General features: G+C 41.2%; 3 protein-coding genes and 1 long non-coding RNA gene across 4 annotated transcripts; all 4 read right to left on the bottom strand.

Moving 5' to 3' along the window:
* Positions 1–2272: 2272 nt before the first annotated feature.
* On the bottom strand, positions 2273–11670 carry LOC109201645 (ribonuclease inhibitor-like). The gene is made up of 4 exons (XM_025904964.1): positions 11653–11670; positions 6827–7000; positions 6417–6590; positions 2273–2369 (listed from the first exon to the last, which is right to left on the bottom strand). Exons 2-4 carry the CDS (start codon positions 6925–6927, stop codon positions 2285–2287), a joined length of 360 nt encoding a protein of 119 aa, XP_025760749.1. The 5' UTR covers positions 6928–7000; positions 11653–11670; the 3' UTR covers positions 2273–2284.
* A 60213-nt stretch (positions 11671–71883) lies between these two features.
* Positions 71884–88138, bottom strand: LOC106096838 (NLR family CARD domain-containing protein 3; the record flags this gene model as incomplete). Its single annotated transcript, XM_019352027.2, has 9 exons — positions 71884–72434; positions 72610–72656; positions 74772–74945; positions 80133–80306; positions 81625–83447; positions 83558–83809; positions 87283–87361; positions 87930–88031; positions 88116–88138. Coding segments are annotated over 9 exons (3225 nt in total), but the record flags the coding sequence as incomplete, so codon positions are not given.
* Positions 88139–88205: 67 nt separating this feature from the next.
* Positions 88206–94293, bottom strand: LOC112845551 (uncharacterized). The gene is made up of 3 exons (XR_003218395.1): positions 93916–94293; positions 91783–91900; positions 88206–88247 (listed from the first exon to the last, which is right to left on the bottom strand). It is a non-coding gene; the product is annotated as an uncharacterized LOC112845551 (long non-coding RNA).
* Positions 94294–108920: 14627 nt separating this feature from the next.
* Positions 108921–134411, bottom strand: LOC100692115 (protein NLRC3-like). Its single transcript, XM_019352026.2, has 10 exons — positions 134344–134411; positions 132820–132888; positions 132634–132735; positions 128768–128846; positions 128419–128641; positions 122487–124290; positions 121685–121858; positions 121111–121284; positions 109898–109944; positions 108921–109735 (listed from the first exon to the last, which is right to left on the bottom strand). Exons 1-10 carry the CDS (start codon positions 134409–134411, stop codon positions 109191–109193), a joined length of 3285 nt encoding a protein of 1094 aa, XP_019207571.1. The 3' UTR covers positions 108921–109190.
* Between the last annotated feature and the right edge of the window lie 9768 nt (positions 134412–144179).

The raw sequence follows: 144179 nt of genomic DNA, 5'->3' as shown, positions 1-144179 counted from the left end.
GTGGGAGGCCTGAAGAGCAGAGAGCACAAGGAAGACACGACACGGGAGTCTTGGGAAACACGGGGATTTACTGTTGTTTTGCACCATTCACTGTAAATAAACGCACTGTTCGCACACAGAGCACCGCGCCTGGGTCCTCCTTCCTCACTCCCCCACGGTCTGCCAGCCAGACCGTGACATATACAGTGTGGAGTGCATAATGTTGTTGAATGTGGGTGAGGTGTCTATGAAGTGTTCAGCAGTCTGATGGCCTGATGGAAAAAGCTGTCTCTCAGTCTGCTGGTACGGGACCGGATGCTGCAGAACCTCCTTCCTGATGGAAGTAGTCTGAACAGTTTATGGCTGGGGTGACTGGAGTCCTTGATGATCCTCCCCGCTTTCCTCAGGCACCGCTTCCTGTAGATGTCCTGGAGGGAGGGAAGCTCACCTCCAATTATTCTTTCAGCACACCGCACCACTCTCTGGAGAGCTTTGCAGTTGTAAGCGGTGCTGTTGCCGTACCAGGTGGTGATGCATCCAGTGAGGATGCTCTCAATGGCACAGCGATAGAAGGTCCTGAGGATGTGTCCTGACCACGTAAGATCCTCGGCCAGATGTACACCAAGGAAGCGGAAGCTGCTCACTCTCTCCACAGCAGCGCCGTTGATGGTGATGGGGGTGTGTACTTCTCTGCACCTCCGGAAGTCCACTATCAACTCCTTTGTCTTTGCGACGTTGAGGGTGAGATGGTTGTCTTGACACCAGTGGGTCAGGGCGCTGACCTCCTCCCTGTAGGCTGTCTCATCACCGTTGGTGATAAGACCCACCACTGTAGTGTCATCCGCAAACTTCACAATGATGTTGGAGTTTCTAGTGGCCGTTGTCAAACTGTTGTCAAACTGTTGCTCCACCCTGTCCCTGTACTCACGTTTGGCTGCTTTGATCGTCTTCCGGAGTTGGTAATGTGCATGTTTGTAGTCCGATGTGTTTGCGGAGGCAAAAGCGGTGCTCCGTGCCGCCAGCGCCGTGCGAACATCTCCGTTAATCCAGGGTTTTTGATTTGGGAAGGATTTAAGTGTTCTGGATGGGATGACATCTTCCACGCATTTCCTGATAAATCCGCAGACTGAGTCTGTGTACTCATCAATGTCATTAGCAGCCACGTGAAACATTTCCCAGTCCGCGTGATCAAAACAGTCCCGCAGCGTAGACTCCGATTGGTCCGACCACCGGTGCACCGCCCTCAGGGTTGGAGCTTCCTGTTTCAGCTTCTGCCTGTAGGCGGGCAGGAGCAGGATGGAGCGGTGATCTGATTGGCCGAATGGGGAGCGGAGGAGGGCTTTGTACGCATCCTGGAATGGGGTGTAGCAGTGGTCAAGTAGCCGGTCTCCACGAGTGTTGAAATGGATGTGTTGGTGGAGTTTTGGTGAAACTTTCTTCAGGTTTCCCTTATTAAAGTCTCCGGCTGTGATAAACGCCGCCTCTGGGTGTGCGGTTTCCTCACTGCTGATCGCGCTGTACAGTTCCCTGAGTGCTCGGTCAGTGTCGGCTTGTGGGGGAATGTAAACAGCCGTAATAATCACTGCTGTAAATTCCCTTGGTAGCCAGAATGGCCGGCACTTAACCATCAGGTACTCCAGGTCCGGTGAGCAGAAGGATTTGACCGGGTGCACGTTCGCATAATCACACCAGCTGTTGTTGATCATGAAACACACACCACCGCCTCTGCTTTTCCCAGTAAGATCCTGTGACCTGTCCGCGCGGTGCACAGAGAACCCCGGTAGTTGTATTGCGGAGTCCGGTACCTAGCCAGGTTTCTGTGAGGCAGGTCACGCAGCAGTCCCGCATCTCTCGCTGGAATGAGATCCGTGCCCGAAGCTCGCACAGCTTGTTCTCCAGAGACTGCACATTAGCCAGTAATAAACTGGGTAGCGGTGGTCTGTTAGTGCGCCGTCTCAGGCGAACCAGAATGCCAGATCTTCTCCCTCTGCGTCGGTGTTTGCGGCCTCCGCGGGCCCAGAACAAAGGCGTCTCAGGTGAGATGAATGGGGGGGTCTGCAAACGGAGGGTCTGTGTTGCAAAACTTGAACTCCGGAAAGTGATGAGAAAGTCCGTCTTTTATGTCCAGTAAAGTTTGTCAGTTGTACACAAGGAGACATGTGCTACTCGTGAAAAAACAAAGGATAAGTAAAATTAAACTTAAACACAAAAAACAGCTGTTGCTTGGGGGAGCTCGCGACGAGGCTGCCATACTCGGCGCCATCTTGATGGGATGATCATGTGAATGATCAGTTGATGATGATGATCATGTGAATGCCTGCGTGCTGTAGTTCCGCTTGCCACTCCTTCCCAGGATCCTTTGCGGATTTAATGGAATGACGTCACAATCTCTATTAAAAAAAAGCAGATTTAAAAACACTTCATGTCATTTGTGCTCTTCAAACTGACATCGTGCAGTTCATGTTATCACGAACAGAGGGACACAAATCACCATCAGTGAAGAGTTCATGGAGATGTTAGTGACATCAGAGCTGTACGTATTGATTTGATCAATATGGAAGTTTATGTGTCTTTGGATCTGTTTTTATAGGATGACAGAAACATGCTGAATGTCTTTAATATTTGATACACTGAGTACTGTTGAATGTCCACTTATTCAGTCATGATGGAAACATCCCATTTAGAAAGATTAATCAAACATATGGATTCATTTTAATGAGCTCAGACTTGTTGAAAATGCAGAGGAGCTGGTTGTGAACTGAGATTCAGAGAAACACAACATACTAATATTCACTGTGAAGCTTTGAGTGGAAAAAGACAGAAAAACAACAGGTGGATCCTGGAATAATGGGAGCTTCCATCTTTAAATTACTGAAGAGGAAGACGTTTACAAGGAATTATTTAGAACAGTATAAAACATCAAGTTTCTAAGTGAAAGAGACAGACTGAACTATCTGTCAGAGTGTTTCTCTAACAGGAGACACTCTTTACACTCAACTCAGCACAGGGACACTGACGAGCCAGGACAGACTCTAAATCCAGGATAAAGAGTTTCAGTGAATGTGGTGTTGAAGGTGTGGAGGTGGATCAGAGTGTCAGAGGAGACTCTGTAGAAGGACAGAGTGCCAGCAGGACAGTCCACATACACTGCTACTCTGTTAGAGACAGAGGAGGAGGAGGAGGAGATAGATTTTTTTATCTTTTTGTGCCAGACGGAATGAGGACCATTATCAGAGCAGTATAGACTCCAGGACTGATCATTCAGTCCAAACACACACTCAGTGCCGTTTCCTTTCCTTCTGATTCTTCTGTAACTCAATGATATCTCAATCTTTCCTCTCCACTCGACCTCACAGTAACAGCGACCAGTCAGACCATCTCTACACAGCAGTTGAGGACGAACATCAAATCTGTCTGGATGATCAGGATATGACTGAACCTCCTCCACATGTGTCACCTTCTTGTTGTTGTCAGACAGTTGGAGGTTTGTGTGTACTGTGTTTGTGTCAATTGTGAGTTGACCGGAATCTGATGGAAAGAACAAACACAATCAAGCTGCAGTTATTGATCCATCATCTGTTCATTGATTGACCCTTTGATGATGACTCCTGACATCATAGATGTGAATGAGCGATATGATAGTTTGACGATGGATGAATGTGTGCTGCTTTGTTTTTATGAATCACATTAAAACACACTTACACTTCCTCAGTCCTGGTCTTAACCATTGGACTCCAGAAGGCTCCAACCTGAAAGGAGTAGGGGGTCAGACCAGCACAATTTCTTTCAGCATGCACTTTATTATTTCATGTTCAAACTATTAAGGGACTAGTGTATTTCTTCAGCAAACACTCTGATCCTCATGTTAGTCCACTGAATGGTTCTGCTGTCAGCTGACATCACTGAGAGTCACCTGTCAGTCTCCGTCTGTCCTCTGAAAGTCGGAAATTTCATTTCTCATTAAGATTACTTCCAGTCTGAGTTATTGTCACATTACTGACAACTCAATGAGGACAAACTGGGAAGTAAAAGATCATTCATTTTACAATATTTATTCTATTTCATCAAAATAGAAAAAATAAATATTAAACCATGACTGCTTTTGGTTAGCATACAATGTTACACATAATTAAATGAACAACAGCAGCATCTCTGACTGTGATAATAAAATCTGAAAAATGTGAAGAACACAATTTTTTTTTAATATTCAATTGCTATATACAAAGATTCAACTACATACACTCCTCTGTGGTATAAACACTATTGTAGATCAATATATTTATTTACTAGTAATGGCCAAGAAACACATCTCTGTCTCCCTATGTTCACATATTCCAATCAGCACTTCAGGAACTATCTGACGTCTGCATGAACCATGTGATGATACCGCATTCTGAACCTCTCCATTCATTCACACACACAAACGTTATTTTGCTCCCCACAAACTAATTGTCAGCTTTTGCCATATTTATGATTGAAAATGTTCATCTTTGTTTAATGATTGTAACCGCGTGTCATTACTGCCGACGTGAATTATGATTTTACTGAATTTACGTTTATCCTTAGCCAGCAGTTTTAAATTTCCCTCAATGTCGCCTGCTCTGGCCCCTGGAAGACAATTGACAATTGGTTGCCGGTGTCTCTAGCTTCACATGTCTGAGAACAGAAGCACCAATTACCAGAGTTTGACCCCAGGCAGGTGTGTCGCCGAGTGGGGAAAAACGGTTAGACACATGAACAGGTTGGTGGTGTACCTGGGGCTTCTGTTTAAGACTATGCTTCCTCCTCACCATCACCCAGCCAACCTCATTCCCCATTTGCTGGGGTCTGCTGGGGAACAGCTAGCGGGGCCTGCGCTATCTTCGGCTGCACCAGCTACAGGGGCCTGGCTAGCTACGGGTGAATGAAGGGTGCGAAGCCGAGTCTCCAATTTAGTAATCTTGACCTCCAGAGCTTTAAATATGCTACATTTGTTACAAGTATCAATACTGCTAAAGGAGGCCGAGGAGTAACTAAACATCTGACACAATTGATTGGTGAAAGAAAGTTTTATTTTCTGATGAGAATTTTTTTTACCTTATACCTTAACAATAACCACAACCCTCTGTGAATCACTACCTTATCATGGTGGAGGGGTTTTTGTGTCCCAGAGATCCCAGGAGCTGTGTTCTCGGGGGGTTTTCCTGCTGGTAGGGTCTAACATGGCAAATTGGGCCTGGGTGAGGGACCAGAGAAAGAGTGAAGACCCCTTTGAGTAGAACATTGAGGAAACCTTCCCCTTGCCTTGGATAGGGTTACTGGGGCCCTGCCCAGGAGCCAGACCCAGGGAGAGTGCCCAAGGGTGAGTGTCAGTTGGGCACAGCCCAAAAAAGGAACATGGGCCCATGCTCCAGCAGTCCCATTACCTGCAGGAGGAACTGTAGGGGTCGGGTGCATTTTGTGTCAGGCGGCGGCCAGGAGTGGAGGCCCTGGCAAAATGATTCTTGCAGCAAATGAGACATGGAATGTCACCTCTTTGATATGGAAGGAGCCAGAGTAAGTGCATTAGGTTAAGAGTTACGGCTAGATATGATCTGGCACACCTCAACACATCACTTGGGCTCTGGAACCAGTCTCATGAAGAGTTGCTGGACTCTGTCTCGGTCTGGAGTTGCCCTTAGCAAAGGCAGCAAGCTGGGTTGGGTATCCTAGTATGCCCTTGGCTTGCTGATTGTATGTTGGGGTTTCTCCTAGTGCATGAGAGAGTTTGTTCCCCAAGCCTTTGGGTTGGGAAATAGGTTCTGACTGTTATCTGCGCTTATGTGCTGAATGACTGTTCAGAGTACCCAGTCTTCTTTGAGACTCTTTATGGTGCTCCACCTGGAAACTCTATTGACCTACTGGGAAACTTCAGCACTTATGTGGGCAACGACAGTGAGACCTGGAGGAGCATGATTAGGAGGAACTGCCTCCCGGATATGAAACCGAGCAGTGTTTTGTTTTTCGATCTCTGTGCAAACCCCAATTTGACCATAACAAACACCAAGTTTAAACATAAGAGTGTCCAAAGTGCAGGAGGCACCAGGACTCATTTTGGACCAGAACCAGGATTGATTTTGTAATCGTATCACCAGAATTGCGGCCATGATCTGGACTCTTGGGTAAACAGAGGGGCTGAACTGTCAACTGATCACCACCTGGTGGTGAGTTAGATAACGTGATGGGAAGGATGCTGGAGAGACCTGGTGCAACTAAACATATAGTGAGGGTACGCTGGGAATGCCTGGCAGATGCCCCACTCCACAAAATATTCAGCACACACCTCTGACAGAGTTTTAACAGCATTAACAGCATAGATTAACATTAGTATGAGTCAAAGATTTTATCCAGTTTATCCAGTGGCATAATTAATTTTTTATGTTTTAAATGGACATCTTTTGCAAAGATTGAATTCTGACCTTAGAATTCCCAATTTACAGTGTGGGCTTTCCACTCCAGCAGACAGAAGATTCACTCCTGATTCCTTGAGGCCATTATTATTCAGATCCAGCTCTCTCAGGTTTGAGGACGGAGAGCTGAGAATTGAGGACAGAGCTTCACAGCTTCTCTCTGACAGGTTACAGCCACAGAGTCTGAAAAAAATGAACACCCCCCCCCAAAAAAAAATAAAAAATAAAAAAATAATAATACTAGTGTCAAAGTGTATTCATAACAATAACATAACAATCTTGTTTCAGGACTGGCTGGTATTATTATTAATGTGACTTGTACTGAAATACTAAAAACACAAACACATATCGATAAAGTTAGCTTAAGTACCTATAAGTCTATAATTATTATTGGCTATTTTTCACTTGATCTGACTGACCTGAGAATTTCCAGTTTACAGTGTGGACTCTTCACTCCAGCACACAAAATATTCACTCCTGCATCCTGTAGATTGTTATTACTCAGGTCCAGCTCTTGCATACTGGAGGACTGAGAGCTGAGAACTGAGGACAGAGCTTCACAGCTTCTCTCTGAAAGGTTACAGCCACTCAGCCTGAAAAAAGGAAAGAAAATCATATTCATGGTGAAAATGGTGAATATTAAATTGAGCAATTTCTTATCTTTTTTCTTAACTAGCAAAAATAGAACAGCTTAAACTCCTGGATCAAACCATGAAATTATCACATAGTTTCCACAGTTGCTGCCAAAAAGCCACCAAAAGCAGATAGCAGTGTAAACTTTGTCTCAAGGTGGAAAACAGGAGTGATAAAACCCACTGTCAGGCCTGCAGGTATCAGATGTGATGCTCTCCTCTGTCTTATACTGGACAGAAAGTATTTTTTTGAAGTGGCACAAGTAATTTATGTAGCATCTTATTTGATGCAGAACACCTGGTTTTTCAGTAAATAGTTTTATATTGTTGTAAAAAAAACAAAAAGGAAAAAATACTTCTGCTACATTTTTTGCTAAATAGTTGCATATAACTTTGTTTTTTGCAAAATATATGTATAGGTTTTTGAAAATTAGCAACTTATTTTCAATTTAATTCAATTTAATTTATATAGTGCCAAATCACAACAACAGTCGCCTCAAGGCACTTTATATTGTACAGTAGATCCTACAATAATAGATACACAGAAAAACCCAACAATCATATGACCCCCGATGAACAAACTCTTTGGCGACAGTGGGAAGGAAAAACTCCCTTTTAACAGGAAGAAACCTCTGGCAGAACCAGGCTCAGGGAGGGGCGGCTATCTGCTGCGACCAGTTGGGGTAAGAGAAGGAAAAAGGATAAAGAGATGCTGTGGAAGACAGCCAGAGATTAAAAGCAGGTACGATTCAATGCAGAGAGGTCGACTAACATATAGTGAGTGAGAAAGGTGACTGGAAAGGAAAAGCTCAATGCATCATGAGGCTTCCCCAGCAGCCTACATCTATTGCAGCATAACTAAGGAGGGTCACCTAGTCCAGCCCTAACTATATGCCTTAGTGAAAAGGAAAGTTTTAAGCCTAATCTTAAAAGTAGAGATAGTGTCTGTCTCCCGAATCCAAACTGGAAGCTGGTTCCACAGAAGAACTAGTTTATCAGCGTCACTCTGAGACAGGATACTTCTAATTTTAGAGATGTTGCACAAATGGAAGAAAGCAGTCTTACATATTTGTTTAATATGTGCATTGAAGGACATGACTTCAAGGCTCCTCACAGCATTACTAGAGGCCAAGGTAATAGTGATGTGTCGGTCGCGAACGAAATGGCTCTTAGAGCCGGATCTTTGACGTGAACGACGCGAGCCGGCTCCTTATTGGGAGCCATGGGTTTTTTTTTTTCTTTCTCTCACCCTCTCTCTCGCACTTTTTTCCGCTTCACTCCACATGCGAGCCTTGTGCGTTGCGCTGGGAAGAGGGGGGGAGGGGCGGTAGTTACACTCGCAGTAGCACAGGAACAGAGCGGGAGGGAGAGAGACAGAAAGAGAGCCAGGGGCAACAACGTCACATTAGAAAGGTATAGTAATCATCCACAACTATTTTCAATTGCAGATGATAAAGGATTCAGAAAGTTTATTCATGCAGGCCCATATGACAGAGAATATGCATCTTCTTTTTGTTTTCATATTTTAATTTATATTTAATTGTGTTGTGGTTTTCAGTGTTTTGTGTTGTTTCACTTTACATTTGTTTAAAAGGAAAAAGCTGAAAATTTAAATAGTTAAAAGTTGAAATGTGAATAGTTGGTTTTGTATTATATGATTTATTTATTACATTTTATGTGGAGTGAACAAATAAAAGTATATTTACGGTGGGCCCTAGAGACAAAGCACGTACAAACTTCAAAATACGTATGAACTCCATAGCATGTACAAACTCCGAAGCACGTAAAAACCCCGAAGCACGTAAAAACTCCAAAACACAACAGAAGTGCTCCAGGATGCTAGGTGCAGTGTTGAGCTTTTGTTACCCATTGGCAAGTACCAATGTCCGGGTTTGGTGTGTGGTAGCAACAGGTAAATGAAAATTTTTTAAAAATTATTTGAATATATATGAGTGCTTGTGTATAAATACACAAACAATACACATATGCTGGAGTTTGTACCTGCTTTGTCTCAAGGGGCCAACGCATATATTTATATATAAACATATATAAATAAAACCACTTTTTTACATTAGTAATTCCTTTTGTGCATAATTTTATATTATTGTTAATAATAAATTAATTAAAGCAACAAAACAACCCGAAGAGCTGGTTCAGAGCCGAAAGAGCCGGCTCTTTTTAGTGAGCCGAGCCGAAAGAGCCGGTTCTCTAAAAAGAGCCGGAAATCCCATCACTACAAGGTAATGCCATCCAGAGTAAGAATCTGGTTAGATACCATATTTTTAAGATTTTGAGGGCCGATATAGATAGAGATAGATAGAGCTGCGTGTCATCTGCATAGCAGGGAAAATTTATACTACTTCTTCTGATGATACTGCCTAAGCGAAGCATTTATAACGTAAACAGAATTGGTCATAGCACTGAACCCTGTGGAACACCATAATTGACCTTAGTGTGTGAAGATGACTCTCCACTGACATGAAGAAATTGGAGCCAATTAGATAGATATGATATAAACCACTGCAGTGCAGTACCTGTAATACCTACAGCATGTTCTAATTGCTCTGATGAATATTAAGGTCGACAGTATCGAACACTGCACTGAGGTCTAGCAGGACAAGCACAGAGATGAGTCCACTGTCAGAGGCCATAAGAAGATCATTTGTAACCTTCACTAAAGCTGTTTCTGTGCTGTGATGAGCTCTGAAACCTGACTGAAACTCTTCAAATAAGCCATTCCTCTGCAGATGATCTGTTAGCTGTTTGACAACTACTCCTTCAAGGATTTTTTAAATGAAAGGAAGGTTGGAGATTGGCCTATAATTAGCTAAGACTGCTGGGTCTAAAGATGGCTTTTTAAGTAAAGGTTTAACTACAGCCAGCTTGAAGGCCTGTGGTACATAGCCGATTATTAGAGATAGGTTGGTCATATTTAAGATTGAAGCATTAATTAATGGCAGGACTTCATTGAACATTTTTGTAATTATTGAAGTTAACTCGGAAAGATCTATTGGAGAAAAAGAGTCTAAATGAATGATAACAATTTTATTTGTTTAGAAGTTCAAGAATTAACTACTAGTTAATGCTTAAGGAATGGTTGGCTCAACAGTTATCTGACTTTTTGTCAGCCTGGCTACAGTGCTGAAGAGAAACCTAGGGTTGTTCTTATTTTCTTCAACCAGTGATGAATAGTAAGATGTTCTGGCTTTGCAGAGGGCTTTCTTATAAAGCAACAAACTATTTCTCCAATCTAAATGGTGATCTTTCAATTTCATCTCCAGCTTATGAGTTATCTACTTTAGGCTACGCGTTTGAGAATTATACCACGGAGTCAGGTACTTCTAGTTTGAGGCCTTATCTTTTACAGCAGCTACAGTATCAAGAGTCATGCGTAATTAGGAGGTACAATTATTAACAAGATTATACACCTCTGTTGGAGTAGTGTTCAGGTAACTCTGCTCTGCTCTGTGTTGGTACAGGGCATTGAGGATGATAACAGAGTGTGGATTATATTTTCAAACATATTACACATAATACATTATATTCTTAGTTACACCGCTTTCAGAAAGACATCTACTGTGATAAAGTCTACTCTCCACTGCAGTGTAATCAATTACTGTAAATGTTACTAGGAAATGATCAGAATGATCAGGCAGGAGAGACCAAGTTTCCTCCAGAAGGTTTGCCAAATATCTATGAAGCCCACATTGTTTTTTGGATACCACTCAGACAGCCAGCAATTTAAGGAGAACATGTGGCTAAACATTTCGATCCTGGTCTGATTGGGGATGACCAGAAAAAACTACAGAGTCCAACATTGTTTTGGCAAAGTTACACACCAATTCAATATTGATTTTAGTGAGCTCTGATTGGCGTAGTCATAATACCAAAAAGTGGATTCTGTTCTTCTAGTTGCAGTGTTTTTCAATTCGAAAAATATCTTTTAAATCATCCAAGTGACTTTTTAAGTCTCAGCTGACTAAAGGGTTCCCCAACCTTATGAACAGTACATTTGGATTATGACTGAAACTAGCACCACTATGGATGAAACGGGGGAATTAATTGACTAATACAAATATGTATACATATAGAGCTTGGAATTAAGTGTTGGCATAATGTTTTATATCTTTTTTTTAGCTGATCAATCATTTTAAATGCACATTTATTAAATACCTAGATGAAGACAACATATCTCGGAATTTAATTTAGGTTTAATTATGTGTTCCATCTTTGTACATTTAACTTTGCAAGAAAAAAGTAGAAAGATTTTTGAACTTTGTACGTAGTGAACTTTGTAAGTTGTGAAATTATCACTGGCAAAAACTGGAGAAAGAGCTTTTGGAAGGATCGAAGAGAAATTATATGTGAGTTATTGCATAAACATGTGTTGATCACCCTAAATCTTAAAAGTTTCCATAAGAAGTTAATCCAAGTTTAATTATCTCAGGATTTAAAATGGATTTAAAACTGTGATGGCTGAAATAGATTAATAATTAATCAGTTAATATTGCCTGTTATTACTAGTACTACTGTTTATTATTATTATTATTATTATTATTATTATTATTATTATTATTATTTTAAAAGTAACGACACAAGTAAATATTACTTACAGAGCTTTGTTTGAGGCTTTGACCACTGGCAGCAGCCTCAGAAGAGCCTCCTCTGAAGCAGAGTATTTTTTCAGGTCAAACACATCCAGATCTTTTTCTGATGACAGTAAGATGAAGACCAGAGCTGACCACTGAGCAGGAGACAGTTTATCTGTGGAAAGACTTTCCAACCTCAGGGACTGTTGGATCTCCTCCACTAGAGAATGATCATTCAGTTCATTCAGACAGTGAAACAGATTGATGCTTTTCTCTGCAGACATATTCTCATTAAGCTTTGTCTTGAGGTACTGGACAGTTTCCTGATTGGTCTGCGAGTTACTTCCTGTCTGTGTTAGCAGGCCTTTTAAGAGTGTCTGATTGGTCTCCAGTGAAAGACCCAGGAGGAAGCGGAGGAACAAGTCCAGGTGTCCATTTGGACTCTGTAAGGCCTTGTTCACAGCACTTTGATGGAGAGACTCTAGGTTTGGTATACCAATTAATCTAAACCACCAGGAGGTTGTCTGTTGTTCTTCCAGCAGATTGAGTCCAGAGTTGATGAAGGTCAGATGGACATGAAGAGCAGCCAGAAACTCCTGAACACTCAGATGGATGAAGCAGAACACCTTGTCCTGGTACAGTCCTCTCTCCTCTTTAAAGATCTGTGTGAACACTCCTGAGTACACTGAGGCTGCTCTGATATCGATGCCACACTCTGTCAGGTCTGATTCATAGAAGATCAGGTTTCCTTTCTGCAGCTGATCAAAAGCCAGTTTTCCCAGAGACTCAATCATCTTCCTGCTCTCTGGACTCCAGTGTGGATCTGTCTCAGCTCCTCCATCATACTTGACCTTCTTCACTTTGGCCTGAACCACCAGGAAGTGGATGTACATCTCAGTCAGGGTCTTGGGCAGCTGTCCTCCCTCTCTGGTTTCCAGCACATCCTCCAGAACTGTAGCAGTGATCCAGCAGAAGACTGGGATGTGGCACATGATGTGGAGGCTTCGTGATGTCTTGATGTGGGAGATGATCCTGCTGGACTGCTCCTCATCTCTGAATCTCTTCTTCAAATACTCATCCTTCTGTGGGTCAGTGAACCCTCTGACCTCTGTCACCATGCCAACACAGTCAGCAGGGATCTGATTGGCTGCTGCAGGTCGTGTGGTTATCCAGACGCGAGCAGAGGGAAGCAGTTTCCCCCTGATGAGGTTTATCAGCAGCACATCCACTGAGGTGGACTTTCTAGGGTCAGTTAGGATTGTAGTTTTGTGGAAGTCCAGAGGAAGTCGACACTCATCCAGACCATCAAAGATGAACACAACCTGGAAGTCTTCAAAGCTGCAGATTCCTGCTTCTTTGGTTTCAGTAAAGAAGTGATGAACAAGTTCCACCAAGCTGAACTTTTCCTCTTTCAGCACATTCAGCTCTCTGAAAGTGAATGGAAATATGAACTGGATGTCCTGGTTGGCTTTGTCTTCAGCCCAGTCCAGGGTGTATTTCTGTGTTAAGACTGTTTTCCCAATGCCAGCCACTCCCTTTGTCAGCACTATTCTGATTGGTTTATCTCTTCCAGGCGAGGCTTTAAAGATGTCTTCTTGTCTGATGGTTGTTTCTGGTCTGTCTGGTTTCCTGGATGCTGTTTCAATCTGTCTGACCTCATGTTCATCATTGACCTCTGCAGTCCCTCCCTCTGTGATGTAGAGCTCTGTGTAGATCTGATTCAGAAGGGTTGGGTTTCCTGCTTTAGCGATGCCCTCAAACACACACTGGAACTTCTTCTTCAGTGCAGATTTAAGGTTACAATAACAAACTCCAGCAACGTGTTCTGAATGAAGAAAGATTATCAAAAAAAATGTTATAAAGTCAATATGAGAACATTTTTTAATATATGCTGGTCTGTTTTTTGAGGCATTTGTATAAATGTTTCATTCATCGAGCAGATTAAATTTTAACAGAAGTCCTCTTACTGCTCTGCAGATGGTCAGCCAGCTCCTCCTGCTTCATTCTCCTGAGGAAGTCCAGCATGATCTTCACAAATGCCTCTCTGCTGCTCTTCCTCTGCTCATCATCCTCCCTCTGACTCTCTAAGCAGTCTGGGTAATCTGGACTCAGAACCTTCTGGATCTTCTTCAGCTCATTCTTCACAAAAGTGATGATGTTGTCCTCCAGCAGCTGGAAGAGAATACTTTATGAATGAGCCAATCAGACTGAAATCATGGAGCCAAACATCAGATCCATGTTGGACACACTGACAATCCACTGGTCTAAAAAGAGCAGCATGGAGATAACTGTGACAGAATAGATGTAAAAGTAGGTGTTGTACATGTACAGACCATAAATATGGAGTCCAACTGTGTTTGATGCTGCTGGGCAGACTGACCACTGGGAACCTCTGAGCTCTGCTGGTCCACTCTGTGGAGGAATCATGAAGAATTAGATCAAGCACAGGATAAAGATCCAATAGTTTTTGTTCAAATAACTTTATCTGAATCAACTTTGTCAAGTTTTAAACTCTCAGATTGTGAAAATATCAGGCATTTTTATTCTGTTGTCCTTGAATGTTGTTTCCCTGGTGATGTAAGGGATGATGCTGGTCTTAGACTCAATTTATTTCAAAAATGTAAATGTATAAATAAGGGTAAAAGAAGTCCCATCAAAGAGATGTAATGTAACACAGGCTAAAACAGTTAAAAGAGTTCATGACTTTGTTCAACCGGATAACAATCCTTAATGTGACTACAACCTGTGTAAAATTCAATCTGTGATCTAGTTGTCGAGCCTGTATGGTGTTATTTTTGTGCCACTATTCTGAGCGCACGTAAAAAATAAACATTTGAGCGCAGGTTAAAAAAAAAAAAACAGTTTGCGGGTGCAAGTGTTAAATTTTGAGGAGAAATTTATTTTGAGCGAAGAAAAGCTAAATTTGAGTGACCAAAACTCATTCCTGCGTGCAAAAAAATGTATTTCAGTGTTTGCTATTATCCATACACACACACAATAGCAATACCTCTCGCTCAGTTTTTGCATTTGCGCTCGCTCGCAATGTGTTGCTTGCGCTCTCAACATTTCTGCCCATGCGCACTCAACTCTTTCTGGACACCGTTATATTTGTGCCGCAAAACCAACCAATCACAGACTTGGAAGCAAAAAAATCTGATTGGCTGTTTTCGTCTCCAATCAGCTCGAAATGACGAAATACAATATCCCAGAATCAATTTCGTCCAAAACTCAAACGAGGCAGTGGCGGAGGAACACAGAGTGGCGGCGTTTGAAATATTAGTCTTTCTGGGTCACAAAATAAACTTTTAAGATATTTTCATCCGAGAATGGTGTTGTGTAAACTTCAAATATCAGCCACACCATAATGAGCAACTTTACCATATAAGGAATGTTGGTATCGAAACTGTGTGACGTATGAGTATGGGGGTGCCTACTGGGGTCAGCGGGGGAGCTGGCCCAGGGAGGGTTACTTGCCCCTCCCTTCCTTCCCTCCCCATCTCCAGCTGCCTCCCTCTTCCCGCTCCATCACAATCACCCACACATGCAGGGCCTTGGGGTAGGGGTGTGTCACCAGGGTGCAGGGGAGGCATCCCCCCCCTCTGTCCCCTTCTGGCTGCCTCTGCCTCAATTTTATCCCACACCTTAGACATTCACATTACTCACACTCTCATTACACATACATATAGGATCTTGGGGGTGGGCACGCCACACAGAATCCAAATTACCATCAGGGTGTACACCTCACCCCTGGCGTCGTTGCCCACCTCTCAATTTTAAATACACGTAGACATTGAGGGCTAGCAGGAGGGGCTATGCGCTTACCTGCTGCTCTGGCAGGTAGCTCCATGCCCTCCTGGGTTTTAAATGCACCTTAGAAACACACATACATCAACACTACATATGAGCGGGTGGAGGGAGGTTTGGAGTCTTCACACACCCCCGTTCTCTGCGGCCTGCTGGAGCGGGGGGGCTGGGAGGAGGAGCTGGCCGTCCGACTGGGGTCTGGAATGTGGGGCCTCCCTGCTGCTACGGAGTCGGGGCGGTCTGCTTCTCCCCACCGCAGGGAAAAGGGTAACACCACCTGGGTCTGGGCGCAGTTTCCCCCTCCAGGGGCAAGGGTACCCAGACCCGGTTCTTAGAGTGCGCTTGGGGAGAGTGATTGTGTGTACAGCGTCTCTTTATGTCTGTCTCCACGTTGGTTGAGTGTGGAATAATTGCTTATGAGAGCATGAGGGTGGGAATGGATGTTTGTATCTGTGTGTGCCTGTATGTCTGTGTCTATATGTCAGGTTGGGTATCAGACGCCACCTCTCTGGGGACATCTCAGGCCCTCCAAGGTCTGGAGGCCTATCTCCCCCTACCACTTCCCCTGCCGGTGGCGGACGCCCTCAGACATCGGTGCGTTGGTGGTTCTGTGTGTCCGGGGGTGGGCGCCCAGGTACCCACCGGCTCACTCCTTGGCGGCTGCTTATCGGGGCCTGGAGCCTGGGGCTCGCTCGGGCCACTTCGGAGGCGGGGTGCCCTCGGCCTCTCGGCCCGGAGCTCGGTCACTCAGGCACAGCTGGCTGCCGGCGGAGCTCACGGGCACGTCACTGCAACCCCCCCTGGCTTCTGCTCCGCGGCTGCTGAGTGACCCCTCATCTGGGACTCTCCTCAGCTCTTTCTGGGATAGTGGCGCGGCTGCCCCTCTGTTGGTCTTCCTTGGTCTCTTGTGTTCTGGGGGCCTCTGGATGTCTAGAGTTTTGATCTCCTCCATACCTGCGTCATGTCCTGGAGGACGGGGCAGTGGCCCCCCACACCCTCTAGCAGATCATTACATGAAGGAACCTTTAAAAAAAAAAAACAAGCGCGTCCATGCTCACAGGTGTACACACAGGTGATCACACACACAAACTACACCCTTTTTGGCTCCTACCTCAAAGCACACTGTGCGCTGTCGATCTTACGTGCTGCACAATAATGTTTAATATTTAGTATTTACTGTCATATTCCCATAGATCATTGTGATGATGTTTATTACTCTCGTTTTCTTCTGCTTGCTTTCTTCTTTCTTTCTCAACAGGTGATCCAGGTGATCGATATATGTATTTTTTGTCTGCTTATTCTGTTGGTTTTTGGTTTTTTGCCCTTTTTCCCCGTCCCTCTTCCCCGCTGTTTTTCTTTCCCTCTTTCTTTCTCCCCTTTCCTTCCCCCAGTCAAGTCTGTCCCGTATTCAGCAAGTGAAAATAAAATAAACAATAAAAGGTGAATCAAATGGACCATTACGGCAAGGCTGGGATGGTCAATTTGGTAAAGTAAATCCGTTGGGCATCTTTCTTCACCTTTAGACAATAATTCTGATGGCAAAAGAACCAAACGGGACAGGTTAAAAAAAAAAAAAAGAAAAAAAGAAACTGTTTGACGTGTAAAGTACCAAAATAACACCTATATGAGACACAGTTTATTATTCTAATGTTAGAGATTCTGCAACTGGCGTTTGGGCTGTGCAGGGGTCTCTCTCTTCCGGAAGATGATTGAATAAAAAGAAATATAAATGTTTTAACACACTATGAGTCAGTTTTCTCTGTTCTATCATGAGGACAAAAGAATCTTAATACATGACAGGGATTGAACACTGAATTAAAGATTTTAAACTATGATTATGGCCATTAGGCTCAATTTCAGAAAAAAGCCGCTTTAGCCATTTTAGCAGCATTTTGAAACTTCAGGCGGCTGGTACATAAGATATCAAAGGATACCTAGAGCTTATCTTTTTTCCACCTCCTCTCAGCTCGCGACACACACGTGTGAAGTAATTTAACCAGATCTGGGAATGGGTTCTAGGACATTTCAATTTAATAGATGCTTCAACATCAAGGATAGACGAGCATGTGGATAGCAAAGTAAAGTAATCAACTGCATGACATATGGGAGAATCAATAATAGTGGGTTCAGAATTAAGGAAGGCCACAGAAAAATTAGCCACAATTTCAGAATTAATTATGCGCATAGGGCATCGGAGGCCCTCAGGGTGCAGGTCTGTATTACATAAATCAACATAAAAAATGACTAGTAAGTCGTTCTTAATACAAATGTCCAGGCCATATGAAAAAGGGTATGGCCTTTCAAGTGGGTTGGTTCATTTACCCACTGAACAAGGTTAAGAGAGTCAGTTGGAGCAAGAAAGTCTTTGGCTAGTGGATCATCCTCACAACGGATATGAATATTAAAATCACAGTCATATTTAAAAAGAACAGATCCTAATAGATCAGCAAAGTCATGAATAAAAGCCTTGTTCTATTTTGGCAGTCGGCAACTTCAATGCCAGGGTAGGTAGGGGAGGGGAGGTGTTTTATGTTTACTACCTCTGCCTTTAAGCCTACGTGAAGGCACAGTCTGGGGGGGAGAAGCTCCAAGAAGGAGAATGACACACCAGGGTGAATCCAAGTCTCTGTCAGGAACAAAACGTCCAGTGCCGAAACAAGGAAAAGTAATTTAAAACAAAAGTCTTATTCACCAGCGACCTTACATTTAGTAGAGCCATCCGTGTCATGGGCGCCATGTCTGTGCTCGTAGGTGTGCTGTGATGCACACCTCCTCTGGAAGACGTTATCCAGGTCTGAATAGGCAGGCATGCCACTGGGAGGACTGGGTAGAATTGCTGCCCGACGGAGCAGATCCACCGACGGCTGACAAGAAGGTCATCACAGGAGGAGGGGAGAGGATGTAGAATATCCATGTTAGCATGCGGATTAGCCATAGTCTGCATGATAAGGTGGGGCCAGGTTTCACAATGAGCTCACCCGAAACCCTGGCTGATGGGACCCACACCCATTTTCACACCTTGGCTCAGGCGATTAGAGGATCATCAGGGGGTCCTTTTGTCCCTCTTTGGGGGGATACTCCCACTAGGTTTAAATCTGGGACTCCCCACCATTTGACCTTAGAACTGAAGAAGCTTCTCGGAACTTTGGATGATATCGAGATGGTGGTGGATCTCCAAACCGGATTCAAGTTGCGAATGGCCGATGCTGCCTTTCCAAGCTTGTCCTAGCCACGGTCTGGTGTTATCACACTACCCAGATTGGTAAACTGATCGACTTCGTCAAGCGGGCGGTGGCCAACGAGTACCGGAGTATTCGCTCTGGTATAACCGATCAGCATGACTTTGCTTCTTGCAGCGCTGATCTGCAGTCCCATCTTTGACGCTTCATTATCCAGTATGGCGGTCAAATTGCAAATGGAGAGTTGAGTAGATCCGAGCAGCGCAATGTTGTCCATGAACACATCACATCACTATAAGACTGGACTCTCACACACATCACATTAACACACGCACCACCACACATTTCCTATAATTTATAATCTTTATAATCTCTTTCTGCTATTTGCACATTTTTTACTGTAAATTTCTAAGTTAATTTGTAAATTTTGTAGTAACCTGTAAATTGTAAATACTGTAAAACTTTTTTCTGTCATTTAATGGTCGGGCATTGTACAGCTACAAGCATTTCACCCCTATGTCATACTGTGTATGGTTGTGTGTGTGTGACAAATAAAATTTGAATTTGACTTTGAATTTGAAATTAAGATCTGCAATTCGTCGTCCGTCGTTTCCTTGGACTCTGTGCTCACCGTCCCGCATGGCACGCTGCATGATGAAAGAGGAATGCCGAAATAACGCAGCCTTGTCAGACTCCAGTCTTGATCTCGAATGAGCGTCATTGTGAAAATGCTGAAGAAGGGGGATCTAGCTGATTGTAACAACTGGCGTGGGATAACTCTCCTTTCCATTCGAGGAAAGGTCCTCTGCTCTGTGCTACTCTGACGTCTTCGCTCGACGGTCGATCAGCTGCTGCGGGAAGAACAAGCCGGGTACTGGAATGGACGGAACGTTATTAACGGTGTGGAAGGCATCTTTGGGTATCGTCAACATAGGCGCCGGTTGATTGGGTACATTTAAGTTTAATGATCCAAGTTTGTTTATTGATTTACAAGTTATTTTTCATTTAAACTTTAACATTTAATTTAATCTGTAACTTAAAGGAAAGGAGAGAAAACTGCCTTGAGGTATATTGTCCTAGAACTAACAGAGACTGTACATCATTGTTAAGATGTTTAATACTTTTCTGTGTATGTATGTTTATATTTCTGAATCATTCGCAATGAAGCTGCTGAAAGAGAAGCACCATGTCGGAGCGTCATCATTGACTTATCCCCTTTTCACAGTGTATCACGTACAGCAGAGGCAGAGCCAGACATCTTATACACCCAGGGCTTAGCCCTAAAAAATATGTATCACATGGATACATGTTCTAATGAGTTTTGGCAAACAACCATTTGACTCTCTGTTCCTCTCTCTCCCTCTTTGTGCTAACAATCAAACACCAACATAATCAAATATAGACTTGAAGCCAGATGTTTACATACTAATATACAAATAAAAACACAAACACATTTTTAATTGTAAAACATTAAATCAGAATAAATGTTTATTTTTTTTTAGCTTGATAGACATAACATATGTGTTAAATTTAAGAGTAAAGAGAGAAATTGTATGTATTTCTTAATTGCAAATGGAACCAAAATTATATTAAGAATTGAGCCACACTTATGGAGGTCCACAATTCTTTTTCTGGTGTCCATTCAGTCCATTCACCATACTTTCTGCAGAAGATCAATCTGTCCCTGATGTTTTATTTTGGAGAGAAGTGGCTTCTTTAGTGCCCTTCTTGACACCAGGCCATCTTCCAAAAGTCTTTGCCTTAGTGGGCGTGGAAATGCACTCACACCCTCCTGCTCCCATTCCTGAGCAAGCTCTGCACTGGCGGCACTACGATCCCGCAGCTGAATCCTCTTTAGGAGACGATCCTGGCGCTTGCTGGACTTTCTTGGATGCCCTGAAACCTTCCTAACAAGAATTGAACCTCTTTCCTTGAAGTTCTTGATGATCCTATAAATTGTTGATTTAGGTACAATATTAATAGCTACAATATCCTTGCCTGTGAAGCCATTTTTATGCAACGCAATGATTCCAAGCATCACCCTCGTTTTAACATGTCAAGTCTGCCATTCTAACCCAATCAGCCTGACATAATGATGTCCAGCTTTGTGCTCTTCAACATTCTCACCTGAGTTAACAAGACAATTACTGAAATGATCTCAGCAGATCTTTTAATGAGAGCAATGAAATGCAGTGGAAATGTTTTTTTGGGATTAAGTCAATTTTCATGGCAAAGAAGGACTATGCAATTCATCTTATTACTCTTCATAATATTCTGGAGTGTATGCAATTTGCTATTATAAAAACGTAAGCAGCAACTTTTTCATTTACCAATATTTATGTAATTCTCAAACCTTTTGGTCACGACTGTATGGAAATATCTGGTTTCAACTGTGAATATACTGCTGTGTATTGAAATTCCTCTTGTTTTGCATGGAAATACATTGAACCACATACAAAGCATAATATATAAAAAAACATTTACCTGAGTTTTTTCTTTGAAAGAAGCCCCTTATGCCCATTCTTGTGTACATCAGTACATAACTGAAACCGATTTAGAGTGCTTTATTTAGCCGTGGAGGGTAAAAACTGAAAATATGAAATAAACACACATGTAAGCAAAGACTTTCTTTAAAAAAACAGCATTGTTTTATTCGGCTTTTCATTTTACCATTTGTTCATTCACTCAAAGAGTAAGTAGCATAATATGGGTCAAGTGATCAGGTTGATATCAAATCTTTTGTGATACACCATCATATATACATTATTTGTACAGTACGAATGATTTGCCTTGGGTCCTAGTCAAACTGAAACTCTCGTCTGCCTGCCTGTCTGCACTTCTCCCCCTACCAGCAAATTCACAGGCAGCAGCTTCTCCCCCCTTACTCACATGCGTTACTGCTGTGCTCAGTCGGCTAGTGTCCGAGCTCGGATCATACCAATAATTAGGGGGAATTTATGACTGCGCGCTATGTGCTTCAAATATTGTCTGTAGTTTTTGTTTTATACAGTTTTCACTCAGGCATCTAACCATGAAACAAATTACACTCCAAAAGACCCTGGGCTTCTGAAACAACAACCCAGGCTTAAGCCGAGTAAGCCACCCCCTGGCTCCGCCGATGGGGTACAGTACATATCGGCATTTCAAGGAAAGAAATGCAGATGATCTCATGAGGCCCATGAACGAAACAGAGAGACATAACCGGTTCATATTCGTGGTACAAGTTTATTTCAGCAAGTGGGGGGAGGCTTATCCAGTCCCTGATGAACAACCACCCAAGGTGGCAGAATAGGTTGTTGCAAAGTGGGTGTGTAGGTATGGAACTCCACAGTCTCTGCATAGTGACCAGGGTACCAACTTTGAGTCAGCTGTGTTCCAGGGGATGTGTGAACTGTTGGGAATCGAAAAGACACACACCACACTGTTTTGTCCACTGTCCGATGGAAAGGTGGAATGTTTTAATGCTACCCTTCAGAACGCCCCACTGGGATTGGGATATAATGATCCCATATGCTGTCATGGCTTATCAGGCAACTAAACACAGCTCCACAGGACTGGCTCCAAACATGATGCTTCTGGGGCAAGAGATAACTGAGGCTATTGACTTGGTCTGCCAGCTGACAATACCCCCATCAGCAATGTAGCACAGTATGTGGTGCAACTCAGGGAAAGGCTGAAGCTTTCCCACCAACTGGCACTGGAGGCTCTTGGGAAATCTGTCAAGCATGCTAAGAGACAGTAGGATAAAAATTGCCAAGTCCAGTATCAAGTCGGTGCTGCAGTGTGGCATCTAATCAAAGGGACCAAGACAGTGCAGCACAAGGTTTGCAAGTTCTTACCTTCCTGGATAATTTGGTCTACTGCATTAAAAAGGGGTCCCAAACAAAGGCTAAAGTGGTTCATCACGACAGACCTCAAGGATACTGCTTGACAACAGCTGGGTCTTCCAAGACTTCGACCAGGCAGCACCTATCAAGGTACCTCCAGTGCTCGAAGAAAGGGATTCCAACATCGACTCTTGACCTGCGGGATGGCCCCTCCAGAGCAGATCACCCACCTGCTTTTGGAAATGGTGGTGGGTGGCCAGCCAGCCCTGTTCAGCCTTATGCGGACAAGGCTGAAGGACCAGGCCATCACCCTTCCCCAAGTTCGGGAGCTGGACAGGTTTGGTGACTGGGTCAGTCATTAGGGCTAATATGTCCAAACGGAAAATGGAATATAATTACTCCTACGGCAGCCCGAGATGTGTAGGCAATGCTCGCTGTGACTAAACTGTTACAGCCCACTGTGCACGATGTTTGCGCCTTGAAGAAAAATGAAGTTCCGGGGAAGAAGTTTCCACTGCCTCCTTCTGTCCCTTCACCCGCAAATTAATTAATTTTGTAAATTTATCACAATGGGCATTCACCAGAAATCTCCCCAGTGGACTTTATAATGTAGCTTAGTTTCCAAATCAGCACAATTCGGATAAATCAACAGGATGTGCCTACCTTTGTATTTCACGGGCCTGCTCAGTCCACTTGGTTGTCCATCAACTTCACCACCACTGGACTCTGGATTTCTCAGTCAAAACTGTCATGGTCTGGGTGAGCAGCTGGGATTTTCCATCAGTGCCAGAGCACCCTTGGCTCCGCCCGTGGGCAGGACTTCCTCAGCTTCACGCATCTGGAGCTAATTGGGGCAATCAGGCCAAAGAGGGATTTAAGCTCTGCGCTGTCATTTCCTCCCTGTCAGTTCGTCAGCTACCTGATGTAGGTAACCGGCTCTCACGTTCATGCTGCTAATCTCAAGTTGTTTGACTCACGCTGTTTCTTGTGCTTCTGGACCTATTCTCCAGTGTCGACTGCTGCTCACCACTTGGATCTCAGCTCCTTTCCACCTCACTGGGAAATATCTCCAAACCTCACCTGCCTGCCCTCCTGCTCACCTACCACTTTGGATCCACTGAACCCTAGGTCAGCCGTTTCACCTCCCCCTCGATACCACACCTCCACCTCCTGCAAGTAAGCTGAAAAGACTCTCATACTTACCCTCTTTGGTAATCCACTTCAACCCAGCTCTAACGCCGCTCTCCTCTCTCCCCAGTGTGACCAATACTTACCTGCCTAGATCCAGTTGTCCTCACGTTCATGCCACGCTAATAATTCCACAGCTACGTTTCCACACCGCAGTTTGCCACGTCCTTGTGTTTTCACCCATATTATATATTCACCAATAAATTGTGTTAAAAAGCCCTCTTACCTCCGCTCTGTGTGTCTGCGCTTGGGTTCTGTTCAAGTTGCTGGCCTCCGTCCAGCGTGACAAAAACACCCTCAAAGACACCACATCCGGAGTCACAGTACCAAAAACTGTCCCGATTCTTTAGTGTGGGGTTGAGAACAAATAGCCAATACTCCAGAGAAGGCCAGTCAAAACAATGATTTATTGAACACATGCGTAGGGAGATTTCATTTATTTATTTAATTTATTTATTTAGGACAGTGCATGTTAATGAACATAAATGTAAAAGAATTACATGAATGCAAACATACCAGATTATAGCCAAGGGCTAGTTTCCATCTGTTGTCCATAAACAATGTTTTTTAAATAGACATAATAATTCATAAGAAAATTCATAATTAATTCATAATAAAAACTCCATCACCAAACTCACACATACACACCATTCTGTTGCCAGATAAAACATTAAAACTAAACAACGTATACATGATCACACACTTGATTTGTCCATAACCAGTGTTTAACCTGTGCCTTAAACAAATTGAAAATAGAGCATTCTCTAATGGATTGAGGAAGACGGTTCCACAGATGGCCACCCTTGACAGAAAGGACGTTCTGCCCAAATGCTGTCCGTCTGTGGGGTATAAGCAAGTCTCCTCGGGTTGTAGCCCGAGTGGTCCTGTCTGAGCTTTCTTTATGCCTAATGAACTGCTTTAGTGGTGGTGGAGCAAGGGAGTGTAAGACTTTATATATTAAACACACTCTTTTAAGTTTCACTAAGTTATTTAAGTTTAGTAATTTATGTTTTTTTAACACATGACAGTGGTTGTGGGAAGTTGTTTTTTTGTCAAGTAGTTTTAAACTTCTTTTATAAATGTTTTTTCGATAGTTTTAAGTGTTGTTGGACAAGCAAGTGACCAGGATGTCAAAAAATAGTCCATATGAGAGATCATCATTGAGTAAAAATAAGTTTTTGCAACATTCATATTTAAATTATTATGTATATGATTAAAATTTCGATTATTAAATTTAAGTACCTGGGACACTTTATTTATGTGACTCTTGAAGGATAATGTTGGGTCTAGAATGACCCCAAGATATTTAAATTTTGGAGCCAATTCAAGCTCTACTCCATTCAGGAATATGTTTGACTGCTTCAAGTTTAAGGGACGTTTTGAAAAATACATGCAGACAGTTTTTGAGGTGTTCAACATTAGGCACGAGTCCTCCAGCCAGCTATGCATTAATGCTAAAGCAGCTGTAAGATCTTTTGCCACCTGCTGGACACTATTTGCTTGCGCATATGTAACTGCATCATCCGCATACATTTGAGCAAATATATTTGGACAGACTTCAGGTAAGTTATTGATAAAAAGAGAGAACAATAAGGGCCCAAGAACAGATCCTGTATCATAGTCTAAATATGGAGATTTAACCCCGTCCAACACCACACACTGTTTCCTGTGTGAGAGATATGAGGCAAACCACTGAAGAGCATGACTGGAGATATTAAACTGAGTCAATCTGGACAACAATATCTGATGGTTTACAGAGTTGAAAGCCGCCTTCAGATCTAAAAATACAGCTCCAACACAAGGACTCTTGTCAAGCAAGCTCTTCAAGTTCTCCACTAACATACATAGGACAGTATCTGTGGAGTGATGTGCCCAAAAGCCAAACTGCAATGGATGTAATGAGGGTTGGGTGTTTTCTAGGTGAGCAATGCGGAGTTTAACCACCCACTTCTCAGCTATTTTGGATACGACCGGGAGTATGCTTAAGGGGCGATAATTAGCCATGTCAGTCTTCACACCTGTTTTGAAAATTTGTGTAACTGCAGCAATTTTCCAATCTGTTAGAACAATGGAGTGTTTGAAAGACATATTTAAAACATGAGTTGTTGGACGTACAAGCAAATCCATATGTTCCTTTAGGAAATTTGTGTTAATACCATATACAATAAGTGCTTTTGATTGTTTTAAACCTGTAATTAGTTTAGCAACTTCAGTGTCTGAAATATGAGTGATGGTGAACAAATTTTGACCAACATCATTTACATTATCAGAGCATACGACTGAGTCAAAGCTCTGACTGATCTCCTTAACAGATGAAATAAAGAAAGTGTTTAAGACTTTAGTTTTAGAGTGTCTCGTAATTCTTGTGGGTTGTTCAATGTGTTGAGTAAATTGAGTAAATTTAAAATCCCCATTATGTCCTTGTGTCATGGTCCCTGTGCCTCCCCGGCCAGCCCCGTGTGGCCACAAGTGTTTTTTTTCTCTCTCTCTCGCTCTCACTCACTCACTCATCTGCCTGGGCGGAGCTCTGATTGGGCTCCCGCCCTTGGCCCACGCACCTGCAGCTGATCTCGAGTGAATTGCAGTTGATCTCTGGCTCTTCTTAAGGCTGGGGCTCTGAGCTACTTGTCGCTTGAATATAGAATAACCCTTGTTAGCATTGCCTGGCTTCATTGCGATTCTGTTGTTCCCGTGCTTGCCTTCGACTTACCCTCGTCTGTGTAAATAGGTTTCCCTGGATCAGCCCTTTTGTGAATCCTGGACCCCATGAGTGAGAGTGAGCTGCTTGTGTGGAGACTGTTTGGACAAGGAGCGGAGCGAGTGCGAAGAAGTGTGTTTCCCCAGCCTGTGATCCCCGGGACCCTAGTTTTTCCCGCCTTCACGTGTACATAGCGCACCAGTGTGATTAATAAAGAATTGTTGAACCGTGCTTCCTCAGTCTGCGCCTGAGTCCGTTCCACCGCTGTGACACCTTGAGTGTTTTTCTGTCCTTTTCACAGTCCCAGTTGACATTAAAATCTCCCATTACAATTATTTCATTAGACTTATTATTTATAGTATGATATTAAAATAAGATCTGTAGTTGTTCATGAACAACACTGTGATGACAGTGTCATCATCAGCATAGATTCTCTGCTAGAAAGCACACTTCAAATTGTTTTTGTATGTCAGGGATCAGCCTCTTCTTGCATCAGCATATAACATAATATCCATCAGTGACAGTTAGATATCCGTTATCAACAAACTTTTAGCCTACTTAAAGAGCTGTCTCAACTGCCTTACACTCCAGATGTTTCCTGTTGATCTGTTCTCTTCATACCCATTTCAGAAACATCCTGAGTAAGATAAGATAAGATAAGATAAGATAACCTTTATTAGTCCCACACGTGGGAAATTTGTTTTGTCACAGCAGGAAGTGGACAGCGCAAAAGTTATGAAGCAAAAATTAGAATACAATAAGAATAAATACAGTACACAACTGTACAGAATAGAATAAAATAAAATACTATATACAGTAGAATAAAATAGAATAAAACATACAATAAGATAAAAATAGAATACAAATGCTATATACAACTGAGTAAAAAATACAACGATGGCAGAAAAGATTATTGCACATTAGTGTTATTGCACATGTGTGGATGTGTGTGTTTGATCGGTTGAAGTCTTTGTTGTGGAGTCTGACAGCAGTGGGGAGGAAAGACCTGCGAAATCTCTCCGTCCCACACCGTGGGTGCCGCAGTCTCCCACTGAAGAAACTGCTCAGTGCTGTCAGAGTCTCCTGCATGGGGTGGGAGATGTTGTCCAACAGTGATGACAGCTTATCCGCCATTCTCCTGTCACTCACCACCTCCACTGGGTCCAGAGGGCATCCTAGAACAGAGCTGGCCCTTCGAATCAGCCTGTTCAGTCTCTTCCTGTCCCCAGCAGAGATGCTGCCGCCCCAGCAGACCACACCATAAAAGATAGCAGAGGCCACCACAGAGTCATAGAAGGTCTTCAGGAGTGGGCCCTCCACTCCAAACAACCTGAGTCTCCGCAGCAGGTACAGCCTGCTCTGCCCTTTCCTGTAGAGGGCGTCTGAGTTATGAGTCCAGTCCAGTTTGTTGTTCAGATGAACACCAAGGTACCTGTAGCTGTCCACAGCCTCAATGTCCATACCTTGGATGTTCAGTGGTTGCAGTGGAGAATGCTTGTGCCTGCAGAAGTCTACCACCAGCTCCTTGGTTTTACTGGCGTTGATCTGGAGGTAGTTCAGCTGGCACCAGTCCACAAAGTCCTGAGTCAGTCCTCTGTACTCCTTGTCGTCCCCATCAGTGATGAGGCCGACTATAGCAGAGTCATCAGAGAACTTTTGCAGGAAGCACTGGATGGAATTGTGGGAGAAGTCTGCAGTGTAGATGGTGAAGAGGAAAGGAGCCAGAACCGTTCCCTGTGGGGCCCCCGTACTGCAGGTGACCCTGTCCGACACACAGCCCTGAGTTCTCACATACTGTGGTCGGTCGGTGAGGTAGTCCAAAATCCAGGTAGTGAGGTGATGGTCCACTCCAGAGTTCTCCAGCTTGTCCTTCAGGACCGAGGGAAGAATGGTGTTGAAGGCACTGGAGAAATCAAAGAACATGATTCTCACAGTGCTCCCAGCGGTCTCCAGGTGAGCGAGGGAACGATGTAGGAGGTGAATGACGGCATCATCCGCTCCAATGCCAGGCTGGTAGGCAAACTGAAGTGGGTCCAGTGATGAGGTGAAGCTGAGGCAGGACCAACCGCTTCATAAGGTGGGATGTCAGAGCCACTGGCCTGTAGCTGTTGAGGTTCTTGGGGCGTGAAATCTTTGGCACTGGTACAACACAGGAGGTTTTCCAGAGCTGTGGGACTCTACCCAGCCTCAGGCTCAGGTTGAAGAGGTGCTCCATCACACCACACAGTTGGTCCACGCAGGACCTGACGACCTTCGAGCTGATGCCATCTGGGGCCGCTGCCTTCTTGCCATTAATCCTCCTCAGTTCCCTCCTAACCTGGGTGGTTGAGAGAGACAGGCTGGAGCCTTGTGTTGAGTGTGTATTGGATGCTGTTGTTGGGGGTGGGGAGGAGTGAGCAGGGTGAATAGAGGAGATGTGAAGTGTCTGAGGTGTCAGAGGTGGAACAGCAGCAGTGGGGGTGGGTGAGTCTGCAGCCGATGTTGGAGACTGCCTCATGGCTGAATCAAATCTGTTGAAGAAATGATTCAGTTCATTTGCCCACCTCACATCCCTCCCAGGCAGAGAGTTCTGATGTTTGTGGCCTGAGATGGTTCTGAGGCCTCTCCAGACTTCACCAACGTTGTTTTGCTGAAGCTGGTTCTCCATCTTCTGCCTGTAGCTGTCCTTTCCATTCCTTATCAGTCCCCTCAACTCTCTCTGCACCCTTTTCAACTCCTCCTTGTCTCTGGATTTGAAGATCCTCCTCTTCTGCTTGAGGACAGCTTTAATTATGGGGTAATCCAAGGTTTGTTGTTAGAGAAACACCGTACAATCCTGGTAGGTACGGTGTTATCCACACAGAAATTAATATAGTCAGTAATGCATGTTGTAAGGCTGTCGATGTCCTCTCCGTGGTCGTCACAGATCACCTCCCACACAGTCGACTCAAAACAATCCTTAAGAGCCTTCTCGCTCTCCTCCGACCATCTCTGTACTATGCGGGTGGCTGGTGGCTCCCTGCGCACTAAGGGCTCATACACAGGGACAAGGTGCACCAGGTTGTGGTCAGATCTGCCCAGGGGAGGGAGAGGTGATGCACTGTATGCCTCTTATGCATTGGCATACAGTAAGTCCAGTGTTTTATTGTCTCTGGTTGGGCAGGTCACATACTGGGTGAAGGTGGGCAGTGTGGAGTCCATTGAGGCATGATTGAAGTCCCCTGATATTATGAGAAGGGCTCTCGGAGATTGTGTTTGCAGTCTGCTGACCACTGAGTGGAGAGTGTCACAGGCTGCATCCGCGTTGGCCGAGGGGGGGGCATACGCTGTTATTACCATAACATGCGAGAATTCCCGGGGCAGGTAGTACGGACGCATGCTAACGGCTAACAGCTCAATGTCTCTGCTGCAGAGTTGTTCTTTCACAGTGATGTGCCCAGGGTTACACCATCTGTCGTTCACAAACACTGTCAGTCCCCCTCCATTCCTCTTACCGCTCTCTCTCGTCCTGTCCGCTCGCAGCATCTGAAATCCCGGTATTGTCACGCTCGTGTCCGGAGTTAGCGGTGTTAGCCACGACTCTGTTAGCATCATGATGCTACATTGCCGGTACACCCTGTTGCTGTGCAGGCACATATGCAGTTACAAGCAAAATGTCTCTGACCTAGAAATTAATCTAACTGATATCTGTGTCTGTAAGCATGTTTGCATTGCCCTTTCTGCACTCTAAGTCACTCCTTAATAGGGATGGGTATCGTTTAGGTTTTATCCGATACCAATACCAAACCGGTACTTTTAAAACGGTGTCGGTGTTTAAAAGGTGCTCGAACCGGCGCTTAAAGAATGGAGAACACACACTTGTCCAAAAACCTCTCATTTTTAGCTGTTTTTTTGTAAAAAGATAACAATGTTAGCCTTTTCTGCAGCTATAGGGCATATATGGTATCACTCTTGGCTGGAAGCAGTGCTTAATCAATGGAAAAAACACAAACTTTGTCCAAAAACCTCTTGTGTTTAACTGTTTTCCACTTTTTCTTTGGTTTTTTTAGCCTTTTTGGCCAGGGTGAAGGGAGTATCTGCCATCAAACAAGAAGACAGCCGCATGTAACTATGACGGTGTTTGCCAGTTCACCTTACATGCATTCATGTAATAACGTGGTTAGCATACTCAACATAAATTACACACGAACAACATGAAGCTACTCACGCAGAGGAGAACGGCTGCTGCTGCCATCATGATCCTCATCATTTCTGCTACACTGGCAGGGCTAGGGGCCAGGACTCTACTCTTCGGGTTTTTGGGGGATGTTGCTAACTCCGGGTCTGATAACAGGCACCACACCCGCAGTAGATGTGCACAGTGTGAGGTCTTGCAGCAAGCTATCAAATACGCCGCATTTCTTGGCTTTCAAAAAAAAAAAAAAAAAAAAAAAAAAAAAAAAAAAACCTTCAAAGTGTATGACATCTCAGGGACAGAAGCACCGAAATAAAGCACTGGAATGTGTGCTGCTTTTCGGCCTGGTTACTACCGTTTATGTCAGAACCGGTGCCATGATGGCATCAGATACCGGTACCCATCCCTACTCCTTACAATATATCAGTCTGGACAGTCACGCGAGACAATGCTTATGACCCTCAAAAGACTGAGTGCCAACTCTCATGAGCACATTTGTGTGTATGAAAATGATTATAACTACTTCTTTAAGTTTTCACAAAATGCCACTAATAAAAGCCATGTTAATAATAATAGCGCGCACAATAAGCTAGGAGCCAGTCACAGGATCTGAAATATTAGCCAGAGGTCTCCTTACTACGGTTCGGGGCCGCGGACCTAGCGAGGTAACAATAGAAACTGAACTGACTAGATGTGGGATATTGGGATTTATATTAAGTTTTTGTCCAAAAGTATTTTCGAATCTCTACAACTCATTAGAGTTTTTGATACAAGTAAGAAAGAATGTTATGTGTTGTGTTGTAAACAGAGACAGACAGTAATGCGTTTCTGTAATCTGATTACTTTTTTCAAGTAACGACTATTTTTGTTTTTTAAAAAAAGTACCTAGAATATCTATCAACTGATCAACTAAAAGTCCCATTACAAATCCTTGTAAAAATCTGAAGATTTTCAGCTCATATTTATCCAGGAAAACACAAACACGTAAAGGAGCTCATCACAGTTCTCTGACCTTGTTGGTCCAGATTCATTACTGAGGTATGGAGGGTCTGCTTTGGACCCATCACTCCTCACAGACGAACAGCTGGATCCTGCGGTCTCTGCTCTGTCCACCTCTTCCTCCATCATCATCTTCTTGTGGACTTCAGTCAGTCTTAGAGGTCAACCACAAACACTCAGTGAGTTCACATTAAGAGAAGTAACTGAGTTACAGTCGCTGACCTCTGACCTGTCATGTAACCTAGACACCATGTCAATATGTCTCTAGATTCTCAGTCATCCAGGTCATTCAATTAAATTTTATTTATATAGCGCCAAATCACAACAAAAGTCGCCTCAAGGCGCTTTATATTGTACAGTAGATAGCACAATATTAAATACAGAGAAAAACCCAACAACATATGACCCCCTATGAGCAAGCACTCTGGCGACAGTGGGAAGGAAAAACTCCCTTTTAACAGGAAGAAACCTCCGGCAGAACCAGGCTCAGGGAGGGGCGGGGCCATCTGCTGCGACCGGTTGGGGTGAAAGAAGGAAAACAGGATGAAAGACATGCTGTGGAAGAGAGACAGAGATTAATAACAGATATGATTCGATGCAGAGAGGTCTATTAACACATAGTGAGTGAGAAAGGTGACTGGAAAGGAAAAACTCAATGCATCATGGGAATCCCCGGCAGCCTACGTCTATTGCAGCATAACTAAGGGAGGATTCAGGGTCACCTGGTCCAGCCCTAACTATATGCTTTAGCAAAAAGGAAAGTTTTAAGCCTAATCTTGAAAATAGAGATAGTGTCTGTCTCCCGAATCCAAACTGGAAGCTGGTTCCACAGAAGAGGGGCCTGAAAACTGAAGGCTCTGCCTCCCATTCTACTTTTAAGTAAATAAAGATGGGGCCTGATTATTTAAGACCTTGTATGTGAGGAGCAGGATTTTGAATTCAATTCTGGATTTAACAGGAAGCCAATGAAGGGAAGCCAAAACAGGAGAAATGTGCTCTCTCTTTCTAGTCCCTGTCAGTACTCTTGCTGCAGCATTTTGGATTAGCTGAAGACTTTTCAGCGAGTTTTTAGGACATCCTGATAATAAAGAATTACAGTAGTCCAGCCTGGAAGTAATAAATGCATGAACTAGTTTTTCAGCATCACTCTGAGACAGGATATTTCTAACTGTAGAGATGTTGTTCAAATGGAAGAAAGCAGTCTTACATATTTGTTTAATATGTGCGTTGAAGGACATGTCCTGGTCAGAAATGACTCCAAGGTTCCTCACAGCATTACTGGAGGCCAAGGTAATGCCATCCAGAGTAAGAATCTGTTTAAATACCATATTTCTATGATTTTCAGGGCCAAGTACAATAACCTCAATTTTATCTGAATTAAGAAGCAGAAAGTTAGCGGCCATCCAGGTCTTTATGTCTTTAAGACATTTCTGCAGTTTAAGTAATTGGTGTGTGTTACCTGGCTTCATGGATAGATAGAGCTGCGTGTCATCTGCATAGCAGTGAAAATTTATACTATGTCTTCTAATGATGCTTCCCCTAGGCAGCGTGTATAGTGTAAATAGAATTGGTCCTAGCACTGAACCCTGTGGAACACCATAATTGACCTTAGTGTGTGAAGATGACTCTCCATTTACATGAAGAAATTGGAGTCTATAAGATAGATATGATACAAACCACTGCAGTACAGTACCTGTAATACCTACAGCATGTTCTAATCGCTCTAATAGGATATTATGATCAACAGTATCAAACACAGCACTAAGGTCTAGCAGGACATGCACAGAGATGAGTCCACTGTCAGAGGCCATAAGAAGATCATTTGTAACCTTCACTAAAGTGGTTTCTGTGCTGTGATGAGCTCTGAAACCTCACTGAAACTCTTTAAATAAGCCATTCCTCTGCAGATGATCTGTTAGCTGTTTGACAACTACTCTTTCAAGGATTTTTGATATGAAAGGAATGTTGGAGATTGGCCTATAATTAGCTAAGACAGCTGGGTCTAGAGATGGCTTTTTAACCCTTAAAGACCTACCATAGAACCAAGTCCGCCAGAGCTTATATTATATTTTTACATGCTGTAGTGCCATTTTTGGGAGCATTTCAAGTTGATATACATCAATACAACCATTATAGCCCGAATTTTAATAATATGTATGCATTAAGTGCATAGTAATTACATAAATTCCAATCCATTATTATTATTATTATAAATTGCAAAAAAGTGCAATAAACTACAAAAAAAATGAAAATCGTTTTTGTTTTTTAACATATATTTCTAGTTAGAGAAATTTAAGAGACTTATCCCTCAAAACTGTCAATACAAAAAAGTTGCACAAACTAGTTTCCCACCACAGGAAATTTATTTTAAGTGTCTTCATAGTTTTATTTTTGAAATACACCAATTTTTATATACTGCAGGAAAAACGAAAATAAATATTATAATGCAAATTTGCAAAAAAACCAGCATATACATCAAAATAAACTATTTCCAGCAGTGCAATATGAGTCCTAAGCATCCCAGAAACGACACAGAAAGTCATAAAATCAAACATAACTTTTAAAAACACAAGTATAGGCTCATACGGTCCCTGATGGTAAAAAACTACATTTCCGCAAAATGACGTCACTTCCGGTTTCGGGCAGGTCACGGTGGACATGCGATAATTCACGCTGATGGAAGTGTTACGAACAGCTGATTGGATTGACAAAGCGTGTTTCTGAAATATTATGTTTTTGTTGCTGCAAGTGCTTTTTATGCAGTTTTTGCAAAGTTATATGTGGAAGGAAACTGACCTAGGACAAGCTGATGGCATAAGATGTAAGCACAACTCCTCCGGTTTCATATGCAAAAAAAAATACTGCACTAGCTTACCTGGTTGCAGTGCTACCGGGATTTAAAAATAGTTACGCAAAACGGAGCGTGCCCGCTCCAACCGGCTTTAAAGGGTTAAGTAAAGGTTTAACTACAGCCAGCTTGAAGGCCTGTGGTACATAGCCGATTATTAGAGATAAGTTGATCATATTTAAGATTGAAGAATTAATTAATGGCAGGACTTCTTTGAGCAGTTTTGTAGGAATGGGGTCTAAAAGACATGTTGATGGTTTGGAGGAATTAATTATTGAAGTTAACTCAGAAAGATCAATTGGAGAAAAAGAGTCTAACTTAACATCAATGGTACTAAGAGTAGCTGTAGATAATATTACATCTGTAGGATGATTATTGGTAATTTTTTCGCTAATGATAAAAATGTTATTTGTGAAGAAGTTCATGAAGTCATTACTAGTTAACATTAAAGGGATTGTTGGCTCAGTAGAGCTCTGACTTTTTGTCAGCCTGGCTACAGTGCTGAAGAGAAACCTGGGGTTGTTCTTATTTTCTTCAATCAGTGACGAATAGTAAGATGTTCTGGCTTTGCGGAGGGCTTTCTTATAAAGCAGAAAACTATTTCTCCAGGCTAAATGATGATCCTCTAAATTTGTGACACACCATTTCCTCTCCAGCTTACGAGTTATCTGCTTTAGGCTACGTGTTTGAGAATTATACCACGGAGTCAGGTACTTCGGATTTGAGACCTTAGTTTTCACAGGAGCTACAGTATCCAGAATCGTATGTAGTGAGGAGGTAAAATTATTAACAAGATAATCGACCTCTGTTGGAGTAGCGTTCAGATAGCTGCTCTGCTCTATGTTGGTACAGGGCATTGAAGATGATAACAGTGGGTGGATTATATTCTTAAACTTAGTTACAGCACTTTCAGAAAGACATCTACTTTGATAAAGTCTCCTCTCCACTGCTGTGTAATCAATTATTGTAAATGTAAATGTTATCAGGAAATGATCAGACAGCAGAGGGTTTTCAGGAAACACTGTTAAATGTTCAGTTTCTATGCCATATGTTAAAACAAGATCTAGAGTGTGATTAAAGTGGTGGGTGGGTTCTTTTACATTTTGAGAGAAGCCAATTGAGTCTAATAACAGATTAAATGCAATGTTGAGGCTGTCATTTTTAGCATCTACATGGATGTTAAAATCACCCACAATAATTATTTTATCTGAGCTGAGCACTAAATCAGATAAAAAGTCTGAGAAATCAGAGAGAAACTCTGTGTAAGGCCCAGGTGGACGATAGATAATAACAAGTAAGACTGGTTTCTGAGTTTTACAGCTGGGTTGGACAAGGTTAAGCATCAGGCTTTCAAATGAATTAAAAGTCTGTCTTGGTCTTCTGTTAATTACCGTATTTTCTGGACCATAAGCCGCTACTTTTTTCCTAGGTTTTGAGCCATGAGGCTTATACAAAGGTGAGGCTATTCTGTGGATTTTTCTTCCACCACTAGGGGCACTCTAACCAGAATTAGAATAAAAAACAAGATAGATGAAAAATCAATGCAAAGAAGAATACGCTACTTTTTCTTTAGCAGATAGAACAAATTACCAACTGGTAATTATTTTCAAATCCTCGCCCCTTCATCACGGAAACCACACGAAGAAGTTCGTATGATGCAAGTTTTAAGTTGAAGGCCATCGATCTTGCTATCCAGGAGGGAAACCGCGCTGCTGCACGCAAGCTTAGCGTCAATGAGTCTATGGTGAGACGTTGGAGGCGGCAGCAGGAAGAGCTCATGCAATGCCAAAAGTCGAGAAAAGTTTTCAGAGGACATAAAAGCAGGTGGCCTGAACTTGAAAATGTCCTGGAGGAATGGGTGAACACACAGAGAGCAGGTGGCCGAGGTGTATCCACTGTACAGATCCGACTGAAAGCCAAAACAATCGCCCGCGAAATGAATATTGAAGATTTCAAAGGTGGGCCTTCATGGTGTTTCAGATTTATGAGACGTAAAAACCTGTCCATCAGGGCACGGACCACTCTCTGTCAGCAACTCCCCACTGACTATCAGGAAAAAGTTGAAAACTTCCACAAATTCGTTGAAAAAAAGATACAAGAAAACTCCATCGGACCAGACGACATAATCAATATGGATGAAGTACCTTTAACGTTTGATCTGCCTCTGACCAGGACCATTAACAAGACAGGTGCATCATCCGTGTTGTTGAAAACAACAGGCCATGAGAGGACGCACTTCACCTGCGTTCTGGCATGCACGGCATCCGGACAAAAACTTCCACCAATGGTGATTTTTAAGCGCATAACTATGCCGAAAGAACAACTCCCGAAAGGCATAGTGGTCAAAGTTAACACCAAAGGGTGGATGATAGAAGGCCTCATGAAGGAATGGTTAAGGGAGTGCTATGGGAAGCGCCCGGGAGGATTTTTTCACCGGAAAAAAGCACTGCTTGTTTTGGATAGCATGAGGGCCCACATCACAGATTCTGTGAAAGCAGCGATCAAGAAAACAAACTCCATTCCAGCTGTGATTCCTGGAGGTACAACAAAGTATTTGCAGCCACTTGACATCAGTGTAAATCGGGCATTTAAAGCTGCACTATGGGTTGAGTGGGAGACTTGGATGACAAGCGGTGAAAAGTCATTCACAAAAACTGGCCGCATGCGAAAAGCATCCTTTTCTGATGTCTGTCAGTGGATCCTAACAGCGTGGAGTGCTGTGAAAGAATCCACCATCACCAAGGGGTTCCGAAAGGCTGGACTGCTGCGTGAAGAGAGCGGCGCACCTTCAGAGCCAACTTCACCGGAGGATGACAGTGACACGGAGAGCGAGACTGATGGAGACAAATGTGATGAAGCGCTTCTGAGCCTGTTCAACTCCGACACTGAAGAAGACGACTTCATGGGTTTCAGCGAAGATGATTAAATTGACTTGTGGTTTGAAATACAGGAAAAATGAAGGTAAATAAATAATAATAATGCATTGGATTTATATAGCGCTTTTCAAGGCACCCAAAGCGCTTTACAATGACATTATTCATTCACACTCACACACTGGTGGAGGCAAGCTACAGCTGTAGCCACAGCTGCCCTGGGGCAGACTGACAGAAGCGAGGCTGCCATATCGCGCCATCGGCCCCTCTGGCCAACACCAGTAAGCGGTAGGGTAAAGTGTCTTGCCCAAGGACACAACGACCAGGACAGAGAGGCCGGGGATCGAACCGGCGACCTTCCGGTTACAGGTGCCCTTCCCAACCCCCTGAGCCAATAGTGGTTATTTTCTCTTGGTTCTGTTCCGTTTTAATCAGCAAAGTTGCTGCCGTGTTAAAAGGCATTGTTCGGAAAGAATCTGTTCAAGTACATACATGTACATTTACAGTACAAAATCGTTCTGTACATGCAGTAAATATCTAATTTTTCATCATAGATATCTGCGGCTTATAGCCGGGTGCGGCTTGTATATCTTTTTAAAAAAAAATTTTTAAAAATAGAGCGGATGCGGCTTATTTACAGGTGCGCTCTATTGTCCAGAAAGTACGGTAATAGGCTGGTGTGAAAAATTGCTGCCACACCGCTCCCTCGGCCTGTGCTTCGAGGTTTCTGGTAGTTAGAATGACTCGGGGGTGTTGATTCATTTAAACTAACATAATCATCCTGCTGCAACCAGGTTTCTGTAAGGCAGAGTAAATCGATTTGTTGATCAATTATTAAGTCATGTACTAACAGAGACTTGGAGGAGAGAGACCTAATATTTAATAATCCACATTTCACTGTTTTACTCTTTGGTTCAGATGTGGATACTGTATTGTTCTTTCTTTGTGATTGTTTATGTTTAAGTTGTTTATTGCTGGTTTTTGGTTTGTTTTTTGTCTTTTTGGGAGCTGACACAGTCTCAATGGAGATGGGTTTTTGGGGGGGTAGCAGGAGGAGAGAAGCTGCAGAGAGGCTTGTAAGACTGCAACTCTGCTTCCTGGTCCAACTCTGGATAGTCATATTTTTGGGGGTTTAATAAATTGGTCCATATTTCTAGAAATGAGAGCTGCTCCATCCAAAGTGGGATGGATGCCGTCTCTCCTAACAAGACCAGGTTTCCTCCAGAAGGTTTGCCAATTATCTATGAAGCCCACATCGTTTCTGGGACACCACTCAGACAGCCAGCAATTTAAGGAGAACATGCGGCTAAACATGTCACTCCTGGTCTGATTGGGGAGGGGACCAGAGAAAACTACAGAGTCCGACATTGTTTTGGCAAAGTTACACACTGATTCAATATTGATTTTAGTGACCTCCGATTGGCGTAACCGGGTGTCATTACAGCCGACGTGAATTATGATCTTACTGTATTTACGTTTACCCTTAGCCAGCAGTTTTAAATTTCCTTCAATGTCGCCTGCTCTGGCCCCTGGAAGACAATTGACTATGGTTGCCGGGGTCTCTAGTTTCACATGTCTGAGAACAGAATCACCAATTACCAGAGTTTGACCTCCGGCGGGTGTGTCGCCGAGATGGGGAAAAACGGTTAGACACATGAACAGGTTGGTGGTGTACCTGGGGCTTCTGTTTAAGACTATGCTTCCTCCTTACCGTCACCCAGCTGCCCTCTTTCCCCAGCTGCTTGGGGTCTGCCGAGAAACAGCTAGCGGGCCTACGCTATCTTCGGCTGCACCAGCTGCAGGGGCCTGGCTAGCTACGGGTGAATGAAGGGTGCGAAGCCGAGTCTCCAATTCAGTAATCCTGGCCGAGCTGCAAATATGCTACATTTGTTACAGGTATCATTACTGCTAAAGGAGGCCGAGGAGTAACTAAACATCTGACACAATGAGGAGGAAAGTGCAGGAGGGACAGGTGAAGTAGCCATGGTGCTAACGAGTCGGTTACGAGCTAAGCTAAGCTAGCGAAACAGTAAAGAGACAGTGAGTGAATACTTTGGCTATAAATTAGGTAGTGAATACACAGAAAGGGTGATTCAGATGAAGCACGTTAAGATTATACTATGAAAAAGGAATGTATCAAAAGATTTAAATTAAATTGCTAAGCAGAAAAGCTACTCAGAAACACCACTGTGTTTGAGCAGGAACAGGAAGTGATACTCTACCACAAAGCGAGCGAACACCAAGTGACAGCGCTACCAAGAGTGCACAGAGAGTAACGCTGACAATGCCTGTCTGAGAAATAATAATAACTGAGAGAACAGCTCTACTTATGCATGTAAAAAGTAATTTGTGATGTGGGACATTGTGACCCAAGGAGCTTGGAAAGAAAAGAGACTTCGTTAAGTTTCTTGAAAACGTTTCTTCCGAGAAGTTTCTTTAGTTCTAAAACCAAACGGTGGAGAGTCCCAGATATTTAAACCTGAGAGGGAAAGAAAGAGTGTCGCTGACCCACTATTGATCAGTTTTTCACTGCCTCCTTCTGTCTCTTCACCCACAAAATTGGCGCGCACAATAAGCTAGTTACTGGCTACAAGCCAGTCACAGGATCTGAAATATTAGCCAGAGGTCTCCTTACTACGGTTTGGGGCCGCGAACCTGGCGAAATAACAATAGAAACTGAACTGATTAAATGAGTGAGGGTTATATTAGGTTTGTGTCCCAAAAGTATTGTTAAATTTCTACAAATCATTAGAGCTATTAATATAAGAAAGTAAGACTGTTATATGTTGTGTTGTGATCAGAAATGGGCAGTAATGCATTACAAGTAATCAGTGTTGGGCAAGTTACTTTGAAAAAGTAATTCAATTATAGTTACTAGTTACTTCTTCAAAAAAGTAACTGAGTTAGTAACTGAGTTACAATATTCTAAAAGTAATTAATTATTTGGAAAAGTAACTATTGCGTTACTTTAAAAAAAAAAAAAAACGTTTAACCCTCTGGGGTCCAGGGTATAATTGGCCATTTTTTTACTACTCTTGATATTCCCTGCACATATTACCTTTAAAAACTATTTACTTTGCCTTGTTTGGTATCATTCTTTTTGTCACAACCTCACGTGCCTGAATTTACAGTTATGTTCTCATTTTGTCATACTGTATAACCAGAATTGATCTAAAATCAGACAAAAAACATAAAATCAGAGTAGAAAAAGTTGTTTTTACTGTAACAACCATAAACATGTTTAATGAATCATATTTCATAACTTCAAATGCAAATATTCATTGTCACTTTTAAAATCCTATGCACAAGTTTTGCAAACAACAAAGTTATTTGCATCCATTTACTTTTTACCCTTTTTTTAAATAACCATTTCAAACTATTTACAGAACAATCAGCTGTTCTTCAATAAGATGCCACACAAATTATTTGTGCCACTCCAAAAAAATATTTTCTGTCCACTACAAAGGAGAACATCACAGCCTGATACCTGGAGGTCTGACAGCAGCAGGTGTATCACTGCTGTTTCTACCTGGAGACAGCAGTCGCCTCATTGTTCTAACACACAACACTACACACTAACTACCAGAGGTGTGGACTCGAGTCACATGACTTGGACTCGAGTCAGACTCGAGTCATTAATTTTATGACTTTAGACTTGACTTGACAAAAGGTTGTAAGACTTGTGACTTGACTTGGACTTTTACACCAGTGACTTGGGACTTGAATTGGACTTGAACCTGTTTACTTGAAAAGACTTGATATTTTACCCAAATCTAAAATTTAACATACATATTATATAAAAAGTGCGGACCATTAATTCACTTTATTCATTCATTCATTCTTACCACACTCCGTATGTATGTGAGCGTGTGCTGTAGCACAGCCAATCAAATTAACCAGATTTGAAAAAAACAAGAACAAAAACGCTGGAGCCAAAAATGCTCCCAAGAGTAATTTCTTTCGGGTACATAAACTACGAAGTAGTCAACAAAAAACGAAATGCAATATGCAAAACATGCAAGAAGAGAATCACAGACGGAGATGGAACAACTTCCAACTTTGTCCGACATTTGAAATTGCTTTTTTTTTTTTTTTTTTTGCTACGATGAATTCATCTTATTAGCAAATGTTCTCCGGGCTACGTTGATGATACTGCTTGGCTTTAACAGGTATGATATGCTTGTCATGCTATTTTAAATCCGGTCCTGCAAGCGCATCCAAGAATAACATGCAACTTGTTAGCTCAGAATTGTCGGTGAATGGTGAGCAGGGTCCGTTTCAGAAAGTGGGTTCTGTAGCTGTACTCAGGGAAGAGAGTTTCTGTCCGTCTCCTCCCCATCATTAACCCCGTAGATTTAACCCAGTTTAGACTGACAAATATTTATTTTACCATCACATCACAATTCAAAATCACTGTGTTTAATTTGCAATTAGTGTATGGTCGTGTTTAACTTTTGCATGTCTGAGCCAGGGAAAATTTTTTTTTGGTTAGAAAATCTGGCCCACCTTAGTGTGTAATTGAGTAGTCCTGCTATACATGGCCTTTTTCTTCTGTCATTTATGTCAATACATCAAATAAAATACTTTGATCTTATGTTATTAGCTGTTGTTTATTTGCAAAGGTTATTCTCAACAGGGATGCTAGACAAAAACGGCGTTTTCTACAGACAGCCTAGCATACGCTCTCCACTTGCGAGTGAAAAAAGAAAAAGAAAAAACACCCCTTCCCTATTGGTGTTAGAGTTTACCATGTCAGCCAATCAAAAAAATGATAAGGCAACATGTGACATTTGGTTGTTTAGGGAGAAGGGGAAGTTTTTAGGAGTGACACCCGCGACGGAAAGCGGGCGAGCGAAAGAAAGAGAGAGAGAGAGTTTTCATATGTGAGACATTAGTGACGTTTAGCGTGTTGGGAGGCTGTAGTTAGTTTGTTGTGTAGTTACTGTTTTGTATTGTGTGTCAGTTAGATTGCTGAATTTCATATTTGATCTAAAAAAGCTGTCAAAGGCAGATTCCAGTGTAAACGCTGTCTCCACATAGAAAACTGGACTGATGCACCTCCAGTTGTCAGACCTGCAGGGTTTAGGCCTGTGGTGTTCTCCTCTGTCTTATACTGAACACAAACTACATTTTTTGGACTGGCACAAATAATTTGTGTGCCTTCTTATTTGATGCAGCACACCTGATTGTTCTGTAAATAGATTTAAATGGTTATATAAAAAACGCCTGAGGCCTTGGCTGCATTTTTAGGTAAATAGTACCATATAACTTTGTTGTTTGCAAAACTTGTTCATAATTTTTAGAAATGTACAATTTCTATTTGCATTTCAAGTTATGAAAATGATTCTTTAAACATGTAAACAAATATAACTTTTTTCTACTCGGATTCTGAATTTTTTGTCTGAATTTAGATCATCTGTGCTAATATAGTGTACCAAAATGAAAAAAATAACTCAAATTTCAGATATTTGAGGTTGTGCTGAAAATAATGATACCAAACAAGGCAAGAAAAACATATTTTAAAGGTGAAATATAGAGCTAAAATCAAAAGTAGTCAAGAACGGCCAATTATACCCGGGACCCCAGAGGGTTAAAAAAAAGACTTGAAAGGACTTGAAATTCAAAGTTTCGGACTTGGGACTTGACTTGAAGGTTGTCTGTCTTGACTTACGACTTGACTCTGACTTGCTTGACTTTACTTGAGACTTGACTTGTGACTTGAGGATAAAGACTTGAGACTTACTTGAGACTTGCAAAACAATGACTTGGTCCCACCTCTGCTAACTACACAAGACAACACAGTAACTACACACTTCAAACACGCTAAACGTCACAAATCTCACATCTCAAAACTCTCTCTCTTTTTCTGTTCTCTCTCTCTCTCGCCGTCACTCCTAAAACTTCCCCTGTTTTGTTTTGTTTTGTTTGCTCATAAGCAGAGTGTGCTTGCTAGTGCTAACGTGGCGAAACTACTGAGGAAAAAATGCTGCGTATATATAGTTTATCATGACTCTGGTTTTACGTGGCCTATCGACACAATTTAAAAACTGGTATATATCACCTTGTGGCTTTGTCCTTAAGTGGTCATGTGATTGGCTTACCACGACTACTATATTCCTCCTCAGTCAAACAGCAGCACTCATGCGATTGTTTTGCCCCGTTAGCTCCAGGTGTTGTGCTAGACAGTGACCATGATTGCTGTCCGCCGGAGCGCGCAGCTGCTTAAAGCTGTAGCGTCCAGATTACTTACAGCTACTTCCGTGCAGCTGATATAAGATGCGGTAAGCTGAACACAGCGTCAACCGTCTGTTTGTTGAAAAATAGTAACGGACCGCGTTTCCTTGTTAGTAACTGTAACGCCGTTGTAACGATAGGAATAGTAATTAGTTAGATTACTCGTTACTGGAAAAAGTAACGCCGTTAGTAACGCCGTTACTTGTAACGCCGTTATTCCCATCACTGCAAGTAATGCATTACAAGTGACGCATTACAAGTATCACATTGCAAGTAACGCATTACTGTAATCTGATTACTTTTTTCAAGTAACAACTTTTTTTTTTAATACCTAGACTATCCATCAACTGATCAACTTTGGGTCCCATTACAAATTCTTGTAAAAATCTGAAGATTTTCAGCTCATATTTATCCAGGAAAACAAAACACAAAAACGTAACGGAGCACATCACAGTTCTCTGACCTTGTTGGTCCAGATTCATTACTGAAGTATGGAGGGTCAGCTTTGGACCCATCACTCCTCACAGAGGGAGAGCTGGATCCTGTGGTCTCTGCTCTGTCCTCCTCTTCCTCCATCATCATCTTTTTGTGGACTTCAGTCAGTCTTAAAGGTAAACCACAAACATTCAGTGAGTTCACATTAACAGAAGTAATTGAGTTACAGTCGCTGACCTCTGACCTGTCATGTAACCTATATTTAAACCATCATTTGATCATGATTGAATAATCATTTTGGCATCTGATTCAATTCAATCTTTTGAATCTCAATTAAAAACTGATTTATTTAGTCTTGCTTTCCCCGCCTCCTAGAGCCCACATTTTTAAGTGTACTGTAACTTACCTTTCTTGCTTGACCAATTTTATAATGTTTTAACCTTCAGCCTGTTGGGTTGTGCCTACTATGCCTGGTGTATTATTGGTTAGTTATGTCTCCCACCTGTTAGTATATTTTATTTGCAATCATTTTATTTTATTTTTTATTTGTATTATTTTATCTATTTGTTTTTATTATTGTTCTTAATTTGTTCTGTGAAGCACTTTGGCATACCTGTGGTTTTTAAATGTGCTATATAAATAAAATTGTATTGTATTGTATGTGATCAGGCATATGATCAATAGTGGGTCAACAATATAACACCAACATAAACACTTATTTCAAGGAGGAAACTGAGTCTTTTCGCCAGAAGCCCAAATCAACAACACAATTTAAAAACTGGTATATACACCTTATTGCTTTGGAATCTTGAAGTGGTCATGTCATTGGCTTACCACGACTACTTTATTGTTCCTCAGTCAAACAGCAGCACTCATGCAATTGTTTTGCCCTCTTAGCTCCAGGTGTAGTGCCAAAAAGTGATCGTGATTACCGTCCGCCGGAACGCGCAGCTGCTTAAAGCTGTAGCGTCCAGATTACTTACAGCTACTTCCGTACAGCTGATATAAGATGCGGTAAGCTGAACACAGCGTCAACCGTCTGTTTGTTGAAAAATAGTAACGGACCGCATTTCCTTGTTAGTAACTGTAACGCCGTAAATATTCTCAACAAAAAGTAAGAAATCTTTGGGGGTTAATTGATAGTTGTTAGTTGATTCAACACAATTTATTCTGTCAGCTCTTTGTGTGCTGACAGGGAAACATTATGGAAATTTTATCCACAAACACTGAATTACCAACAGCATTTAGATGCACATTAGCTCTGCAGGAGAAAAGTGCCCTTTTTAAATGTAGTAAAGACTTTCATGATCCATTAGTCTACTAGTTATCTTCTAGACAGATTGCTTTTCCATTAAATATCAGTAAGATGTTTTAGCAGCTTACTGCAGTAATTTGAAAACATTCAATTCATTTTCTTGAACAGCAAATAAATCATTTAAATGCTCACAACAGATATTTGATTCAAAGCACAAATGATTTTACAAAAGATTATTAAAGGAGGAAACAAAGCAAACTTACTGTTTATTCAAACAAACACACCAACAAACAAACAGTAAAGTTCCTAAAGAGAAACTGTTAAAGGAGGAAACAAAGCAAACTTACCGTTTCTTATTACAGAGACACACAAACAACAAGCTCCACTCCACACCTAGACATTAAACACGGACACACAGGTGAGCTGCTTCCTGGAAGGAGGTGGGGCTCCACCTGAAGCAGGACAGGTGGGAGGGGCTCAGCAGGAGCAGCAGCCGAGTTCCTTGAATAACACCCTTCAAGTTCCTGACAAACAGACTCTGATGTGAGAAGTGAAGCTTCCTTCTGGTATTCTTCCCCTGTTTCTTCCCATTTCCTCTGAATTCCTTCCATGGGACACAGGATGATTTTTGTTTTTACTTTCTTGCTTTATTTCCTTTTAATTCTGCCATAAACTTTTAACAAACCAACATGTTTAGAAAACAGGAAACAGATACAGCTTCACTTCACAAAGCCTCCTCTGACCTCTCGTACAGACATGATCACATAAAGAAATCAAGTGATAGTTTTTTCTATCAGCCTGTTTATTTAGATAAATAGAAAGCACTTATTTGGGGTGAACACATTATTGTTGGCATCAGTGTGATTCACAGCAGTCAGAGAAAGCTCCACTCACACTGATCTTTGATTTCAGTGAATGTGGACATATTTAAACGTGATCAGGAGTACAAAGAAGAAGTATTTGTGGTTTAACTTCGTGTGGGGTTTTTTTCCATGTTTTTGAAACAAGGTTATGATTCATTGGGGGACAACACCATGGCAACCTATGTTGCACACTGTGAATAAGCTGGAGTCAAAGCATGAGACCGTCCTCCTCACTCTGATGTCCTTCAGCTGTGTAAACATAAACAAACTGAAGTGACTTGTCAGTTTGTTTCTGCTACAGCTCCGACATCTGACTGTAAACACTGAAACCTGAAGTTCCAGTGTGAGGGTCATTTTTTTTTCTACCAAATATGATCATCATTTTCTCCAACTAAAATAAGTCATTATGTTAAAAGACTTCTGTAAATTATAAAAACTGGACAAATAAAATCAGTCAGACTTTCTTTTTATTGGATCCTATCTGAACAGACTACTGACTGTGTAGAAACACAATTTAATGTTAGTCTGACTGCAGCTTTTGATCCTTCATCAGAGTAAAGTTCACCTGGTTAACATAAAACCTTATTGTATCTGCCAGAGTGAAAAGACATCTAATACATCTAACACAGCCACACCCTGACTGCTGACTTTGTTTGGAGCATAAATATTTATACTGCAAACATTCACAGTGAGTTTCTGTGTCCAGTCTATGGATCCAGTCACACTTTCTATGAAAGATAAAAAAGGATCTTATGGAGAACCTAATTCATTATTAATTTTTTTCTCGATAAGTAAGATGATCCATGACTAGCACGACCTGGATGACTGAGAAGCTCCAGTTTCAGTTTCTTTGTGAAGCCTCTGACGTCTAATCTCTGAAGCATTCATAACAGCTGCCATGCATCAAACAGCCCCTGAGACAGAAATAGAAACAAAGGTGAGTCCTTGTTTGAGAGTTCAGGTTGTGAACAAAATAAACACTGACTGTTTCTGCCTTTGGATTTTCTGTATTTCCATGTGTATTTGCACATTTCACTGACTCGCTGCATGCATTTCCCAGCAGAGTGGAAAGAAATGAGGGCTGGCTCCAGACTTTTGCACAGAACTTTAGGTTACCAACATTAACTCAGTCAGAGTGCACAGGAAAAGCTGCTAAGCACAATCTGACTCTTCAAACTCGTTCTAATGTAAGAATGTGATGAAAGGTCAGAGGTGTGTGCTGATTCAAAGCAATGTGCTGCTGCTGCATCTCCACTGAGTTCATCTGTGATCTGAGAAGCTGGGCTGCAGTTAGTGAGCTAGACTGATGGACAAACACAGATGATAATGATGGAATATCTTTGTGAGCCTGTTGAACTAATGTGATGAAATCATAACTATATCTTGATTAAAGTCTAATATAAGCACAGTGCTGATGTGCAGGGCTGTTATATGCTGCAGACATTATAAACTGTTATGTCTATATCAAGCTACATGCTTCCTAACCGTGGCATTTCATCTCGGCGAAAACTATCCCAGAGAAGTAAAGCAAGTGTGTAAGTTCATCCCTGAATGTTTGCATAGTATTTCCACGTTAAGCTTAGCAACTGATATACTGAGCCACAGCTGGACTGGCCATCGGAGTTCCATATTGAGGTGAAAAGGAAGCGATTTGTCCCATACTTCCGCTAGAATTAAAAAATAGACACAAAGCTAGAGTTATTCTGTCTTTGCTGCACAGTTGCGTCTACTTCTCTCATTCACTCCCCCTTCCTCTTCTGTATTACTTCAAACATGAAACTGATCAATGATCAGCTGATCGGCTTTTCTGCCACAAGTCCCGTCTTTCTTGTTTGTTTATCGCCCACTTTGCGCAAGAAAGAGGAGACCAGTGGATAAACAACAGCAGCACTTTTAAGTGTGATAAGCTGTTGTTAGAATGTATTTAATATTACTTTCTAGTATCAGCTGATGTTTGCTGGAGCCACAGCTGTAAAAGCTGATGGTCATGATGTTGGTTTGGATATGTGGTGAGAGGGAAACATGAAGATTAAACCAGGACAGACCCACACTGAATAATCAGAGCTGAACAAGTGATGGAGAAACAGGTTTACCTTTAAGGTGACATGAATGAGTTGAAGGGAAGTTATGAACTGTTTCTGAGAGACAAATAACACCAGGATCCTTTTCTATGTAGCTGACAGCTGGTAACTGTGCAGGGGCGGGTTTAGCAGAGTTTTGTCGGGGGCCAGGTAGGGCATTAACAGGGAAAGGGGGGCACAAAGAAATATTTTTCTTTGTAATGTCATTTAAAAACTTGGATTAAATAATTAGCGTACAACAAAAGTGGTCATCTGATTAAATGTATAGAAATCCATTATTGTATATATTAACAAATAGGTCTAATATACACCCTAGTTGTCATGGTCCTGAGTCTGCCAACTCAGTGTTTTATGTCTCTTTATGCTTTTGTTTATTCTGATTATGTATTCCGTTATGATTTGCCATTTGTTAAGGTTTTGTTCTGTGCCTGCCTGCTCCCACTTCTCTGTGTTCCCTCCATCTGTCCATGGTGTCACACTGTCTGCTTGTGAATCTGTCTGTTTAGTTCAGTGTCTTGTCTGGTTCTGTGTCTGTGAGTTTCCTGTTTTATTCTGAAGGTCTCTGTCTCATGTGAGTGTGTTCAGTTTATGTTTCCTCTGTCCCGTCAGCTCTGATTGCTCCCAGGTGTGTTGCCCTCCTGTCTCTCATCCCCTGATTACTGGTGTGTGTATTTAAGCCCTGTGTGTTCTCCTGCTTGTTGCCGGTTCGTCTGTGTTCCTCGTCGTCATGTTCCTCGTCGTCATGTTCCTCGTCGTCATGTTCCTCGTCGTCATGTTCCTCGTCGTCATGTTCCTCGTCGTCATGTTCCTCGTCGTCATGTTCCTCGTCGTCATGTTCCTCGTCGTCATGTTCCTCGTCGTCATGTTCCTCGTCGTCATGTTCCTCGTCTGCGTCTCTCTGCCTCTCTCCCAGTTTCTCAGGTTTCTTATTTAGCTTTTTCCAGTTTAGGTTTCTTTAATTCCCTGTCTTCCCTCACTGCCTGTTTGCCACTACACCACCCTGTAAATAAACATCACTCTAATCATCAGTCATCGCCTGCATTTTGGGTCCTCCTTTCCTCCAACACCACACGGCTCGCCTCGGCAGCCATGACACTAGTAAGCTATAGTACTTTTTCCTTTGAGAAGGTACCATCTGTGCAGTCTGCAATTCTGTTGAAGAAAAATGTTGAATCTATTTAATTATTCTTGAAAAATAATATAATTCTGTGCATTTGTTTTACACTTGCATTAAATTAAAGTTGATTACATCGATTAAGGGCAGGGGGCGGTTCCCTAATATTTTTGCTGGGAGTTGGCAACCCTATTAGTTAGGTAGTTAAGTACTCTTTAAAATACCAGAATAGGGAGGATGGTGTAGATTTAAATTTATTAGATTGATCAGTGTTGCTGAACTGTAAAATGTTTTGGGTGGAGTGTATGTAGGAACTCCTGTGAGGGGAGGGGCACACACTCATCTGCTGTCTGGGTCAGAAACAGACAGCAGCAAACCGGAATTAAGCTCAAAAACAAATTCTTCCCAAGAGAAAACTGTAGGTCTGCTGACAACAATTCTTTCACCGCGAGTGGCAGGAACTTCCAGACGACAACATTAAATTTTCATGCCTGTAGAGTGTATTACAGTGACGTGGTGACGGTGTAAAGACACCCTCCGATGTTACCCTCCTGTTGTGAGACAGTGACAGCTGTCCAACAAACAACCAAAATCTACAGTCACACATGTCAGAGTGACTGGACTCCAACAGGAAGAGCAATAAATAACACGTGACAGACACTCGAAGGTTTGATCTCCTACACAAATAGAATTAAGTAGAACCTGAAATCTGTTCTAATAGAAACTGTCTGAATCTTCTGTGGGGCTTTGTTTCATTCGAAAAACACCACAAATATGAATACTGCATAAATCCTGCACAGCATTTATATTAGAGTAGAAACATCACCTGTATATAAATGATGGGTGTCAAACATACGGCCTGGGGGCCAGAAGCGGTCTAATTTGTACCAGCTGTGAAAAAGATCTAGAAAACTTTACGTGAGGAGTGAAAATCATCTATATGTAAATGAAGTCTGTAAAATATCCACAGAAACACTTTTAAATGTGTTATTGTGTCATTATGTCCTGTAAGAAAACAAAGACAAGGGGATTTTAACAAGCTTTAAAGTGGAAAACTCACACGGTGCAGTACTCAGTGGAAACACAAGAGCAGGTGAGAGGGGGGCTCTACAGCAGGGACACAGCCCCCCTGTAGATCTGCCCCTGTTTGAAAAATGTAACAGTTGTAAAAAAAAAAAAAAAAAAAGGTCAAATGAGTTTTAATTTTATGTTGTTTGCAACAAACACTTTTTTTTAAAAAAAAGGATAAAATAACCTTATTAATATATCCATATTGATACATGTAACAGTCAGTGAAACAGGCATGCACCATCTCCAGTCCTTCTAGTCTTAATAAAGAGATTTCTTCCATTAAACGTCCATATTTTGAAACATATTCTGTCATTGGCACAATTGTTATCCCTAAATATGTAAACAGACTGCAACACTTTGCTCTGTTCCTCCATCCGTTCACTCTTCACATGCTTTTATTAAATGTAATTGTCAGGCTCAGGAGAGACTCGGAGCCAGACCGTCACTAAAGTTCACAATTTATTTACACACAGACACCAGGTGCGAATATATACAGGTGAGGGGGCACAGGGAGAGGGTCTCCGAGGAACACAGGCACGGGAAGGGAACGGACTATGTACACAATCCTTCGCTGAAGCTCAGGTTAGCTCGGACTCCGGCTTTTAGCTCACCCAACGGCGGTCCTCAGGCTGGCGAGAATCTGGCACAGGGAGGAAGAACAGGTAAGTTGCAGCACGAAAGAAACTCGAGAAAAAGCTCAGACTTGCAGTGACACTGACGAGTGTTACACAATAATCCAGCGAAGAAGCCCTCTCAGCAGCCGCCTTAAGAAGTGAGCGTGGTGATGAGATGATTGCTTGCAGGTGTCCGAGCCAGGGGCTGGAGTCGTCATGACTCCGCCCCGGTAGAGCGCAGTGCGCGGGAGGGGAGAGAGAGACGCACCACACTTGTAGCCATGCAGAGTCAGCCGAGAAGGCACAGGGTCATGACAGTAATAAAGCTTTATCACTTTATAACAAAAAGAAATCCCGTCATCAGTGTATTGTTCATTGGATCCACAGATCGTGAGTCTAATGGACGTGAGATCCACAGCTTTGACAGCCAAAAAGCACTGATCAGCTGACCTCAGAGAGCCAGACGTTACGTATGGTTGTAGTAACTCACTGATAACTCACTGACCAGCTAAAAGTTCAAATCTAATGTGTTTAATAATAATAAGGGATTGCATATATATAGCGCTTTTCTCAGCACCCAAAGTCCTTTACAATTCCATTATTCATTCACACACTGGTGGAGACAAGCTACAGTTGTAGCCACAGCTGCCCTGGGGCAGACTGACAGAAGCGAGGCAGCCATATCGCACCATCGGCCCCTGCTGGCCATCACCAGTAGGCGCCAGGTGAAGTGTCTTGCCCAAGGACACAACAACGAGACTGTCTGAGCCAGGGCTCGAACCGGCAACCTTGCGGTTACAAGATGAACTGCCAACTCTTGAGCCACGATCTCCCCACAAGGCGTTTGGAAGGCTACCTTAAACAGGTGGGTTTTTAAATGTGATTTGAAGGATTGAATGGATTCCGATGCACTGACATCAATCGGCAGGCTATTCCAAAGCTTAGGTGCGGCAAAAGCAAAAGCACGATCCCCCCTAGTCTTCCATCTGAACATTAGGTGCACTAAGAGCCACTGGTTAGAGCAGGGGTCCCCAATCCCAGTCCACGAGGGCTGGTGTCTCTGCAGGTTTTAGATCTCACCCTGGGTCAACACACCTAAACACATGATTAGTTCATTACCAGGCCTCTGGAGAACTGCAAGACATGTTGAGAAGGTAATTTATCCATTTAAATCAGCTGTGATGGATCAAGGACACATCTAAAACCTGCAGGGACACCGGCCCTCGTGGACTGGGATTGGGGACCCCTGGGTTAGAGGATCTAAGTGCTCTCTTGGGGGTGTATAGGTCAAGGAGGTCAATTAAGTAGCTGGGCGCCAAGTTATTTAAAACTTATCTCAAAGAGTGAGCCTCACTCCAGAGCATGCTCACTGCTATCGGGAATTTATAAAGTGAATCCTCTGTAAGTGTTGGAAACTTTAGTTTGGACTGGGAATAAAATCTCGTTGGTTTCATTTGAATCTGTATTTGAACTTGCAGACAGAAAATATTGGTAGTTTCCTCTTTGCACATTATTTGTTGTTTAAACACTACTTACTTAGACTTAGATCGTCCCATCCCTTATGTGGCATATCGGGTGGCAAACGAATGCCACCATGCTCGAACTTGTGCCCGGGCTTCAGCTTCTTCCAACAATATATTCTATGTTTTTAGGTCTTGATGGAATGACTTTCGCCAGGTGTTGTGGGACGTCCTTGTGGTCTTTTAACGCCCAGGGGTTGCCAGCGCATCGTTGTTTTTGGAATCCGTGCGTCATCCATGTGGAGGATATGGCCGGCCAGTTGGAGTCTTTGGCGTGCAATGATGTTGTGAAGTTTGACTGTGCTACTCCTTCGCAGGACCTCATCGTTGGTGATGTGGTCAGTGTGGCCGATCTTCAGAATCCGGCGAAGACATAGCTGCTGAAAGACGTTGAGCTTGGTGTTGATGCAGGCCGACTCCTTTGAAGTCTCGCTGCCATAAATGGCGGCTGGGATCACGATCGAATTAAGCAAGCGGAGTTTGATCTTGAGGGAGGACCAGATCTTGTTCATCCTCTGAAATACCACAGCTGCCTTTCTAGAGCGGCATTTGACATCCACCTTGGCATTGCCATCAACACTACTGGCACTTTAATTTGTATTATGTCTAATTTTTATTTATTTCATTTTTATTTTGACAGCCCTATTGACTAATGTTAAAAATAGATTTATTTTCAATTTCTTGTGTTTCCTGGCTCTTTATTTTAATTTGCTGTGTGACTAGACAACAGGGTGATGTCCACAGGGGGGCAGGCTTGAGCAGTTGAAGCACTGGAACAGGAGAGGTTCCAGTGCCGAGATAAGAGTTCATGAAATAATCGGTGACTCCACAGTCGACCGTGTCTCACACACATCAGCACAGAAACCATGAAGGTCTCATGTGTCTGCTCAGAATATTCAATTCAATTTTATTTATATAGCGCCAGATCACAACAAAAGTCGCCTCAAAGCGCTTCATAGATACAGAGAAAAACCCAACTATCATATGACCCCCTATGAGCAAGCACTTTGGCGACAGTGGGAAGAAAAAACTCCCTTTTAACAGGAAGAAACCTCCGGCAGAACCAGGCTCAGGGAGGGGCGGGGCCATCTGCTGCGACCGGTTGGGGTGAAAGAAGGAAAACAGGATAAAGACATGCTGTGGAAGAGAGACAGAGGATAATAACAAGTGTGATTCAATGCAGAGAGGTCGACTAACACATAGTGAGTGAGAAATGTGACTGGAAAGGAAAATCTCAATGCATCATGGGAATCCCCGGCAGCCTACGTCTATTGCAGCATAACTAAGGGAGGATCCAGGGTCACCTGGTCCAGCCCTAACTATATGCTTTAGCAAAAAGGAAAGTTTGAAGCCTAATCTTGAAAGTAGAGATAGTGTCTGTCTCCCGAATCCAAACTGGAAGCTGGTTCCACAGAAGAGGGACATCTGAAGCTCTCTACCACATGACTGAGCACAACTCAAGCAGGAACATTTACTGTCAGAACATTTCCATGTCAGCCTGCTGTTTACCACCACAGAAGAAGAACAGCTTGTACACATGCAGCCTCTATGTCAGATCAGCTTGCACACAAGAGTCTCACTCACATGTGCTGTACCAGTGTACCAGTAATGTGATGCGACAATAAAAGTGATTTGAATATACAACAGTTTCTCTGGTATGTAAATGAGATGAGGAGGTAATCATAATTTTTTAAATTGAACTGTGTTTGGGCTTCTTTCTTGGGCTCTGGTGTTTCCTGTGTCCTGCTGCTTTTGTTTTTTGTTGTGAGCCCTCCGTCCTGTTTCCCCACCGCCCACCCTGGTTGGTCAGGTTTGGGCTGTCTGGCAGCCAGCCGTTGGGGGGGGGGGGGGGGGGACCTGTGTGCCTGGGTCGTTGACCAGGGTTTTTGAGTTTATTATATTATTTATCATTTCTAGTCTTTGGTTTCTTTGTTAGAGTTCTGTCTTATGGTTTATGTCTCTGTGTAATCCTTAGTTGCTGTCTCCCCTGTCGGCTATATCTCCGTGTCTGTGTCTGCCCTGGTCCCACATCTCTGTTCCCTCTGTTGTAGTGCCTGCCTGTGAGTCTGTGTCTGTAAGTTCAGTCTGTGTTATGTTTCCTGTTTTACTTTGAAAGTCCGTGTCTCATGTAAATGCGTCTGGTTGTGCTTCCTTTGTCTCGTTAGGCCTGATTTTCCCCAGCTGTGTTTCCCTCCTGTTACTCATTCCCTGATTGCTCCCTCTGTGTATTTAAGCCCTGTGTTTCTCTGTGTCTGTGTCGCAATCTACTAGTGATGGCCAAATGAAGCTTTCTGAAACATTGAAGCTTGTATTGAAAAACGGTTCATTACTCGAAGCTTTTCAACACAGTCCTCTCTGGTGACATCTGGTGGCCAAAAATATGAAGAGCAGCTTGAATCCACAAAATAAAACCAACTGCTTCATAATGATAGCCCACTCTACAGAGTGGAACTCTGTCTCATATTGGGCTGCTGTTGTGTTGCTTTGAACGCGAATTTTTTGGTGTTAAAAAAATGTAGTTTATTCGTTTAATAAATAATTTTGACCAGTAAACTTTCTTTGTTTGAACATGCACCATGGTGTGGTCTTTCTTTGCTTGTGAATTCTTGATGTTGGTAAATACAATAATTGAAAAATACCACGTTACATATAACATACATATAATAATGCACATTATGGAGTATGCTTCTGCTGTGAGGTCCTGCCTCCATGTACTTATGCAGTTAATCTCTAGACGGGTATATTTATAAATAATATTATATTAGGGAAATTTTCCTATACATATTTTTGACCTGGGGGCAGAATTGATTGTGGAATGGAAAGGGAAAACGCTTATGAACTTGCAAATTAAAAACATGATGCATTTAAGGTAACCCTTTTTCATTTTTATTTAAGAAGAGAATTTGTTCCACTGTGCGATGGCCGAACCTGTTCCTTTTCGTGGAGATAATTTCTCCTGCCTTAAGGAAAATCCCTTCACATGGCACAGAAGAGGCTGGAGTGCAGAAAAACTGGTAGAGATGCAGTTATACAGTCTAACTGGGCCCCACAAACTATCAGCTAAAGAGAATAAATAAATTAAATTGCTGCACATTTTGTAGACTAACATTTTAAGATTATTTTTTTAAATAAAATATATCTTTTTATAACACTAAATGTTACGAGTCAAATGGAAGTCATTTAATGATATTTATATTATGAAAAGCACATTTTTGACATTTTAAGTTTGTCCCGTTTTCAGATAAAATAAACACGCACAAAACAAAAGCAAACACCCAGAAAATCTGTCACCATCAAAACACTCCACAAATCCCGTGAATGATTCACTTCCTTCCATTTGAATCAGGTACCGAAGCAGTTACGTGCGTAATGAAGCTTCGGACGTCACTGGTCATGTGACTTTTACTAAACGAAGCAAGCCTCGACACAGTGCTTCTGAACCAGTGTGTTGTTTTTTTCGACACACGCTCCGGAGCGTCAGCTTCACGCGAGCCATCACTACAATCTACCTTTATGCCATGCTGTGTGTTCTGTCAGTCTTCCTGTGTAAGTTTATTTTGATATATCCAGTTATGTTACATTTGAGTTTAGCATTAAAGCTGTTTTGAGTTCACGTTCCGCCTCTGAGTGTCTGCACATTGGGTCCCCCTACTACCACTCCTGCCTGCACACAGCCGTCACATAACTCCCTCAGTTGTGGATGCATGGTGCTGTTACCATGGGCACAGCTGTGAGCATCACCTTGATTAAGGCTTGGATGTTTCAGTCTTGCCTGGTTAGCACTGAAGGAATCTATAGGATAAATGTATTACTGGTTATAACTTAGTTAACTAAATGTAGTCTTATATAAACAGAGATGGATGAGCAGAGGTCACATGTTTGATTTATTTAAATATTTATTGTTAAATGAAGATAAACTTTAACACCAGAACAAACCTGATCACATGACCTGTGACACAGACCCAAACATAACGAGAGAAGATCATATCTCATGACTCTGAGTGTTGTGCTTTGCACTGAGTTATTACGGAACACTCTCACTTGTTCACAAAGGCAGAAACGGTGTTAGAAGCACAGAATCTTTCCAGTCTCAACATGTTCAACATGAGATCTGTCCACGTGTTCATCACAGTTACTCACAGACAGCAGGTTTATAATAAGCAGCTTTATTAAGAGCTGTGCAGTTTTATCATCAGCAGGAGATGGAAATCGTTTCAGATGTTTCCTGAAGTGTTGCTTTGACCATGATTACAGGAAACAAAAGGTGTCACCTGATTAGTCTGTGGCTGAGCTGCACATGCATGTGTGCTTTTTATGTCTCCTGTTCTGGTATGAAAACAACATGACTGACAGTGACATCACTAAATGAACATGTGAGGAGCAGATCCACCAATCAGGAACCAGCAAAATTAGACTTTTATTTAATGAGAGCTTTATTAGGAACCTACTATAGACCTATGACCGGCAACATGTCAGGAAACCCTCACAGCACTCACCTGTTTCATGTTTCTGTCCTCGGGTTCCCAGCATGCCTGAGCAGTGGAGGTGTATGAGTGGGTGGAGTCTGTCCTGCTGCACTGTCAGGTACCAGCTGATGTTACCAGTTAGTGATGGTAAATTCGATTCTTTTTACTGAATCGAGTTTGAAGGAGTCACTCACCAAAGGGAATCAGGTTTTTTGAGTCATTTGAGTCACTGAGTCAGTTGACCAGAGAGTGCAAAAAATTGACATTTTCACTCAAACTATTTTTATAGAGCAAAAAAAAAAAAAAGATTTCTAAAGGGAACATTTATTTCTTTTTCTTTTATTTCATTAGTATTTTCCTCAAATGTGTCAAATATCTATTTTCTCATCTAAATGTCCACGGAGCTGTGTGCCAGGGTGCGGTAATGCTCCTTAACATTGGTTGCCAACCAAGAAGAAGAAGAAGAAGCTGTGAGCCAGGAGGGAGGGGGTGAGTGAGTGAATAAGTGATTCGTTCATGCTATGATTCAGCACAGGAAGGGAAGGGGTGAGTAACTCAAACTTGCTGTTAGCATGTTAGCAGGGTGATGCTACTGTGAACTGAGGAGCTATTGTCTTGATGTGAGCTTCTACTCAGGGTTTTTTCTTCCAGTTCAGGGCAGAAATGTTTTTGTTAAGAAATGGGCTGTTGTTTTTTTCAGCAGCACAGCTCATTTGAACTCTTTTATGTTCTCAGTCCAGAAATGAAGCAGGTTTATTAGTTTCTTACAGTCCTCCTGTCTGTAAGAGGTGACTGGTCGTCCACACAGCAGCTCTGCTTCATGCAGGTTTCCATGCTTTACCTGAACAGGTGCTATAATTACACGCAGGGAAACGGTTAAAGACGATCATTCTTCTGCTGCTTCAGTCAGAAGAACCTGCAGCTTTAACTGTGCAACTGTTTCCAGCTGTTTCACAATAAATGTGTCACATTAGACCAGGGGTCTGCAACCTTTAACACCCAAAGAGCCACTTGGACCTGGTTTCCACGCAAAAGAAAACACTGGGAGCCGCAAATACTTTTTGAAATCTAAAATGAAGATAACACTGTATATATTGTTTTTTACCTTTGTGCTTTGTGTGAACAACTAAAGTAAGTAAAGTTTGTTTATTAAGCGCTTTTCACAGACAGGCAGTCACAAAGCACTGTACACAAATATTAAAATAAACAATACAATCAATAGACATTATACACAATGTAAAAGATCAAATGTAAATAATGTAAAGAATATAAAATACGTATATCAACAAAAGGCTTGTTTGAAAAGAAACACTTTTAACTGCTTTTTAAAAGAATCCACAGAGCAACTAAGGTGTGCTGCTTATGAAATCCATGAAGTGCTACAGAGAAAATTACATTTTATTTATGTAATTAACACATTTTGAACTCTTAAAGAAATATAACAAAAGGAAAGACACCCAGCTGAACTAAAATGATCCATGTAGCAAACAAAAACTGTTGTCAGCCGCCACTCTTTTCAGGTCAAGGCTTTTGGAGCCTTTACCTGACTTTTAAAAAGTAATTGGGAAAAAAGCACTATGCTGCTGAAAAAAAAAACAAAAAAAAAGATATTTGCAAAATTCTGCCTAAATATCTATTTTACCTGGTTAATGTGTGTGGCGGGGCGTGGTCTGCAGTGCCGCTGCATTGGAGTCGGACGCACCTGAGCGGCACCCGCAATCACGCCTCGCCACCTTAAAGCCTGTGCTCTCTCTGCTGTTGTGTTGTCGGGCTGTGAGCTGAAAAGCTACAGCCGGCTGTATGCGTACAGCAACCGTGTGTGAAAAGTGGTCAATAAAGAGATGCTGAAAAGCATGTCCATGTAAAACATCGTCGGGTCTGCCGTGATATGTTTACAATGAGACTTCTGGTCCCGAACCTCCGCACAGCGTCTGCAAATTGGGGCTTTCGTTTTTACGCAGGACTGTAAGCTGTCATCTGTGAGGCGTGAGCGGTGTTTGTTTTTAACATAGTTCACGGTGGAGAACAGCTGCCGACATAATGTGGATCCGAAGATCCATAATTGGCCTATCTGGGGTTGAAAGTCTCGATAAATGCACGGCGTTTCGGCGGGTACACCGGCTTCCGCAAGTGTGACGCTTATTTTGAGCGATGAAAAAAATATTAAGATATAATTTTATTTTTATATTTCAAAATCACAATAATCTTCCAATTTAGAACTACAAGTTAAAAAAAAACAAACAAAAGAACTAAACACAAATAAAATGCACTTCAGCTAAATACTTCTAATTTATTTCCCAAACCACGCTGAGCCGCACTATAAGGACTAAAGAGCCGCATGCGGCTCCGGAGCCGCGGGTTGCCGACCCCTGCATTAGACAAAGTAAAGCACAGATGAGCTCCAATATGGCTGCATCACCACTTAATACAAGGAAGCTGTTCAGTGCAAACTCAAAACCCTTCATACAACACGTCTCATTATTTTGTGTTTGCTATCAAACACACACTGATGAACTTGGTGTTCAGTATCTTGCTCAAGGACACTTTGGCACACAGACTAGAGCAGCCAGTAATCAAACTACCAACCCTCTGATTAGTAGATCACCTGCTCTGCACCCAGTATAACCTGACAGCCTTCAACAATCACAGAGAGGCTGGATATCAAAGTTTCCATCATGTTTGTCGTCTGTACTGGGACTCATGTAGCATCTCTCTTTGAGCACTCAGTGCTTTAAACAGTGAATCACATTTTAACCAGCAGCCTTCACACCACACATCACACAGACATGGAAACTTCAAACCCTCAGACTGAAGACACCATCATAAATAAATAGATTCTGTTTAAGATGAATAACTGGAACAGTTTGCTGTGGTTTCTTCTGTTCCTGTCATAAATAAGAATCTGGCAGCACTTTGCTCTCCTTCCACATGTTTAAGGAGGAAGTGAAGAAGACTGAGTGAGTCGTCTTCCTCTGTGGGCCCAACATCAGGCAGCAGCCACGTATTTTTAAAAACCCAGCACACTGCTTCAGAAACACTGAGTCCAGGTGACCAGAGTCATGTGATCAGTGAGGTCTTCACTCAGTACGTCACTGCTTCAGGACCTGATTCAGAGGTTTATAAGGACGTGGATCATTGGTGCTGATGTTGTGTGAGAGCTGGTGAACCATGGGGAACATAAATCAAAACCAGGCCATCAGCAATTCTACAATTCTAAAACCTACATAATATACTATACATATAGTTATATTTATATAGGTTATAGTATGTTATATATAAATGTACCTGTCCACTGGTTAATAACGTAATCACATGGAGGCAGGGACCTCATAGCACAAGCAATCTCACAATCTGCTTTACCTTATTATATATGTTTTTTATTTGTATTAATAAAAACATTCAAGAAGTCACCAGCAGAGGGAAAACACAGCATGGCACATGTTTAATTAAACAAGTAAGGTTGATCTAAATCAGAGCTTCCCAAAGTGTGGGGCCCGCAGAGCCATTGCCGGGGGGGGGGGACGCTTGGACACTGCTAGCACGGGGCGCCCACACAAGAGGATCCCACGCAAAGCAGGAGATGAAGCATCGCTGAATATGTTTCCAAACCAACTTCATTCTAAGCCAAACACTAGAAAATATGGTGAAGCATATCTGCACTTTACTTCACCTGCACAAGTGCGGAGGTAGGTCTCCCCTACATAATTGCTTTTCCCTTCATCGGGAGCAGCGCTGGGCTCTTCAAATCACGGACAAACAGTATCCTACAGTTGTTTATGTTTTTAAACCCATTTTGCACAGAATGGCATTTTTGGAAAACTGTATTGACAGCAATGTTGAATATTATTACACAGGAAAAAAACAACTGCACGTAAAATAATCACACCGTGACGCCTCTGCCTTTCTAAATAGAGGGAAAGTAACTGCGTGTGTGTATGTAAGTGTGTAAAACCTGAAGATAGAGACAAAATACTGTTAATCTTCCATTCTGCAATTCATCTCATGTAAACAATAACGTGGCGCACAGCATGAAGTGCGCCGTTTACGTGTGGACAAAAGGTCCAAACGCATAGAAACAGCTGGATTTTCAAAAATACCCATGTAGGTGTTGTGGAATAAGGAATATTTTACTGCTACTTATACTTATTATTGGCATTATCATTGTATTAATTAACATTGCATTAAACCACATAACAAGCATTTGTAATAATACATATAATCAAGAAGCAGGCTTGAGTGAAGGCCTGAATATATTCAGCTTCTTGTTGCATTTGAGTTTGCCTAGCAACGGGTGACGCAAAGAGGAGGACAAGTCCATGGGGACCTCAAAGGCCTGAGATCATCACCATATTTGAAAGAGGATGCCAGAAAGGGGAACTTCTGTGTCTGCATTTATTTCTTAGAATAGATCATTGTCTGTACAAGGGGCAAAGAATGTTCTTAAGATGCAAATTATGTGCTTGTAAACGCATGAGGGGGCGTCATAATACCCTGATGTTATAAAAGCAATCTGAAGTGTATTTTTGGGTGGGGATTTACAACTGATGGTTTCCAGTGTATGTCTCCCCACGCTGCGTGTATTCATTAAAATCAAATGTTTGATCGACCTCTTCTGGACCATGATTGTTTTACTCTCGTCCTCAATTTCGGACCCTTAACATTTGGTGCATTGGCCGGGGTTGAGGGGGAGAGACAGTTGGAGATTGAGACCGAGAGGGTCCGAGGCGCTCGAACGGGCAGACACGACTCAGTGGTCGAAGTGAGTGGACATAAGCCGGCTTATTCAAAGGTAAGGCACTACCTGTTGAATTATTTCCAAAATGTGCCAGATTGGATATGAGAAATTAAAGTCTACTCACTGAAATTACTGGTAAAGGTCTGTTTTGATTTTGATGGTAATCTCATGAGCATGCTGGTCGAAGTAAGGATAAGTTATAAGTAAAAGTGAGTTAGAGTCTCACTAAAGGTACCGGGTTAAAGTCCCAAAGGAAAAGGAAAAAGAGTTAAAGTGAGTTAAAGTCTCACGTAGAAAGTAGGGAATTTGGTCATTTTGTTGGTTAGAGTCGTATTGGTCACTGGCCCTATTCTGTGATGGTCATTTTGTGGGTTAGAGTCCCCTATGTCCACAAGGATAGGTCTGCCTAAATCTTACTCCTGTTTGGGAGTGTAGATTGTGGGTTCAAATTACTCTAAATTTTTCTAGAACGACAGCGGCGTCTGTTAAGAAGCGCATAGCCCGGACGTTGCGATCCCTCCTCGATGTGGACGCACATTGTTGACCTATCGGTGAATAGGATTAGCTCGGTTTGGCTTGACCGTGGGGTACAGGGCATCCTGAGATAAGCCAGTGATTAAATCACTTTACCGTTTAGAACGGTATTTGCGCTTTTTTGGGCAGTAAAGCTTGGAGCTTGGGCGTTGGACGCTTTTAAATTGTGTTAGGGACCTTAGGGATTCGACCAGATACAGTTTAGAACGGATACTGTGTAATTGATAATAAAAAACTTGGAGTTTGTCCCTTGGAGGGTTAATTTAAATTTGTCAAAATTCTGTAGGTTGTGCAATCTCAGGCCTGATAATTGTTGTTATTGTAATTATAAAGACGTCTGTGTAAAGTTGTGTGTGAGAGGAGTCTGTAAGTCAGGCTGGTATTATTTTTAGACTGTGTGTGTGTGTGAAAATGCAAATGAGGCAGCTGCAAGGTCCTTAGAGTTTTAGGAAGTTAGAGAGACTGTTACACATTGCTCAACGCCTGTATTTAAGATGCTGGTTTTGTTTATTACAATACTGTAAGTAAAGTTTTATTTCTTGCCATGACTGTATGACTGTTTGCTGGGTTTTGAGATAGGATATATAAACTGTTGATACTTATGACCGTTATTTGGGGTCTGAAAACTGAAATTGACTTTGAAACAATTTCATTAGTAAAGATGTCTGTAAGTGATCTCTCTTTTGGTGCGTTCAAGTAAGATGTTTTAGGATTTTTAGATGGGTTTTGTTTTAGTTTGAGATAATATACACAGTTACATTTGGTGTTTCTAATGTATTGTTGTTGACTTTGACTGATACATATAGGTGTAAGTTGCTTGATGTTTGTTGGGCTAAGGAGGGGCTTAGCACATTGTGAGTGGTTTTTCTTCCAGTTCCATAATATATAAGGAGTTATATTTGACAGACCGTTTAAATTTTGGCTTTATGTTAATATAGGTTGCAGCGGGCACAGAGGAAACACAGCAAAACATCTTAAGGGTTTAAAATAATAATAAATAAATGAATGAAGTTAAATGAATGAAGTTTCTTATGGGTTTTTGTGTGTGTTTTTAGGGATAGTTTTTTGTGGGTTTTTAGGGGGAGTGTGTGTTTGTGTGTGTCAAACGGGAGATAACATGAAAACAGAGGAATTAGAGACTAGAATGTCCTAGAAGGCAATAAAATGCAAATTAAGAAGCTGTGAACTGCTTAAACCACAGTTGGTTTCACAAATAATGCTGAATAGAAAGTTGAATGCATGTGTTTAAGATGCCATTTGTGTTTATTAGAGGACATGAATGAATAAATAAAGTTTTGAGTTGCTGTAGTGGATGTATAGTAATTGACTGAATTTTGATAGATGTATATATCATGAGCCATAAAGGCTGGTGTGTTTTATTTTCAGCTGTGTGTGTGGTGAGAAGCCGTGAGGATGATGAGAGGTTTCAGTTTTTTCTTTTTTCTTTTTGACTTGCTCTTTCTGATTATGGAAGGCATGTCCAAAATACTCGTATGAAAGCGTATTTTGAGTGATTTTAACCGTGTGAATGTTGTCAGTATTTGATTTGAGTGACTCTGCGTGATTTGTCTGAGTGAGTGGAAAATGGAAGTTTGAGAGAGAAAAGGCAGTGTGTGGGAGACGATTCATGGCGTCTGAAAGAGGTGAGAACATTTAAAAGTGTGTATGAAATATATTTCTTTTGTGATGTAAAGTAGGATGTTTTAAAGTTTGAAAGTGCTTTTAATTCAAGAAATGCATGAGTGATGGTATGAGAGGTTTAGTTTCTTTTTATGTTTGAAAGAGCTCTATTTAAAAGTGTGAGTGAAATGAAGGTGTATTGTTTTTTAGATCAAGATTTAGTAGAATTAAAGAGGGTTTTTAGACTATAAATACAAAGAGAGACAGACTCTGTAGAGAACAGGAAATAGTGAACAGGAACTTTGCATGCCCATAAAAGGAACTGAGTGTGTAAAGAAAGAACACAGAGAGACAGACGAGTCAAACTCAAGGGAGATGAAGCAAATCGAGGTTTTAAGATAAAAAAAATGAATATAATACTAATTCTATGCTTTAGTGTGCCAATACAGGTGGAATTCTCTCAACATTGAACCTTGAGGAACCGGCAAAAAGGATAGAGGAACAATTGGGAAAAACAGGCCACTTTTTGGCTGAAATTCTACAGCTTGACCTCTCACTTTGTCCCTAAACTGAGAAGAAGTTCAAAGGACAGTCAATCGCCTGATGAAGACCGACAGAACATCGTGGACTCGAATACAGCAGGCAAACGACAGTGCCACTGATCCATTAACACTGATGACGACTGACGACCAGCAGCAGCATGTAAGAGTAATGCTACATGAACTGTGAAAATACAGGCTGGGCAGTTGAACAGTGGGATAAAGAATTGTGGAAGAGCACTGGACATTGAGTGGCATATTTGCCATGCTTGAAGTAATTTTGGAAGAGAAGACTGAAAAGTCGGACAGGAACTTAACTTCGAAGAAGAATACGGAAAGATCAAAACAGAGAAGAAAGAGACTGTGTTTGCTGGAGCTTTGAAGCCCGAACAGGACACTGGGAATGAAAAAGGGACCAGTGAGAGGTGAACCTGGACGAGTTTGACTGCGAGAATATAGGATATGATTGGACTGAAATTGAAGTGGGAACTCATGATTGTTTAGTGATGTCCACCATATCACGTTTAAAAGAGGTAAACATGAATAGAAAACACGCATACAAATTGTTACATGTGAAATTCTTTTTGAAATGAATCAGAAGTGAGATAGTTTGAATCTAAAGCTCAGTGAAAAGATGCATAAATTAAATATGAATATATAGGATGCAATGAAGATGCAGCTTACACTTAATTAAGATGATCACATGACATATGACACGCAATGAAGAAAGCAGCTTACACTCAATTAACCTGAAATGTAACGAGGAAGAAAACGCTTACATTCATATTCATGACATAAACATGACATAATTGGTATTTGTGACAGGAGAAAGAGAAAAGTGGGTCGTTTAACCACTCGTGATAATAATGAAAATGTCTTAGTTTGTTATTTTTAGGAGCAAAGCAGACCCGGACCAACTCTCCAGATCCAGCGGTCGGAAGAAAATTATAGGTTAACATCAATGGATATGTTAAGGCAAGTTTCTGGTTGAATTGTTCACAGGATGATGTGTCCAGGAACCTGAAAAGCAAGCCCTAGCTCCTGGCTGAAGACTAGGAGTGCTTTCTTTAAGGTGGGAAATTAAAATTTGGGCTAGTAATTCGGGAAAGAGAAAACTGACTGCTTAACTGGAGAATTGGGAAGGAGTTTGAAAGACTGCGAAGCCATAGATGCAAAAATAACACACACAAACAGAAAATGCATTAACTTTACAAAGACAAGCTCATGAAGCTTGATGCATAGAGATTGATTAAAAAACCTGGCTAGGAACATAAGCATATGCAATGAAGATCAGCTTGCTACTTGTATGAGTGAGAGAATGGTGTGAATGTTTAATAAAATAGACTTAAAGCTTGAAGTTGAAGTTGACTCAAAGGAGTTATATGACAGGGGAGTGAGTTATGGAAAAAAAAAAAAAGATAAGTGATTAAAGTAGTTTAAAAAGGGTGACTTAGGAGTGCTGTTGCACTGATTGATAAAAGCAAGTGATTAGTATAGAAAGAAGATGAAAATAATTGAATAATGTGATAAAGTTTAAACATGTATTTCTTTTGCCAAGTTAAGTTGTTGAGAGGTGATTCAATATGCAAATTAGCTGGAGTGAGCAGTGATTATTTTTGATTTCTAGAATAAGAGGTTATAATTTAGGCGTGCACATACAGATATGTCAAAGGAAAATAGTATATATGTGATTAGCTACATGAAATGTGCTCTTTTAGGGTTACTAAGCAAATGTCTACGTGACTTTTACCTAATAACTTATGTGATGATAAAGTTGTTTACCGACTAGCAGCTTGCTCTCTTCTAGAACATACAGACTTAGAAAAGGGGAACCTCAGCTCTGAGTTCTGAGAATAACTCTGGTATCTTTGTAAGTAGACAGGAAACACGTCGAGACAGCCATATAGGGCAAATGTGGTAGAGTTTGTAATTAAATGTGGGCTTGAAAAGAGGAAGCAAATTTGGTACAGGACGTGCTTGAGATGATCAGATGAAAGAAGGGGAAGGTCAGGAATAGTTTAGATTAAGATTGAAAAATTAAATTGGGTGAAAGGGGGTGTAGCAAGTAGATTCAGGGCAGCTCACAGCCCGGCGTAAACGCAAGGTGCTGTCACACAGCTTAACTTATTTGTTTGATTTATTTTATGACAAAATAATAAGGAAACATCGAAAATATACAACCCGTTGAGGAGACAGATAGGGTTGGCCAATCGAAAGGTTTTGTTTGTTTAGCATAATCTCTTTTGTTATATTTTAGTGTTTAACATGGAACATGCCTCTCTGGAGCTTCTCTCCTGATGCTACCCCACCAAAGACGCTTATCCATAGAGACTATGTCAGCTCCCAAACAGACAACAACAAACCAAGACTAGCAATAAACAATCTAAACATAAATAATAACAAATAAAGAACAATACAGAATCCAAATCTGAACCGAAGAATAAAATAGTGAAATGTGGATTATTAAATATTAGGTTTCTCTCTTAAAAGTCTCTGTTAGCTGACGCTGCTCATTATCTTGTTTTATGTACTTTAATAATGAAGGCTTGTAGAGTAAGGCCACCTTTTACTCACAAACAAGTGCTCAGCCAGACTGAAAAACAGGAAGTTTTAGTGCACAAGGCATATTAATAGATATAGACACAAAAAGAGGAACTCCCCATATAAACAACGTTCAAGACTGTGTGATGTGTAAAGATTAAATAAAGAAAGACAGGTACTTATGTAGGTTAGCATAAGGTTGAGTCCAACAGAAGCAAGGCACTCTACATGCGCACAGCATGCAGCAGGGGTTGCCAAAATAATATAGAAAACAGCACATGTAGTGAGAGAACACTCACTAAAAGTTCTGACTACACATAGTGTGGTGGCTTATGTGAACTCGCAGGCGTTCACTATGACATCATTAGCACAACAGAGACTGAGTAAAGTTTTAGACGCTCCAAATCTGACATTTACACATGAAGGAATCAATATGGCAGATTTAATGGGATCAGGAGAACCTCATGATTGTACTAAGAAAGCAGAACTTGAAGGGAAAGTCAGGGAAGATTTAAAAGCAGAACCTGTTGGGATTTGGGATTTAGAGATTCTTTTATTGCTATCATATAATCTGCCTTATGATGACTGCATTAATAACATGTTGTACAGTATTATTTTAATAGTATTGAATATGTTTGTCATCACAGTGACGTCTCTATTTATAGGGTGAGTTCATTTTATACACAATGCATATCTGTGCTTATTTAGAGTTGATGTTCCGTCCAAAAGGGTTTTAAGCTTCACTGGTGAGAGTGTCCAGGTGATACATGTTGAGGGAAGATGAGAACATAGCAGGTTAATTGCATGCACGCTTACAAACACACATGATTTAAATATAGGCGAGGCCAAAGGCCTGGACTTGATGTAGCTTCTAACTTTACAGCTCCTAACTTGCAGGAATGGCGTGGAGTGTAATGAATGAATGCAAAACATGCTTATAGACACAAACATGACAGGGGTTTATTTTATAGGGTAAAAGGTGGACCACATGTTGCTTTGTTTCTGCTTAGCAACTGATGAGGTAAAAGGTGTTAAAGATAAATATGCAATAAGTGAACAGGAAACGTGTGAGGGTGAGACGGGTGAAACAAAATGTTGTAGATAATGGAAACTTGTCTAACTGGCATTAACAGTAACGTTTGCATGTTATGTATATGCTTGAAGCCACAAGAGGCGTAAATCCTGATAGAAAATTTTGAAGTGTGCTTTCTAGCGGAGATTTAGGCTGACAGGGGGATGGTGTATATTTTACTCGGGGTGTGTTTAATAAAACTAAAAGCGTTGCTCACGCACATAAAGAGTATTGAGATTAAATAAAGTTAATATAATGGATAGAACCCAGAACATGACATTGTGAACCAACTTTGAATAATTAAAGGAACATTAGATGAACACAGTAGGTTAGTGAGGTGTAGCAGAGAGAGGCTGTTTGTTTTCTATCCCTTACAGGAGAAGATTTCCACTAGAGAGGGACCCAGAAAAGGAGCAGGGACCACTTAAGCATGAAGTGTTTTCAAGTGGGAGCTGGTGTTTTATTACTGGACCACCTAGAGGACATGAGGTTATTGTCTGATTTGCCGAGGCAGGGGGCGGCTAGAGAGGGTCAGAGCGAAGGCAGTGGACCTGGGAATGGATGGATGCCATTAATGGATCCAGAGGTGACAGAGTGGGTTGAAGAGTGACTCAACGGAGTGTGGTGACCCTGTGAGTCACCACACTCCGTTGAGTCCATGGGGACCTCAAAGGCCTGAGATCATCACCATATTTGAAAGAGGATGCCAGAAAGGGGAACTTCTGTGTCTGCATTTATTTCTTAGAATAGATCATTGTCTGTACAAGGGGCAAAGAATGTTCTTAAGATGCAAATTATGTGCTTGTAAACGCATGAGGGGGCGTCATAATACCCTGATGTTATAAAAGCAATCTGAAGTGTATTTTTGGGTGGGGATTTACAACTGATGGTTTCCAGTGTATGTCTCCCCACGCTGCGTGTATTCATTAAAATCAAATGTTTGATCGACCTCTTCTGGACCATGATTGTTTTACTCTCATCCTCAATTTCGGACCCTTAACAGTGTGGACGTAGCGTAACAGAGTTAGTAGTTTATTTTATTACTACTTGTAATTTATTGCAGTTTACTTGTATTTGCGTAATTGTTTACTAAATATTTGACGTGTGAAATATTTAGTAAAGGGGGTGTTTGCCCAGGGCACCAAAAAGGGTAGCCCGCCACTGCCTCTGCCTCACATGTAGACACAGCTACAGGTGGCTGTTTCTCTGTCAGTCAGACTGAAACAGTGTCCTCATGTGCTCCATCATTCAGCTCTGTGCCCCAGTCAGCATCACTGTGTGCCACCAGTGTCAGTGTTTCTGCCCTTGTCCTGTAACACTACACTCAGCACATGCTCAGCTGTTATCAAGTGTTGTACTTTTGCTTCAGGCAGGTACTGTGCTAGATCATCTCATATAGATCAGGTCTGGTACATGTTGTTAGGTGAGTGCAGCTGCCTATCATGTCCTGATGTTTCTCTGGGTCAGCAAGTTCTGTATCACCATCAGAGGTTGGTTCACATGGAGCTGATCCACCCCTGCAGTCAGACAGTATTTCCAGTAACTGTGTTATGTGCCTCACTGGTTCATCCTGGTTCAGCCTTCTGTCAGTGTGAAGTCAGTCAGATGTTTAAGTCTGCTAAACTCTGTAATCTTCACTGTGTCCCTTTCACAGAGTTCAGTAAGTCCCTGTTATTCACAGTATAAATCAGATCATCAGCCCAGAGAAAAGCTGATCAGCAATCAATGGTGACAATACCGGACCTCCTGTGGTGAGATTATGCAATAATACAATGCACAATTTTTACATTGAACACTTCCAGTCATGGAAATTGTCTGTTGGAAGGATCTGTGTGACATTGCTTTCTTGTTTTGGTTTGCTTTCTTGGTTAGAGTTCCTCACAAATGTCCAAATTATTCCTCTAATGAGGCTATCGACCATGTTCTCAGTCAGTTCTTTTGGAAGAATCCATCGCCCTTTGCCATCGTTATGTTTCTTTGAATTCTTCAAATGCACCTGAACTCCAGCTGGTATTTTTATTGGATTTTGCATCTATTTATGGTCATCAATTCATCCCTGGAAACCTATTAACCTGTAAAACAATGAGGGCTGTATTGCTGGCTAATCCCAAAAGGTTGATTCTGTTCATCTGGACGTTTTTAGTGGGAGAAATGTTTGGTCACTGTTCCAAGTGACTTCTTCAGTCTCAGCTGACTGCAGGTTTCCAACCTTATAAACAGCACATTTGCACAATGACTTAAACTAGCAACAGTGGCACCTAATATATATATTATACTAATATAATACATATACATATATAATACATACTGATGATGAAGAAACTGAGCTCACAGTCCATTGTTCATTCAGTGAACTACTCAATTTATTTTGGGCCTCAGAAATGCTCAATTTGGTTGTACATCACTTATTGTCAAAGTCAAAGTCAAAGTCAAAGTCAGCTTTATTTGTCAATTCTGCCACATGTACAGGACATACAGAGAATAGAAATTCCGTTACTCTCAAACCCTAGATGAAACAACAAATGAACATTTAAATATAAGAGAGTGATTAAAAAATGCAAGTAAAGTAATTAAAAAGTAAAAATTTAAATAAATACAATACAATTTTACGTATAACAAAAAAAAAGCTATACAATATACAATATTGTATATTGTCAGCAATAGAGCTCATTCTGCTTTGTGGACATACACACATGTGACATAACTTCCTCTTTTTTGATGCAGCATTAGAGCATTAGAGGTCAAATTAGAGCTGCATAAACCAATGAAACAGCTTCTAAAAGTTTGAAACCACATGCATTATGATCCCTCAATACAATCATATTCTGCTTAGAACTGCATTCAAAACTATTGAGCCAATATTTTCAGCTTATATATATATATATGAAACATTTTCAAATGATGAGCTTCCAACAATGAGTAAAACAGTAAAAGTATGTGGAGAGTTTGGAAACATCACATTAAGAAAGAGAAAACCAACATTTGGATTCATTTTAATGAGCTCAGACTTGTTGAAAATGTTGAAAATGCAGAGGAGCTGGTTGTGAACTGAGCTTCAGACAAACACAACATACGTTTTCTCCTCCCCCTTTTGTGAGTGTGGACGCTTCCTCTCTTTGCTCTTTATATGCTTTGCTTCTTTTATTGATTTTTATGCTGATTTTTTCCCTTTTTTCTGTATGAGCTTACCTGCGAGAGCTTCTGGACACTTATAGATCATTAGGACTAAAGTGTTCTTAACAGAAACAGCAACATTTTTATAGTTACCTTATCCTCAGCGCGGTTTAGGACCAAAATACATCAGTGACCTCCTGACCCAGTATGAACCTTCCAGATCCCTCAGGTCATCTGGATCCGGTCTGTTATCAGTCCCCAGAGTCAGAACCAGACACGGAGAAGCTGCATTCAGCTTTTATGCTCCTTATATCTGGAACAAACTCCCAGAAAGCCTCAGATCAGCTGAAACACTCAGTTTATTTAAATCCAGGTTGAAGACTCACCTGTTCTCAGCTGCATTTGAATAAAGCACCAAATCCACACTTAAGTTTAAATTTCAAAACCTACTTTTTAACTACTGATTTTATCTACTGTTTTGATTGTTTGTTTGTTTGCTTGTTTTAATCAAATTTAAATCATGCTTTTTATTTGTTTTTGTTTTTAATGTCTCTGTAAAGCACTTTGAATCACCTTGTTGTTGAATTGTGCTATATAAATAAACTTGCCTTGCCTTACTGATATTCACTGTGAAGCTTTGAGTGGAAAAAGACAGAAAAACAACATGTGGATCCTGGAATAATGGGAGCTTCCATCTTTAAAGGACTGAAGAGGAAGAAGTTTACAAGGAATCATTTAGAACAGTTTCAAACATCAACTGATTTAATTCATGAATCTGAAAACGTGTTTCTGAGTGAAAGAGACAGACATGTACAGACTGAACTATCTGTTCAACAGTCAGAGTGTTTCTCTAACAGGAGACACTCTTTACACTCAACTCAGCACAGGGACACTGAGGAGCCAAAACCTAATTTTAATCCAGGATAAAGAGTTTCAGTGAATGTGGTGTTGAAGGTGTGGAGGTGGATCAGAGTGTCAGAGGAGACTCTGTAGAAGGACAGAGTGCCAGCAGGACAGTCCACATACACTGCTGCTCTGTTAGAGACGGAGGAGGAGGAGGAGGAGGAGGAGGAGGAGGAGGAGATTGGTGTTGATCTCTTATTGTGACAGGCAGAATGAGGACCATCATGAGAGCAGTAAAGACTCCATGACTGATCATTGTGTCCAAACATACAGTCATAACTGTTTCCTTTCCTTTTGATTCTTCTGTAACTCACTGAAATATCAACCCTTCCTCTCCACTCAACCTCCCAGTAACAGCGACCAGTCAGACCATTTCTACACAGCAGCTGAGCATCAAAACAACCAAATCTGTCTGGATGATCAGGATATGACTGAACCTCATTCACATGTGTCACCTTCCTGTTGTTGTCAGACAGTTGGAGGTTTTTGTGTACTGTGTTTGTGTCGATTGTGAGTTGACAGGAATCTGATGGAGAGAACAAACACAATCCAGCTGCAGTTATAGATCCATCATCTGTTCATTGATTGACACTTTGATGATGACTCCTGACATCAGAGATGTGAATGAATGATGTGACATTTTGAAGATGGTTGAATGTGTGCTGCTTTGTTTTCTTGAATCACATTAAAAACACACTTACACTTCCTCAGACCTGGTCTCAACCATTGGACTCCAGCAGGCTCCAACCTGAAAGGAGGAGGGGGGTCAGAGCAGCACAGTCACTTTCAGCATGCACACATGGACATTACATGGCTCTCATACACAGACTGTTAGACACTGACAAAGGAACAGTCCAACATTTTCACAAATACACTTCAATCCATCAAACTGCTGCATTTGGCTGGGGTCCACGTCACTACTGGAAGCACGAGGGGATACCTAAACCTTACAAATCACATATTAATAAGTGCCATTGCCGGAAGGTTTGCAGTGTCTCCAAACATGATCTCAAGATTATGAAGACAATTCTAGGGAATGGGCAGTTACTCTATGAGAGCTGGAAAGGGCAGCAGAAGGACTTAACCCATCAGCAGAACCTGTATCTGCTTCTTTGTGCAAGAAAGAACATGATGAGCACTTCCACAGCCTTGCAAATTACATCCAGCAGGCTACTGTTGTCTTTGGCCAGACAATCAGAAACAGACTTTGAGGGTGGCCTGAGGGCCTTACATCCTCTAGTGGGCTTGGTGTTCACTATGGAACTTTCCTGGCTATTCTGGGATTCAGAATCCCAAAATTGCCAGGTCCACCACTAGTGTCCTGTGCTTTTCACAGATGGGAGGTTGACCCTGAAAAAATTTGAAGGGATCTGGAAAAGCCCTAAAGAATGTCATGCTATCTGTAAAATCTTTAAACATCGTGGAACAGTAGTGGTCCTGGAAAGCATATTCATGGAGGGGTGCACAGACCTCTAAAGGCTGGGAAAAGCAGCCAGACTTCCATTAGGTATCAGGATCAAATCCTTGGATTCATTGTTAGACCCAACACTGGTGCAATGGGTCTAGGGTTCTTCCAGTTACATGACAAAGGCTAACCTCATGAGGGAATAGCAGGCATGCAGTTCCTGGAGGTTAAAGGAATTGATACCACTGACTGGCCCACACACTTGCCCAACTTTGTCAGCCATGCATACAAGCATATGGGAGCCATAGAAATTATTACGTGTGATTTTGAGTTTTTGCAATTAAATTTTGGCAAAATGCTTGCTGCATAATCTTTTCGCTGTGATTTCCTTTGTGGTAATAGTAAAAAATATCAATGGTGGAAAGAGGAGTAAAAGAAGCCATTTATGTCCACCGTAAGCGACCATCTTTGAACAGAGGTGGTGGTTTACGACACCAACTGTCTGCCATGTATAATCCAGTTTTGAGATCCCTTCCCAGACGCCTTAACGCCCACTCACATCCTGGGCCATCTGACCTCAGGAAATCACATGTCAGGTGGGGCCAGGTTTCACAATGAGCTCACCCGAAACCTTGGCTGATTGTGACCCACACCCATTTTCACACCTTGGCTCATGTGATTTGGTAGAAGATCATTAGGGGGTCCATTGTCCCTCTCTGTGGATTACTCCCATAGAGCTTAAATCTGGGACTCACCACCATTTTACCCTGGAACTAAAGAAGCATCTTGGATGAGAGGTGAAACGTCTTCAACTCAAAGAAGTCCAGACGCTTTTCGTTCCAAGCTCCTTAGACTTTGATGGTTTGTGTTCATACATTAAAAAACTGTCAATGTGGCTCGATCGAGGCTCAAGAGTTGGCAGTTCGTCTTGTAACCGGAAGGTTGCCGGTTCGAGCCCCGGCTTGGACAGTCTTGGTCGTTGTGTCCTTGGGCAAGACACTTCACCACTCACAACACCCCAGAGCAGCTGTGGCTACAACTGTAGCTTACCTCCACCAGTGTGTGAATGTGAATGAATAGTGGAATTGTAAAGCACTTTGGGTGCTTAGAAAAGCGCTATATAAATGGGGGTGATCAAGAAGAAATACTCAGTATATCATTGAAAGTGGAAGGGTAAGCCACCATTGGCCTATACCTATTGCTGATTCATGGTCACCTGATCCAGTCTTTAAAAATGGAATGTGGATTTCCCAACTGCCTTGCATTCCACCATTGTATTTTATAAGATTATATGTTATATAAATATTTAGATGTGTGCCTCATTGGTACAGTTTATGTTCCTAGCAAATCAAAAATTTTCCTGTGTAATTCTTTATGTAATGTCTGAATGAAAAAACAAACAGAAATTAAAGAAAATGTTTCCAGCTCTTCCTCTTTTATTACTCATTCTCTCCATACCTGAGAGTGTCCAGACTCCAGCGTTGATCCTTCAGTCCAGCCGACAGCAGCTTCATTCCGGACTCTCCTGGATGATTGTAGCTCAGGTCCAGCTCTCTCAGATGGGAGGGGTTGGAGCTCAGAGCTGAGGCCAGAGAAGTAAAGCCTTCCTCTGTGATGAGACAGCCAGAAAGACTGTAGAAATGCAAAACAATAATTCATCTGTCAACACTGCATGAAAGGATTGTTTTATTTGCGTTTCTGATTTTTGCTTCTCTAGTTTTTTGGGGGGTTTTTTCAAATACAGTGCCACCCCTCTGTTTGATTCACTTCAGCTTCATTTGGAACAAATAATACTCGCTCTCTCAGGTTGTTTAACAATACATACCTATTCCTGATAGCACAAGTGAGCCTGCACTCAGAAAGTAAATATGCTATTATGTGATCGCATAATAAGGCTTGATCATTCAGGACTTTGTGAATAAAGATTTTTATTAAAGTCTGAATTTAACAGTAAGCCACTTCATAGCAGCTTTTATGGGAGGAATATGAGCTCTCTTCTCTCTATATATACTCTTAATGTAGCATTTTGGAGCACCTGAAAAATTCTGAGGGAGCTTTTAGAATAATCCTAAAAATAATGAATTACAACAGCCCAACCTCAAAGTGACAAATGCTGCTATTTTCCCAGCACCACTCTGAAACAGAATGGTTTTTATTTTAGTACCATTGGTTGGATGAAAACCCACCCTGCCCTCCTTGGCACCAGTATAATCCTAGTGTCAGTCCCAAGCCTGCATAAATAGGGAAGGTTCCAGAAGGACATCTGACGTAAAAGCCTACGTCTATTGCAGCATAACTAAGGGAGGATTCAGGGTCACCTGGTCCAGCCCTAACTATATGCTTTAGCAAAAAGGAAAGCTTTAAGCCTAATCTTGAAAGTAGAGATAGTGTTAGTCTCCCGAATCCAAACTGGAAGCTGGTTCCACAGAAGAGGGGCCTGAAAACTGAAGGCTCTGCCTCCCATTCTACTTTTAAATACTCTAGGAACAGCCAAACTGCCTTCGCCGTTTGGCTCTCGGCGAAGGCAGTCGCACTTTTCTCCTCTCCTCCTTTCCCCTATCTTCCCTGCTTAGCCTCTTCTGTCCTTGTCTTGTCTTGTGTGTATTACTTTCCCTGGAACACTCTCTCACAGTCTGTTCTCTAAAACCTAAAAGAGAATTATGGATTTGATCAACTGGTCTCTGAATGCTATTGACACCCTTTTCTCAACGAGGAGTCTGGGCTCGGGAGAGCCCGAGTGCCCTGGAGGGACTTTCCCTGCCGGATAGACGATGGATGGGTGGCAGAAATGGAGGATCGTGTGCTTGGCGGGACTGTCGATCGAGGACGCTGAAGATATCTACATATTCAGAACCATGATAACAGGGTTCTTGCTGATTGGAGCTGGCTTGGCCCTGGCTTATCGGAGAATTAAGAAAGCGGAACCAGCTGTTCAAACCCCCCCAAAGCTGCCCGCTGGGATTGAAACGATGGGACGAGGCGTGACTTCTCAGAATGGGCTCACTGAGTACGGTTAAGACCTTGGAGAAGCTAACGGCTGCCGTGAATACTCAGAATAACACCTCTGAGCATATACTGGGTTACATCAAGGAGAAGTCCGCTCAGAATAACACCTCTGAGCAGAAGTTGGATCACATCGTGAAACAGCTCACTGCAGTCGCGAGTTCTCAGAATCGGCTCTCTGAGCACAAGAATGACAAGACCACGGAGCGCAAGTTTGATAACATCATGGAGAAGCTTGCGGCTCTCCAACGGGAGATTGAGAGACCAGTGTCAGAGTGTTAAAGAACAGCTTTGAAATTCTCATGAGCTGCTCGCCTAAAAGAAAAATCAACAACATCAACAACATCAACATCATAATGCGGATATCCCCTCGGCGCCAGCTGTGGGCTCAAGGCTAGAGCCGAACAAAAACTCCCTGATAATGACTGTGTTGACTGTTCTTCCCACTGCATACAAGGCCACCTGGGTTGGTTGGTAGACTGTTTACTTAGCCTGGCAGGGCGAAGGACACTGTCTCAGCTGAACTATGGAAACACACATACACTTACACTGATAAGCACTCACTCATCCCCCCTCCCCTTCCAATGCCTTCGATGCTTGTTGCCTCCTGGGAACACGAGGTGGGTCGGGGCCGGTGCTGGAGAGATGGCACAGTGGCAGGATGGCTGCTGTGTTGCCTGGGATTACTCCTTATTCCCTACCCAACCCTGTTGCTGGTCACGTGCTCTATAATGTTGTGCTGTGGACATTTATGTGCTTTCTGTGCAGAGGAGTTTTTTTGTTTCCTGTTCTCATGCTGTCCTCCTATAGCCCAGCATGAGTAGAGGTCTCTTTTTTTCCTCTTGTACTTTCCCATTGTAGTGTACATTTCAGTGGTTTTTCTGTAATGTGACCATTCTCTGACTTGTATCCCCATGTGATGTCTGTGTTGTGTGTATAAGGTCAGGGGGCGGGTTCATTCCACTGCAGGGCAACCTGCCACTGCATGTGGCGAATAAAATGTGAACTTAAACTTGAACTTGAACAAGCAGGCCTGCAGTGCAAGAGCAAAGTGCTCTAATAGGGTGATATAGTACTACAAGGTCATTAAGATAAGATGGGGCCTGATTATTTAAGACCTTGTATGTGAGGAGCAGGATTTTGAATTCAATTCTGGATTTAACAGGAAGCCAATGAAGGGAAGCCAAAACAGGAGAAATATGCTCTCTCTTTCTAGTCCCTGTCAGGACTCTTGCTGCAGCATTTTGGATCAGCTGAAGGCTTTTCAGTGAGTTTTTAGGACATCCTGATAATAAAGAATTACAGTAGTCCAGCCTGGAAGTAATAAATGCATGAACTAGTTTTTCAGCGTCACTCCATGACTCCAAGGTTCCTCACAGCTTTACTGGAGGCCAAGGTAATGCCATCCAGAGTAAGAATCTGGTTAGATTCCATATTTCTAAGATTTTCAGGGCCGAGTACAATAACCTCAGTTTTATCTGAATTAAGAAGCAGAAAGTTAGCGGCCATCCAGGTCTTTATGTCTTTAAGACATTCCTGCAGTTGGAGATTGGCCTATAATTAGCTACGACTGCTGGGTCTAGAGATGGCTTTTTGAGTAAAGGTTTAACTACAGCCAGCTTGAAGGCCTGTGGTACATAGCTGATTATTAGAGATAGGTTGATCATATTCAAGATTGAAGAATTAATTAATGGCAGGACTTCTTTGAGAAGTTCTGTAGGAATGGGGTCTAAAAGACACGTTGATGGTTTGGAGGAAGTAATTATTGAAGTTAACTCAGAAAGATCAATTGGAGAAAAAGAGTCTAACTTAACATCGATGGTACTAAAAGTAGCTGTAGATAATATTACATCTATGAGATGATTATTGGTAATTTTTTCTCTAATGATAAAAATTTTATTTGTGAAGAAGTTCATGAAGTCATTACTAGTTAACATTAAAGGGATTGTTGGCTCAGTAGAGCTCTGACTTTTTGTCAGCCTGGCTACAGTGCTGAAGAGAAACCTGGGGTTGTTCTTATTTTCTTCAATCAGTGACGAATAGTAAGATGTTCTGGCTTTGCGGAGGGCTTTCTTATAAAGCAGCAAACTATTTCTCCAGGCTAAATGATGATCCTCTAAATTTGTGACACGCCATTTCCTCTCCAGCTTACGAGTTATCTGCTTTAGGCTACGTGTTTGAGAGTTATACCACGGAGTCAGGTACTTCGGATTTGAGGCTTTAGTTTTCACAGGAGCTACAGTATCCAGAGTCGTATGTAGTGAGGAGGAAAAATTATTAACAAGATAATCGACCTCTGTTGGAGTAGCGTTCAGATAGCTGCTCTGCTCTATGTTGGTACAGGGCATTGAAGATGATAACAGTGGGTGGATTATATTCTTAAACTTAGTTACAGCACTTTCAGAAAGACATCTACTTTGATAAAGTCTACTCTCCACTGCTGTGTAATCAATTATTGTAAATGTAAATGTTATCAGGAAATGATCAGACAGCAGAGGGTTTTCAGGAAACACTGTTAAATGTTCATTTTCTATGCCATATGTTAAAACAAGATCTAGAGCGTGATTAAAGTGGTGGGTGGGTTCTTTTACATTTTGAGAGAAGCCAATTGAGTCTAATAACAGATTAAATGCGATGTTGAGGCTGTCATTTTTAGCATCTACATGGATGTTAAAATCACCCACAATAATTATTTTATCTGAGCTGAGCACTAAATCAGATAAAAAGTCTGAGAAATCAGAGAGAAAATCAGACAGAAACAGTTTCACAGCTGGGGTGGACGAGGCTAAGCATCAGGCTTTCAAATGAATTAAAAGTCTGTCTTGGTCTTTCGTTAATTAATAGGCTGGTGTGAAAAATTGCTGCCACACCGCCCCCTCGGCCTGTGCTTCGAGGTTTCTGGTAGTTAGAATGACTCGGGGGTGTTGATTCATTTAAACTAACATAATCATCCTGCTGCAACCAGGTTTCTGTAAGGCAGAGTAAATCTATTTGTTGATCAATTATTAAGACATGTACTAACAGAGACTTGGAGGAGAGAGACCTAATATTTAATAATCCACATTTCACTGTTTTACTCTTTGGTTCAGATGTGGATACTGTATTGTTCTTTCTTTGTGATTGTTTATGTTTAAGTTGTTTATTGCTGGTTTTTAGTTTGTTTTTTGTCTTATTATAACAAATAATCAATTTCAGCAGGATTTTAAGGGGTGACATGAAAAAATGTCTGCTATGCAGATATACTGTCTAAAACATTCAGAATACAGTCAGGAATCATACTGGAAGCTTTGTTGGTGGACGTGTTTCTTGAGTAAATATTTCTGACTCACTGGAGAAGATAAAAGAATAATTTGGAGACATCGTTCTATTTATTTCCTTTTGGCTTTTGCTGTAACATCATAGTGCATGTTTCTTATGTATTTCTCAGCCCCATTTCTCATATTTTTCAGCCTCTGATAACATCCTGTGTATGACCTTTCTTTTAGACTTGGTATTCCCAAAAAATAAAAGGTTTGAAGTACATTTACTGAAATCTTATATCAAACAGTTTGTAACAATGAAATGAAACTCTAAGGTTATCCTAAATCTCTCAGAAGAGCAGTGCATAAAGAACACGTTAAACACGCAGGTTCATGCTCACTGATTTAAGAACAAATATATGTGAAAAATAATAAATGAATAAAACAGTAACAGTTGAGAGACTAACAATACATCAAAATTTAAGAGGTCAATTTAGAATTCCATAAGTTTTTTCTTTTGTGCAGTAATATAATCCAGATTTGAAATAAACAATAATGAAAATGGCTGAATTCTGACCTGAGAGTTTCCAGTGTACAGTTTGGACTCTTCAATCCAGCAGACAGAAGCTTTACTCCTGAGTCTTGCAGGTCATTGTTACTCAGGTCCAGTTCTCCAAGACTAGAGGACTGCGAGCTGAGAACTGAAGACAGAGCTTGACAGCTACTCTCGGAGAGGTTACAGGCAGACAGTCTGAAAAGCAATTATATTTGTGATCAAATGAAATGACTTATTTTCAACCAACTACAAGAAAACAAAATATTCCCATGTGCAATTCATAAATAAAACACAACTTAAAGTTCAAACATAAAAAAATATATAAAGATTTGCTAATAATTTGCTTGGTAATTTTCTTTGTAACAGCACAGTTACACCTCTCTACCTGAACAAGTGAGGAGCTAGTACTTCTGGTGATAATAGATCGAGACCCCTGACACAGGCACTCATGCTTCCTAAATTAGAATATTTTTACCACATACTAAACCTTGATGAAGCGCCTCATTCATCTTCTGTTTGAAACAAGCTGCTTCAGCTCTTTTCCAGATTACTGACTAAATTACATTTAATAAAAAGAAAATGGGGCACATGGAAAATGGGGCAGAAAGATCTATGTTGTTATTTTGTAAAAAAAAACAAAAAAACCCTGCAGGTACTTTTTTTGTTGACCACAAAGTTATGCTGGAGAGATCGTGCTCTGGCTGATAATGCTCCTCCAAGAACATTTTTTGTACAATTTCTTTAACACTGGGAACAATCCCCAAAAGCGGATTCTGTTCATCTGAAGTTCCTGTTGTTAGCAAACAAGAAGAGAATTCCCTATTTTGAAACTATGTTTTTCATTTTCCTGGATTTGTATATTTGTCTATTTTATATTTTTTTTTCTAAATACTGTTCATATGTATATAGTCCTGTAGAACCTGTGTACCTCACCCCCCTTTCTTTTCCTATATGTTTTCAATGAGTAGGACATGCTCTGTATCTAATTTTTTATGTTTATAGTGACAATAAAAGGCATTCTATTCTTTTCAACTTTCTATCTGAAGTTATCATTTTTATGTTGCATCACCAGTGCTGGTCTTTAAGTCCAGATTGAAAACCTATTATTATTCCCTGGCTTTTAACTTTGTAGGAAACTGACACCTTTCTTATTAATTTTATTGTATTTTTAATAATTATTGTATTTTTAATTTTGCTAGTTGTTTTTGAATATTAGGTTTGAGAAACGTTTTCTCACTCCTTGGTCAAAATACTAACCCCAGGTTGCTCTCTGATGCACCCAGTATGAATATGCATTAATGTTAGATAGAAGCACTGTCATAGAAAGGGCATAAAAAAGTTTTTGTGTGAATGAAGGAGGTTATGGAAAGAGCTTTAGGTGCCCAGAATAGAAAAGTACTATATAGAACCAGTCCAGTTACCATTTAACCACAAATATAAAAGTTTTTGCTGCTATAATCCATACTTTACATCAACATTATAAGAAAAAAAGGATGAGCATATGTTTACTTACAGAGCTTTGTTGGATGCTTTGACCACTGGCAGCAGCCTCAGAAGAGCCTGCTCTGAAGCAGAGTATTTCTTCAGGTCAAACACATCCAGATCTTTTTCTGATGACAGTAAGATGAAGATCAGAGCTGACCACTGAGCAGGAGACAGTTTATCTGTGGAGAGACTTCCTGATCTCAGGGATTGTTGGATCTCCTCCATCAGAGAACAATCATTCAGTTCATTCAGACAGTGGAACAGATTGATGCTTTTCTCTGCAGACAGGTTTTGTTCACTGAGTTCCTCCTTGATGTACTGGACTGTTTCCTGATTGGTCTGTGAGCTACTTCCTGTCTGTGTCAGCAGGCCTCGTAGGAGTGTCTGATTGGTCTGCAGTGACAGACCCAGGAGGAAGCGGAGGAACAGGTCCAGGTGTCCATTTGGACTCTGTAAGGCCTTGTTCACAGCACTCTGGTAGAAGTGTTTCTCTGCAGATTTAACTTTTTTTTGTGATTCTGGTTTTCCACACAATTCTCTTGTGTCAGAGTTCTTGAAGGTTGTTTGTTGTTCTTCCAGCAGATTGAGTCCAGAGTTGATGAAGGTCAGATGCACATGAAGAGCAGCCAGAAACTCCTGAACACTCAGATGGATGAAGCAGAACACCTTGTCCTGGTACAGTCCTCTCTCCTCTTTAAAGATCTGTGTGAACACTCCTGAGTACACTGAGGCTGCTCTGATATCGATGCCACACTCTGTCAGGTCTGATTCATAGAAGATCAGGTTTCCTTTCTGCAGCTGATCAAAAGCCAGTTTTCCCAGAGACTCAATCATCTTCCTGCTCTCTGGACTCCAGTGTGGATCTGTTACAGCACCTTCATCATACTTGACCTTCTTCACTTTGGCCTGAACCACCAGGAAGTGGATGTACATCTCAGTCAGGGTCTTGGGCAGCTGTCCTCTCTCTCTGGTTTCCAGCACGTCTTCCAGAACTGTAGCAGTGATCCAACAGAAGACTGGGATGTGGCACATGATGTGGAGGCTTCGTGATGTCTTGATGTGGGAGATGATCCTGCTGGCCTGCTTCTTATCTCTGAATCTCTTCCTGAAGTACTCCTCCTTCTGTGGGTCAGTGAATCCTCTGATTTCTGTCACCATATCGAGACAGTCAGAAGGAATCTGATTGGCTGCTGCAGGTCGTGTGGTTATCCAGAGGTGAGCAGAGGGAAGCAGTTTCCCCCTGATGAGGTTTATCAGCAGCACATCAACTGAGGTCGACTTTCTAGGGTCAGTTAGGATTGTAGTTTTGTGGAAGTCCAGAGGAAGTCGACACTCATCCAGACCATCAAAGATGAACACAACCTGGAAGTCTTCAAAGCTGCAGATTCCTGCTTCTTTGGTTTCAGTAAAGAAGTGATGAACAAGTTCTACCAAGCTGAACTTTTCCTTTTCCAGCACATTCAGCTCTCTGAAAGTGAATGGAAATATGAACTGGATGTCTTGGTTGGCTTTGTCTTCAGCCCAGTCCAGGGTGTATTTCTGTGTTAAGACTGTTTTCCCAATGCCAGCCACTCCCTTTGTCAGCACTGTTCTGATTGGTTCATCTCTTTTAGGTGGTGTTTTAAAGATGTCTTCTTGTCCGATTGTTGTTTCTGGTCTGTCTTGTTTCCTGGATGCTGTTTCAATCCGTCTGACCTCATGTTCATCATTGATGTCTGCAGTCCTTCCCTCTGTGATGTAGAGCTCTGTGTAGATCTGATTCAGAAGGGTTGGGTTTCCTGCTTTAGCGATCCCCTCAAACACACACTGGAACTTCTTCTTCAGGGTAGATTTAAGTTCATGGTGATACCACTCGAAGTTTCTAGTATTGGTCCCTAAAAGAACCAATAGATAAAATTCATGAATCAAGAATTTATCCTTTTCACATATTTTGATGTATTTATGTTTCATGTATCTAGCACTGTATATATAGAAATATTCTCACTGCTCTCCAAATGCTCTGCCAACTTCTTTTGCTTCATTCTCTTCAGGAAGGCCAGTGTGATCTTCACAAATGCTTCTCTGTTGCTCTTATTCTGTTCTTCATCCTCACACACTAATACATCCTCATCCTTGCATTGACTCTTAAGGCATTCCAGATCATCCTGACTCAGATCTTTCTGGATCTTCTTCAGCTCACTCTTCACAAAAGTAATAATTTTGTCCTCCAGTATCTGGAACAGAATACTTCTCAATGACTCAATCGCCCCACAACCTCAGCCAGTTGCACGAGAAGAAAAAGGGGAGGGAATAAAGAAGAGCTTAAGAAGAGCTAAGTTCCGGGAATCAGCTTTCTTCCCACACACCAGAAAACAAAAGAAAATGCATAAGGTCATCCCTCCCTGAGCCTGGTTCTGCTGGAGGGTTCTTCCTCCTAAAAAGGGTTTTTTTCCTTCCTACTGTCGCCAAAGTGCTTGTTTATAGTGGATCATATGATTGTTGTGTTTTTCTCTGTATGTATTATTATCAGTGTTGGGCAAGTTACTTTGAAAAAGTAATTAATTATAGTTACTAGTTACTTCTTCAAAAAAGTAACTGAGTTAGTAACTGAGTTACAATATTCTAAAAGTAATTAATTACTTGAAAAGTAACTATTGTGTTACTTTAAAAAAACATTTAACCCTCTGGGGTCCAGGGTATAATTGGCCATTTTAACTATTAACTTTACATTTCACCTTTAAAAACTATTTACTTTGCCTTGTTTGGTATCTTCCTTTTCAGCAAAACCTCACGTGTCTGAATTTACAGTTATGTTTTCATTTTGACAGACTGTATTAACACAATTGATCTAAAATCAGACAAAAAACATAAAATCAGAGTGGAAAACGTTATATTTTTTACTGTAACAACCACAAACATGTTTAATGAATCATATTTCATAACTTTAAATGCAAATATAAATTGTCAATTTTAAAATCCTATGCACAAGTTTTGCAAACAACAAAGTTATTTGCATCCATTTACCTTTTACCCTTTTTTAAAATAACCATTTCAAACTATTTACAGAACAATCAGCTGTTCTGCATTCAATAAGATGCCACACAAATTATTTGTGCCACTCCAAAAACATAATTTCTTTCCACTATAAAGGAGAATATCACAGCCTGATACCTGCAGGTCTGACAGCAGCAGGTGTATCACTGCTGTTTCTACCTGGAGACAGCAGTCGCCTCATTGTTCTGACACACAACACAAAACTATCCACAACACTACACACTAACTACACAAGACAACACATTAACTACACACTCCAAACACGCTAAACGTCACAACGTCACATCCCAAAACTCGCTCTCTCTCTTTTTCTGCTGTCTCTCCCTCTCTCTCTCTCTCTCTCTCTCTCTCTCTTGCTCTCTCTCTCTCTCACACACACACTCCAAAAACTGTGGTTTTTTTTGGGGGGGGGGTCATAAGCACAGAGTGCTTGCTAGCTCAGTCCTTACGTGACGAAACTATTGAGGAAAAAACGTCGTATTGTTTATCATGACTCTGGTTTTACGTGGTATAAACTGGTATATATCACCTTGTTGCTTTGTCTTTAAGTGGTCATGTGATTGGCTTACCACGACTACTTTATTCTTCTTCAGTCAAACAGCAGCACTCATGCGATTGTTTTGCCCCCTGAGCTCCAGGTGTTGTGCTTATCGTCCGCAGGAGCGCGCGCAGCTGCTTAAAGCTGTAGCGTCCAGATTACTTACGTAGTCAGCTACTTCCGTGCAACCCATATAAGATGCGGTAAGCTGAACATAGCTTCAACCGTCTCTTTGTTGAAAAATAGTAACGGACCGCGTTTCCTTGTTAGTAACTGTAACAGCGTTGTAATGATAGGAATAGTAATTAGTTAGATTACTCGTTACTGAAAAAAGTAACGCCGTTACTTGTAATGCCGTTATTCCCATCACTGATTATTATAGGGTCTACTCTACAATATAAAGCGCCTTGAAGCAACTGTTGTTGTGATATGTCGCTGTATACATAAAATTGAATTGAACTGAATTAAACAACATTAATAAGGTCTGCTGAAGTGAATACTATAGCTCTCAATTGCTGATTTAACCTTTTGTTGAAGAAATTTCTACAAAAATCTGTTTCTGTTTGGGTTTACTCTCACTTCTGTGAAGTAGTCAGACTAGAACGTCAAGGAAGGTGGTAGGGAAGCAGACTACCCAAACATTTAAGGTTTCCGAAGGTGAGCAATTTATTTACAGTGAACTTAATTTAATGTGTAACTTAACAAAACTTCCCCCCAAATCAACTCTATTACCAAAACTCAACAGAACATGGATCTGGTAACACAGCTCACCTCTCCTCTCTTTTGAATCTGGTAGAGACTGGCTTTAAATAGGGCCATCAATTTCCTTCCAATTGCCCAGCCAGTACCACTCACTCAAACTGAGGGATCTAAAACTCTACACAGATGATCTAAAAGACACAAAACCTCTTCACACTTCTAATATGCACATTTAGACAACTAAATGGTGGTATTAATGAAAAGAAAACATTCAACAAATCCATTTAAACCTTAACACAAACAAAAGGAAGCATCTCTATGGAAAAAGAAACCCCTCCACTTGGTTTGACCTGCTGATGTTGTGTGTGACATCATCAGAACTTTAAAATGAGGAAATGCCAGGCGGGCATTTCTCCACGCCTGACCCTCATGACGACTGAAAAGACAGAACAAAGTATGAACAAATGACTTATTCTGTAACATAATAAAATAAAGAAAAATGTAACTGGGTATTTGCCTTAATTTGCAGAATGTTTGATTTGCCGGCAACAGAACGCTTACACAAACAAACCCGGGATAGTGAGTGCAGCAATGTTACTTGACAAATAGCAAATTATAGCAAATAAATACAAACAGAGTAATGTGTATAATGTGCAAAAAAAGAGGTAAACACATATGGGACAAATAGAGACGATTGCAACTGCTCATCCACTTTGTCACTCCTCACTAACAACCATATATTTAAACCATTTCAATCTGGTTTTTCATCACTTCACAATTCAAAGACAGTCCTGGACACAATTACAAATCATTTACTTATGGCAGCCAACTCTGGGGTGTTAAACATACTTGTGTTCCTTGGTCAGATCTCAACCTTAATGCAGTGATGTATTGGTACATCCTATGACTGGTTTAAATTGTATCTTGCAGATAATAATCAGTGTCTGCTAAATACATGGTAAGGAAGACCGGTCTCATTCCCGGCACTTAACATACCGATAAATTGTCATGTAACCTTACACGTCCCTATGATACGCACTGGACTGTGGATGGAATTCAATAGAATGACACTCTAGGTGGTTACACACATTCCATCCGTGTATTCAAGCCCTAACCCTAACATTAATCCTAAATTTTGTCACGTCCTGGGTCTGTGACCCAGTGTTTTCTGTTCTGTATTGTTAATCTTTGATTTCTTGATGTATCTTTGTTTATTCTTACGTTTTAGTTCTGTGTATCCCCTCTAGTGTAGTCAGGTCTCTGTGTTAAGCCCACATCTTTGAGTCTATGTCTTTGTGTTTCCCAAGCTCCTTAGACTTAGACTAGACTTAGACTATGATGACCCAGATGACTTAGAAACGACACAGACATTATAAATAGAATAGATGTAAAAGTAGTTGTTGTACATATACAGACCATAAATATGGAGTCCAGGTGTGTTTGATGCTGCTGGGCAGACTGATCAATGGGAACTTCTGAGCTCTCCTGGTCCACCCTGTGGAGGACCCATTAAGAGTCAGAATTATACAAAAAACAACAAAAACAAACAAACAAACAAACGAACAAAAAACATTACAACGTAATGTAATGTTTGTCACTGTCAAAAATGACAGTGACAAACTGCATATTAATGATCAAGAAAGTGACCTCACAGCCCATTATTCACCAGTGGTGCTAATATCAGTCATTATGCATGTTCAGCTTTTTATCAGCTTTTTAGAACATAAACAAAGTTTCGTTACCTGGATGACTGATCATGCATTAAGACATTCCAAGATGTTTTTCATATCACAAATTATTATTTGTGAAGTGTTTTCATCACTTTAGACGTGGCCAAACAAGCTGTCTTCAGTCAGTTGGTTACGGCTTTAGTTCATGCTAGAATAAAATGTTTTTTTACATGTTTCGCTTCCTGTTTGCTGAAGTGGATTTTCAGTTGTTTAGAAACCAAAGGCTTGTTTGTAAGTAACAGTTTAAATGGGATTGAGGGAATGACGTGTTTGCACTGCAGTTTATATCCAACAACATCAAGCAGTTAAACCAAAGAGTTACTAACAGCTCACCTCTCTGCAGCAGACAGAGGCTGGACTTTAAAATTATCAAGGATACTTTTAGACCAGTCACTCTTTAAGGACACACAGCTGGGTGGAGGTCCAGGTGGGTTCCTGTGAATAATGATGGAGCAGTGATGTGAGTGCTGAGCTGTGACATGGAGAAGAGTCATGGACAGTTAGAGATGGTCATCTCACCTCTGAGCTTTGGTCTGGCTCTCATGTTCCCCACACAGAGTGCTTTTAGAGGGAGGGACTCCCTCCTCTCTGTCCTCATACTGATCCATGCTGCTCAATTCACATCAGCTCACACACACTTTCTACCTTCACCTGCAGAGGAAACACAAATTATTCATGTGCACATCAACTGAGAGCTGCAGAGGTCATGTCTGATATTTTGGACTAACATCCATCTGAGACATAGCTTTCATCAGTTCACTACAAGAACTGTAACAGAGCCGAGTTCAGCCTCCAAATCCCTTCATTACTTACATTAGTCCTACAAAGCAGCAATTCAAACATCCCAGATAGCAAGAAGACATTGAATTGATCTAGATTTTCATCTGAAACACCATTATGGTCAATACTAAAAACTAAATGCTAAATAAATGTTGAATCAACATTAAAATACTGATGAAACCTGGCAGTCTAATGGTAATGACATTGGCATAATATTGATTCATAATTGTTATGTTTATTGATCGTTGATGTATTTATGGTTGACTAGGTGACAACAATCACATTGAAAAATCTTTTATTTATAGATGACCAGGAAATTAAGCTGCTATCACTTGGACTATTCCGTAGCACCGATCTCACACTGTTACATCCCATCAGGGCACAACTGAGAAATCATGAATTTATAGTTGACTGCCAGTTAGATAGAAATGCCACGGATCTATAATTGAAAAGCTGTGGATATATAGTTGACCAAAGACAGGAGTAGTATTCATCCCTGCACTGCACTGGACTGCACCCCATTCTATATCAGGTAAGAATGTATACAAGCAGGGCTGCAAAGCAGTTTCACACCCAGCTTTTGTACAGTCCGGCCACAAAGCCATTTTCCTCATTCCTCAGTATAAACAAAATATACAGAGCGATGAAGTAGTCACAAGGGAGGTAAAACGCTGGTCTGCCCAATCACAAGCTGTGCTACAGGTTGCACTCAGTGACGTAGACTGGGACATGTTCAGGTAATGCGCAGGTGACATTAACGAGATTATGTAAGTAGCAGTAAGCTTTGTTAGCATGCTAGCAGAGAAGATCATCCCTACTGTGTGTGCGAGCCGTGATTTTCCCAAATCAGAAACCATGGGTGTCAGACTGATCCACACTGCGGTGAACACCAGGACCGTCACCTACAACACAGATCTCACCAACTCGTACTTTTTGACTGTCCTTTTTCTTCCTCCTTCACTCTCACACACACATAATGGAAGGAGCAGTCCCACACATTCTCCCTGCAACAGGGGCGGTGTAGTCCGTGCTGTATTCTGTATTTTTCAGAGTTGGGGAATGACTACAATCACAACATTGTAAGATGGTGACAGATGTACCCTTAGGCCCCATCCTCGATTCAGAGATGGTCTTTCCCTTTTCACGTAAATGGCCTCCTTGACTCTGCACTCAAACCAGCGTTCCTTCCTGTCCAGGATGTGTACATCCTCATCATTGAACGAGTGTCCACTGGCCTGTCATCTGTCACCATCTTACAATGCTGTGATTTCAGCCATTCCCCAACTCTCTGTGAATAGTACTCATGGATATTGATCAGTCGTTGTTGATCAATGGTCATGAGAATTTGCGTAATTATGATGAAGGAACTGACCTGTTGTTGCTGGGGAAACCTGCAGTCAGCTGAGAATAAAGAAGTCACTTGGATGAATGACGAAATGTTTCTCCCACTGAAAACGCTACGTCCAGATGAACAGAATCAACTTTTGTAGATTTACTTACCTGGATGACTGAGCATGCATCAAGATACTTAAGTACAATAAGTACAGTTTCTTTTTCTCTTTGCTCTTGATGGAGGCGGTCGCACTTTCTCCTTCTCCCTCTCCCTTATCTTTTCTGCTTGGCTTCTCATGTCTTTTGTATAGTCTCGCTTATTCTCTAACCCTAAGAGATTCTCCCAGACTTGTTCTCTAAAAAGCTAAAGAAGAATTATGGATTTGATCAACTGGTCCCTTAATGGAATTGACACCCTCCTGGGCTTGGGAGAGCCCGATTGTACTGTGGAGACGTTTGCTGCTGGATACTAGATGGTCGGTTGCGTCGTGTGCCTGGCGACACTCTTGATGGAGGACATTGAACGAAATCTACCAATTCGGAACTATGGTAACAGAGTTCTGGCTGATTGGAGCTGGCTCGGACATGGCTTATCAAAGTACAAGAAGCGGCTACAGCGATTCAAAATCCCAACATGCTGGCCGACATGATAGACTATTGGCAGGGCTGTGAATACTCAGACTCTGTTTTGAACGCAATATGGATAAGATCTTGGAGAAGAACAACGGGAATTGAGAGACCTGGTGACCAGTGATGGACATTAGACCAACTGCTTCTGCAGTTGGTCTAAGACACACACACACACGCGCGCATGTACACTGACACAGACCTACACTCATTCCCAAATGCCTTTAAAGCTTATGTCGTCTATATTGTGAGATGTGATGATTCATGTGCTGAGGTGTTTTTTTTTTCTGTACTCAAACTGATCTCCCTGTTGGAGCTCAGTCTGGGGGGAGTTCTTTTTTTCTCCTCGTCTTTCCTCATGTTGTGCATTTTCCATTGTTATACCTCTCTGACCTGTCTTCCCCATGTGATGTTGTGTAATGTATGTATGGTCAGACGGGTAAGATGGCGCTGGCATGGCCGGCAGCCTTAACCCAATTTCCCTCGGGATGAATAAAGTACTATCAATCAATCAAGTAAAAAGTAAGGTGCAATAAAGGTACTTTAAAAGTACTTTTTTTTTCAAAACTTACATTTACCGTTACATTTACTTGAGTAACTTGTTACTACCCACCTCTGCTGCTACCTGCTCTGCTAGCTACTCTAACTAAGTAGCAGATAATCTTACAGCAGTTACAACAGCAGGAACAACAGCAGAGCTCAGGACACATTCGTTGTGTTTAGTCTGATTCATGTACTCTGATCACATCAACTCTGACATCACTGTTTTTATGTCTCTGTCCAAATTTCTGGTATGAATGTTATGATTTCAAAGTTTATTGCTGGCTTACATTTGAATTGAGCTGAAACTAGAAGATCAAACAGGTTTGATGATGGAAACGTGCCAGATGAAGACCCTACAGGATCATTGGAGACTGATATCAGCAGTCAGAGTGAACCAGCAGGGGGCACTCACTGAGTCCTATTAAATATTCTCTATTAATTCTGAAGAATATGAATCTGATCCTTCATAAAACAACTTCAGAGTCAAACTGGAATCTGAAGCAGGTTCTCGTATCAGGATTCAAGTTTTTCTAGTTTGACTGTGAGCCTGTTCACATGAACACTGAGTGTGACTAAACATCACAGCACAGTCACACTTCCTCTGTTAAAGAGGATCAAACAGATGTGTTAGGAATGTTTCACGATGTTGGTACTGACCTGCAGCACAGTCTGATAAAGACGCTCACACAGACTGTTAGTCTGATGTGACGTGAGGAGAACAAACCTGCACACTCTAGATGTTGGAGACTTTTTTGTTGCTTTGGAGACTTTATCCAACACCAGATGTCAGAGATGAAATGAGTCTTTGTGTGTTCTCCGCAGAAACACGCTAACAAACAAAAAGCAGTTGCTCTGTGATGAAGAGGAAACCTCACAGACTGGAATGAATCAAAGTTGCACTTACTCAGCTTCTTCACATGAACGTCTTCACTCTGCAGCTCTCTGCCGTCTGGACCAGGTCTGTGTAGAAATAGAGAAAATCCTCTGCTTCTTCTCTGTCATCAGTCCTCTGTGTCTGTAGGCTGCGTCACATTAAACACTTCACACCATCAAAGCTCACAGGTCAAAGATCAGCTGCCCCACCCTTATATAACACCCACACTGTAGATAACAATTAACTTTTTAAGGGTACATAGCCTCTCTGCACATTTAACCCTCCTGTTATGTTGCGGTTCAGATTGACCCAGAACAGAAGAGATGTCACATGTCATCTGCATCACTACAGAAAATGAAAAAAAACATCAAAATTATAAAAGAAAATTGTAAAATAATCAATGCCAGTGTTTCTGATACTTTTGGATGAGTAAATTTGCCCCGGGTCAAATTAACCCAGGAGCATAATTGGTGTTCCTGGACACCAACATAACAGGAGAGTTAAACATTAAACACTAAGCCATAAAGGAGGGTTAATCTGCAGCTCACAGGTCAAAGATCAGCTGCCCCACCCTTATATAACACCCACAATGTAGATAACAATTTGCTAATTATTTTCAATAGTAGATAGCCTGTCTGTGAATCAGAGAATCAGAATCTTTATTCGTCTTTATTGTCATTGTCACAGGTACAACGAAATCATCTCAGCATCATCTCTAAAGATATCAAAATATAAATAAAAAAATAAAATTCAATAAAATAAATAAAGAAATAAAATACTCAAAGTGTGGTGGTCTCTGCAGGCTTAAACAGTTTAAACATTAAACATTAAACCATAAACGAATTCTTAGGCTGCAGCTTGCAGGTCAAAGCTCTGCTGATGTCCCCCCATTTCAGTTTATATAGCATATCAGTGTATATCATAAATCATTGTCTTTTCCCTCTTGGAACATTTCACTTGGCTTTGGAGTGTTCTGACTGAGCTATATGCTTCATGTTGTAAATAACATAAATCGAGAATTTGGAGTGTTTAGGTTGTCTTATTGGTTTCTTTGCTGGTTATACCTGTATATTTCCATTTAGATGGATGAAGACAGCATCAATCTGGCTTTAAGGATACTAACCACTCTTTCAGAACATGTCATCTCAAGAATTAACAAGTGTTAAGTTGTTAAATTTCATGCAGATGATTTAATTATGTTCACCTTTGAAACATATCAATAATATTTTATTCAATCATGTTAGACCCTTGTAAAGGTAATAAACTATTTTGATTTTATTATAATGTGCAAAAAACATAATTTCAATATGGAAACATATTCTGAGTCCATTGTCTGATTAACTTGACGTGAGTGACAAGTAAATGATTTTCACATGATTTCTGTACTCACTGTATTCAAGTTCAACCTTTGGCCTTCTGCTGTGTTTACATTGGATAACATTTTAAGTATAAAAATTAAGTATCAAAAACGAATCCACTTGTCACTTTACACCTGATCCCAGTGATATGTCACTGATTTTAACCAAAGTCCAATGGTGTTAATTTATCTGTACTTAGAGAAACACACAGCACAGCTCTCTTCATCAGCAGCTCATTCTCAAAACTCTATTACTCAAATGTATTTGAGATTTCTGAGCTCTGCTTTGAATCTGTGCCAGTAGCTACTTAATATGACTTTATTTTGATCAAAAATTAACCTGCAGCAGGTTTCTGCTCCGACTCTGACAACCTGACCAAACCTGAGTACAAATAATATGATGTGTGTCTACAGGCTTCAGCTTTGTGAGCATTAAACACCATAAAAGACTCATAAGTTCATGCTCAAAGGTCAGCTGTCTTTCCATTAATCATTAACCTGCAACAAATGTGTCACGGCTGCGAGGGCAGACGTGTGGAGGTGAGGTAAGGACTCAAACGCAGGCACTGACTTTAAGGATATGAGTGAGCTTTATTGAAGAGAGGAATAAATGACGACGGGTGAGGATGGCGAGAACATAACAGAGAAAACCTGAACTTGGAAAAGCTAAGAATTAACCAACAAACCTGAACGCAGGGAGACGGAGAGCAGATGCACAAAAGCACAGAGGAACACAGAGAGAGTCGGGGAGAAAACACAGACAGACCAGCAAACAGCAGGAGAAAACACAGGGCTTAAATACTCACAGGATAATCAACGAACGGGAAGCAGGAGGGAGACACAGCTGGGAGAAGTTAGGCTGACGAGGCAGGGAAAACGTGAACAGAATGCACTGACAACAGACAGGGACCTACAAAGTAAAACAGGAAACTCAAAACACACGTGAAGACACAGACTTAAAACCGCGAACTAAACACAGAGACCTTACTACCCAAAAGGGGACAGACAGGCAGGGATAACACCAACAGAGGGAACACAACTAAACTCCGGGAAACCGAAACACAAGAGTCATAATACAAAAATCAAAAGTAAAAAGCACAGCAACCAAAAACACTGGATCACCGACCCAGGACCGTGACAAAATGTTCCTCAGTCTGTGCCTCTGTTTACAGTCTACTAGATCCAGTCAGAGCAGCAGCCACCAGTCCCATCATCCAAAAGGAATCATGTGACCTCAGCATCAGCTCTCAGGGTGTGTCCTAAAAGCGTCCTAAAGTGTCTATCTCCCTTTCCTTGATGAAAACATGATGGCGGTCGAGGAAAGGTGGGCAGAAAAAGTGATAAGAAGACTTTGTAAAACAGAAAAGTGTTGGACTGAGAATCCAATCAGCCTCACACGAGTCTCACCTTAATGACGTGATGCAGAATGTCCTCCAACAACTCTGTGTTGTCTCTGTCTCTGAGCAGATTCAGGCATTACTCAAATAATAAAGGCTTTTTATTACTATTATACTTTCATTAGTCTCCAGGTTGATGATTATAAACAGAAAGTTTTTATCATTCCAGGCTGAAAATCAACATGAATTTGGTTCTAATCAAAGAAGCTCCTTTAATTTGTGTCATTAAAATCCTCACACAGACTTAAAAAGGCGACATTAACATTAAAAGAAATGAATGAAACTTCAGCTGAGAGCTTCATGCAGTCATCATAAGCAGTTCATAGCAGTCTCAGCTCTTTATTACGCAGCTTTGCAGGAATTAAAGTGACTGAAGTGTCAGAGTTTGTGTGAGAAGCTGCTTTATGGACAGCTGTAGACACTTCTTTATTATTTCTTCATAAATCAAACACACAGGTTTGTCTGCAAATGAGGTGAAGTGTGTCGTTGTGCAGTTAAAGCTGTTTGTGTGATGTCCTGACCTCCTGTGAATGAAACAGCCAATCAGAGCCATCAAAGAGAGAACAGGAAGTGTTGTGTTTTTGTGATGGACAGAACAAGGAAACAGTGACAATGATGAACATAAAGATCCTCTGATGACGTGTTTGTGTTTCCTGTTACAGTAACACTTGTTCATCTGTTGCCCTCCTACACTTTCCTATAAATAAAGGAGAAAGAGTCAGTTTAGTGTCATTTCCTAAAGCTCAGAGTTACACTTCAGATTCCTGCAGTCAAATCAAAAACCTTCAGTTTGGTACAACATCTACATGTTAAGATGAAACACAGAGAGACGGCAGAGCATCTGGAACATCTGCACTTTGACCCAAACTGTTATAGCCAGAATGTTTTCTCCATATTTCAGAAATGAAGCAAACCTTTATTTTGATTTCTTACATGCTCATGGATTGATGGACGTGTTTAAACTGCTTCAACGTCCCACGTCTTCTATTTAAATATAAACTGTGAACGACATGTAATCATCTGTAAATGGTTTGAGGCACACTGAGGCCACCTACAGGGCAGGTGGGGAACAGCAGGTACCTGAAATCATCTGAGATGTTAGTGAGTGAGAAGTTAGAACAAACGGACTTAAGATGGCTCGAAGTGATCAAAGTTGATCTAAAACAGAAGATAAATCCACTGATTCTTTGTAAATTTCATCTGGTGCTCACATGAATCCTGTGATGAAAGCTTTATGTCACTGAATGTTTCGTCAAAGCTCATTTCAACATGTTGAAGTCATGAATGAAAGTGTAGACTGAGGGTGGATCACATGATGTTTACGGTGTGTCATGTGACATGTTCAGTATTGTCACACATGTGTAGATTGTCCCTGATATCATAACTGCTCAAACACTGATGATGTTGGTCGTGTCCAAATTCATGGGCTGCATCCTCCTGAGGCCGCATTTGTAGACCGATTACGTCACAGCGACGCGCCGAAAGCTGTCCAAATTCGTAGACTCCTCCGAATGCAGCCAACAAATGCGTCCTCCTTTTCCCCGAATTTGAAGGATGGGTCGGTTGTGTCCTTCGTGGCCCACCATATCCCAGAGTTCATAGCACGGCCCAGCCAAACTCCAGTTTCCAACAATGGCGGCCACTACTAAGTGTTAAAATTACTCTTACTAATCTTTCTGAGTCACAAAATAAACTTTTAACATATTTTCAGGCAAGAAAGTAGCTGTGTAAACATCAAATATCTGCTCGGTTTATCAAGATATCGAATATTTGCAAAAGTGCTTCGACGTTTTCGGAGACGTCTGTTACCCACCAGCTCGATAGCTAGCCGGGAGCTCAAGGGTCACTGAAGCCGCCGAGAACGGCACAACTCCCGGCACATCATTTTCAGATCACCGCGGACTTTCGCTACTCGGGTTAAATGTAATATAAGTCACTTAGACAATCTAAAAATGTTATTGTTGGGCTTTTTACATGTTTTGTTTGTTCGTGAGTAAATCAGTTTGACTGAGATTAAAGTTATTAGATTAGATTAGATAAATTAAAACTTTATTAATCCCCTGGGTGGGTTCCTCCATGGTTTTCACACAGCTGACTAAACGTCAAACAGAAAACTGATTAAACAGAAGTGTGAGACGGTTGAGAATTTACGCCAGTGTCCTGTTATATTTTAGATAGCAAGGAGCAGACGGCCGAGTTTATTAAACTCCACAGAGACAGCGGTGACGCTAATCAGAAGGCTAGACTGTCCAATTTCCCCAGCCGTTTACTTCCGGCCTACCCAACCTTTTGAGGACCCGGCCCACGTAGACCGCGAAGGCCGGGTCCTCAGGAGGATGCAGCCCATGAATTTGGACACGACCGTTATTTGAAGAATTATTACTTATGGCAGCAAAGTTTGAATGGAGCTCTCTGCCTTTAGTGATTTGTCGCCCTCTGGAGGTCAAAACACAAACTGCATGATCTCACTAACCATCACAGTCACAGGAAGTGTTTTTAAATGATGAAATCCTTTTCTGAAATGCTGTGTTAATTTCATGCCAGCTGTAACAGGACTCAAACCTGTCAGAAAACTTTTGTTTCATCAGTTCACAGAGTATTTCACAAATGTCTTTGGGATCATCAACATGTTGTTGGACAATGTGTTCTTCTTGGTCTGCAGTGGTTTTCTCCTTGGACTCCCCCATGAATTCTCTTTCTTATTGTTCAATTATGACCTTAACTGAAGCCTGCAGTCCTTTAATGTTGTTCTGGGCTCTTTGTGAGCTCCTGGATGTCGATGTGCTCTTGGAGTCATTTTGGTGGCCACTCGCTCCTGGGAAGGTTCCCCACTGTTCCACACTTTCAGCATTTGGGTATAATGGCTGTCACCGTGGTTCAACAGAGTCCCAAAGCCTTAGAGGTAAGGAAGAATATCATGCGAGGAATCAGAGATTTTGAGATGATCAATTATATCTTTTAAAGCAGAATAAGACACTGGCTCAAACTGTTGAAAGACAGTCAAGCATTCAGAGGCTGGAACTGGGTCTAAAACTGATGATAAATGAGATGGATGAGAAGCCCATAAAGCTGAGATTTTTTCAGAAAAATACTTTAAGAATTTATCACAAAGAGCAGGGGAGGCATCCCTATAAGTGGTAGTGCAAGGGTTTATCACAGAGTTAAAAGTATTAAAAAGGGCTCGGGGGTTGTGGCTATTAGTCATAATAATGCTAGACAAAAAGGCGGATTTGGCAGCTTTAACAGACTTTTGATACTTAGATAAACAATTATGGAGGATGTCCAGAGAGACGTGGAGTTTGTCTTTCCTCCATTTTCTTTCAGCACGACGACATTCACGCCTAAGGGCGCAAGTAGTATCATTTAGCCAGGGTTGTGAGGATTTGGCACGTTTAATCCTCAGAGGTGCCACAGAGTTAAGAATGTCAGCGCATGTAGTATAAAAGAGGTTAGCAAGCTCATCCGCTGATAAAACCCCATTACAGTTAGCATCAGAGAGGGGAGAGTCAAGAAAAGCATCAGTGAAGTGGGCGATTGACTGTGAGTTAATCGTGCGCGTTTGCCGCACAGGACCATCACTGTTCAAATCCACATCGCTCACAACAGTATTAAACAAAACCGGGAAATGATCAGAAATTCCAGAGTCCTTTATACCCGTGATGCAAATATCCAGATCGTAAGATAGTACCAAATCAAGTATATGACCTTTAGTGTGAGTTGGTTCACTTACCCACTGGGTGAGACTGAGGGTGCTAATAAGAGTGAGGAAATCCTTAGCAAGCGAACTGTCCTCACAGCAAACATGAATGTTGAAGTCACCAACAATTAGTATGCGGTCATAACGTAGCACAAGGCTCCCCAGTAGATCAGCAAAATCTGGAAGAAAATCCTTGATAAGTTTCGGGGGGCGATACACCACAGTGCAGAGGATGGAGGGGACGCAGTTCACTTCCAGTAACTGCACCTCGAAACTGGGGTACAGAACAGGTGGCAGCTGCCGACATTGAAGCTTGTTTTTAAAAACTGAAGCTAGCCCTCCACCTCTTCCAGTGGTCCGGGGTGAGCTGATAAAAGCGTAGTCAGGTGGGAGCAGCTCTGAGAAGGGAAAAAGTTCACCGGGGCGAAGCCAAGTTTCCATCAGGAATAAGAAATCCAGTCCCGACGATAGAATAAGAACATTTAAAATAAAAGTCTTATTCGCCAGTGACCTTGTATTTAGCAAGGCCATACGGAGAGTGGTCACACTGTTACTGGTAGGGGAACGCCGCAGCAGGCGAAGGTTGCCGAGATTCGCACCTCCTCTGGAGGACCGCACCCAGCACCGAGCGGGTGGAAGATCAGCTGGGAGATCCAGGTAACCATAAAGTCCAACAGGGCGAATCCAGCGATGACAGAACAGTCTGAAGTTAGCATGGTCTCAGAGGGCAGGAATAGATGACAAGATATTTATAGAATAGCGATCATTTGTCGCAACATAGGACTTTAAAAAGGCCTTGATACGAACACGGATGCCACCACGTTTACCCCGTCTCCGTGAACGTTTCCTTTGAGAGAAGGTAGATGGTAAGTGGCGGAAGTAATCAGGAAAGTCCTTCGAAAGCGGAGGAGGATTGTCAGATCTCCATTTAAAATCTTGTGTCTGGTAGTCCAAAGGCCGGAGATTCAAAAGAGTTTGGCGATCATAGGCAAGTAACGTGGCGACATCAGGGCAGCACATAGAGAGAAGGACGACAAACAACAAACAACAGCGGAGGAGACGGCTTGCCGTGAACACTGGCGCCATCTTGGCATGACAATCTTCAACTCAATCACATGAGTGCACGAGTGTCAGATGACTAGAAGCTGTGCATGCAGTGGCAAAAGGCTGAGTGTGTGCCATCAGTCTATACTCAGTCCTCACTCTGAGCCTCACAGCTTCCTGCTGCTTCATGAGAGCAGGACTGAACTTCCTGGAGTGCCGGAGAGACGAGGAGGATCCTGGTGCAAGATGCACAAATGGATGCAGTTTCTTTCGTTTTTACACTCAAACTGGCTGTAAAACCACATTTTCCATCCTGCAGGCAGCAGCTGCCCCGCCCCCTCGCTCAGTCGCTTAGTGCCTGAGCTCGGATCATAAGAATATTAGGGGGGATTTACGCACAGTTGTAAATTCCCACAATGTGCACTATGTGCTTCGAATATTGTGTGTAGTTTTTTGTTTTATACAGTTGTCAGCCAGGCATCTAACTATGAAACAAATTACACTCCAAAAGACCCCGGGCTTCTGAAAAAACAACCCGGGCTTAAGCCCAGTAAGCCACCCCACCGCTCCGCCACTGATCTCAATCACTCCTAAAACTTCCTCCCTTCCTAAACACCTGAATGCCGCGTTGCCATATAATTTTCTGATTGGTCGACATGGTACATTTTTCGACCAATAGGAAAGGGTGGGGGGGGGTTTGTTTTGTTTTTGCTCACAGGTGGAGAGTGCTTTCCAGCGTTTTCCTTATAAAACGCCGTTTTTACCATTTCTTCCCGCAGTAAATATAAACAACGATAGTATTCAGGAAGAAAACCAAACATTGCAGATATTTTTATCATAACTCTGGTTTTATGTGGCCTATCAACACAATTTAAAAGCTGGTATAAAGTCCACACTTTTTCCGTCAATTGTTCCGTCTGTCCTGCTCACATCGTCATTAATGTGGCTTCACTCCACATCAGCCACGCCGCTTTGCCAGCTAAAACACCGGTGTCGGCACATAAGGATGCTGTCATAGCCTGTCAACGCTTAGCTGTGTATATAGGAATGTGAATCGCATTATTGGCTAGACTATGGGATCAGGTGGCATCGTTCTAATCCCATACAGGAGCAGCCAGTCACTTACTGACTAACAATTCTGTTTTGCAGTGTTAAGGTTTTAATTTCAATTTCAATTCAGGTTAGATTTTATTTTTGTGCGCAACGCAGGTTTTCTGTGCACAGAGACCGTGCCAGCAGTGCGCAATTGCGCATGCATGCAGCTTAGAGGGAACATTGCCTGTAAGTATGTGACAGGTTAGAGGAGTGCTCTGTACCAGCGTGGAGTCGCTGTTGGTGGATGAAGAGCATGTGTGCACACACTGTTCAAACACAGCTACAGTGGGAAGGAGAAAACTACAAACATGGTGGTCCTGGATTTTCCCCAGACCCCGAGACTTTGAAGAGTTTGAGTAATTAGACAGACTCTACCAACACGTGTGTGTCATGTGATCACTGTGATGATGTCATCTCCTCACAGCTCAAACGTGGCCTCCTGGTGAGTCGTGTTGAACCAAAGGAAGATCATGTTCTGGTGTCTTTAGGAGGTGAGGTCAGAGAAGTCCACAGTGGGGACACCAGATGATGATCTTTGGTACAAACTGTGTCTGCTGTTGTTTCTGTCTCATCCAGTTATCAAAGGACACACCATCAACCACAGAGATCATCCAGGAGCTCCCAGTGGACGACCTGAAGCCAGCCGTGGTCCAGATCTATGACAACAACTAACCAAGTCCAAGTCTAACTAAGCTTTACTCCAACAGCACACTGACACACTTCAGAGAATTCATCAGACTGAACAGTTCATGAAAGCTGATGTTTAAATCAGTGGGACACAGAGAAATGACACTTTCATGTTTTTCTACCATATGTTTCTGTCAGGTCACCAGGCTGAGACCCAATACATGTTTGTCTCATGAGCTGCAGGTAAGAAGTTGTAATAACACACAAGTACACCTTTCACACACATTCATTTTCACAGTATCAATGAAAAGGACCAACTTTGAACTTTAACTTTGATTCCTCAGAGTTTGAAGAAAGTGTGGCTGTTTATGAGCTCATCGCTCAAGTTAAACCTGCATTTTAATAAGTGTGTGTTTACACACACAACAGCTGCAGTATTATTGATGTTTATTGAATGAATAATTCAATTTTAATAACAGTGTTGGAAAGGCTGTCAGCTGTGTGGGGGAGCCCCCTTGTGGCGAGAGAGCACAGTTGCACTATTGAGCACATGTTCCAGAGATCAGAGTTTGAGCTAACACATAGCAAGAGCCACCTGGCAGACTGACCATTACTGAAGAAGCTTCTGACAGGTTCGTAGAGTCCATGTGAGTAAATTGGTGGCACACCTGTGGATGCATATAAGGCAAAACACAGAGCCTGTTTCTTTGACATGGGAAAATCAAGAGATGTCAACCAAAATACCAGGAAAAGAATTGTGGAGCTCCATAAGTGTGGCTCAATTTTGAATACAATTTGGTGCCATTTAAACAATTAAGAAATACAGATAGTTTCTCTCTTTACTCTTAAAATTAATTTTTTTAAAACATATTTATCAATCTAAAAAAATAAACATTTAGTCTGATTTGATGTTACAATTAAAAAAGTGTTTGTGTTTTGATCTGAAGAGTATGTAAATATCTGGTTTCAACTGTATATTTGATGATTGTCAGCACAAAGAGGGAGAGAGAGGAACAGAGATGGAACAAGAGCAGGTGAGACAGACATGTTAGTCAAATGGTTGTTTACCAAAAGTATCACCGTATCATAGGTACTCATGTATCTCGTACCTAGTGTTTCTTTTTAGGTTTGTTATTTTTCAAGTTATATATTTATTAAGTTATGCAGGCTTGTTTGCACAACAAGGCGAAATAATTATATAAACTTTTCTAAATAGTGTACTTTGGTAGAATTAAAAAATAAATGTAGTGCAGGTCTATGATGATTTTTAGTGCTGCTATCATCTAGTTCTGATTCTAGTTCTGTCTTGGTTAAGTCCTAAGTAGTCCTGTTTTAATTCTGGATCATTTCTGGGTCTGGTTGACCCCCCCCCCCCCCCCAATCCCACATGCATACTACCCTTTAGGGCTAAGCCCCGGGTGTTTCAAATGCCTGCCTCCGCCTCTGATTAAGATGTGAGAGATTTGCGACGTTTAGCGCAAATCTTGTGTAGTTAGTGTGTAGTGTAGTCAGTAGTTTTGTTGTGTGTGTCAGAACCATGAGGCGGCTGCTGAATGTTACAGGTGTTACAGCAGTGATACATCTCCTGTTGTCAGGCCTGCAGGTATCAGGCTGTTGTTCTCCTTTATCTCATAGTGGACAGAGAGTTACAGGACTCTCTCCCAGACCACAGACTCAGACTCATAATAAATATGAGTATAATAAAATACTAAACACTAAAATACTAAATAATAAAAAAGAAAGTTATGTTTTCAAAATTGGAGTTCAAGTTATTTTTACTTCCAATAGTGTTAACATACTACACAGGTCATGAACACGATTTTTTTTTAAAATTTTCATTGTAAGTGGGCTAAAACAGTTAATTAAAAGTAGTCAAACATAAATGTAAATGCTGTAATTTGATTATTTTAATAAACCATGTAACTTGGATGGATTTGATGCTGGCATGACCACAGTGCACACGGTGACATCAGCAGGTGTTGGGATGTTGTAGGTGGCACAAATCTGGGAAAATAACAGAACCAATCACAGCTCAGTACTATGGCATTATTTTTGTGCCACTAAAAGAAATCTGAGTGCACGTAAAAAAAAATTGCAGGTGCAAGTGTTGCATTTTGAGGAGAAATTTATTTTGAGCAAAGAAAAGCTAAATTTAAGTTAACAAAATTCATTGCTGTGTGCAAAAATGTATTTCAGTGTTTGCTATTATCCATAAACACACACTATAGCAGCCCCTCTCGCTCAGTTTTTGCATTTGCGCTCGCTCGCAATATGTTGCTTGCGCTCTCAACATTTCTGAAATTTGAGGTGTCATGCCAAACTTCCTCAGCCTCCTCAGGAAGTAAAGCCGCTGGCGAGCTTTCCTGATAGCAGTGTCTGTGTGAAGGGTCCAGGAGAAGTCCTCGGTGACGTTGACTCCAAGGAATTTGAAGCTGCTGACCTTTTCGACCTTGACACCGTTGATGTGGATGGGCTGGTGTTCCCTGACTGGTCATTTCCGGTAGTCCACTATCATTTCTCTAGTTTTGCTGATGTTGAGAGTCAGGTTATTTTCCAGACACCACTCGTACAGCACCATCACCTTCTCTCTATAGGCCGTCTCATCATTGTCTGTGATGAGGCCTATGATGGTTGTGTCATCCGCAAACTTGATGATGATGTTGGACTCATGTTTACCAACGCAGTCGTGTGTGAACAGGGAATATAGGAGGGGGCTAAGCACACAACCCACATTGCAAGCTTTCACTCGAAAGCTTGCAATGTGGAGCAGGCGACTTGATGAAGGAAACAAAGATTCATTCGAGAACCTGCATGAATTTGTTGACACTACTGACTATGATGCTGCCTCAGGGACTCCATATATCACGCAGCATATTCCATCATTGATGAGATACTTTAAAAAGTACTTCCATTAAAACAGTTCCCAGTATGACTGGGTGAGAGATCCTTTCAAAGCACCAGCTCCAACTGGTTTCAGCTTTGCAGAGGAGAACCAGTTATTTGACATGACGTCTGACTCCACAGTGAGACTGCAGTTCACATCACAGACACTGAGTGAATTCTGGCTGAATGTAGAGAAGCAGTATCCACTCTGAGGGCAGAAGGCTGTGGGCGTTCTTCTTCCTTTTGTCTCATCTTTGTGAGACTGGCTTCTCTGCTGTTGCTGCAGACCAAGTACAGGTCCCAGCTAAACACTGAGCAGGAGCTGAGAGCTGCAGGATCCTGCTTCAAACCCCGCTTTGAAAAGATGTGCACTGCAAAACGTGCTCATTGTAGCCATTAATCCTGACTTTGTTATTTTGATCAAAGAAAAAAAGTAGTAGAAACTTATTTAGCTGTGTGGATGGACCCAAACGTACTGATAAGCCATGTATTAGAAAAAGTTCTCTGTGTTCGTCTGTAGAGCTGAAGAAAGAAGACACAAAGACACCAACTGGGTGAAGTCCAGGTGTTTGACTTGTTCAGTGTAGAGCACTGTGACCTGGATGACTGAGAACCTATGCACCACTATGATGTTCTAGATCATAGACTATGGTTTCATCATGTTACAGACTGTCTCCCAGTTTAACCAGTGATGGACACAGTGGAAGTGATGTTGGTCCTGCTGATGTCACAGATTGATGTCAGGCTGATCTTTATTATCACTGATGGACAGATTCATTTGGTTTTTGTGTCGTTCAGACTTCAGTATCACTGCTGCAGGTTGGATGAACTCTTATACTCTTATTGTGTTTCTTTTATTTGACATGATTCACCAGGAAGTTCTGACCAGTTTGTCTTTCATGTCTCCTTTTAGTCTGAAAGAACTTGGTTTAAAGGTGCTTTTATTTTGGAGTCCTCTCTGACTATAATCATATATTTAATGTTAGGTATTGTTTGAGTGGATGCTTTTGAGTGGTATATCTACACGGATCTATATTCATCAGGAGAGGAAAAATCATGTTTTTATGACATTATTGTTATTATTGATAAAACCAACAGAATAAAGATGTTCAAAGGGTTTAGTGTGAAGACTGTGATCCAGGTCTGAAGGAGATCCACGTCACTGTCAAACCTGTCGCTCACTCAGGACTAAAAGTCTTTTCATTTTCTGACATCACTTCCTGTGCTGTAAGTGCAGCTTCCCTCAGTTTGAGCAGCTCTGAGGTTAATAAACAGAGATGGGCAGTAACGCGTTACTTGTAACGCGTTACTATAATCTGATTACTTTTTTCAAGTAACGAGTAATGTAAGGGATTACTATTGCAAAAACGGTAATTAGATTACCGTTACTTTCACGTAGGAACGCTGCGTTACTGCGTTACTAAAACCGTGATTTTTTGCGAGAACGTCTCATGACAGTGACGTAAGCGAGTGCGACGTTCGTGACAACAGCTGTCTGCAGATCATAATATATCAAGTGCGGGAGAGAGTATGAGCATGCAGCGTTTAAAGCGTGGAAGTACTGACCTTATTTTGAGTTTGATTCCATAAAAAGTGACAAAAACATTAGTGTCCGTTGTGCGTGGGAAGAAAACTTCTTTTTACAGCGAAAAAACCCCTAAACTTCCAAGCAAGCAGCGAGTGCGCTACGACTGTAATGTGAAACTCACAGAGAAACTCGCGGATTCTTCCACTGACCGCTGCGGCACACCTGTACCAGGGTAAACCTCCGCCTACCCCAGTCCTGCTTTACAGATGAAAATAGAGCAACAGGACCGCTAGTCTTTGATTTTATTTATTTTCTGCTGTGTTTTACTTGCATCTATTTGAAAGAGTGAGTGTAAACACAAAAAAATATTTTATTTTATGTGCTGGAATGTGCAGAAAATAGGTTTAAATGTTAAACAAATTTCTTCCAGTCAGAGAATGTTGCATATAATTTAATTTTTGCTTGATGCATAAAGTTAAAAGATTAAAACTAATAAAACAAGTTTTAAAAAGAGACTTTTCCATTTGATTACATTTTGTATGATGAATTAAGCAGAAAAAGTAGAATTGGGCTGAAAGATCTTTCGCTTTATCACCTATTCAGGTTGTAAATCGTGTTTTTAAAAAGTAACTAAGTAACTAAGTAATTAATTACTTTTGAAAATAAGTAATCAGTAAAGTAACGGGATTACTTTTTGGGGGAAGTAATCAGTAATTAGTAACTGATTACTTTTTTCAAGTAACTTGACCAACACTGTTAATAACACACATATAACAGTCAGAGTTCAGCATCAGCCCACAGTCATGTTACAGGTGACTCCAGGCTGCCAGCATAACTGAGACACTGACAGAGGAGCTGTGAGTGTGAATGTGATGAAGCATCACTCAGTGTTTCACATCCATCATGTTAAAAACACTCAGAAAGTGTGAGTGTGTGGCTGTGACCTTTACAACAGTCTAACATGTACTGTCAACCAAATCATTTCATGTTTCTATGGTAACTAAATCATTAGGATTGAATCTGTTCTTGTTGAGGTGACCTGTTAGTGTTTGGACTTGAAATCTCAAACCTCCTGAGGTGTGTGTGTGGGTGTCTGCCTCTTATAACCACAGTGATTCTCCTGAGGTTTGAAATCTCAAACCTCCTGAGGTTTGAGATTTCCTGAGATCTCCTGAGGTTTGAAATCTCAAACCTCAGGAGAATCACTGTGGTTATAAGAGGCAGACACCCGCACACACACCGCTGTTATTGTTTATTGTGTTTAACCTGTCAAAGATAAAAACATGAAGAAAAATCAGCACCAAGCCCTGTAATCATAGCTGTCCTACTGTTTCTAGAGAGCGTGGTGTCGCTGTGGTGTTGCTGTGGCCTCACAGCAAGAAGGACCTGAGCAAGAGCCTAACTTTGTGCTATTCAATCATTTAAATCACTGTATTGACACCAGTAACAATATATACAATGATTGTATTGCACATATTAATAACATTATTGACATTATTAAATAAAAAATTGATTAATATATCTGTTAGAGTGAATTGTTAATGTTTGTCGTTTTTATGCTTGCCATCTCTACATTGTTTAACTGTGGGATGAAAGCAGTTCCACAGTCCCCCTCCCCAGATTCTTGAGTTTTTGGGTGAGGGGCTGTAGGTTTGATTACAGACACATCCTATCTGGAAGGTCTGTTTGATGTAAGCTTCCTGCCCAGCAGGAGGTCTCTCTCTCACACACACACACACACACACACACACACACACACACATATATACATACAGTGCCTCGTCTTTGTAACCAAGGGGGGTTAAGAGGGGAGGTACGTGTTGTAAACTATTGTGTGAACTGTAACAGTTTGTCAATAAATAGCTGCGAGGGAAGCTGCTCTTTGAAGGACTTTGGGCTGGAGACAGGTTAGGAGCGTGAGCTCCAAGAGCTGGTTCTTGACCAAAGGCCTCCCTTGCGCAAGTAATCGATCGAACACTGTTGTCTTGTTTTTCTTTCATGGGAATAAGTCCTGGATACAGCGGGGTCTGACTTTAGACCCAACAATATCCTTGCATTCTCACCTGCTCATTTGTCTGAGTTATAAAAAGACAGTAGGAATTTTTGTTTTGTCCCATCCTAACATGAGAAATATAAAAGCTGTTTTCGCCAGCTGTCTTTGTTCGGCTGTGGACAGTCTGCTGGAGCAGAGCCCACAGTTTGTGACGCACTGGAATCTATCATGTTTAATCTACCACGAAGTATTAAGGCCACATTAAGACACAAAAATATTGGTGATCGTTTGGAGAATAGAGTGGAAATTTGGAGATGAAAGGGGAAAATCTATTTGGAGAATAAACTGGAAATGTGCATATTACAGTTGTTTCAAGACAAACTGTCATGGCTGCTGTGCACTCTATAAAATATCTTGTGTAGATGAGCTAGTGAAACAAACTGATCATCCGTCTAGTGATACAACATCCATCCTCTTTAATGCACAAGGGTGAAATGATTGATAACCTCACATCTGTCCATGACCAGCCGTTTCATTTTCAATAAATCTGCTCTTCCATGTTTGTTTGTTTTTTTCCTGTTTTTTCCTCTTTCTGCATCATCTTTTCAACGTATTTATACTGATCACACTGTGTTTATGAGCACTAACACAAATCATTTCTTTGTAACTAAAATCAATTCTAAAGAATTATTTCTCCAACTCAGAGACAACAGCAACTGTGGCAGTTTGTCCTGAAACAGCAACTGTAATCTCCACATTTCCACTTTATTCTCAAAATGATCAATGTTTGTTTTTTTAATATGGCCCTAATACTCCTTGGTATGAATCTATATCTAAGATACATCAAGAAAAAGGTAGTAAAACTTCAACTGAGATCAACTGATTTAATTTTGAAAGTCAGAGTTTGTTGAAGCTGTTACTGCCAGGGTTCCTGGGTGTTCACCCAGTGTTTTCAGTTGCTTCATGTTCAGTTTATTCACCTGTTCACATTTCTTGTTTTCATGTTCGCATCCTGTGTGTTATTAGTTCAATTATGTTCAGCCGTGCTCCCACCTGTCTCCAATCGTCATCACGGTCAACCTGTGCATCGAAGTCCCTCAGTTTCATCAGTTCTCGGTCTTGTCATTAATGTTGTCTACTCCGCACGTGTGCCATTTTGTTAGTCAGTCAGCCAGTCCATCAGTCAGTGAGTCGTTGCCCTTCTGTTGTGTTCATCACATTAAAATCCATCAACTCTCACCATGAGTCCTGCGTTTGGGTCACCTTCTTCTCATCCACACACAAAGCGCTAAGACAGTTTCCTGGAGCAGGACACTGGACCATTATGAAAAGCACATTTAAAAACACATTATATCATTTGGATCATTAAACTGACATCATGCAGTTCATCTTGTCACCAGCAGAGGGACACAAATCACAATCAATAAAGAGTTCAAGATGTTAGTGACACCAGAGTTGTACGTATTGATCTGATCAATATAGTTCATGTTTCTTTGATTGGATCAGTTTTAAAAGCAGCTGTTTTTATAGAATGACACAAACATGAGAGATGCTGAAAGTCTTTAATAATAGCTTTGAGTGGAAAAAGACAGAAAAAGCAACATGTGGATCCTGAAATAATGGTAGCTTCCATCTTTAAGGACTGAAGAGGAACACATTAACAAGGATTAATTTAGAACAATTTAAAACATCAACTGATTGAATCCATGAATCTGAAAACGTGTTTCTGAGTGAAAGAGACAGACATGTACAGACTGAACTATCTGTTCAACAGTCAGAGTGTTTCTCTATAAAGACATTCTAGGACACTCTTTAGATTAATCTCTGCAAAAACACACTGAGGAACCAGGAAACCAGACTCTAAACCCAGCATAAAGAGCTTCAGTGAATGTGGTGTTGAAGGTGTGGATGTGGATTAGAGTGTCAGAGTAGACTCTGTAGAAGGACAGAGTGCCAGCAGGACAGTCCACATACATTGCTACTCTGTTAGAGACAGAGGAGGAGGAGGAGGAGGAGGAGGGGGAGGATGTCTCTCTGTTATTGTGACAGACAGAATAACCATCCTCAGAGCAGCTCAGACTCCAGGAGTCATCATTCCATCCAAACGAACAGTCATCACTGTCTCCTTTCCTTCTGATTCTTCTGTAACTCACTGAAATGTCAACATCTCCTCTCCACTCAACCTCCCAGTAGCAGCGACCAGTCAGACCATTTCTACACAGCAGCTGAGGACGAACATCAAATCTGTCTGGATGATCAGGATATGACTGAACCTCCTCCACATGTGTCACCTTCCTGTTGTTGTCAGACAGTTTGAGCTTTCTGTGAACTGTGTTTGTGTCAATTGTGAGTTGACAGGAATCTGATGGAGAGAACAAACACAATCCAGCTGCAGTTATTGATCCATCATCTGTTCATTGATTGACACTTTGATGATGACTCCTGACATCAGAGATGTGACAGTTTGAAGACGGTTGAATGTGTGCTGCTTTGTTTTCTTGAATCACATTAAAAACACACTTACACTTCCTCAGACCTGGTGTCAACCATTGGAATCCAGCAGGCACCAACCTGAAAGGAGGAGAGGGGTCAGACCAGCACAGTCTCTGCAGTTCAAAAGAAAAAGCGCAGGTCTAAGTTGCAGCCCCCCATCTACGTCGGATTTTGCTTCAGCAGATTCAGCAGCACTGCCGGAGACTTCCTGTAATTTATTACAGTTGTTAGCTCATCATCCCTGTCTCTTTTCCTCTTTCTCCCTGTTGTGGGTGGCTGACCCACTCCCTCATCCCTTTCGTTTTGGTCACCCACTGCTGCGCTTGGCCCCTTGAGTTTCCTCAGAAAGAGAGGAAATTAGGACAGGAGGCCTAATGGAAGGCCTCTGTCCTATCACCTCATCCATGAAGGCGAACCAGGGCCAAGTAGTAGAAGTGGGCCTCCCAATGACTGCCTCTCCTGACCCTGGTTACTTGCAATCCCAAAGGCATAGGAAATCAAAAATGACAGTAGACAAATAAAAACCACACAACACAACAACTCTTAGTAATTGCACATTTATTAACTTGTATTCTTAAAAATTATCTTCTTGATAACACACATATGTACTTTTCTTTAAGTTATGTCATTTCTCTCTGGCCTTCAATAGGGTGACTTTCTTCTCCAGGTCCATCTTCTCCAGAATTGTCCTGATCACACACAACAAGTAAGCGAAGAGAGGAAACCATGACAACTATCTTAATCCCTAAGTCCAAAAGTTTTCACAGCAGAACACAAGAGTAATACTGTCTGGACATCACAGGTTCTGTACAGCAGCGGTCCCCAACCAGTCCGTGAGTTGTTTGGTATCATTCTTCCATTAAAACTCATGGTCACACTAAAAAACTCCAACAACAGGCATTTAAAAATGGGCACCTACAATAATAAATTATATAATGTTTATATATAATAATAAATCCAAATATGGCAAAAGTCTCTTTCCGAGCAATATACCCACTCGTACCAGACTGAGTTGATCACCTCTGGAATTTCCCACAGAAGACTGCAGACATCACCCCACACACCCACTACCTTTTCAAAGCTCCTCTGCCACTCACCTGGCAGAGAGTAGGTTACAGTACTCATATGAATATGATGTGTAAATTGATTTATTCTTGTACCCACATGCCACAGTGGCCAAATTCTCCACCTCAGTGAAGAGGTGATCGCTTTCTCCTCATTTTAATAAATTGAGCTTTTTGGTCTTTGTTCCCTAAAACATATCACAAAAAGGTTCATTTGCAAAAATCAAAATTAGCTGTATGTAAGCGGCAATTCATGAAAAACCGTGTGAACCACCATACAAGTTAGTTAATTAAAAAACACATCTATGCAGATGCCCAAAGCTTGACAAAAGAACCACTATAACAATTTAACTTTTGTACCACTAGATTCTCAAATACTTACATTTAAAAGTGTTTTCCTCTCCCAATTTGACCGCCATCGTTATCAGAACAAAAATCTCCTGTACAGCCCGCAGTGAATCCTGAGATATGGTAGGACACGAAGGATACACCCAAGCCATCCTTAAAATTCAGGGAAAAGAAGGATGCATTTGTTGCCACACTTGTAGCACTCTTCGAATTTGGACAGCCTTTGTCATGTCCCTGTGACATCATTGCCTCCAAATACAGTATTTGAAGAATCCTTCCCCTGAATTTGGACACAGCCATCCTTCAAATTCTTGGAAATGAAGGATGCATTTGTCGCCACATTTGGAGGACTCTTGGAATTTGGACAGCCTTCATCGCGTCTCTGCGACGCCATTGCCTCCAAACATGGCATTTTAAGCATCCTTCCCCTGAATTTGGACACAGCCAGAAGTTAAGCTCATTGCAATTGAACCTCCTCACCCGTCATTCAGATCTGGCATTTGGAACTATTTTGGTTTTCCCGTCAAGTATGACTCTGATGGTCAGCGTATCGTGGACAAAAGTACAACAGTATGTTTGAGGTGCCACGCAATGCTCAATTACATCGGTGGGAACAACGAATATGACTGCACATTTATGCCGACATCACCCTACTGCAAAGACAAGTGGAAGCAGACAAAAACAACAACAAGCACACATGCTACAAACTTTACCCCAGTCATTTAGACAGCCATTAGCACATGATCCTAAGAGCGCAAAAGAAATAGACAGTAGTCATGTGCGAGTCATGAACAAATCGTTCAATACTCGAGAATCACTTTACTGAGTCGTGTATCATGATTCACAATCCCAACTGACTCATCCCTGTTACTGTTATCCAACTAATTTCATTAGTATAAATATATCTAGCTTATTTCAGTCGTTATGCAAATGTACTAATTATAAGCTTGGGGAAACCTGCAGTGAGTTGAGACTGAAGAAGTCATTTGGATGAGTGACGAAATGTTTCTCCCACTGAAAACACTACGTCCAGATGAACAGAATCAACTTTTGGATATCTAGCTTATAATTAAAATTGCGGAAAAAAAACAACAGCCCGTTTCTTAAGAAGAACATTTCTACTGTGGACTGGAAGCAGTAGCGGTTTTGATACGGGCGACACGGGCGGTTGCCCGGGGCAGCATCATGGTGGGGAGCGGCATCACGGGCATCGACAAAAAAAAAAAAAAAAAAAAATTTCTCGTACTCATGCTGCCCCGACATCATGCCAGCGCATATTGGAAATGGCATAGGCACCGATCGGTTTTTTATCGCCCATTTGCTGGGAGTAAGGGCGCCCTCCGTTTGCGTGGTGCGCCTGCTGCTTGCGGCACAGGGAGGAGAGGGCGGGGCGGCGGGGGATTCTCTGGCTGGCTGGAGCAGCATCTAATAACCAGCTCGCAAAATAAAACAAAATAAAAACAAACCAACAAAAACGAAAACACCAGACATCATGATACAGACTTATAACTTGCACTGGTGTTTTTTTTTTCGAAATTCTATACGCGAAAAGTGAGCGCGAGAGCCCTCGGTGCGCCTGCTTGCTGCTGAAGTCAAAGTAAACTTTATCGTCATCTCCGCTATACAGTCCAGTATATAGAGAGACGAGACGACGAGGCTCCAGTTACAGCAGTGCAAGTAAACAAACAATAAATATAAGAAGAGGGAATGTTCGCCCAGGGCGCCAAACAGGCTAGGACCGCCACTGACTGGAAGGAAAAACCCTGAGTAGAAAGCTTGCATCAAGACAATAGTTCACCAGCTCACAGTAGCATCGCTAACAGCTGCTAACATGCTAACAGCACATTTGAGTTACTCACCCCCATCCTTCCTCAGAGCTAATGTCCGGTGCGGAATCATAGCTTGAATTAATCGACTCACCCCCTCCCTCTTGGTTCACAGCTTCTTCTTATTATTATTCTTGGTTGGCAACCAACGTTAAGGTGCATTACCGCGCCCCGGCTCACAGATCAGTGGACGCTCACGCTACATACGACTCACTCACCCCTCCCTCCCGACTCTCAGCTGCCGAAACTCAGAGCGTGTTACCATGGAAGAGTCGCTCCTTCACCTGAGATGAAGTCTGATAGTCTGACTGACGCAACATAACATTCAGTCTACAGTTTGTTTGTTTTGCAAAGATAATAAACAGACTAAAAAGAATATTTGAACTTCAGTTCCACCACTATTTAAAAAAAACATTCTGCTGCTTCAATAACGTAAGTAAAATAATCAGAAATTTACTATTTCACTAAATTATTTAGATGAGAAAATATATAATAAAATACTAAATACTAATATAATAAAATAAATACAATAAATGTTCCCTTCAGGAATCTTTTTTTTTTTTTGCTCTATAAAATTGTTTTCTTTTTCAATCACTCATCTTAGAAGTAGGAATTACATTAAAAGAGAAACAAATTAAGTTAGAGTGAAATTAAGTTTGCGATTTTTAACACTCTCTGGGCAACTGACTCAGTGACTCAAATGACTCAAAAAAACTGGTTAATTTTGGTGAGTGACTCATTCAAACTCAATTCAGTTAAAAGAATCGAATTTACCATCACTAATAGACAGGGGAATTGCTACTTTTATTGCTGTCGACATGCAAAACTAGTATAAATTTTATTTTGGAAAGAGCCATTTCTCTTTAATAAACTCTCTTTTCCACAGATGAGTGATTTCTCAACCAGATAGATTTATTTTTCTATTACTTTGTTGTTTGAGCAAAATTTAATTTAAAAACTGTACTTTTAAGTTAAAAGAAATATTTATAATTTTAATAAATAACAAATGAAAAAGGGCATGACGATTTTATTTGTATCGAAAAAATATCGAACAGTGACACCTAAGTATCTAACCGAATGGAACTGTGAATTTTGTGTATCATTGCACCCCTAATGTATATATATATATATATATATATATAACACCCAGCACGCCCCTGCGGGTGGTTTATCCTTCAAGCTCGGGTCCTCTACCAGAGGCCTGGGAGCTTGAGGGTCCTGCGCAGTATCTTAGCTGTTCCCAGGACTGCGCTCTTCTGGACAGAAATCTCCGATGTTGTTCCCGGGATCTGCTGGAGCCACTCGCCTAGCTTGGGAGTCACCGCACCTAGTGCTCCGATTACCACGGGGACCACCGTTACCTTCACCCTCCCCATCCTCTCGAGCTCTTCTCTGAGCCCTTGGTATTTCTCCAGCTTCTCGTGTTCCTTCTTCCTGATATTGCTGTCATTCGGAACCGCTACATCGATCACTACAGCCGTCTTCTTCTGTTTGTCTACCACCACTATGTCCGGTTGGTTAGCCACCACCATTTTGTCCGTCTGCATCTGGAAGTCGCACAGGATCTTAGCTCGGTCATTCTCCATCACCCTTGGGGGCATCTCCCATTTTGACCTTGGGACTTCCAGGTTATACTCGGCACAGATGTTCCTGTACACTATGCCGGCCACTTGGTTATGGCGTTCCATGTATGCCTTGCCTGCTAGCATCTTGCACCCTGCTGTTATGTGCTGGATTGTCTCTGGGGCATCTTTACACAGCCTGCACCTGGGGTCTTGCCTGGTGTGATAGACCCCAGCCTCTATGGATCTTGTACTCAGAGCTTGTTCTTGTGCTGCCATGATTAGTGCCTCTGTGCTGTCTTTCAGTCCAGCTTTGTCCAGCCACTGGTAGGATTTCTGGATATCAGCCACCTCCTCTATCTGCCGGTGGTACATACCGTGCAGGGGCCTGTCCTTCCATGATGGTTCCTCGCCTTCCTCCTCTTTCTTGGGTTTCTGCTGCCTGAGGTATTCACTGAGCACGCTGTCAGTTGGGGCCATCTTCGTGATGTATTCGTGGATGTTTCTTGTCTCATCCTGGACTGTGGTGCTGACACTCACCAGTCCCCGGCCCCCTTCCTTCCGCTTAGCGTACAGCCTCAGGGTGCTGGACTTGGGGTGAAACCCTCCATGCATGGTCAGGAGCTTTCTTGTCTTTATGTCAGTGGCTTCTATCTCCTCCTTTGGCCAGCCTATTACCCCAGCAGGGTACCTGATCACGGGCAGGGCGTAGGTGTTGATAGCCCGGATCTTGTTCTTACCGTTCAGCTGACTCCTCAGGACTTGCCTGACCCTCTGCAGGTACTTGGTGGTTGCAGCTTTCCTAGCGGCCTCTTCATGGTTCCCATTCGCTTGCGGGATCCCCAGGTACTTGTAACTGTCCTCTATGTCTGCAATGTTGCCTTCTGGTAGTTCAATCCCCTCAGTTCTGACTACCTTCCCTCTCTTTGTTACCATCCGACTACACTTCTCCAGTCCGAATGACATTCCAATGTCATTGCTGTATATCCTGGTAGTGTGGATCAGTGAATCGATGTCTCGTTCACTCTTGGCATACAGCTTGATGTCATCCATGTACAGGAGGTGGCTGACAACTGTTCCGTTCCGTAGTCGGTATCCGTAGCCAGTCTTGTTAATGATCTCACTGAGGGGGTTCAGGCCTATGCAGAACAGCAGTGGGGACAGAGCATCTCCTTGGTAGATCCCGCACTTGATGGTGACTTGTGCTATGGGCTTGGAGTTGGCCTCTAGTGTTGTACGCCACATCCCCATTGAGTTCCTGATGAAGGCTCTTAGGGTCCTGTTGATCTTGTACAATTCTAGGCATTCCAGTATCCAGCTGTGGGGCATTGAGTCATAGGCCTTCTTGTAATCAATCCAGGCTGTGCACAGGTTGGTCAGTCTGGTCTTGCAGTCTCGGCTGACTGTTCTGTCTACCAGTAGCTGGTGTTTTGCGCCTCTGGTATTCTTGCCAATCCCTTTCTGTGCCCCGCTCATGTATTGACTCATGTGCCTGTTCATCTTAGCCGATATGATGCCTGACAGGAGCTTCCATGTAGTACTGAGGCAGGTTATTGGTCGGTAATTGGATGGGACCGGTACCTTCTTGGGGTCCTTGGGGATCAGGACCGTCCGACCTTCGGTTAGCCATTCCGGGTGTCTCTCGTTAACTAGCAGCTGGTTCATTTGTGCTGCCAGACGCTCGTGGAGTGCAGTCAGCTTCTTCAGCCAGTAGGCGTGAACCATGTCGGGGCCTGGTGCTGTCCAACTCTTCATACTGGAGACCCTTTCTTGGATGTCTGCCACTGTGATGGTTACTGGACCCTGTTCAGGGAGGTCGCTATGGTCTGCCCTCAGATCCACTAGCCACTGAGCCTTGCCGTTATGGGTCGTGTCTTTCTCCCATATGCTCTTCCAGTATTGCTCAGTCTCCAGCCTTGGTGGTGCTGTTCTGTTATTGTTCCCTTGCCACTGAGAGTACACCTTTGCTGGTTCTGTGGAGAACAGCTGGTTTATTCTCCTGCCTTCGATCTCTCTGGTGTACCTCCTCAAGCGGCTGGCCAAGGCTGTGAGTCTTTGCTTGGCAGTTTCCAAGGCCTCAGGTATGGACAGCTTGCTGTATTTCTTATGCACCTTCTTTGTCACGCCTTTCTGCAACTCCGTTAGTTGGCTAACCTCCCTCCGTGCTACTTTGATCTTGCCCTCTAGCCTCCTTCTCCATGGAGGGTACTGCCCCTTGTGGCTGTTCAACTTGTAGCCAAGCATCTCACTGATCACTGCTGCCGTAGTGTAGATCAGCTTGTTAGTGTCGGTAATATATATATATAATTATAATTATATATAATAACCACAAAAAACTCCACAAAACACGAGTTTCTATCTTCACTTTGGCCTAACCAAAACTGCTCATTGTTTCCGCCTACGAGTATATATATATATATATATATATTCTTGATTGATCACATCTGCATAAAACAAAAGGGTAGTGACTGAGCAACACAGAAGATGTTTACAGCTCTTCCTCGTCTATCAAACATTCTCCCCATACCTGAGAGTTTCCAGTTTCCAGGTTGAATCCTTCTGTCCAGCTGACAGCAGCCTAATTCCTGAGTCTCCTGGATGATTATAGCTCAGGTCAAGCTCTCTCAGATGGGAGGGGTTGAAGCTCAGAGATGATTCCAGAGATGTACAGCCTTCTTCTGTGATCAGACAGCCTGACAGACTGCACACACACACACACACACACACACACACAGACACACACACACACGTAAATTAAATTACAATTTTCAGATGTTCCCCTGTCAGCAGGACATGGTGACAGTGAGGAGGGCAAACTCCTCATCAATAGACAGAGACCATCAAATTCTTGCTCAGTGAGGTTCAACCTTATTCTTTGACATGTTGATCTTACTGGTGGAAGTGGGGACATGAATCTCGAACTAGTTTGGTCCTATCTAATCTTACACAGATTCTACAGTTGTTGCATTTTCAAGTGAAATAAGTTCTAACCCCTTGCTAGTTGAGGACTCTGTGGTCAACTTTGGAAATGTTCATGTGTCTGCACAATGCCTGAGTGACTGTTCTACACTGGCATTAGTGTAAGGGTAAGGGCTTAACCCAGCAAACCTTCCCTTCCATTCCAGGCTACCAAATGTACAGTTTTTGGATAAGAAAACTGACTGCTTGATGATATGTTTAACTATTCAAGGCATGGTAAAGTATTTGGTAGTGATTTTCACCAAGACATGGAAGGACTCCAACCCCTCTAAATAGTGTGATTCATGTGAATGGCTCATCAACATGAATCAGTGGTAAAACTTGAAGTGGTGGTGTATATACAGTATATACAGCGCTGTGAAATTTTTTTCCCAAATTTTAAAACAAACCCAAGAACAATAATAATAATAATAATAAAGGATTTAAAACAAAGATAACAAATAAATACAACATTACTTTTTTAAAATGAAAATGTAATGTATTTAAGGACCAGAGATGAGCAACGTGTTACTGTAATCCAATTACTTTTATCAAGTAAGGAGTAAAGTAAGGGATTACTATTTCAAAAACAGTAATTAGATTACTGTTACTTTCCCGTAAGCATGCTGCGTTACTGCGTTACTAAAACCGTGATTTTTTGCGAGAGTGTCTCATGACAATGACGTAAGCGAGTGCGACATTCGTGGCAACAGCTCTGTGCAGATCAACAATGGATAATATATCGAGTGTGGAAGAGAGTATGAGCGTGCAGCGTTTAAAGCGTCGAAGTACCGACCTTACTTTGAGTTTGATTCCGTAAAAAGTGACAAAAACATTAGTGTCCGCTGTTCACTGCGTGGGAAGAAAACTTCTTTTTACAGCAAAAAAAACCCCTAAACTTCCAAGTAAGTACCGAGTACCGAGAAATTTGAAATTCACAGACAAACTTGCGGATTCTTCCACTGACCGCTGCGGCACACCTGCACAAGGGCAAACATCCACCTGGTATACAGGTGAAAATACAGCAACAGGACCGCTGAGTCTTTGATTTTATTTATTTTCTGCTGTGTTTCACTTGCATTTATTTGAAAGACTGAGTGTAAACACAAAACACAAAACAATATATTATTTTATGTGCTGGAATGTCCGGAAAATAGGTTTAAATGTTAAACAAATTTCTTCCAGTCAGAGAATGTTGCATATAATTTAATGTTTGCTTGATGCATAAAGTTAAAAGATTAAAACTAATAAAACAAGTTTTAAAAAGAGACTTTTCCATTTGATTACATTTTGTATGATGGATTATGCAGAAAAAGTAGAAGTGGGCTGAAAGATCTATTCCTTTATTATCTATTCAGGTTGTAAATAGAGATGGCACGATACCACTCTTTTTTATGTCCGATACCGATACCAATATCATAAATTTGGATATCGGCCGATACCGATATGAATCCGATATAGTGTGTTTTTTAATCAATAAAACTGTTTTTTAAATACCTTGCTGCATTTTGCATAAGTTCATACTCAAGTTTAAAAAAAAAAAACATATCAGCTATTCTGTTATACCTGTGTATGCAAAAAATATACTGCACCCAAAATATTTCATAGTTCAGCAATACTGATCAATCTAACAAACTTAAACCTACTCCATCCTCCCTATTCTGGTATTTTAAAGAGTAAGCAACCTAACAAATAGGGTTGCAAACTCCCAGCAAAAATAAAAAATAAAAATAGGGAACCACCCCCCACCTCATGATCTTTAATCGACGTAATCAACTTTAATTTGACCCAGTGTGAAAAAAATGCACAGAAATCAATTATTTTTCAAGAATAATTAAATAGATTCAACATCTTTCTTCAACAGAACTGCAGACTGCACAGATCGTACCTTCCCAAAGGAAAAAGTACTATAGCTTACTAAGGTATATTAGACTTAATAGTTAATATACACAGTAATGGACTTCTATACATTTTACATCAGATTAAAACTTTGGGTGTAAGATTCAGATAATTATTTATTAAAAGCTAAATATTTTAAATGAGAATAAGAAAGAAAAGTATGTCTTTGTGCCCCCCTTTTCCCTGTTCATGCTCTATCGGCCCCCCTGGCTAAACTTTACTAGATCCGCCCCTGCACAGTTACCAGTCGTCAGCTGCATAGAAAAGGAAGAAGTGGGCAATAAACAAACAAGAGAGAATGACTCGCGACAGAAAAGCCGATCAGCTGATCATTAATCAGTTTCACGATTGAAGTAGCAACAGGAGAGGGAGGGAGAGAGAAGAGGCAGTCGCTCCACATATCGGTTGTTAAGCTTAACGCAGGAATGCTTTACAAACATTCAGAGATGAACTTACACACTTGCTTTACTTCTCTCTGTTATAACTTTCTCGGAGATAAAATGCCGGTTTGGTATCGAGGCTCCGAATGCTCAACCAGACCGCCTGCAGGTTTCGAACGCCACAGCCGCTCTATGACGTGATGCATACTTTTGTGAGGTGCTTTTTTGATATTTAATGGATCGGATTACATTTTTTATTTCTCTCCGATATCCGATCCAGTAATTTAGGTCAGTATAGGACCGATACCGATACATAATATCGGATCGATCCATCTCTAGTTGTAAATCGTGTTTTTAAAAAGTAACTAAGTAACTAAGTAATTAATTACTATTGAAAATAAGTAATCAGTAAAATAACGGGATTACTTTTGGGGGGAAGTAATCAGTAATTAGTTACTGATTACTTTTTTCAAGTAACTTGACCAACACTGTTAAGGACTATTTCGTTTACTGAATTTACTGAATTTCTTTATTGAAATTTATTGGCAGACTAATTCCTGGCCATTGAGGCTAGCAACTGGGATATGGAAAGTCACCTCTCTGGTTTAGAAAGAGCCTTAGATAGAGTTTGAGGTTGAGAGATACTGACCACATAGTTGCGCACACTATATGTGTTATGGAATATACGGAATGTTATATGTATATATAATGTTATGGAATGTTATGGAACCAGTCTACTGAAGCAGAGCTGGATTCTATTCCAGTCTGAAGTTGCCCTCAGTGAGATGTGGTAGTCTAGAGTGGGTATCCTTATATTCCCTCAGCTAGGTGCCTGTACACTGGAGTATTGTAGGTGGATGAGAAAGTCGTTTCCCTGCACCTTCAGGCCAGGGAACAGGTCCTGACTGGTGTTTATGCTTATACGCAGAATCATAGCTCAGACTAGCCAACCTACATGGAGCCTTAATGTGAGACTACAGTGCTCATGTTGGGAATGACATGCTCATCTTAAATGACATCTTCATGCCCATAATGCACAATCATTTCCAGAGCCTCCTGTGCGCTGTAAAAATCTTGCCCCTCCCCAAAATGACTGCCCACAATTCATGTAATTTTTGTTAACTTATAAAACAAAGCAAAAAGCAAACAAAAAACCCCCCACATATATACAAAATACACAAAACAACAAAACATATCTTGATCTGACCTGAGAGTTTCAAGTTTACAGTTTGGACTCTCAACTCCTACAGATAGAAGCTTCAAGCCTGAATCCTTCAGGTTGTTGTTACTCAGGTCCAGGTCTGTCAGACTAGAGGACTGGAAGCTGAGAACCGAGGACAGAACTTCACAGGAACTCTCTAAGAGGTTACAGTGACTCAGTCTGCAGAATTATGAACAAGAAGACAAATAACTAAATAAACACTGATATTAAGCCTATTCATAGTTGTCCTAGGAGATGGGAAAGAAAAATGTCTGGACTTCTTTACGTTCTAGTAATTTAAGTCCAGATGCTTTTCTTTCCAAGCTCCTCAGACTACAATGAACTGGATGATTGAGAATCTTCACAGACTTATTCACAGTTTATTAAGGAGTTAGTAGATTTTATATGGCTTAAAGTTTCAAGACTGTCTGAAATTCTTAATGTGATAGTTTACCAGGACTTAAGCTGGAATACTAAAAATACAACTATACAAGAACAAATGGATGAACTTCGCAAGATCTTTTCTTCTTGGTTTATTTAATTTGTTTTTAAATGATAAGAAAACAGAATATATCTTGACCTGAGCATTTTCAGTTTACATTGTGGAAACTTCACTCCAACAGATAGAAGCTTCACTCCTGAATCGTGGAGGTCATTGTTACTCAGGTCCAGCTCTCTCAGACTAGAGGCCTGGGAGTTGAGAACTGAAAACAGAACTTCACAACTGTTGTCTGAGAGGTTACAGCCACTCAGTCTGAAACAATAAAAGAACAATAAACAAACACTGTTGAAGTGAAATGATGGTGCATTGAAGAGTTATCCATTTTAACACTCTATTTAGCTATCCATTTAGCAATCTTGATCAACAAGATAAAATTGATCTGTGGTTTTTTTCTTCATTTTTTTTCTTCCACTACAGCTCAAACAGTTAAATCCTCCCTAAGGGCTAATTACAGAGTTTTTTTAAGGAGAAGTTTTCCTTTTTAAAATATAGGTTTGAAAAAAAGAAACTTCAAATCAGCTACTCATGTTGTTCGCTTCTCTCAATGGATGTCTATACATTTTAGTATTGTTCTTTAGATTTTATTGATCATTTTGAAAGCTCCTCTTGATCTGGCCCAATGTACATAGCAGAATTATTGTGTGCACATTAGCCTAACAGGCACCTCTTAATTTTACTGTTATTTAAATGTGCAATTTTCGAAAGAAGAAGAAAGTGTCCCTAATGTTCCATTCTCTAAAATAAATTTAGGGATAGCCATTGATCTGATCTCTGATGAAAGCAATCAGGAAATAAACTCATATTTGACTGACTCCACCATTTTCATATTTCTTGAAATCAACACTTCTTAAAATACAATCATAAGAACAAATTTACTTACAGAGCTTTGTTGGAGGCTTTGACCACTGGCAGCAGCCTCAGAAGAGCCTCCTCTGAAGCAGAGTATTTCTTCAGGTCAAACACATCCAGGTCTTTTTCTGATGACAGTAAGATGAAGACCAGAGCTGACCACTGAGCAGGAGACAGTTTACCTGTAGAGAGACTTCCTTTTCTCAGGGACTGTTGGATCTCCTCCACTAGAGAAAGATCATTCAGTTCATTCAGACAGTGGAAGAGATTGATGCTTTTCTCTGCAGACAGATTCTCACTGAGCTTCTCCTTGATGTACTGGGCTGTTTCCTGACTGGTGTATAAACTACTTCCTGTCTGTGTCAGCAGACCTCGCAGGAGAGTCTGATTGGTCTGCAGTGAGGAACCCAGGAGGAAGCGGAGGAACAGGTCCAGGTGTCCATTTGGACTCTGTAACGCCTTTTCCACAGCACTCTGGTGGAGAAATTTTAAATTACTCTTCTTTTTAAAAAAATTTAACCTCTGGGAGGTTGTTTGTTGTTCTTCCAGCAGATTGACTCCCGAGTTGACGAAGGTCAGATGGACATGAAGAGCAGCCAGAAACTCCTGAACACTCAGATGGATGAAGCAGAACACCATGTCCTGGTACAGTCCTCTCTCCTCTTTAAAGATCTGTGTGAACACTCCTGAGTACACTGAGGCTGCTCTGATATCGATGTCACACTCTGTCAGGTCTGATTCATAGAAGATCAGGTTTCCTTTCTGCAGCTGATCAAAAGCAAGTTTTCCCAGAGACTCAATCATCTTCCTGCTCTCTGGACTCCAGTGTGGATCTGTCTCAGCTCCTCCATCGTATTTGACCTTCTTCACTTTGGCCTGAACCACCAGGAAGTGGATGTACATCTCAGTCAGGGTCTTGGGCAGCTGTCCTCCCTCTCTGGTTTTCAGCACATCCTCCAGAACTGTAGCAGTGATCCAGCAGAAGACTGGGATGTGGCACATGATGTGGAGGCTTTGTGATGTTTTGACATGGGAGGTGATCATGTTTGCTTGCTCCTCATCTCTGAATCTCTTCCTGAAGTACTCCTCCTTCTGTGGGTCAGTGAACCCTCTGACCTCTGTCACCATGCCAACACAGTCACAAGGGATCTGATTGGCTGCTGCAGGTCGCGTAGTTATCCAGACGCGAGCAGAGGGAAGCAGTTTTCCCCTGATGAGGTTTATCAGCAGCACATCCACTGAGGTGGACTTTCTAGGGTCAGTCAGGACTGTAGTTTTGTGGAAGTCCAGAGGAAGTCGACACTCATCCAGACCATCAAAGATGAACACAACCTGGAAGTCTTCAAAGCTGCAGATTCCTGCTTCTTTGGTTTCAGTAAAGAAGTGATGAACAAGTTCCACCAAGCTGAACTTTTCCTCTTTCAGCACATTCAGCTCTCTGAAAGTGAATGGAAATATGAACTGGATGTCCTGGTTGGCTTTGTCTTCAGCCCAGTCCAGGGTGTATTTCTGTGTCAAGACTGTTTTCCCAATGCCAGCCACTCCCTTTGTCAGGACTGTTCTGATTGGTTCATCTCTTCCAGGTGAGGCTCTAAAGATGTCTTCTTGTCTGATTGTTGTTTCTGGTCTGTCTTGTTTCCTGGATGCTGTTTCAATCTGTCTGACCTCATGTTCATCATTGACCTCTGCAGTCCCTCCCTCTGTGATGTAGAGCTCTGTGTAGATCTGATTCAGAAGGGTTGGGTTTCCTGCTTTAGAAATCCCCTCAAACACACACTGGAACTTTTTCTTCAGCTTTGTTTTAATTTTACATTTGCAAATTGCTGCAAGATGTTCTGAAAACAAAATAAAAAGAAATCAAACAGAGAAAAAAAATCATGAAGTGCACATGATGAGTTTTAATCTCTTAACATTTGATACACAGTTAGTCCATATACAGTGGAGCAAAAATGTCATGGCTGTGTGCGGGCAGGCAGGGAGATAGGACCCAAAATGCAGGACTGAGGCAGACGTGAACTCAAAATGCACAGCTTTATTGCTGGAGCAACGGAACAGAAACTAAATTAAACTGAGAATACAAAAAATAAACTAGGCAGGCAGACAGACAGAACACACAGATAATGTGAGGGTACGACGCAACACTGAGCAAGGCCAAACACAGGGCTAATATACACAGGGAAGTAATCAGGGAATGGAAGACAGGAGGGAGACACAGCTGGGAGAGATCAGGGCTAATGAGACAGGGAGAGCAAAGCTGGACATACTGGCATAGTACACAACCTTTCAAAATAAAACAGGAAACAATAAAAAAAGATGCAGACTAAGAAACACGGGCTTTACACGGGCAGAATTAAACCTAAACTAAACACGAGACACAACCTAACGGCTAATCCAGGGGTGGGCAATCTCGGTCCACGATGGCCGGTGTCCCTGCAGGTTTTAGATCTCACCTTGGGTCAACACACCTGAATCACATGATTAGTTCATTACCAGGCCTCTGGAGAACTTCAGGACATGTTGAGGAGCTAATTTAGCCATTTAAATCAGCTGTGTTGGTTCGAGCACACATCTAAAACCTGCAGGGACACCGGCCCTCGTGGACTGAGATTGCCCACCCCTGGGCTAATCCCTCACCAAGAATAACTGAAACAGATCTATAATAATAATAAACAAAGCACCAGAGCTTCAGAAAATAATCCATAATGCAAAAATAAACCAAAAAGGATTTGGTCAGCCGCCAGTTGTCCAGGTTCTCCCACTCCAAAATATAGTAGAGGCCTGTAATTTTCATTATAGGCAAACCTCGACTATGAGACACAAAATGAGAAAAGAAAATCCAGAAAATCACATTGTCTGATTTAAATATATATATATATATATAAAATATATTAAATTAGATATTAAATGATATTAAATAAATAAATAAATAAATATATATATATATATATATACATTATTTTATTTTTTTTCAAATGATGGTGGAAAATAAATATTTGGTCACCTACAAACATGCAAGATTTCTGGCTCACACAGAACTGTTACGTCTTCTGTAAGAGGCTCCTCTGTCTTCCAGTCGTTACCTGTATTAATAGCACCTGTTTTAACTCGCTATAACAGTCAGATTAAAAACTCCACTATGGCCAAAAAAAAAAAAATTGCTGTCACAGGACACCAGAACCAAAATTGTAAATCTTCACCAGGCTGGGAAGACTCAATCTGCAAATCTGCGGATAAGCAGCTTGGTGTGAAGAAATCAACTGTGGGAGCAATTATTGGAAAATGAAAGACATACAAGACCACTGATAATCTCCCTTGACCTCGGACTCCACGCAAGATCTCACCCTGTGGGGTCAAAATGTCACAAAAACGGTTAGCAAAAATCAAGAACCACAGGGAGACTTGGTGAATGACCTGCAGAGAGCTGAGACCAAAGTAACAAAGGCTACCATCATAGCACACTACGCCGCCAGGGACTCAAATCCTGCAGTGCCAGGCATGTCCCTCTGTTTAAGTCAATACATGTACAGGCCTGACTGAAGTTTGTTATAGAGAGCATTTGGATGATTCAGAAGAGGACTGGGAGAATATCATATGGTCAGATGAAACCAAAATAGAACTTTTTGGTAAAACCTTGACTTGTTGTGTTTGGAGGAGAAAGAATGCCAAGTTGCATCCAAAGAACACCATACCTACTGTGAAGCAGTAGGTATAGTGTTCTCCATGTAAAGGAAGGAATGAATTGGGCCATGTATCGTGTCATTTTGAGTGAAAACTTTCCATTAGCAAGGGCATTGACGATGAAACATAGCTAGGTCTTTCAGCATGACAATGATCCCAAACACATTGCCTGGGTAAAGAAAGAGTGGTTTCGTAAAAAGCATTTCAAGGTCCTGGAGTTCCCTAGCCAGCCTCCAGATCTCAACCCCACAGAAAATCTTTGGAGGGAATTGAAAGTCTGTGTTGCCCAGCGACTACCCCAAAAACATCACTGCTCAAGAGGAGATCTGCATGGAGGAATGGGCCAAATTACCAGCAACAGTGTGTGAAAACCTTTTGATGACTTGCAGAAAATGTTTGACCTTTCTCATTGTCAACAAAGGGTATATAACAAAGTATTGAGATGAACTTTTGTTATATACCAAATACTTATTTTCCACCATAATTTGCAAATAAATTCTTTAAAAATCAGACAATGTGATTTTCTGGATTTTTTCTCATTTTGTCTCTCATAGTTGAGGTATACCTATGATGGAAATTATAGGCCTCTCTTACCTTTTTAAGTGGAAGAACTTGCACAATTGGTGGCTGACTAAATACTATTTTGTCCAACTGTACATTTGGACACTAACACAAGTTTGCTTCTTTTTTTAACCTTTCTACTGAAACATATTCAAATGATATTGAAATAGTGGACATGGACATTATGTGGAGACTTTCAGATTTCATTTTATGATATCCACATTCAAAATGGATTAAGTGTTTAGGAGTTTGAGCTCCTTAACATGTGCCACCCTCTTTTAATTGGACAGTTCACTCAAAGGCTATTTAATGGGCAATGGCATGCAGTCAAAGGACTTACAATGCAGGTAAAACAAGCAACGTATGGAGAAGTTGTGGAACAACTCATGATCCAAAGCATTCCAGATCATCTGTGGAATGCTTATTGTATGAATGACCCAATCATACTGAAATCATGTAGCCAAACATGAGATCCATGTTGGACACACTGGCAATCCACTGATCTACAAACCATGGAGATGATTCTGGAAATGGCAGCAACAGTGTAATGGCTTGGGCATGCATGGCTGCCAGTGGCACTGGGACACTGATGTTTATTGATGCTGTGACACAGGACAGAAGCAGTCAAATGAATTCTGATGTGTTCAGAGACATACTGTGTGCTCAAATGTAGCTAAATGCAGTAAAATTGATTGGGTAGCATTTAATAATACAGATGTACAATGACCCAAAACAAACAGCCAAAGTAACCCAGGAGTTTATTAAATCAGAAAATATGGAATATTATAGAAGGCCAAAGTCAGTCACCTGATCTTATCCCAATTGAGCATGCATTTCACTTGCTGTAGACTAAATTTCAGACAGAAAGGCCCAAAAAGAAACAGCAACTTTATGCTGCTGCAGGAAAGGCCTGGCGGAGCATCAAAAAGGATGAAACCCAAGATCTTATGATGTCCATGAGTTCAACACTTCACATAGTCATTGCCAGCAAAGACTTTTCAAAGAAGAATTAGAAATTAGCATTTTATTTTTATGACACATGCTCATTCATCCAGGTAAGTAAATCACAAAGGGTTCATTCTGTTCATCTGGACGTAGCGTTTTCAGTGGGAGAAACGTTTCATCACTCATCCAAGTGACTTCTTCAGTCTCAGATGATGCAGGTTTCCCCAACCTTATAAATAGTATATTTGCACAATTACTGAAAGTAGCCCACTGAAAGACTAAAGTGCTGTGAGGTCAGTTCCTTGACCATTAATATGCAAATTGTCATGACCATTATGCAAAGAAAGGTTGTGGAAACCTGCATCAGCTTAGACTGAAAAAGTCATTTTGATAAAAGACAGAACATTTCTCCCACTCAAAATGCTACATCCAGATAAATGCCATCACATTTTTGGCATTTTAGTTTCAGGTATTTAATTGATCAAATTACTTTTCAGCCCCTGAAATGAAGAGAGAGGGTTAAAAATGTCCTCATATTTCTCAGATATTTTTGTTGAACCCAGGGAATTAAAACTAAATATCTGCTCTTCACCTGCATCTGAGTTGCTTCATTTAAAATTAATTGAGGTAATGCACCAAACCAAAATTAGAAAAAAAAAGTGTCTCTGTCCAATTACTTATGGACCTAATTTATATTTGTTAACATGACTAATATTAATGAGACATTACTAAATGTTTCATCTATCCATCATATTAAATCTTTACAGAAGTCCTCTTACTGCTCTGCAGACGGTCAGCCAGCTCCTCCTGCTTCATTCTCCTCAAGAAGTGCAATGTCATCTTCACAAATACCTCTGTTCTTCTCCTCTGCTCTTCATCTTCCCCCTCCAAAACCTCATTCACAATTTGATTCTCTAAGCATTCTGTGTAATCTGGGCTCAGAACCTTCTGGATTTTCTTCAGCTCGTTCTTCACAAAAGTGATGATGTTGTCCTCCAGCACCTGAAACATGGAGCCAAACATCAGATCCATGTTGGACACACTGACAATTCACTGGTCTACAAAGAGCAGCATAGAGATGACTGTGAACAGAATAGATGTAAAAGTAGTTGTTGTGCATGTACAGACCATAAATATGGAGTCCAGGTGTGTTTGATGCTGATGGGCAGACTGACCGCTGGGACCCTCTGAGCTCTGCTGGTCCACTCTGTGGAGGAATCATGAAGAATTAGATCAAGCACAGGATAAAGATCCAGCACATCCGTGATTGCACCATCAGTTGCTAAATATGGGTTTATCAGAGTAAACCGTATACATATTCATATAGGGCTTTATGGTGAAAGAGCCTTGGGACTGAACTGGCCTGCATGCAGTCTTTCCTCAGCACCTTGCTAGGAGTAACACATTGCAAAGTAGCAATTAAAAAAAAAAGTGAAATCCCATTTTTCAGTAACAAAATAATGTGTTAATATACTAAATTCATGTTATTCTAAATAGAGGTTCTTTGATTATCTGCATGCTGTTCAAGACAATACAAAAGACAAGATATTTTCACAGAAAACACCTCTTCAAGATCATCCTCACCATTTCTTTTCATGGTCCCTGTGCCTGCACGGTCAGCCCAGCACTGCCACAAATGTTTTAGTTTAGATTTTTGTCTCCCTCTCTCTTGCTCTTTCTCACCCCTGTCGCTCTGCCAAGGGTGGAGCTCATTTTCAGTTCCTGCCCTTGGCCCACGCACATGCAGCTACTCACCTGTGATTCCTCACTTTGTTTGCTAGACCCTTCATAATGCAGGGGCACTGACCTATTCGGTGATGGAATATTGAGTAACTCATGTTAGTTAAAGCCCGGCTCAGCTAATATCTGTCTCTTGGTGCTTGCCTTTGTGGGAACATTTGTTTCGGTGCTTAGGTTTCCAGGACCTGTCTTGTACCCTGAACTCTGGACTCCTGACCCATGTGGAGACCCCGTTTCCCCCAGGCCCATGGAACTCTGGAACCCTGGCTTTTCCCCTCATCTGTATATGGTGCACCCGGTGTTGTTAAATGAAGATCTGTTCAGTTGTATTTTTCAGTCTGCGCCTGAGTTCATTCCACCAGCCTTGACATTTCTACTCTGAAGAGGATCAAAATCATTCTGAGAAACACCATGACATAGCACTATCTTAAAGCTCTGTCTTTGTTGTAAATGGAGAAGAATCTGGCTTTAACATGAAGGTCAACTAGAGGCTGAGTCCCAAAATCTGCAGGTATTCTCACCAGATGGACTGTTTTGCGAATAATTGTCCTTTGTTTAAAATACTGTATATACCACACCACCAAGGCTGGAAACAGAACAATACTGGAATACAATACTATGGGAGAAAGATGCAACCCATAACAGCAATACTCAGTGGATAGTGGATTTGAGAGCAGAACATAGCAACCTCCCTGAACAGGGTCCAGTAACCATCTCCATGGCAGATATCCAAGAAAGGGTCTCCATTTTTTTTAGATGGCATGGCCAGCTCCAGACCCCTTCCTGACCGCTCCGCACAGACTGTGCACCTTTTAAGCTGTTTACTTATTTATTCCTTTGTTATACATTCCAAAATCTTCTAGTTTTAAAGTTTACAACAGCAGATGACTTCTCAACATCAGTAACAAGTTTGCACATGTAATCTTGGACACTTTTAAACCCAACCCATCTTGGCCGACTGAGATGCTACGTGGTGCAGAAAACAACAAGGGACAGGATACTAAGCCGAGGCAAAGAACAAAGAAGTGAGTGCAAGAGTCTCCTTCCAACGAGACATGAGGGATTGCAACATTCTGTGGTTCACTGAGACATGGCTGACCCCCACTGTGGCGTAACTCCATCAACTCAAGAATGTTGATGTTAGATTCTTTTTTAAATCAGGTTGTGATCTTAAAGTCACTCTCACAGCACTCATTTTAGAGTAATGTTCAACGGTTGTAAAGTCATTTAAATTTCTAAACTGTCCTTTTCTCTAGTCAGGGTTATGGTGAAATTTAACTTGTTCTTTTGTGTGATTGCACATGGCCCATCACAGGACCCCTTAGTAAGTTGTACAGCATAAGTTTTCAATTCACTTTTGTCAGAAAACTTCACAATATGACAAGTTGCTTTTAGAGCATCCACATTAGCTCATGTAGTAAAAGGACAATCAGTGGGTGTACTTTAACATTTGAGATTCCGAATGAGTCTTGCTTAGAACTATTTCATGGACCTATTTTTTGTATAATGCATCAAATCTGTTCAAATCAGTTGTAATTTATTTGAACTGATCTAGAGATAAACAACTCCTTTTTGGCTTCTTTGATGCATTTACTTCTGATACCTTAAACTAGATGTCTCATGTTACTATCTTGTATTTCTAAAACCCAGCCTCAGTCTATGTCCTGTAGACTTTCAGATGGAAACACCAATGATCTAGATATTCACAAATTTCATCAGGGCATCTTTAACGTCTTAAGATTTAGTTGTTTTTATGTTTCACATAAAAAAAACCTTCAAATTTTCAAATGAAAGCAAAGTGACATGCAAGGATATTTTTCTTTAGTGATGTTCCTTCAGCAATCCCAAATACTAATTATTCTGGGAGTTTTTATGATCAAACTATGTGATTTTCCAAATGTGTGTGGAGTAAAATGACCATTCTCTGATAATGCAAATGTTGTGACCAAGAATCATTCAGGTTTAACAACACAAACTGTTTCGATAGCATGAACAGTCAGTCTTATAGTTCTAACATAGTTCTAATAACCATTAGTTTTAGAAACACATTCTTCTTCTTCATCTCGGTTTACATGGTTTTTATGAAGCTGACTTTTAATAGTACAACTAGCGTCTAGCTTTACTTTACTCTCCAGTATAAATGCAAGAATTGATGCAAGAACAGGGTGATCCATGTTTCTATGAACATTGCTTCTTATATCAACAGCTCTGAAAATCCCTTTTTTTAAGTAATGTAGAACTTGATCTCTCTTACTCTCTGTGTCTCTAAAAACCCAACAAACTGGCAATCACCTCTAAACAGTGGGAGTACTTTATGGCTCCTCTATCTCATTGGTAGCAGGTGAAGGTAGGCACGCCTGGAAGGCTGAGCTGATGTGGGCGCAAAGACAGTGAGTAAGACAGTCAATTTACCCTGAGTGCTGGATGTGAGAAGATGGATCTTGTGTAGACAGACTAAGGCTTTTGTTAGGGAGATCCCTGTTAACTTGCCTAAGGTTTTGGGGATAAAGGGGAGACGCTGGGTTTTTTGGGGGGATCGTAAGAGTTTGTGACTCGGACTTTGATTCTGAATTTCCTAGTTCGGATTAAACAAATGCAAATAAATTGTAATAAAGTTTTCCATGGGGGCATGCAGCATCTATCTCTCTCCATCCTCACTGTTACAAAAGCACGAGTTTAACTGAAGACTTTATTATGGTTTAGCACATTATCACACACACAAGCACACACATGCACGGGTCTACGGACAGATGGCATTTTTGGCCATAAAAAAAGTAAACTTTATTTTTTGGCTTAAAAATGAGAAACTCTGTTATTAGAAAAAATCTATATTTTTAGTGATCTAATTTTTTGAATAATTGAAAATTAATAAGTTATGGAATATCATAATTTTAATCATATGATTTTTTTTTTTACTAATATCATAATTTTAATAATAATATATTTTATAACTACCATAAACATTTATTACTTCATTTATTACTTCATAGGTCATAAATAATTTGATTGGGGGTCATAAATCACTTGATTGACATAAGGGGTTTAATATCCCTCATAATAAGGAGTTATATACAAGTTTTAAATTAAATTAGCTAGGCAGAAGAGCTACACAAAAACACTACTGTGTGTTGGAAGAGGTAGTGATGCTACTTTGTAGTGAACACCAAGTGAGAGCGCCACCAAAAAATGATTAAATCCCAGAAAATCAAGCAGTTTAATCCGCTCTCAAAGAGTTCATGTTACTAACAGCTCACCTCTCTGCAGCAGATACCTGCTCCACTTTAAATTCAATGATTTCATCTTTAGACCAGTTACTCTTTAAGGACACAGAGCTGGGTGGAGGTCCAGGTGGGTTCCTGTGAATAATGATGGAGCAGTTATGTGAGTGCTGACCTGTGGCATGGAGAAGAGTCATGGACAGTTAGAGATGGTCATGTTACCTCTGAGCTTTGGTCTGGCTCTCATGTTCCCCACCCAGGGTGGTTTTTGAGGGAGGGACTCCCTCCTCTCTGTCCTCACACTGATCCATGCCGCTGAATTCACATCAGCTCACACACACTTTCTACCTTCACCTGCGCAGAGGAAACACAACTCATTCATGCACACATCAACTGAGTGCTGCAGAGGTCATGTCTGATGTGTTGGACTAACATCCACTCCATCTGAGACACAACATTTTTATCAGTTCACACCAAATGGTCTACCTCATAAATTGCAGTTGATTCAAATTACAGCTGCTCGTATTCTGAATTAGGTCTATGGAACATATAACACCTGTTCGTAAAAAACTCCACTGCCTTCCAGTTCACCTCCATGTGAATTTCAAGATCCTGCTTCTAGTGATGGTAAATTTGATTCTTTTTACTGAATCGAGTTTGAATGAGTCAGTCACCAAAGTGAATCTGGTTTCTTGAGTCATTTGAGTCACTGAGTCAGTTGATCAGAGAGTGCAAAACACGTACATTTTCACTCAAACTTAATTTGTTTCTCTTTTCATGTAAATCCTACTGCTAAGATGAGTGATTGAAAAAGACTTTTTATAGAGCAAAAAATAGCAACAAAAAAAAAACATTCTAAAGGGAACATTTATTTTATTTATTTTTAATTTAGTTATTAATTTATTTTCTCATCTAAATGTCCACTGAGCTGTGTGCCAGGGGGCGGTAATGCTCCTTAACATTGGTTGCCAACCAAGAAGAAGAAGAAGAAGCTGTGAGCCAGGAGGGAAGGGGTGAGTGAGTGATTTGTTCATGAGCTACTGTCCTGATGTGAGCTTTCTAATCAGGGTTTTTCTTCCACTTCAGAGCAAAAATGTTTTTGTTAAGAAACTGGCTGTTGTTTTTTTCCACACAATTTTAATTATAAGCTAGATATATTTCTACTAATGAAATTAGTTTGCTAACAGCAACAGGGATGAGTCAGTGAATCAGTTGGGCTTGTGAATCATGATTCACGAGTCTGTAAAGTGATTCTCTAGCATTGAACGATTCGTTCATGATTCGCGCATCACTACCTGCTTCTTACTTTCAAATCGCTTCATTACCTTCATCACCCATACTTATCTGATCTTCTCCATACGTAGACACCCCCTCGGACACTCAGCTCTTCTTCAGCTTCCCTTCTTTCTGTTCCATGCTTGCCTGACTACTGTGGGACTCAAAGCCTTTAGTTGTTCTGCCCTGAGACTTTGGAATCCACTTCCACCAGATTGAGCTCTCTCTTCTCTCTCTTCTCTTTTAAATCGCGTCTTTTAAGCCATCTATTCAAAATTGCTTACCCTTTAGCATGATTCTGTCTTAGTCTATTTTACCTTGTTTAGCTTTTACACTTGCATTTATAAAAAAGAAATTCTGTTTTAATGTAAGGTTACTTTGAGTGTCTTTAAAGGTGCCTATAAATAAAATGTAGTGTTGCTGTTGTTGTTACAAAAAGTGGCAGCATGGTGGTTAGTACTGTTGCCTCACAGTAAGAAGGTCCTGAGTTCGATTCCACTATCAAACTCTTTTGTGTGGAGTTTGCATGTTTGCCCCATGTTTATGTGGATTCTCCCCAGGTACTCCACCTACCTCCCACAGTCCAAGAACATGGAGTTAGTGAGTATAAGTTAATTGGAAACACTAAATTGCCCATAGGTGTGAATGCGGGAGTGAATGTGAGCACGAATGGTTGTCTCTCTCTATGTGTTAGCCCTGCAACAGACTGTCGACCTGTCCAGAGTGTACCCTGCCTTTTGTCTTAAGACAGCTGGGATAGGCTCCAGTGCCCCCGACGACCCTGAAAAGGATAAGCGAAACCGAATGGATGGATGGACAAAAAGTGTCATAGAGAGCAGATTTTAGCCTCCAAATCCCTCCATGACTCCTGGATTCAGAGATGGTCTTTCCCTTTTCACGTAAATGGCCTCCTTAACTCCCCTCTCAAACCAGCTATCCTCCCTGTCCAGGATGTGTACGTCTACCAAGCTCTTTAGAGTACATGCTCATCATGTGAATCAGACATTAAAACAGAGCCTGTGGTAGAGTTTTTAAAATTCATTGTTCAGATTAGAAACACTGACAATCAATCATTTCAATCAGATCAGTACAATATTATTCAGAAACTGAGAATATTTTCTAAATACTTCTCTTAGCGAGACAAAAATTATATATTTTTTTAAATGACAAAGTAATTATCTTCAATAGAGTGATTAACCAATAGTAGTAAGTTTAGTGTACTAACTTTTGTTTGGTCTAATCCAGTAAGACTGAGTCACATTTAAAAAGGAAAAACTTGTTCCACCTCCTCTCTTTGATTTGGAGTGAACAGTCTGCTGGAGCTGAGTCAAAACTTTGTGACGCAGTAGTTTTAAGCAGAGGACGACATATACAAACTATATCTAAGATACAGTTATAAAAATAAATAAATAACAATAAAGTTCAGAGGGTCAGTGTTTTCCAAGAAAACATTACACACTGACTTTAATGGAGATACCGGAAATAAAAACACACACAGTTTCTTGTGTGAAGAAATCAAACATGAGCTGAACAAACAGTAAAGTTCCTGAAGACAAACTGTTAAAGGAGGAAAAAGAGCAAACTTACAGTTTCTTCAAACACACACACCAGCAACAAGCTCCACTCCACACCTCGACACTAAACACGGACACACAGCTGAGCTGTTTCCTCGAAAGAGGCGGGGCTCCGGCTGACGGTTACTAAATGTGATCCTGTCTGGACGTGTTATTCTGGCTATAAATGCTCTTTGGGTGTTTTTCTTTCTCCACACATAGTAATTAATTGAGAAGTTTAATTAATCTGGTTACATTAAGAAATAATAAATAAAACGGCAGAAAGTGGGTTCTGAGTGATTTTCATGAAAAACATTAAACACGGAAATCTGTACAAAAACTGTCTGATAAAATTAAATGTTCTTTGACCTCTGAGGCTGAGCTGCTCACTTGTATCTCACTCATGTGCTGTGTCCAAATTCAGGGGAAGGATCCTCTGAAGGATCCTAGGCAGGAAGTGAGCGGCTCTGGACAGCCTTTTAGCCTTCGTTCAATTCTGCCCTTGCTTCCGTGTTTTTCACAGTGTGAAAACTTTTTTTTTTGATCAATTTTCTTTGATCTAAATGCATTTAGGAGTTGCTTGGCTAATTTCATGGATAATTTCAGTGACTGAATTATTGCCGGTGTTGTGCCAAAAAATGTTCGCCTACCAAAAACTGATTTCCAATGTTTCTGTGGTTTTTTTATGTGTAATATCTTTACGTATGTTGGTAAATAGACTTCGGTGAACATGGTTTACAAAGGGGTTATATATTTAATTTAAAAATTACCTTTATTCAAGTATCTTTTTAATTTGGTGTTGTTGTACTTACATTTTAAAAATCCAATCCTTTTTGTCCACTTAAAATATGTATACAGAAGTATTGATATATTTGTTGCACTCTCTGCTATTCTCTTGGCCAGATTACTCTTAAAAAATAAAATTTTAATGCCAACAAGATTTTTTTTAACCGGAGAAATAAAGGCTATATAAAGTCACTGCCAAAAACTGATTGGAGGTTCTACCTTGTTACAGGAATGTTGTTTGTGGCTCAAGATGACTTGATGTCATTCACGAGGGATACATTTGACATATGTTTCACGTATTATAGACCAACAAGTTATTTATAGCAGTTCAAATACCAGCAATCAGGGTTTTTTTGCAAATATCGGAAATCATTTTTTGGCAGAAGATCCTTTTTTGGCACAACACCAGTCATTCATAGACATTTACGGTGTTATATAAAAATATATAAACTAAATATTTGAAACTTATAGAATCTTATCTTTTGGTTTCCTTTTTTTTTTACATAGAATTTTATCGAAATGTTGTCTGCTACAGAGTTACAAGTATTGTACTAGTAGTAATATAGCATCCACCATCTCCTGCTTGCATATTTCTGAAAACATGTTAGTGGTGTGGCAGCCGTTGATTAAGCCAGCCCTGCAAACCCTGTGGATCGATGATGCAGTAGACAGTGGGAGGAAGGATCCTAAAGCTCTCTTTGCAGACCACCCTGTGTGATTCTCTACTCGCCAACCAAAAAAGACAAACTGCAGGTCTCAGTTGCAGCAGCCCATCCATGTCTGATCTTGCTTCGGCATTTTGAGCAACACTGACAGACACTTCCTGTAATCTATTACAGTTGTTAAAGAAACGATCCAGGAACAGGTCACTCAGGTTAATCCTGTGTGAACAACAGTAGATGTTTTTTTCCTTCTATAAGTATTCTTGTTTAATTGTTATTGTTATTTACAAATATTTATTGTTATTTATCAAATAAATATCCATGTAAAATTGTTCAAAGTTAGCTGTAAATAAAATGAGTTCAGTGACAATTACTGTTTGTTGTAATCAATCAAATCAAATTTAAATCAAATTTAATCAATTTATTAATAACATAAAACTTTTAAAATAATGCAACATATATAACAACATAAGAAAATATAATTATATAACTACATTTCTTAATGCATAACTCATTTTGGAACTAATCTTTCAAGAAGTGAAAACAGTCTGTCCATCCTTTTCCTGCTGTCCTGCACTCGCCTGCCCTCAGCCCATGATCCCACCCACTTTTTCCCTGTTGTGGGTGGCTGACGCCCTTCCTTGTTTTATTAACCTTCGTGAGGGTTAATAAATCAGACGCATCAGACGCATTTCACAGAGTTCACAAATAAACTCACGTTTTTATCTTTGAAGATCATCATAAAGTAGAATTTATGGTCCAGTAGACAACAGCAGGAGGTTTGAGCCCTTCTGATGCAGCAGAAACAGGATTTGGAGAAAGGTGTTAATAGATTAGAAAGAATTGTACACTGTGAATCAATGCAAGTCTTTCTAGATAGACAGATCTTTAATAATCCCTCAGGTAGGTTCCTCTGGGAAAGTCACAGATAGAGACACCAATTCTGACGTCCTTTGAAAGCCTGACGTTGAATTTTCATAACTCGTCATGTACACAGATGTTAATCATACATATTCCTAGTACTGAACTCTAAATCAATATGAAGAAAATGCTCCTACTAATCTGCATATATGTTGATATCAAGTATTTTACAGCACATGGATAAATCTCTATAAATCTTTCAATCTGATCAGAATGGGCACAGTGTTGTTATTGCAGCACTCCCTGATGTTTGAAAAGCTAAATGTCCATTTTAAAGTGGTCGTGTGTAGGATTGTGTTTCCTTCCTTTGTGCAGTTCTTACAGTAAACATGTTTGAATGTTTCCTGTTCCCCTGATGCTTCTTCCTGTTGGATAAAGTTTGTTTGGAATAACATGTTCTTATAGGTTTCAATGAACTGTAATCCACTTACAAAACTGTCTAATTTTATTGGAACGATCCACATTTGCATCCATTCACAGTACATTTGAGATATTGTCTGAACACGTTTGTACACATGATGAAAGGACAGATGGTGTTTGTGTGTCCTTCTTAAACTTAGTGTGAATGTTTCATCATGTAGAACTACTTAGAACAAAGTCTTTGGGAACATTTGGAGAACACGTTTAGGAAAGTAACATCCTGGTAGAACATTTTCTTAAAGCAAAGCAGAGCTGCAACATGACTGTGAGGATTCACAATAATAAAGTCAGAATACTTTATTATTATGAAGACTAAAGTGCACCTTAATGCTGCCAATGAATACACATGTTCTTTGTGAAAGCATGAGCACAGCTGACATGCACTACACTGACCCCACTCGCCCCATTTCTTCATCCACTTCTTGCTGTTGTGGTTGAAATGAGACGCAGACGCAGCAAAAGTCAGAGGCTCTAAAATACACAAAAAGGGGGCTTGCTAGATCAGGATATTGGATGTGATCCATATAAAACATGGATAATACACCACTTTATTTGAAGACATCCCATCTGTAGCACTGCCTCAGTTCTGGATGTTTCCACAGACTCCTCTGGGCTCTGTGCACCTAAAGGAAAGGTCAGCAGCGCATGTAGTTGGGATAATTCTTCACAAACAACAGTCGCACAAACTATACAATTATTTTCCTCCAATTACAACTTTTCACTTCAAGAAATGATCCTGTCTGATTTCTAGGTTGCGATATGAAAAACTAGTTCCTAATGGCAGTGATTCACTCAGTAAACATGGCCTTCCCAACCTCACACACAGATCCAATAAGATAAGGAAGTGGGCAGTATAGTACAATATGTGTTATTTTTTACTGTACTGCCCAAACTAAAGATCTGCTTCAGTGTTGGAAATGATGAAATGATTCATATGTTTATTTTGGACAATACAGCAGAAGATCAGACATGAAAGTGGAGAGAGATAACACAGAAGACATGCAGCAAAGGGTCAGAGGTCAGACTCCACCTGGGCCACTGTATTCAACAATGAGCCAATGATCATCTTGTCAAGTAGTGACTAAACCAGAGCCGTAACGTTATGACATTTATCACTGTTGGAGTCAAATTGTTAAATGTTGTCATTTTGTTACTTAAATTTGTAAGTCTTAGTTCAAACAGCAGGATCAAGGACATTCCTTTGTTTCTGACTACCTCTCCAGCCAGTTTGTTGGTGGGGGAGGCTGTAGGCATAGGGACATCTATGTGAGGGTTCTGTTTTCTTGGTTAATAAGAAGAGAAGCACACATTTTTAGACATATAACAGACCAGTCCAGTTACACACACCTCTGCTTGACATTAGGCCTAAAACAAAGACACAAAAGGCGAACTTGACTCTAAATAGAAGAAACCAGCAGCTTTTTCTGTTCTGTGCTTATTTATATTTGACACACATGCTTCTCTTTTTGCAAACAGACATTGCACTATAAGGGTAACATAGCAAACAATGATTGGACAGCACAGCTGATGATGCTGGGAGATCCTATACGAAGCAATACAGAAACACTGAGAACAAAACTTTAAACATTGATTATATTGAGATAAGCAGCCGACCCAGTCTAGATAAAGGCGAGCAGCTGGGACCGCTGCTGCACCAAAAACAGGTTTCAGTGTTTCCATGTGTATGTGTTTGTGTGTGTGTGTGATGTCTTTACTTATACTGGTCAATAGACTTTAGTCAACACATTATTGAAAGGTGTTATACATAAAATAAAAACAGTTTTTCAAGTATCTTTATACCTCTGAAGTAGGTGCATTATAACCAATCTGGTCCTTTTTGGCCATTTAAGATAGACTTAAATAACTATTGTTATATTTGTTGCAGTTTCTGCTCCTCTTGGACAGACGACTCTTGAAAAGACATTTTTGAATTTCAATGTGACTTTAACTGGATAAATATCGGATATATAAACGTCCCTGTGCAACAAACTGATTCCAGCTTCTACCTCATGATAGGAATGTTTTTGTGGCTCAAGATGACCTGATATCTTTCATGGGGGATACATTTGACACGTTTCACATATTATAGACCAACAAGTTATTCATAGCAGTTTAAATACGGGGAGTCACTTTTGGGCCCAGCAGATAAAACAGAGCCAATGTTTCCTTCTTTATTTAAGTTTCCTTCTTTAGTAAAGTGTAACTGAACATTAGTAACGTTATTAACACTCTCATGGCATGCTTTGAAGTTAGCATCAGCTAAAGTAATATACTAGCAAAAAACTATTTCCAGGCTCAACTTCCATCATACAGATGATGGTTGTGGCAAAAGAGTGACGTTCAGAAGCCTTTTCATTATGAAATCTGTTTCTGTTCATGAGGAAATCATATTCAAACTGATTAAATAGACATTTTTACAGTAGTTAGTGTGACATGTTGAAGGATTACTGAATATAAAAGGGTTCAGTTAATACTAATTCATATTAGTTGATATACAGACAAAAATAATGTAAATATGGTAAGAAAATGGTTAAGAGGTTATTATTTTTCATGTTATATTAATGGCTTTCATTTTATTTAAGAGAACTGTGACCTATACATCACTGATCGGTTAGTAAGCCTTTTCTGGGATCGATTAGTAGTGTCACTAATCTCCACTAGGGGGCTTTCGCGCGCTCTCCTCATTGCAATAAACAACTGTTTCAGTTTCAGGTTTATTTGTCATATGCAAGTTAGCACAGGGTCAACATTGCAATGAAATGTGTTTGACGAGCAGCAGTCATTCAGCAGCATGATACAGTAGGAGAAAATATAATAAAATATAATAAAATAAAATAAAATAAAAAATAGAAAAATAGTAAAGAGCAAAATATTAGAGAGACATGGTAAAAGAGAAAAGATGACTAAATATATATGTATCTATAAATATAAATATATGTACACTAGTGATTAAATAAGAAAATCTTGAAAAGAAATATGACGGGAGGGCAGATGGGATATTGCACAGGAATGAGCAGCAGAAAATTACAGTATTGCACTTTTTAAATATAAATTACAATAACAATAAAGTGAAGTGACCAGTGCAGATTAAACAGAGTACTTGTGAAGCTGCAGGGTAGCTTCTGAGTGCTGTGTTGTGTGTGTTTAAGTGTTGTGGTTGAGGTGTCGTATGGCTTGGTGGTAAAAACTGTTTTTAAGTCTTGTAGTCCGAGCAGACAGACTCCTGTAACGTCTGCCAGATGGTAACAAGGAGAACAGCTGATGTGCTGGGTGGCTGTGGTCCTTGATGATGCTGTGTGCTTTACGGAGGCATCGCTGGAGATAAATGTCCTGAATGGCAGGAAGCCTCGTACCAGTTATGTGCTCTGCTGCCTTCACCACCCTCTGTAGTGATTTACGGCTGCTGGCAGAGCAGCTTCCGTACCAAACTGTGATGCACCTCGTCAGCAAGCTCTCAGTTGCACACCTGTAAAAATTTGAGGTGATGTTGGCGTTCATGCTAAACTTCCTCAGCCTCCTCAGGAAGTAAAGCCGCTGGTGAGCTTTCCTGATAGCAGTGTCTGTGTGAAGGGTCCAGGAGAAGTCCTCAGTGATGTTGACTCCAAGGAACTTGAAGCTGCTGACCCTTTCGACCTTGACACCGTTGATGTGGATGGGCTGGTGTTCTCTGACTGCATGAGAGATGCAAGTCAAAATCACTCTCGTGATTCTTTTCCCCCTGTTTTCAGGTAAAAGTGTTTAAAAGTTCATATATAGGCAATCTGTACATTGTTAAGATATTTAATAGGTAACCCTTCACTGTTTTGTAAGCTTTAGAAGCATTATATCACAATCGTTTTGTGCACAGAGACACGGTGGTTTTGAGCCTCAGTTTGGTACTGTATAATGTCCATTAAGCTAACGGCAGGAGCTAGAAACGTTGCTATTGTCAACCATTTTGTCAGGAAACATGTTCAGGTGTATGTATAGTAAGCACTTTATCATTTTGGTTTATTATTTAGCTTGTCCTTCCACCATGTGACATTAAGCAATACAGAATGTGAAACATTTATGTTCATTTTGATTGCAATAAAGAACTGCATGAGAGACGCAAGTCAAAATAACACTCGTGATTCTTTCCCCCTGTTTTCAGGGGTGTAAGATTAGCTGCTATGCGCCCATCTCAGTGTGAAGTGGAGTCTGTCTGTACTGGATCTGGATTCGTCGTCCCTCCAACAGCGACACAGCGATCTGGCTAACCAATTGGTGATAACGACCTACTGAGCCTGCTAGCAGGTGCAGGAGGGCCAATCTCAGCCACAGTTATGGAGCTGATAACTGCTAATAACGCCCATTGATGGACTACAGATAACATGAATATTACATGTCAATTCCATCCAAAGTAAGAGCTTTTTTAAAAACTCAGACTGAGGTCTTATTTTGAAAGCCAGAGTTTGTTGAAGCTGTTTCCTGGAGCAGGACCCTGAAAAATTTGAAAAAGCAGATTTAAAAACACTTCATCTCATCTGTGCTCATTAAACTGACATCATGCAGTTCATCTTCTCACCAGCAGAGGGTCACAAATCACCAATGAAGAGTTCAAGGAGATGTTAGTGACATCAGAGCTGTACGTATTGATCTGATCAATATGGGACACTTAATGTTTCTGTGATTGGATCAGTTTTAAAATCAGCTGTGTTTATAGAACAACAGAAACATGAGAGATGCTTAATGTCTTTAATATTTGATACACTGAGTACTATTGGATGTCCACTTATCATGATGGAAACATCCCATTAAGAAAGAGAAATCAAGCATTTGGATTCATTTTAATGAGCTCAGACTTGTTGAAAATGCAGACGAGCTGGTTGTGAACTGAGCTTCAGAGAAACACAACATACTGATATTTACTGTGAAGCTTTGAGTGGAAAAAGACAGAAAAACAACATGTGGATCCTGGAATAATGGGAGCTTCCATCTTTAAAGGACTGAAGAGGAAGAAGTTTACAAGGAATCATTTAGAACAGTTTAAAACATCAACTGATTGAATCCATGAATCTGAAAACGTGTTTCTGAGTGCAAGAGACAAACATGTACAGACTGAACTATCTGTTCAACAAATTGTTTCTCTAACAGGAGGACATTATTTACACTCAACTCAGCACAGGGACACTGAGGACCCAGACCAGAGTCTAAACCCAGGATAAAGAGTTTGAGTGAATGTGGTGTTGAAGGTGTGGAGGTGGATCAGAGTGTCAGAGGAGACTCTGTAGAAAGACAGAGTGCCAGCAGGACAGTCCACATACACTGCTACTCTGTTAGAGACAGAGGAGGAGGAGGAGGAGGAGGAGGAGATGGATGTTACTCTGTTATTGTGCCAGACAGAGTAATAACCATATGTATCAGAGCAGCTCAGACTCCAGGACTGATCATTGTATCCAAACAAACAGTCATAACTGTCTCCTTTCCTTCTGATTCTTCTGTAACTCACTGATATATAAACCGTTCCTCTCCACTCGACTTCCAAGTAACAGCGACCAGTCAGACCATTTCTACACAGCAGCTGAGGACACAATATACCATCAAATCTGTCTGGATGATCAGGATATGACTGAACCTCCTTCACATGCGTCACCTTCCTGTTGTTGTCAGACAGTTGGAGGTTTGTGTGTACTGTGTTTGTGTTGATTGTGAGTTGACAGGAATCTGATGGAGAGAACAAACACAATCCAGCTGCAGTTATTGATCCATCATCTGTTCATTGATTGACACTTTGATGATGACTCCTGACATCAGAGATGTGAAAGACTGATGTGACAATTTGAAGATGGTTGAATGTGTGCTGCTTTGTTTTCATGAATCACATTAAAAACACACTTACACTTCCTCACACCTGGTCTCAACCATCGGACTCCAGCAGGTTCCACCCTGAAAGGAGGAGGGGGGTCAAACGAGCACCGTGTCTTTCAGCATGCACAAATGGACA

Source organism: Oreochromis niloticus, unplaced genomic scaffold (assembly GCF_001858045.2).
Source record: "Oreochromis niloticus isolate F11D_XX unplaced genomic scaffold, O_niloticus_UMD_NMBU tig00007851_pilon, whole genome shotgun sequence".
Lineage (NCBI taxonomy): Eukaryota > Metazoa > Chordata > Actinopteri > Cichliformes > Cichlidae > Oreochromis > Oreochromis niloticus.
The sequence above is the reverse complement of the archived record's forward strand: the minus strand, read 5'-3'. Positions and strand labels throughout refer to the sequence as shown.

Bases quoted from the DNA above. Each gene is read 5' to 3' on its own strand.
- LOC109201645 (XM_025904964.1), bottom strand. From the start codon at position 6,927: ATGCAAGAGCTGGACCTGAGTAATAACAATCTACAGGATGCAGGAGTG. The intron at 6,591-6,826 runs GTCAGTCAGATC...CATTTTTTTCAG, and splicing joins TGTAAACTGGAAATTCTCAG to ACTCTGTGGCTGTAACCTGT. The intron at 2,370-6,416 runs GTCAGAATTCAA...TTTTTTTAATAG, and splicing joins TGTAAATTGGGAATTCTAAG to AGATTGTGACGTCATTCCAT.
- LOC100692115 (XM_019352026.2), bottom strand. From the start codon at position 134,411: ATGGGGCAAACATGCAAACTCCACACAAAAGAGTTTGATAGTGGAATC. The intron at 128,847-132,633 runs GTGAGCTGTTAG...ATTCCTCCACAG, and splicing joins CAGGTATCTGCTGCAGAGAG to AGTGGACCAGCAGAGCTCAG. The intron at 109,736-109,897 runs GTAAGTGTGTTT...TCTCTCCATCAG, and splicing joins GACACCAGGTCTGAGGAAGT to ATTCCTGTCAACTCACAATT.